We start from the raw sequence: 117,904 nt of genomic DNA, 5'->3' as shown, positions 1-117,904 counted from the left end.
CTGTAAAAGAGTGAAACTGGACCACCTTTTAATACCATATACAAAAATAAACTCAGAGTGGATTAAAGACCTAAATGTGAGATCTGAAACCATAAAAATCCTAGAAGAGAGCACAGGCAGTAATTTCTCAGACAGTGGCCATAGCAACATCTTTCTAGATAGGTCTCCCAAGGCAAGGGAAACAAAAGCAAAAATAAACTATTGGGACATCAAAGTAAAAAGCTTTTGCACAGTGAAAGAAACCATCAACATAACAAAAAGACAACCTACTGAATGGGAGAATACGTTTGCAAATAATATATCTGATAAGGGGTTAATATCCAAAATACATAGACCTTGTACAACTCAACACCAAAAAACCCCCAAAAAATCCAATTAAAAAATGGGCAGAAGACCTGAATAGACATTTTTTTTTTTAAAGAATACATACAGCTGGCCAACAGAAACATGACAAGATGTTCCACATCCCTAATCATCAGGGAAATATATATCAACACCTCAATGAAAGATCACCTTACACCTGTTCAGAATGGCTAGAATCAAAAACACAAGAAGTAACAAGTGCTGGTGAGGAGGTGGAGAAAAAGGAACCCTCGAGCACTATTAGAGGGAATGCAAATTGGTGCAGCCACTGTGGAAAACAGTATAGAGGTTCCTTGAAAAATTAAAAATACCATATGATCCAAGAATTCCACTATTGGGTATTTATCCAAAGAAAACAAAACATTACTTCAAAAAGATAGACACACCTGTGTTGATCGCAGCTTTGTTTATAATAGCCAAGATATGGAAGCAACCTAAGTGTCCCTTGACAGATAAATGGATAAGGAAGATGTGTGTGTGTGTGTGGGTGGGTGGGGGGGGGGTTGTATACATACATATAATGGCACATTACACAGCCATAAAGGGGGATGAGATCATGCCATCTGAGACAACATGGCTGGACCTAGAGGGTATTATGCTAAGAGAAACAAGTCAGACTGAGGAAGACAAATATCATAGGATTTCACTCGTAAGTGGAATCTAAAAAGAAGACAAATGAATACACAAACAAAAAGCAGAATCAAACCTATAAATACAGAGAATAAGCTGATGGCTCCGAGAGGGGCGAGGGGAGAGTGTTGAGCAAAATGGCGAAGGGGAGTAGTAGATACGGGCCTCCAGGTACGGAATGAGTAAATCATGGGAATAAAAGGCACAGAAGAGGGAATGCGGTCAATGGTACAGCCACAGGCGTGTATCAGCATAGATGAGGGCTACACACTTTGGTGAATCTCACTGTACAACTGAAACTGATGTAACATCGCGTGTCAACTATACTCCTATGAAGATAAAAAATGCATATTATGAAAGTAAAAAAAGCACATATGGTATATTTGCTATTTAAAGCATAAGAACTTTTGTATGGCAAAGATAATATGACAAAGTCAACAGACAGAAAGATGTGGACAAACATTTCTAACACAAATGACAAAGGGTTAACTTCTATCGTGTACAAAAATATTTTACAAACTGCTAAGATTAAAAGCTCAAAAAGTAAGCAAAAAAATGAACATGCAATCCACAGAACAGCGTGTCCAAACCCATGAAAAGATGCTCAAATTCTCTAGTAGAGAATAAAAATTAAAGTACTTATGAGATGTCATTTCATACCCATCAGATTCACAAACCAGAACTATAACATCTCATGCTGGTAGAGTTGAGGGAGAAGGGAATTTTCAAACACGTCTGATGGAAATGGCATTGCCACCGAATTTGGGGAAGACAATAGAACAACAGCTCTCAGTTTTGAAAGACGATTACTATACTAACCAGCAATTCAACTTCTGGCCGTCTGTCCCATCGGGAGGGATGGACTGGTACCCCTATGTAGGCACATGCAATACGTGTTGCAGCTTTGGGGCACCTGGGTGGCTCAGTCGGTTGGGCGTCTGACTTCGGCTCAGGTCATGATCTCGCAGTTTGTGAGTTCGAGCCCCGCATCGGGCTCTGTGCTGACAGCTGAGAGCCTGGAGCCTGCTTCGGATCTGTGTCTCCTTCTCTCTCTACGCCTCCCCTACTTGTGCTCTCTCTGTCTCTCAAAAATAAATAAACGTAATAAAAAGTATGTATTGCAGCTTTGCCTTAGTGGTCAAGAGCTGGAAACGAAGTAAATACCTACTAAAAGCAGGCCGGCCAAATCAAGGGTGGTCCTCTGTAGCACGGAATTATTATATAGCCACTAAAAAGAACCAATTAATGAACAAAATGTTCATGGTAGCACCGTCCATCATTACCCCAAAGCCTCTCAGTAGAATAAATAACTGCTGGTATATTCACACAATAGGATATTATAGACTAACCAGAAGGCACAAACTACGACTACATACAACAACCTTATGAATGTCATGGTACCATGTTGTACAAAAGAGGATGTACTGAATGATTCCATGTACACCAGGCACAAAGGAGGCCAAAGCCAAATCTATGCTGTTACAAGTCACGATGATAGTTGCCCTTATATGGGGGTGTGGAGGGGGGGGAAGAGATACATGGAAGAAGGCATGAGGGGGATTGGGGGATCCCGGGACACTGGTTGTGTTCCGTTTCTTGATCTGGGTGCTGGTTACATAGGTGTATTCATTGATGTGTGTATTCAAAAAAGAAAAAGAATTAGAGCCATTACAACTTGCAGGGATTTCAAGTAGGTATTATTGGTTGAGAAAAGAATGCAGAAAAATATGCATAATATAACCCCATTTTTATATAGCATATAGTAATCAAACCACCTTATGTATTACTGTGTGTGTAAATCGATGCTTGTATGAGGACAGATACAGGTCTGTACAGGTTCCTATGAGACAGATGGAAATATGGAAGGCCATAGAGTAGGTTAACATGGCTTCCCCAGGTGAGTGAGACAGGATGATGAGGGCCATGCTTATGTTGGGGGAGAAGAGGGAAAAGAGGAATAAAATGTGCCCCTGTTTTTTTTTTAATGTATAATATTCCATTTATGTAAAAAACAAACATTAAAGAGGAAAATTATTTAGAAATATGTTCTACCAAAGTGTAAAAATTGAGACTCACTAGGGGCGCCTGGGTGGCTCAGTTCGTTGAGTGCCTGACTCCTGATTTTGGCTCAGGTCATGATCCCAGGGTCATGGGATCGAGCCTGCTAAGTGTGGAACCGGCTTGAGATTCTCTCTCTGCCTCTGCCCCTCTCCCTCACTTGCCCTGTCTCTAAAATAAACAAAATTCTACAAATTGAGATTCACTAAATGACAGTATTGTGTAATTCAAGCACCATGGCCTATTATAAACTTCATTGTCCAAGTAAAAACATGAAGCCTCAAGATTATTAACAAATAGCAGTAGATACCAAAAGACTATTTATTGGCTTCTAGCAATATGGTGGACTCAGACAACTTGAAAATCCTTTTACTATAATCACCTACAAGTACAGGGTAAAATGTAACATAATTATGACAAATGTGCGGCTAAGCTCACAAATAATAAAAGCAAATCCCCAGGTGCCAAAAACAAAGAGGGAAACGAAAGGGCACAGAGTGGGTGCTTAAGCTAACGGGGGAGGGTATTTGTCTCCAGAACCCAGGGGTTTGGTGTTCATTCCCACACAGGGGTAGTAAATGAAGCTTTGGAAGGTAGGGGATTGGAACTGAGTACTTTGCATAAAGCCAAGACCCTTAGAGGACTCTTTTATTTATGAAAAGATCTGAAAACAAGAGAGACTACGGGACACAGGGCTTTGTGTGGGGGAAAATAAAGAAAAGCTCTCTGAGAACTCAAAGCCACAGGACCACAATTCACATTGCTTTTACTCTACCCACATAGTTCAGCAACTCCAGACTAAAAAGTAACAGAATTATTCCTCAAGCAGTGATACTACCACGGCCCAAGGCAGAAGCAAACAAAAAACTTCTCTGAAGAATTGTGCCCACATCCCAAACAAATATCATGGAATTTTACACACACACACACACACACACACACACACACACACACACACCAAAAACAAATCGCAAACCCTGCTAACGAGATGTCTACAATAAAAAATGGCCGAGCCCAGGAGAGAACAATCCAACCGGATCAAGAGTCTGCACACACAATTATACCCCCATAAACTCGAAATACAGGGAAATAGCCAGAAAGCAATTATAAAAGAAATGCACATAAAATGACTGAGGACTAGAAAGGAAGATAACAAATCCGAATAGAACTAAACCCTATGTGGGGCGCCTGGGTGGCGCAGTCGGTTGAGCGTCCGACTTCAGCCAGGTCACGATCTCGCGGTCCGTGAGTTCGAGCCCCGCGTCGGGCTCTGGGCTGATGGCTCAGAGCCTGGAGCCTGTTTCCGATTCTGTGTCTCCCTCTCTCTCTGCCCCTCCCCCGTTCATGCTCTGTCTCTCTCTGTCCCAAAAATAAATAAACGTTGAAAAAAAAATTAAAAAAAAAAAAAAAAAGAACTAAACCCTATGAAAAAAAAAAAAAAAACAAGAGCCAGCAGAATTGAAAGAAATAGGTGAGACCCCTTAATGTATCTTGGAATAAATCTTTTAAAAAAGATTGTAAGAGGGGCGCCTGGGTGGCTCCTTCACAGAAGTCCTACAATGTATACAGAGGACTAAAGGACCCGAGACATTTTGACGAAGAATAAAGATGGGGGACGGTCGGGGCTCCTAATGGCAGCTACAAAGACTACTCTAAGCTGGAGCGTTAAAATACGTGAGGTATTTGTGAGCAGACAGACCAGAGACCAACGGATCCTCAGCTTAGAAACGGAGCTTGCTATATGACACAGGTGCATTTCAAACGAGTGGGAAACAATGAACTATTCAAGGGGCGCCCGAGTGACTCAGTTGGTTAAGTGCCAACTCTTGATTTTGGCTCAGCTCATGATCTCAGTTAGGTTGACCAGGTGGAGCCCCGTGTAGGGCTCTGTGCTGACAGCACAGACCCTGTTTGGGATTCTCTGTCTCTCTCTCTCTCTCTCTCTCTCTCTGCTTTCCCCACCCCGTTCACACACACACTCTCCCTCTAAATAAATTTTAAAAATTATTTAAAAAAAAAAAAAGAACGAACTATTCGATAAACGGTGCCTCCACCTCACACCCCAAAATCATTTCCGGCGGATGAAAGAGCTTAACGGTCTGGAAAACCACTTTTTTTTTTTTTGAGAATACAGTCCATTCTGGTTATTTGTAGTATTTGTGTTCTATACAATCACGGCAACCACTGGTTTCGTGAACACTGAAGCAGCGCTCCTGGGGAAATACAGGGCTCAGTCCCTGCGAGACTTCGGTCACAAGATTTTCGTCAAATGATCAGTAACATAACCTCATTGTAGGTGTGTTTCTGTTCACAGACGCCCCATTTCATACACATAGATGATTCATCAACACGGATGAAGGAAGCTTATCTAACGCACCTGTTTTCTCTGAAACACCTGTCTCTCCACCCCCCCCCCACCCCCCCGCCCCGCCCCGCCAAGGCCTCCTTGCACTTTAGGAACAACACAAGCAAGAACTTCAGCACTATGTTTGAGGGCCGCTTTCAACGATGAAATCACCAACACAAAGCACAAAACTACAAAATCGTGGCACTAAATAGACATTAGTTACCAATCTCGAGGAAAATCAAAGTATATTCTTTCGGTGAAAATTCCAACAAAGGCAAATAATTAATTCGCGACTGGAAGCCCAGGAGAAAAAAATGAGAGTTCCAGAAAGAACGCCAAGAAGAGATAACCAAATGCTACTCAGGAAGCAACAAAAAGACTCATGCCGGACTGCCTTAAAACCGCTATCCTGGGATCATCCGCGGATTTTCATAGGAGACATCGGGGCAGGGGCTCCAGATACATCAGGTTGTACACATTCGGAGCACTCATTAAGATTCTGTTCTTTTGGAACCACTCTCGGCGCGAAATTTTGTATCAGTCGGGGTTCAACCCGAGGCCGAGCCGGGACGATCCATGTGTGTATGTGTATACATACGAAACCACTGGAAGGGGCTTATGCAAATGCGGGAGCTGGTTAAGCGGGCTCCGGAAGCCGCCGTACCTGGTGTCGGAGCTCCGAGTCCACGGGGCGGGCAGGCAGAAGGGGAAGCAGGCTGGAACACACGAGCACAGGCTGGCACTCCACGAGAGCGGACTGAAGACTGAGCCCACTCTTAGTCTCCGCTGTTGGTGATTGGTGATTGGTGACGAGGTCATCCTGCAGAAGCCAGGGCCCTTCGGCCCGGAGCTAAGACACGCCTGGGCCAGAATTCAAAGAAGCTGACAGAGGATCCAGGGCAACTCAGAGCAAGTGCCGGCCTAGCAGCCCCTGCACACCAACAAAGTGACTCGCGGGTCAGCAACAGCGTGTGGGAGCCACGCCACAACTGCCACTTTCCTTTGCCTTCCCGACCACTCAAGAATCTCCCTGGCCGCCCATCTTAAGCAGAAACACGTGAGCCAGGGGAATTCTGAGAAATGTAGTTCAGCTGGCCAAAAGGACACGTGGCAACACCAGCCCACTCTTTAACGGTTAGGTCTCCTCAGACCCTCTTTTTGTTCTCCGGTTAGCTTTAGTAAATTATAGTTTTGCCTAGAAAACGGCCCATTCACCTATTTTTGAAAAGAGTTATTTGCCGTAGTCCTGTGAAGCATTTGTAGCAATTTCTGGTCGAGGTCCAGTTATATCACTTGGCACTCATTAATCTGGTTACCTTCTTATGTCGTCTTCTAATTTAATTGCATTATCATCGGAGAATGTAGTATCTTGGGTTTTGCTTGCTTGGTATTTGAGAGATGTTTTGTGGTCTAATACATGATCAATTTTTATACATGTCCCATGTGTGCTTGAAAACAATGTGTATTCTCTAAAACTGATTCCAGAGTACACATGCCCACAGGTGAATTAGGTTGCCCAAAACTCTACACACTACTTTTTTATTTAGATGGTCAATTCCTGGCACAGGCATATTAAAACTCTCTATCAATTTCTCCTACTGGTTATGTCAATTTTCGCGTTATAAATGTTAGAGTTCTGTTATTGGATGCATATATGTTTATAATTCTTCTGTCTTCCTGGCGAAGCATTCCTCTCAGCATTCAGTAATGACCTTTTTTTACCCCTGATGATATTTTTTGCCTCAAAGTCTACCCTGTCCGACGTTAGTATAGCTCTGGTTTTAATTATGCCTTTTTTTTCCCTTGCCCAGTAGGGGTTTCTTTTACTTTCTTGTCAGCTTAGCTATGCATTAAAAAAAAAAAAAAATATATATATATATATATATATATATATTTGTTGTATTTTATCCATTATTTCTGGTGCGTCTATCAAGCAAGGTTGCGGGAGATCTAACTAGGCATGTTGACAGATCTTGAAGTTCTCAAGATTAGAAAACAATGAAACACGTACTCGCCTTTAAAGGGAAACCTATTATGTTTGATATGCAATCAGAATACCAGAATAAATTGCAAAACGTATGCATAACCAAGGCCCCATCTCACCAATGACCGTGTCAAACCATATTAATTGTAGGGCTCAACGTGAATTGTATTCACTTTGTATCTCCAACAGACAGGAGAAAAAAAAAAAAAAAAAAAAAAGCTTTTCCAAACAATCCACTCCCACAGCTTCCACGAAGAATCTGATATGACCCCCATCCCTCAAGGGTGGTTCCCCCACGATTGAGAATCACCAGTTTATGGTCTCCAAAGAAGACTCAGCTCAAAGGGGTGCCTGGGTGGCTCAGTCAGTTAAGCATCCGACTTAGCTCAGGTCATGATCTCAGGGTTCATGAGTTCAAGCCCCGCATCAGGCTCTGTGCTGACAGCTCAGAACCTGGAGCCTGCTTTAGATTCTGTGTCTCCCTCTCTCTCTCCGCCCTGACCTCACTCACACTCTGTCTCTCTCTCTCAAAAATAAATAAATTAAAAAAATTTTTTTAAATAAAAAAAAGAAGATTCAGTTTAAAGATGGAAATATTTTATTCCATTACTAGTTGGTATTCCTCCTCCCATCCCTCAGTCATTCACAGATGTTGCACTTTTCTCTGCGGTTCTGTGGGTTCCTTTCAACATGTTTCCAAACTCCTCTGGTATCTTGGTCAAGGAGGCCAACACTAGGCTCAAACCCAGTTTCTACCTGGCAATGCATGAGTCCTAACACTGGAGCCAAATCCTATCAGCTGACATTTACCCTAGTCTTACCAATTACAGCTTACTGGAGACTCAAATACCCACACTATACATCTGCTCCTGGCACAAATGGGGGTCTACTTTTCTCTACAACTGATTATGAATTACAAGCGTTCGGGAAAAGATGGTGTCGGTGATTTGGGCCCCAGGGTTTACAAGCAGAGAAAGCCCTAGCTCTTGTTAAGCAAGGTCGCTACCTGATTTGTTCAACTTATCCAATTTATGCACTACATGGAAAGCCTTTAGGAACTCATTAAAGTCAATGCTTCCATCTTTGTTTAAGTCCATTCTTTCAGCGAGCTCATCAATTTGAAAATCATCAATATGAATGTTGTAGTGACTATTGAAGAGTTTCCACATGGAACGAAATTCTTCCACAGAAATCAGGCCTAGAAGAATATAGAAGAAGGTGTGAGTGTTCGTTTTAAGACCCACTTAATGGTGGAGTGGGGAAGCTATACTGATTGAATGGTCCCAGTGAGAAGAAGCTCACTGCCATGCCCGACCATCAGACACTGAAGGAGATGGAAAAGTCAGATTGTAAATATAAGAAACAATGTGTCACTTTCAACTACCAAGTGGTCTTGACATAGTCCAAACCTGGAATGAGTATACACTCAAGGGATGGGGGTAGATTATGGACCGTGGGACCCTATGTGGTATAGAAATTACAAGATCTAAAATCTAAGGGAAAAGGACATCAGGGCAGAGGGAGAAGTTACCCTGGCACTCAACAAGAGGACTGCAAACAATGGCTCTGCCATGTTTTCTAGGCAATCATTTGCTTTCATGTTTTGATTATTGACCTTTTGGTATTCTGTGATCTCTGTGGTTGAGGATTATCTGGTGATTGTTTTAAAGTTTGAAAATAAGTATGGGGTGCCTGGGTGGCTCAGTTAAGCACCTGACTTTGGCTCAGGTCATGATCTCGCTGTTCATGAGTTTGAGCCCTGCATCCGGCTCTGTGCTGACAGCTCAGAGCCTGAAGCCTGCTTTGGATTCTGTGTCTCCCTCTCTCTGCCCCTCCCCGCTCACATTCTCATTCTCTCTCTCTCTCAAAAATAAATAAAAACATTAAAAAGTAATAATAATAAAGCTTGAAAATAAGTAATCATGCATCAAAGCCAAGCAGAAATGAATTTTCATACCCCTGAGTCCCAAACATAGGATCAGAACTCCAGGAATGATTTTTATTGCCAGGAGTAACTACTATGTTTAAATGGACAGTGAATTATCTTTTCATCTGTGCTGATGATTTATAAAAGGAGCTATTCTTGTCTAACAGATACAGAGGCCTATATAGGGGCCATATGGTCTTGAATACAGTTGGTGGACAAATTAAAATAGTAATAATCCTGGGGCGCCTGGGTGGCTCAGTCGGTTAAGCGTCTGACTTCAGCTCAGGTCATGATCTCACGGTCCGTGAGTTCAAGCCCCGCATCGGGCTCTGTGCTGACAGCTCAGAGCCTGGAGCCTGTTTCAGATTCTGTGTCTCCCTCTCTCTCTGACCCTCCCCCGTTCATACTCTGTCTCTCTCTGTCTCAAAAATAAATAAATGTTAAAAAAATTTTTTAAAAAAATAGTAATAATCCTAATCATGATTTTATCATAGCCTCCCCCCCCAGCCCTGAGTTAAACCAACTTTGGATGAAGAATGCAATAGATGAAAATAGAGTCTGGTTTCTGAAAAACAGATTAGCCCTTGCTTTCTACTACTACCGAACTAATCAAAGTTCATTTACCTGAGTGATCAGAATCAATGACATTAAAGATGATTTGCAGGTCAGATCGGTATCTGTACAGAGTTTCAATTAGAGTAGATTGAGCCTAAAATAAAGACGTTCTAAGTGTTAAAACACATAGAATTAATAACGGTCAATTTTAGTACATGTTACAAATACAAAACGTTCCCACCAATTCAAAGCATGTGATTCAGATAGAAATTCGAGAAGGCAGGCCTTCCTTGGAGTCCCAACCTTCTTTAATCAGAGAAAAGACCATGCTGTTGCGTGCGGAAGCCTGTGCAGTCTGCAGGGCCCTGGCTGACCAAGAAGCAGCGAACAACAGCCAACACGTACTGAGAACACGTGCGCGCGGGCTCCGCCCTGAGACTTTTCTGTGGGCTGTTTCATTCAGTCCTCAACAACGGCCCCAAAGAAAAGAACTATTATTATGTCCATTTTACAGATTAGAAAACAGAGAGGTAAGGTAAATTTTGCAAGGTTCACGTAGCTAGGGAATGGGATCTGATCTCAGCTGCCCGAAGCCAAGGCCCATGAGTCTGGTCACCGTGGTAAACTGCCTCTTGCGTGAAGCCGAAGCCTCTCTTGTGGGGGTATCTTAGTTTCCCACCTGCCTTACTTCTCTTCTCTCTGCTCTGACCTTCTCATCTCCCCTGCAAACAATCGCCCCAGTCTTCCTTCCCATCGGCTCACGTTCAGCCCAGTGTGGTAACTAACCGGCAAAGAGTTGTTAGTAAGTACGGGGCGGGGGCGGGGGCGGGCCTTACAACTCTCCCCGGGGTATTCCCATTTTAATAAGAGATTTTTAATTTTACAAACACTTAAGGCATAAGATGTCATGTCAGCAGGTCTATACTCTCGCAGTGTAATAGGGACTCTGTTGAGGAGCTGAAGGGGTGAGTTGTATGAAAGAGTGGGTGTCGTATCTGCCCTTCTGATTTGACATGGATTTTCTCGCAGAAGCTTTTCCTCCTTTTTCCATTTTGCCTATCCTTAGAAAGCACAAATTTCCCGAACAGATCACTGTGTACTTGGGGGAGCCCCCGTAGGCCTTCCCCAAGCCTGCCATGCCCATCCATTAGATGATTCCACAGCCAACTTTTCAAGACTGAGTCCCTCTCACAGGTCATCTGAAGGGTGTTTCGCTCCAGCCAGGTTTCAGCTGGGGCTATGTTTCACTTGCCTCTTTCACAGGTTTCTGGATGTGGATATCCTGGAAGCTGGACATGTAGTTAATATCTCCATTGGTGTCTGTGGTGACCAGATGTGAACTCAGGGATCTCCATGGTAAGTTCAGCCCCAAAGTGTTCTCCATGGAAAAAGCCCACTGGCTCATAGAAAGTTTTCCTAACAACAACAACAACAACAAAGCCCATATAATTGGTTGATGATTTGATAAAGAAACGCAACCTACGTGGCAGAGTCAGTGAGCAGCCTGGGGTTTTGAGGCCTGGGTGCCTCCTTCTCCCCTTTGTGATTTGTCCCACCAGGCCCCACAGCTCTAAGGGACAAATAAACTAAAGAAAGTCTTGGGTGTTCCACAGATCTTGCCCGTAATGTTATGTGTAAGCAATCAGACATTGGGTGTTCGATCTTTTGTTCCTTTTTCTGATTAGCAAAGGAAGGTGTATTTACAATAGAAGATTTTAAAACACGAAAGGATATAAAGGATAAAAGATTCCTTTCATTTTTCATGTTTTGGCATGTAATTCACTTCTCATTTTCCAAGGTCCTATCCCTTCATCCCCTGATATTATATGTAGTCTTTCAAAATATAAATATCTTTATTTTTTCTGATTATTAAAGATACGCTCGTTCGAAATGATTTTGAACGAATAGAAAAAATGTTATTACTTCTAGTGCACACAAACAGGGATATATACAAATATATCTACATTTTACCTTTCTTAGAGCCAAATATGCCTTGTAGTCTAGCAAATGTTTTATATACATGTGTCTATGGCAACACACATAGGATATTTATTCTTTTTTTTTTTTAATGTTTATTTTTGAGACAGAGAGAGACAGAGCATGAACGGGGGAGGGCCGCCAGAGAGAGAGGGAGACACAGAATCTGAAGCAGGCTCCGGGCTCTGAGCTGACAGCACAGAGCCCGATGCGGGGCTCAAACTCACAGACCGTGAGATCATGACCTGAGCCGAAGTCGGACGCTTAACCGACTGAGCCACCCAGGTGCCCCATAGCATATTTATTCTAATCTGAGTTTTTACTTACAATAAATCATGGACATCCATCTATGTTAAGAAACATAGATCTACATCATTATTTTAATGACTATTCAACTATTTCATTATCTCCTTAGGATCACTCCTATAAGTGGAATTTACTGGATCAAAGAGGATGCACATTTTTAAGCCTTTTGACATACAATACCAAACTGTTTTCGAGAAAAAAAATATCCATTTACACTCCCATAAAACCATTCCCCACATACTTACCTGCCAAAGACATAATTCCTTTTACCTTTTTGGGGGGTGAAGTCCTTTGTTTCATCATTTTGAAAGGAGAAAAGGAATTAATGAGGTCGAAAAAATTAAAATTAAAATTAAAAAAATTAAAATTAAAAAATTAAACACACACACAAAAATTGAAGAAATGATGCTAGATCCTAGGTGTGTTTCGATAGTAGAGAAAAATTAAAGAAAAATATTTTTAACAAAAATTGAAAATAAAAATGAGTTTTTTCTCTTTCTGCTGAGTTCCTTGGTTCAGGTTGTGTAGTTGTTGTGTTATCCTCAGATCAGTTTTCTAGGCGTGCAGGATGCTTTAATGTTGGTCTGGCTGTATTTCATGGACGCGAGACACACAAAAAACCTCCACCCTGTTCCCTTTTTGAAGCTTTTTTAAAAGTTATTTTAATTCCAGTTGCCGTGCAGTGTAATATTAGCTTCAGGTGTACCTATAGTGACTCAACACTTCTGTACATCCCCCTGTGCTCACCCCAAGTGCACGCCTTATTCCCCATCACCTACTTCACCCATCCCCCAGCCACCTCCCCTCTGGTCACCATCAGCTTGTTCTTTGTAATTAAGAGTCTGTTCTCAATTTGTCTCTTATTTTTTCCCTTCGCCTGTTTTGTTTCTTAAATTTCACATATGAGTGAAATCATATGGCATTTCTCTTTCTCTGACCAACTTATTTCGTTTAGCCTAATACTCTAGCTCCATCCATGTCATTGCAAATGGCATGATTTCCTTCTTTTTTCTGGCTGAATAATATTCCATTGTATATATATACACACCACATCTTATGTATCCATTCATTAACTGATGGACACTTGCATTGCTTCCATAGCTTGGCTATTATAAATAATACTCTCATAGACATAGGGGTGCGTGTATCCCTTTGAATTAGTATTCTTGTATTCTTTGAGTAAATACCCAGCAGTGTGATCGCTGGAACTTAAGGTATTTCTATTTTTGACTTTTTGAAGAACCTCCATACTGTCTTCCACATCGGCTGCACCAATTGGCATTCCCACCAACAGTGCAAGAGGGTTCCCCTTTCTCCACATCCTCACCAATACCTGTTGTTACTTGTGTTGTCGATTTTAGCCATACTGACAGGTGTGAGGTGATATCTCACTGTGGTTTTGATTTGCATTTCCCTCATGATAAGTGATGATGAACATCTTTTCATGTGTCTGTTGGTCATAATTCTTTTTTCTAAATTAAAGTTCAACACATACAGAAAAACTCACAAACCAAATACAGGGCTCGGTGAATTATCACAAAGAGAATTCCTATGTAACCACCACCAAGGACAAGAAAGAAAACATTGCCAAATCCACGTGATTTCACTCGTATTTGGAATTTAAAAAACAAAAGAAACAAAAGGGGAAAAAAAGAGAGAAGCAAACCAAGAAACAGACTCTTAACGATAGAGAACGAACTGATAGTTACCAGAGGGGAGGGGGGCAGGTGGACGGGTGAGACAGGTGATGGGGATTAAGGAGTGAACTTGTCAGTGAGGAGCACCAGATGATGTATGGAACTGTTGCATCACCATATTATACACCTGAAGCTAATATTACACTTTTAACTAACTGGAATTTAAATAAAACCCCAAAGTTAAAAAAAAAAAAAAGATTGCCAATATTCAAAAGGCCCCCTTGGGGCCCCTCACAATTACTACCACTTCCCACTTTCCTAAAGAGAGCCACTATCTTGATCTCTAATACTATAATTTGCTTTTTGCCTTTTTTGATCTATATGTAAATGGAATCGTGAAGTATATATGTGGGGGGACGTCTGGCTTCTTTTGCTCAACGCTAACTTCATGAGATTCAGCCATGTTGTTCCATTTAGTTGTAGGTCTTCATTTTCATCAGTGTATAGTATTCCATGGTGTGATTATACACAATTTATATATCTGTTCTACTGTTGGTGGATGTTAGGTTATCTCCAGTTTGGGGCTATTACAAACAGTGCTGCTAAGAACATTTCTGTAGGGGCGCCTGGGTGGCTCAGTCGGTTAAGCGGCCGACTTCGGCTCAGGTCACGATCTCGCGGTCCGTGGGTTCGAGCCCCGCGTCGGGCTCTGTGCTGTCAGCACAGAGCCTGGTGCCTGTTTCAGATTCTGTGTCTCCCTCTCTCTGACCTTCCCCTGTTCATGCTCTGTCTCTCCCTGTCTCAAAAATAAATAAAACGTTTAAAAAAATTAAAAAAAAAAAAAAAAGAACATTTCTGTAGATGCCCTTTCGGTGCATTGAACCTATAGCTCAACTTGAAGAGAATTCATATCCTGACAACTTCGGCCCTTGCACACAGCAATACCTACCCATTTATTTTCGTCCTTTTTAAATTCTCTTAATCATTTAGAAATCTCATACATCAATCGTTCGGTTCCTTTCTCGTCCTTGATTATCTACCCTGAATGGGATCTTTGAAGATTTTCATTACCTAAAAGTTCATTGTTAGCTCTACCAGCCATCAGTTTACTCCTACTCAGCTCAAAGCTACTCTTCTTTGCCCTGTTTTATGACACTGGATCTGAACCCCGTAAATAATTCTCTTTGGGCGCCTGGTATAATGTCAGTAGAGAGTACAGGAAGGATACTCTAAGACACAGCAGAAGAATCACTTCTGGCATGCTTTCCTTCTTGCTTTTCCAGTAGAGCATGGTTACCAGAGTGTGGGAAATGCATTGGCACCCACTCTCCAGTCAATTTCACTGACACCACAGTGAATGGCTTCCTTGCCAGGAGTGTGTGGGAGGCACAGCGGTACACAGCCCAAAAAGGGTTTTGTTGGCACTCCCGTGGGTGGCCCCATCCACTTCAGTCCGGGCTCAACAGCTACCAACCAGCTCTGACATGAGACACTTCAGTGAACTTCCACCGAATCTAGCGGGCCACAGTCATTCCCTCTCCAATTAGGTCTGAATATTAGCCTTGCTTGAGAGCAGGGGACTCTTCCAAGTCTGTTCCTTCCTTGGGTTCACTTTCTTAGCCTTAGAGATAGTAGCTGCACCCTACAATTTCTATTCCTGTATGCTTTAGCATTCTCTTTCAGCCATTTTAGTAGTTAAATAGCCTTTTACTAGTTAATAATTCTTTACATTAAATTTCCCAGTTCAAGTTATTGCCGTGGTTTCTCTCTCCTGAATAGACTCTGACTGATAACCTGATATATGAAAACACAATAAATTTCTCTGCATTGACCTTGTGTTCTACAACTTGTTCAATTCAATTATTAATTATAATAGTTTTTCTGTGTATTTGGGTTTTTGATATACTCAATCATGTTGTCTATACGTAGTAACATTGTATTTCTTCCTTTGTAATTCTTATCATCTTATTTAACTTGCCTTATTGTAGTAGCTAGCATCCCTAGCACAATGTTGAACAATTTTGAGAATAGACATCTCTATTAGTCTCCTATTGCTGCTGTAACACATTACCACAGACTTAGTGGCTTTAAAGAACACAAATTTATTCTCTTATAGTTCTGGGGGCTAGGAGTCCAAAATCACTTTTGCTGGTACAAGCAAAAGTGTCAGTGGGGCTGGTTCCTTTGAGAAACTCTCATGGGAGGATCTGTTTTTTACCCCTTTTCAGCTTCTAAAGGCTGCCTATATTCCTTGGCTTGTGGCACCTTCCTGAGTTTTCAAGGAGTCTCATTTCAATATCTTCTTCCATTATCACATCACCTTCTCCTCAGACACTGACTCCTACATCCCTCTTATAAGGACCATTGTGATTATATCAATTCCACTTAGATAATGCATGATAGTCTCCCTAGGTCAAGATCATTATTTTTTTTAAGATTTTATTTGTAAGAATTTCTACACCCAACATGGGGCTCGAACCCACAACTCTGAGATCAACAGTTGTGTGTTCCACTGACTGAGCCACCCACATGCCCCTCAAGATCAGTATTTTAATCACATCTGCAAAATTCCTTTTGGGATCTAAGGTATTAGGGGATTAGGATGCAGACACATTGGGGATGGGGAATTATTCAGTATCTTTCTCTTATTCCCAATCTTAGAAGAAAAGGTTTCAACATTGCCCCATCAATTATGCTGTTTTCTATAGGCTATGATAGATAGCCTTTATAAGATTAAGGAAATTTGCTTCATTTTTAGTTTTCTAAAACCATGAAACCAAGGTAAAATACATCCAATAAATTTTTCTTATTTTGAGAGAATTAAGACTTCTTTAATTTGGTTACATTGGTGAATTACACTGATTGATTTTTCATTATCAAATCAACCCAGAATTCCTAGTGTTTCTAGAATAAACCAACTTGTTCGTTTTACATTAACCTTTTTCCAATATTTCATTTAGGACTTTTTTCATCTAAATTTATGTCTGAGATTAGCCTTTAATTTTCCTTTTCCATAATGTTTTTACTAGGTTTTGGTATCAAGGTTATGCTGACCTCTTAAAATAATCTTGGAAGTGTTCCTTATGTTTTTATTCTCTGGAAGAGTTTGTGTAAGACTGATTTTATTCTTTTTTTTTTTTTTTTTTTTAAGTAGGCTTCATTCCCAGCACGGAGCCCAATGCAGGGCTTGAACTCTACAACCCTGAGATCAAGAGTCAGATGCTTAACTAACTGAGTCACTCAGGTGCCTCTAGACTGGTTTTATTCTTTAAAAAAATGTTTTTGTAATGTTTATTTGTTTTTGAGAGAGACAGAGTTTGAGCGGGGGAGGGACAGAGAGAGGGAGACAGAGAATCTGAAACAGGCTCCAGGCTCTGAGCTGTCAGCACAAAGTCTGACGTTGGGTTCAAACCCACAGACCACGAGATCATGACCTGAGCCAAAGTCGGATGCTTAACCAACTGAGCCACCCAGATGACCCTAGACTGGTTTCATTCTTAAATGTATATTTTAATGGCTAATGAAGCTATCTGAACCCAGGGCCTTCCTTGTGGAAAGTTTCAAAATTTCAGATCCAGTTTCTTCAACAGTTATAGAATTGTTCAGGCTTTCTATTTCTTTTTGTGTCAGTTTTGGTAAGTGTGTGTGTGTGTGTGTGTGTGTGTGTGTGTGTGTGTGTGTGTGTATGTGTGTGTGTGTACATATATATTTTAGGAATTTGTCCATTTAATCTAAAGTATCAATTCACTAGCATAAGAGTTTTTATAATACACCTTATGAGCTTTTTAATATCTGTAAAGTCTGTATATACTAAAATTTCCCCTTTCAGTTCTGGCATTGGTTATTTATGCTTTCTCTATCTGGTTTTATCAAATTTTCCAGTTTCTTCAAATAACCTTTTTTTTTTTACTTTGTTGATCATAGTTTCATCTTTCAAAATATATGCATTTTCAATTCTTCTCTAACTTGCATCTTATATGTTGCATTTTCCTTATCATTGAGTTGCAGATTTCTAATTTCCACTGTGATTTCTCCTTTGACCCAAGGGTTATTTTAGAAGTGTATTTCTCATTTCCAAGCCCAAGGGGGATTTTCTGGCTACCTTCCGTCATTGAGTTATAGCTCAATTCACTATGACAGAAAATTTATTCTGTATGTTTCCAATACAAAATTTGTTGATATTTGCTTTACATTCCAGGATATAGTCAGGATATGTTCCATGTGTGCTTGACAAGAGTGTGTATTCTGCATTGTTGAGCAGGGTTCTATGTATGTCTTTTAGGGAAACTCTGCTAATCTTTTTGTCAGTTAATTCTTTCAGTTAAAGGAGTATTATAATCATCCACTATGATGGTAGATTTTTCTACTTCTACTTGTTCTGCCCATTTTTGTTTTACATATTTTTGAGGCTATATTAGTAGGTACATATGCATTTATAATGGATTCAATTGGCAAACAGAATACTTTATCATTATAAAGTGTCCCTTGTTATTTCTAGTAACGTAGATTTCCTTGAAGTCTACTTTGTCTGATATTAATAGAGCTGTTTCAACCTCGGTTTTGTTAGTGTTTTCATGTTATGTCTTTTTCTAAATTTTATTTTCAATGTTTTGTATATATTATTCCACTGTCTACTGGCTTCTATTGTGACTGTTGAGAAGTCTGATATCAGTCAAATTGTTTTCCCTTTGTAGCAATGTGTATTTCTCTCTGCTTGCTTTTAGGATATTTTTCTTTGCTGTTGGTACTCTGTGGTTTCTCCACAAGGGTATATAGGTGTGGATTTAATTTTTTTTATCCTATTTGAGAAACACTGTATCTCTCTACCTGTGAATTTGAGTTGCTCATCAATTCTGGAAAAGTCTAGGCCATTATCATGTCAAATACATCCTCTCTTACATTGTTTCCTCCTGGGACCCTGAGTAGATGTATGTTAAACTTTATTTTACTGTCCATTAGTCTTAACCTTTCTGATTCTGTCTTAAGTAGTGTCTAATCTTCTGTTTAACCCATCCAATATGGTTTTTTTAAACAAGTATATTTTTACATCTATTTGGTTCTTCTTCAAATCATTCTTTAAATGCATGTCAGTGATCCACCTTTTATTTCTTTAAACATTTCTTAGTTCTTTTTATTTGTATTTGATAATTCCAATATCTGGTATCTTTAGAGAATGAAATCGGTCATTGTTTCTGTTGACACTCACGGTAGCTTGTCTCCTTGGTTTCATGATCTTTGGTTATGAACTCATGGTTGATCTTAATCTCTGCATATGTTAGTGGCCAAAATTAGGGATGCATCCCTTGAACATGGATTTGCATTTGCTTGCCAAGAGTCAAGGGGCACTACAAAAACAGCCTACTTTAGCCACTTTGAGGGTCCAGGCTTAATGTGGAAGTCTCAGATTCAGCTTATCCATCTTTCTATTATCCTTTGGTCTAGTCTCAGGATTGAGCACAACACCAAAATTAGCATTTGCCCTCAGGACAATCTAGCACTTTGTGCTTGTTTGCTGCTCCAAGCTGGTTTCAAAAAACGTTTCATGAGAGAAAGATGTTTGCTAGATATTTATCTTACTGTGAGGCTGGTAGATGCATTAAAATTCTGTATCCTCTAGAATCTCGCTGTTTGTTAACAGGAGGGCCTTCCAGAGCGTCTAGTCTGAGCCACTACCAGAATAGAAGGGTTGCTGTTGTTTTAAGTTGAAAGAAACGTACTGCAAAGGAGGGATATGGCTTTTTTCAAGCACATAATGGATTATGTTTTATTTTTATCTCTATCTTTCCTTGCTAGTAAAAATAGAGAACTGAAATCTTAAGGAAGCGAAAAAAATGAAAACTGATTTGTACGTAAGCTGGTATGTTAAGAAACGGTAAGCATTACATAATTTTATTACCTGATTTACTGCAGTCTTGAAGTTGGAAAGCATGAATGAGGTCAGTTTTTCGTGCAATTATTCTCTCTCTTAATATCCTGATGGCACTACTTTCAATAGCATTCACCCTATGTTAACAAAACAATTATTAGGCAAAAGATACAGAAATCATCCTGTTCTGTCTTGTTTTAATGTGCTATGTTACCACTTACCAGTTTCTACTTCAAATGAATTGCCTAATTTCACACATGCCATGTTCCTAGGTGGTCAGTGTTGGTATATGTATGCCTGTGTGTGCATGTATGGTGAAATTTTAAAAGGACTACCACTGGTGTTTTCTTTTTGAATTCAAAGATTTACATGAGCAATTAATGTCTGAGCAGATCCAAGATACTTTTGAAAAACAAGAAAATTAAGAGGGACTTGTTAGAGCAGACTTTACTATTTCCTGTGAAGTTGCTGAAACCTAACAGCAGGTATTGACACAGGAGAAGACAGATACATGAGCAGAACATAATAGAAATTGCATAAACATAGTCAACTATATATGGGAACAACATATATGACAAAGAAGGTATTACAATTCAGTAGAGAAGAGCAATTTTTTTTTTTTAACATGGTGCTAGCTAGCATAGTTATCCGTCTGGATGCTAAACCACCTCAGACCATTTACAAAAATAAATTCTAAATAAAGGAGGAACAGAGGAACAAAGTAGCTATGAGTCATATACCCCTCTCCCCAAAAAAGCAAAATGGCAGAGGTAAATCAAACCATATCAGTAATAGCATCATATGTGAATAGATTTTTAGACATCAAAAAGCAGAGGCTATGAGACCGGATTTTTTTTTTAAAGACCCAACTATGTTTTCTACAGGAGATACGCTTCAGTTTCAAAGATACAAAAGAGCTTGAGAGAACAACAACAAAAAAGATGTATTATGCAAACATCAACCATAAGACAGTTAGAATGGCTATACTAACAGAAGACAGAATAGACTTGAAGACAAAATCTGTTACTAGAGACACAGAGGAATATTTTATAATGATAAAAGAGTCAATCAGTCAGGAAGATAAAACAATTACAAACATCTATAAAGCTAACAACGGAGCCCAAACCTGTATGAAGCAAAACCAGACAGAACTGAAGGGAGAAACAGACAATTTAATAATAACAGTTGGAGACTTCAATATTCTACTTTCAATAATAGATAGAACAATGAGGCAGAAAATAAAAAAGGATATAAAAGACTTGAACAGAGGGGCACATGGGTGGCTCAGTTGGCTAAGTATCCGACTCTTGATTTCAGCTCAGGTCATGAGCTCACAGTTTGTGGGGTCCAGCCCCATGTGAGGCTCTGTGCTAACAGCATGGAGTCTGCTTGGGATTCTCTCTCTCTCTCTCTCTCTCTCTCTCTCTGCCCCTCCCCTGCTTACACTCTCTCTCTCTCTCTCTCTCTCTCAAAATAAATAAATAAACTTCAAAAAATTAAAAAAAAATTAAAGACTTGAACAGCACTATAAACCAACTAAATTTAACAGATATGTATAAAACACTGCACCCAACAACAGCAGAATATACATTTTTCTAAAGCATATATGGAACATTCTCCATGATAGATCCTCTGCTAGGCCATAATATGTCTCAATACATTTAACATGATCGAAATCAGACAAAAGTAGCTTTTCTGACTATAAAAGGAATAAATTAGAGATCAATAACAGAAAAAAATTTGGAGGAATCACAAATAGGAGGAAATTAAACAACACCACCCTAAACAACCAATATGTCAAAGAAGAAATCACAAGAGAAATTAGGAAATACTTTAAGATAACAGAAGATTAAAACACAACATGACAGTGTTGTGACAATGTGAGACACAACTAAACCAGTGCTTAGAGGAAAATTTGTAGCTATAAATGCTGATATTAAAAAAAAAAGATCTCAAATCAATAACCTAACCTCTACCTTCAAAAACTAGAAAAAAGAAGAGTAAAAGGAAACCCAAAGCAAGCAGAAGGACGGAAAGAATGAAGAGGAGAGGAAAACTACAGGCATCCGTGTTTTCCTGTGCTTCACTTTATTGCATTTCACAGGTATTTTTTACATGTGGAAGGTTTGTGGCAGCCCTGTATCGCCCAAGTCCATTAGTGACATTTTTCAAATAACATTCACTCACTTCGTGTCTCTGTGTCACAGTTTTCAAACTGTCAATATTTCAATTTTTTCAAATATTTCAAACTTCCTCATTATTATTGTATTTGTTATGGTGATCTGTGATCAGTGACCTTTGATGTTAGTATTGTAATTTTGCCTTGGGAGGGGGGCACAAACCATGCCCATATAAGACTTAATTGATAAATATAGTGTGCGTTCTGACTTCTCCACTGACCAGCCATTCTCACATCTCTCTCCCTCTCCTTGACCTTCCCTATTCCCTGAGACACACTGAAATTAGGCCAGTTGAGAACCCTCCAATGCCAAGTGTGCAAGTGAAAGGAAGAGTCACGTCTCTCACTTTATTTCTAGAAGTTTATTTATCTATTGTTTTTTTAGTAATCTCCACACCCATGTGGGGCTCAAACTCACAATCCTGAGATCAAGAGTCGCATGCTCTTACAGCTGAGTCAGCCAGGCACCCCTCTCACATGAAACCAAAATCTAGAAATGATTAAGCTTAGTGAGGAAGTCATGGTGAAAGCCAAGACAGGTTGAAAACTGAGCCTTTTGTGCCAAACAGTAAGCCAAGAGGTGAATGCAAAGAAAAATTTTTTGAAAAGAAATTAAAAGTGCTACTCCAATAAACACAAAAGATAAGAAAGTGAAGCATTCTTATTGCTGATATGGAGAAAGTCTGAGTGGTCTGGATAGAAGATCAAACCAGCCAAGGTGCACCTGGGTGCCTCAGTCGGTTAAGTGTCTGACTCTTTTAAATTAAAAAAAAATTTTTTTTTAACGTCTATTCATCTTTGAGAGACAGAGAGAGACAGAGCATGAGCGGGGAAGGGGCAGAGAGAGGGAGACACAGAATCAGAAGCAGGCTCCAGTCTCTGAGCTGTCAGCACAGAGCCCAACGTGGGGCTCGAACTCACGAACGGCAAGATCATGACCCGAGCCGAAGTCGGACACTCAACCGACTGAGCCACCCAGGCGCCCCTAAAAAAATTTTTTTTAAGTTTACATATTTATTTAGAGAGAGACAGACATAGCGTGAATGGGCGAGGAGCAGAGAGAGGAGTAGAGAGAGAGGGAGAAGAGAGAGAATCCCAAGCAGGCTCTGCATGGTCAGCACAGAGCCTGAAACAGGGCTTGAAGTCATGAAACCATGAGATCATGACCTGAGCTGAAACCGAGAGTCAGATGCTTAACTGACTGAGCCACCCAGGCACCCCAAGTGTCCAACTCTTGATCTCAGCTCAGGTCTCGATCTCAGGGTTGTGAGTTCAAACCCTGCACGGGGCTCCACACTGGACGTGAAGCCTACTTAAAACAAAAAAACAAAACAAAACAAAACAAAACAAAAAGATGAAACCAGCCACAATATTGTTTTAGTCCAAAGCCTAATCCAGAGCAAAGCCCTAAACCTCTTCAATTCTACGAAGGCTGAGAAAGCTAAAGGAAGCTGTGGAAGAAAAGTTTGAAGCTAGCAGAGGTTGGCTCATGAGGTTTAAGGAAAGAATCTATCTCTATAACATCAAAGTACAAGGTGAAGCAGCAAGTGCTGATGTAGAAGCTATGGCAAGTTATCCAGAAAATCTAGCTAAAATAATCAACGAAGGTGGCTACACTAAACAACAGATTCTCAATGCAGATGAAACAGCCTTCTACTGGAATATGATGCCATCTAGGACTTCCATAGCTGGAGAGGAGAAGTCAATACCTGGCTTCAAAGCTTCTAAAGCCAGGCTGACTCTCTTGGAAGGGGCTGATGCAGCTAGAGACTAAGTTGAAGGCAATGTTTATTTACCATTCTGAAAATGATGCTTAATCCACTGTGCTCTATAAATGGAACAACAAAGCCTGGATGACAGCACACACCTGAAATACGACCGCTCAGTGACAATGTACCTGGTCACCCAAGAGCTCTGATGGAGATGTACAATGAGATTAATGTTGTTTTTGTGGCTGCTAACACAACATTCATTCTGCAGTCCATGGATCAAGGAGAAATTTAGACTTTCAAGTCTTATTATTTAAGAAACACATTTTATAAGGATATAGCTGCCATAGATAGTGATTCCTCTGACTGATCTGGGACAAGTAAATTGAAAACCTGAAAAGGATTTGCCATTTTGGATGCCAGTAAGAACACCCATGATTCATGGGAAGAGGTCAAATAGCAACATTAACAGGAATCTGGAAGAAGTTGATTCCAAACCTTATGGATGACTTTGAGGGGTTCAAGACTTCAGTGAAGGAAGTAATTGCAGATGTGGTAGAAATAGCTGGAGAACTAGAATTACAAATGGAGACTGAAGATGTGACTGAGCTGGTACAATCTCGTGATGGCGAGAAACTCCAATTTTCAAAGAAGTTACTATGGATAAAATGCTGTCAAACAGCATCACATGCTACAGAGAAACCTTTCATAAAAGGAAGAGCCAATCAATTCAGCAAATTGCATTGTTGTCTTATTTTAAGAAATTCCCACAGCCACCCCAGTCTTCAGCAACCACTACTCTGATCAGTCAGCAGCCATCAACACTGAGCCAAGACCCTCCACCAGCAAAAACATCACAACTTGCTGAAAGCTCAAAAGATGGCTAGCAATTTTTTTTAGCGGTAGCGTATTTTTAAGGTACATACATTGTTTTTTTAGACATGCTATTGCATGCATACCAGACTACAGTGTAATGTAGACATAACCTTTATATGTACTGGGAAACCAAAAAAATTCTCCTGACTTGCTTTATTGTTAACATTTGCTTTCTTACGGTGGTCTGAAACTGAACCTGTAATCATTTCTGAGATATGCCTGCAAATGAAAGAGAAAATAGAAAAACAATAGAGAAAATTCACGAAGCCAAAAATTGGTTCTTTGAAAAGATCAACAAAACTGACAAAACTTTGTCTAGACTGGCCAAGAAAAAAAAAAGAAGACTCAAATTTCTAAAATCAGGAATGAAAGACGGCTCATCACAACTGACCTCACAGAAGTAACAGATTATAAAGGGATATTATAAACAATTGTACACCAACAAATTAGATAACCCAGATGAAATGGACAAATTCCTACAAGGATACAAACTACCAAAACTAAGAAGAAATAGAAAAATTGAACATACCTGGAACAAATAAAAAACATTGAATAAGTAATCAAACATCTGCCCACAAAGAAAAGCTCAGGGCCAGATGGCTTCACTGGTGAATTCTACCAAACATCTAAAGAAGAATTAATACCAATCATTCGCAAACCCTTCCAAAAAAATAGAAGCGGTGGGAATACTACCCATCTTTTTATATGAGGCAAGTGTTAGCCTGATACCAAAACCAGGCAAAGATCACAAGAAAACTACATATCACTACAACATCTCTTAAGAATATACATCGAGGGGCATCTGGCTGGCTCAATCGGTAGAGCATGTGACTCTTGATCTCTGGGTTGTGAGTTTGAGCTCCATGTTGGGCATAGAGATTACTTTTAGACTTTTTTAATTAAAAAAATGAATATAGATGGAAAATCCTTAACAAAATAATAGCAAACTGCATTCAGCAATATAGAAAAAGGACTATATACCATGAACAAGTGGGATTTATCCCAGGAATGCAAGGTTTGTTTGACATCTGAAATGAATAAATGTAACACACTATATTAATAAAATAAAAAACAAAAACCACATGACCATCTCAATAGATACAAAGTATTTGACAAACTCCAACACTCTTTCATGATAAAAACACTCAACAAATTAGGCATAGAAGAGAACTTCCTCAACCAGATGAGGGACATCTACATAAAACACAGAGCTGATATACTTAGGGTGAAAGACTGAATGTGTCCCTCTTAAGATCAGGAACAAAGCAAGGATATCTGCCCTCACCACTTTTAGTCAACATTAGTCGTCAGCTAAAGCAACCTTGAAAAAGCAAAGCCAAGCTGGAGGCATCACAATTCGAGACTTCAAGTTATAGTACAAAGCTGTAGTAATCAAAACAGTATGGCACTGGCACACAGATCAATAGAACAGAACAGAAAACCCAGAAATAAACCCCCAATTATATGGTCAATTAATCTTTGACAAAGCAGGAAAGAATACGCAATGGGAAAAAAGACAGTCTCTTCAACATATGGTGTTGAGAAAACTGGACAAACTACACGCAGAAGAATGACACTGGACCATTTTCTTACACCATACACAAAATAAATTCAAAACGGATTAAAGACCTAAATGTGAGACCTGAAACCATAAAAATCCTAGAAGAGGGCACAGGCAATAACCTCTCTAGCGTCGGCCACAGTAACTATTTTCCAGACAGGTCCCCTGAGGCAAGGGACACAAAAGCAAAAATAAACTATTGGAACTACATCAAAATAAAAAGCTTCTGCACAGCAGAGGAAACAATCAACAAAACTAAAATGCAACTTACAGAATGGGAGAAGGTATTTGCAAGTGACATATCCAATAAAGGGTCAGTATCCAAATTATATAAAGAACTTACAAAATGCAATACCCAGGAAACAAATAATCCAATTTAAAAATAGGCTGAAGACATGAACAGAAATTTTTCCAAAGAAGACATACAGATAACCAATAGATACAGGAAAAGATGATCATCATCACTTACCATCAGGGAAATGCAAATCAAAACCACAATGAGATACCACCTCACAACTGTCAGAATGGCTAAAATTAATAACACAAGAGACAACAGGTGTTGGTGAGGATGTGGAGAAAGGGGAACCCTCTTGCCCTATTGGTGGGAATGCAAGCTGGTGCAGCCACTCTGGAGAACAGTATGCAGTTTCTTCAAAATGTGAAAAATAGAACTACCCTACGACCCAGCAATTGCACTACGAGGTATTTACCCAAAGAATAAAAAAATACTAATTCAAAGGGATACATCCTAGGTTTATAGCAGCATTATTTACAATAGCCAAGATATGGAAGCAACCCAAATGTCCATTGACTGATAAATGGATAAAGAAGATGTGGGGTGTGTGTGTGTGTGTGTGTGTGTGCGTGTATTATGTATATATACATATATATACATACATATATATATGTATGTATATATACATACATATATGTATGTGTATATATATATGAATATTATTCAACCATAAAAAATGAAATCTTGCCATTTTCAATGACATGGATGGAGCTAGAGAGTATAATGCTAAGCAAAATAAGGAAGTCAGAGAAAGACAGATACATGATTTCACTCACATGTGAAATTTAAGAAACAAAACAAACCAGCAAAGAAAAAAAAGAGAGACAGACCAAGAAGCAGACTGTTTACTATAGAGAACAAACTGATAGTTATCAGAGGGGAGGAGGGTTGGGGGGTCATGGGGGAAACAGGTGATAGGGATTAAGGAGTGCACTTGTCGTGATGAGCACAGGGTGATGTATGGAATTGTTGAATCACTATATTGTACACCTGAAGCTAATATAACACTATATGTTCACTATAATAGAATTAAAAACATAAAAAAAATTTTTTAATAAAGAAAATGTGGTCTATCCATCTAATGGAATATTATTCAGCCATAAAAAGGAACGAAATACTCATGCATGTTACAGCATGAATGAACCTCAAAAACATTGTGTTGAGCGAAAGAAGCCAGTCACAAAAGACCACATACTGTGTGATTCCATTTACATGCAATGTCCAGAATAGGTCAATGTATAGAGACAGAAAGCAGATTACTGGTTGCCTAGAGTTGTTGATGGGGGAGGTGACTGGTGAGTGACTGCTAATGGGTACAAGTGGTCTTTTTAGGCTGGCAAAAATGTTTAAAAACTAGATTATGGTGATGGTTGCACAACTCTAAAAATACTATCGGTGAGTTGTGTATTTTAAATTGGTCAACTTCATCATATGTGAATTATGTCTCAACAAAGCTGTTAAAATAAATTAGCTTGAGATTAACTTACTAATATAACAATATAATGAAAACTTGGTGTAGAGACATTTTTCTAACAGAGATGAAAATCCAAAAGATATGATGAAATTATATATATAAATGTGATTTCATAGAACTAAAGCAAAATGAAGACACCAACAAAATATATGCAACGTAACCGTAAAAATCCTCTATCCGTCACATGCAAAGAACTCCTAAAAATTGGTCAGAAAAGTGACAAGCAACGCAAGATCAAATGCAGGAACTATATAAATAGGAAATTCAAAGAAGGGAAAAATGCAATGTCCAAAAACCTAAGATGGGTGAACTCAGCTGTCTAAAAAGTTGCCAATTAAAACAATGAGATTCACCATTTTGATCCATCGGCTTGGCAAAAATTAAGAAGTGTAACCGTATCTAAGCCTAATGAGCATGTGGAAACATTGGTTTGTTGTTTTCATATTGTTAATTGTTACAACTCTTTTGGAGTACCTAGTAAAACTGTAAACATATAAACCCATAAATACCCCCTTTTGAAATGTTATGTAAAAAAAGCCCACTAAAACTTATGGCCGTACGTATGCATGTATACGTACACACAGAGGAGTGTTACAGCATTGTCTGGAATTGCAAAACCCTGGAAGCAATCTGGATGGCCATCAGTTAAATAAGATTCGGTCACTCCGTAATTATTATGGCACATCTACTAAAAAGAATGAGTTAGGTCTATGTGTACCAACTTGGAGTGATGTTCATGATATCACGATATCATCTTTAGAGAAAAACTCAGTTGTAGAATGTGCGGCGTGATTCTATCTTTGTCAAAAAAAAAAAAAAAAAAAGTATGTATGTTGCCAACTGCCTTTCTCCTTCCCCTGGGATCCGTATTTGATGAGGAAAAAGGGTTTTTGCTTCTTCTGTTCACTGCTGTATCACTTGTGCCTACAACGGGGTGTGACGTATAGTAGGTGCTCCAAAAACATTTTTTTATTCGCTGAATATAAAGGTCTGTTTTTGTGGGAGCAAGAAGAGGCTGTCCATTTCAGTTGCATCTGCAGAAAAGGATTATCGAGAACGAGGGGGAGAGATGATTGGCATTCTCTGTATACATCTTTGTTTGGCCTCACTTGTTAACAATAAACATACTCGTTTTGTGATGACAGCTCCTTAAAAAGGTAATGTTAAGTGGAGAAAAGGAAGATAAACTATGGATGCCATCACATGGAGAGACACTCAACTCCTGTCATGCACACTCTGAGTAGAGAAGAGACCAAGAGGCAAGAGCACACGGGGCTGTTTGGGGACAGAGAAGACTGCAGGGTGCGCGACTGGGTGGATGTGGGGACCGTCTTTTCTTTACATTCGGTTAGAGGCTGTTCGTGCACACTGACTGCTTTACCCATTTACAGAGACATATGGGCTGGAAAGGTCTTCTCTTGGTTTCAAACACGAATGCGTTCACCACCGGGTGTCTGGAACGAATTCTATTTTGTTTATGCCCACGAGTAACCAGTAAGTAGTTGCCTTCACTCCCACAGCTGCTCTTAGTCACTCTGGACTGGTCCCACTTGGTCACCAGCACCAGCGCTCAGAGTTCTCCTTAGGGCATACACACCTTTGGTAAAGAGGCCTCAAGCACGTTGTCCTAGTTACTTGGTACTGGAAGAATCGAGGGGCCATACCAGAAGACAGTTTGATGTAAGCGCCTCGATTGCTGCCTTCTTCATAATAATTAGAAGCAGAAAATATAGTAATGACCTGATAAAAGAAACAGAAGACCAGGATCACATGGAGGTGGTTCTCAAAGGGTCTCTCAATAAAGTCAGAAATAGCTCAATTCCTAAAAAGGCAAACATCAAAGTTCCGGACGCATACAAATGATCCAAGTCTGACAGGATTTTCTGTGCTTCCACTGGAGAGGCAACAAGGCTCTGAAACGGGTGTCCCCAGGAATACGGACTTCTAGCCACTCGTCCCCGCAGTGCCTGGCCTTGCAATCCTGTGTACGCGTTCAGTTCCGTATCTGGTATCTGACGATCCCCCTTATCGCTAGGTTTTGGAAATTCTAATGTTCCCAGCGGGGGAAGACTTTGTTTTCCTTCCCTGTGGTATTTGAGCGTTCAAAATAAAGCTTGTCTAGTATGAGTCTTTTTCCTTTGCCTAAAGCTGCCTGATTTAGAGCGTTTAGGGCCCCCACAAAACTAGGCATGTAAGGGCAGGGAAAATAGTGGCCAGAATAAGGGCCCAGGACCACCGTGTTGGGAGGGAACGGCGTCGGGGCCCCGGTGGAGGATGGCAGGGTAGTACTTGTTGTAGCCGGTTCTGCCCTAATGGGCCTGCTCCTTCAGACAGGCCGTTTTCCGTTTTCTTAGCACAAGAAGCCTCACGTAATACTTGCTTCAACTATCCCACGGCATTAGTAGGAGCCCGAAAGGAACTAACAGAGGTGAGCAGAGCAAAAGTTTTGAAATAGAAAGGAATGCCACACAAGCTGGTATTCCATTTGATTCACGGCTGTTCTCTACTAGGAAAGGTTCGTCCCGGGACAACTTGGGACAAGAAACCAGTTCATCAGCCCTCGCCTCTCCCAGCCTCACCACACCCGCACTGAAGGAGCACGACACGCTCGGCTCCAGCGGCTGCAGCTGAACTGGGACCAGGCGAGTGCCTTGCTGGGGCTGGCCCGCTCGGTGAGGACAAGGGAGGCGACTCTGTGGCCCTGCCCCGCACAGGGAAGGTGCAAAAGGCGAAAGGGAGCAAACTGGATTCACTGTGGCCTTTGAGGCGCTCGGGGAGGACAAGCAGACTCTTGACCCCACTGTACTGGAAAGCTGCCTCTCGGTTAGTCAAGAACGAAGCCTTTCTGTGAGGGTCCTTGGAGCTACGGGTCAGGATTTCGATCTCTGGGATTAGGGAAGATGAGGGAAACGAGCCACTATCTCTTAGGGTGAGGCACGGCGAGGCCCCTTCACGCAACCTGTGTGAACCCTAGAGTCTCCTGCTTCCGTCTACCAAAGCGTGGCCTTCTGTTTTCGTCCCAGGGAAGACACCTTCCCGGAGGCTTCGAGGTCAGACGCATTCTGGGAAGAAAGACTGCTCGGGGCAAGGATGTCTGTGATGACATCACCAACAGTGTTAGCTCACCTTCCCATCGTGGCAGATTTCATACCCTTCGGGCTTACATTCATGAGACCTGATGAGCATCTTCAGCTGGTATCTATTAAGAACCTTGGAGGTGATATCTGGTCCAAAATAGCAGCCCCCTCCTCGACTCGTGTTCGGGTAACAGCCTCTTTTGCCTCTGGGATCACTCCACAGAATATCGATGACCTTTGAACAACAAAGCAGGTTAGGCTGCTATTTACAAGTGAGACTCTGTCGTTCTAGACTTCGACTTCTTTGCCAGAAACATTAACCCGAGTTATCCCAAAGTCTAACTGTTCCTCATTCCTCCTTCAAACTTGTTTCGTACTCCTCTCCTCCATGGATCTTTTCCACGACAACTGCAAGGCCCACAGCCACCGCAATCCCTTTCTGCTTGCTCGTCCCCAACAACCAATGTACCAAGAACAAGAACCAACGCAGCAATACTTAGTAGCCATGGAGAATCGGCCCTTGCCCTTGTCTGTCTGTCTTTAAAAATCTCATCACGATTGTTTCACAAGTGCCGAATCTACCAATTCACGATTCTTACATGAGATGCAATTTCTCTTAAAAGAACTTCGTCATCCTACTCCAAAGAGAAAGCAGCTCTCCACAGCGAACACACGCTAGACGGTCTTTTTTTTTTTTTTTTTTTTTTAATGTTTATTTATTTTTGAGAGAGGAGGGGAGAGAGAGAATCCCAAGCAGGCTCCGCGCTGTCAGTGCAGGGCCTGACTCCGGGCTCAGATCCACAAACCACGAGAAGGCGACCTGAGCCGAAATCAAGAGTCGGACACTTAACCGACTGAGCTACCCAGGTGCCCCCACGTTAGATATTCTTAATACGTTCAAAGAGATAATTGGGTCTCCCAGCTGTGGCTCTGGCCCTGGCTTTTGTCCTGTTGAGCAGACAGCATGAGGAAGCCTTCTTCCCCACCACAGATACAGATAAGAGTTCATCCAAGAATACTTCCCTAAATCATCTCCTTCACTTTTTGGCCCATTCATAAGAACACTCTCAGTTTTAGCAATAAATTCAGCCACCGACTGGTTTCCCCAACGTGTCCTAAATCCACAGGTATTTTATTAGCATCACATTTCCTTCTGGGGCTGAAAGAGGTAAATGCAGGCTACGTGATGCCCAAGACTGAAGTTCCAAGTTTCTAAGAATATTTTTCATGGCTCTGATCTACATATAATGTTTCTTTATTTAAACTCCTATAGGAGCTTAAGCAGCAGTGAGGAAAAAAAATAGCTGTGTCACTAAAGCTGTGCAGCCTTGGGAAGACTCTCTGGGTCTCAGTTTCTAGATCTCTAAAATCAGCAGTTTGGGCCAGATGACTTGTAAAGTATCTCCAAGTTCTAACACACTATGATTCTACGAGTCCATGTTTTGTGGGCATGAAGAAACCATGCATCTTACGTTCTGCAGTTATTCAAGCAGGTCCAAGTGAGGTCTTGACGAGAGGACCAGAAATGGTTGTCCCGGTAAACTTGACTGTACACCCACTCGTAGGTTTGGTATTGAAGGGGGGCTATAAATCAGTGAGGAGAAAGACAGCGAGCTGGAGCGAAGAACGGAACCGGTAGGAGAACTCTGGAATGACCAGCACCTGGTCGGAACTTGTCGAAACCCTCCATCAGGCCAAACCAGACATTTGTGCCAAGTTTTTGACAACTGATTGAAGTGAGACTTAAAACCACCCGAAGAAGAGTCAGACCAAGATTCTCCTCTCTCCCCCTGAATGCCAACACTGAATGCCAACATTGGCACAATCCTGCCCTTCCAAATTAATGCACTGGAGCCCCTTTCCCTGGCTGGTGTTGGTGTCAAAACCAATACTTGCGTTGTCACATCTGGCTCTTACACCATGAATTCCTGTTTGGGGGTCCCGATTTGGCCTTTAGTGTAATGAAGGTGGAAAAATGCAACACAAGGAACTGTGCTTGGATGAGGAAGGGATTAAGTTGTAAAGTCCTACATGAGATGCAAGCCATTTATAGCTAAAATTACCCCCGGGAAACCTCTGAAATTACCCTTAAAGCACACCATACGTGATTTTATATATACAATCCTACACAATAATATGGATGTGTGAACATTTTATAGATGTAATAACATATAATGTGATAAATAACATTTGTGAAAATAAAATTATATATACTTTTCTCCTTTCTGCCATATACATATAGTTAAAAGGCACAGAAGTTAAACGTATGCGTAATGAACTCTGTTGAACTCAGAGAAACACTGGCCAAGGACTTAGGTCTTCGGCTGGCACCTGTGTCACCTGAGGCAAATCATTTAACCTAGCTGAACTTTAGTTGGTTCACCAATGAAACGAGAAAGACATATCAAGAATTCATTTTTTGGGGCGCCTGGGTGGCTCAGTCGGTTAAGCGGCCGACTTCGGCTCAGGTCATGATCTCACGGTCCGTGAGTTCGAGCCCCGCGTTGGGCTCTGTGCTGACCGCTCAGAGCCTGGAGCCTGTTTCAGATTCTGTGTCTCCCTCTCTCTCTGACCCTCCCCCGTTCATGCTCTGTCTCTCTCTGTCTCAAAAATAAATAAACATTAAAAAAAAAAAAAAAAAAAAAAAAGAATCCATTTTTCTTTGACTCAAAGTCAAAGGGGGTATGAGCTTTATAGAACTAAAGTTCTTCAGAATCATCCCTTACCAGGCGTGGGCATTTCTTTTTTCGGTCTAGAATCCATTCACTTGACTAGGTTTACCCAGACTGTGGCTGTAACATAGACTTGATTCTAAAACTCACAAACAGAAAAAGGACCCTTTGTGGGTGAAGCAGATTCCTCAGAAGAGACCCTCTCTTTCCTTCCAGCAACATCCTCTCCTCTGAAATGCAAGGGCCTTGTGAGTGGTAAGCGCATGAAACGATAGTTATTCGCAATATCCCTTCCTGAAAATGTTCAAACCGAAAATTGGAAAAGCTTTACTGAATGACAGCTCGTATATGATCCGGCCAACAAAAATCTCTTCGCGCCTCGGCCTTCAAACCTCCTAAATCCAAAATGAATCCAGCAAGAAATGTCCTGTGCTTGTCTGCAGCTCTCAGTTATCCAGTTCCCAAAAGCACGCTTTGGGGGAGAGTTAATAGCTGTGGAAGGTATATCTAAATGCCTCTCTTCTAACACACTAATGCTATAGATTCACTATTCTTTTGCATTTTCCCCTCAGTGACGTAGCTTCCTTCCAGCTTGTGAACATCTTTTAAAGGCTGCGCTCAGCCCAAACCCTCCGGCAGCACCTAAATCACTTAAGATGCCTACTCCCTGTGTACCCATTAGCCACACTGGATGAGAAACCGGAGAAGTTCGACTCCTTCTTGAGACCCGCCCCCATCATTCCGAGGCCACCTTTCCCTTCGGAAAAAGAGCTTGGGCCTTAAAGGCAGACCTGAGATCACATCCTGCTCTATCACCCAGTGACTAGCCAAGTGACAAGCCATTTCACTCTTGCGAGCCTGCACAATGAAGCTGACTACTCACTCCCACTACAACTCTGTCCCCAGCCTCCGGTTCTCCGGATACCCCTAACCTTGTTCTGGTTTTCTATTTTTTCCATAGAACTTTTCACTTAACATCTTATATAATTTACTTGCTTTACCTACTTAACTCCTCTCCCTAGAATGTAAGCTTCACAAGGTAATACATCTTTGGTCACTGACATTCCCAAAAGCCTACGACAGTGCCTGATACATAGCGGGTGTTCAGTAAATTCTTGTTGAATGAATGAATGAAGACTCACTCAGGAAATAAATAATTGCAACTATTTTTTAAACCTCTCTGATCTTCTTGTTGCAAGTCTGTCTTAAAGGAAGAGTGCCACATTTGTCTATAGAAGGACTTAGCTACGAGTACGTATCTCTCCCACATCTCAGTGAACATAAAACCCAAACCATAGCACTCTGCCAAGAATTATGCACTTCTGTGAGTATGGCACAAATAAAGAGCCTATGACCTTTATCATAACACAGCTCATAGATATTAAGAAATAAAGTGCGAAATCTGGTTTTATCTGGAAATTTCAACTCTAGCTAACTGAAGTATGCACACCCACTTTGTACCAGCAACTGAAGGAAGAAAATTAAGGGTACAACCGAAATTGTTAAAATATCGGGAATGAGATTCTGGTCCATTTTCCCCTGTGTCAACTCCAGTCATGTACATGGAGTCCGTAAGATGCCTCATTCATAGAGATGGGGTGGTGGGAGGTTCAATTACAGAATAATGACCCCCCCCACACACACTTCTTAAAGCTCCATCCCTCTATAATTCTAACTCATCTAGGCTTCCAGAAGCCACACTTTTCCTTTTGTGCAACTCCAATCTCTTTGGCATCATCCTTTTTATTTACCACAATCCTAGAAGTGCTTGTAATAATCTTTGGTCTCTGGAATTTGCATTTCAGAATCTAAGGAGGCATCCTTTCCTACCTGCCATAGGTTGCCTCTTGTACTTAACTTGATTTTTTTTTAATACTTTGGATGCACAAGCCATTAACGAATTCTATTTCTCTCGTACTACCCCTTCTTCCACCCCCTCTCTATCCTCCCACCTCTCTCTTCTCCTCATTATTAGAGGATATTTTGCATCAGAAATCACATTTTAGTCTACATTTTAGGAATCAAAGTATAAGAGTACAGAGTCAAGAAATAGGGGCTTCTTGGGGGTAAGCAAGTAGAAGAGAAGAAGGCTGATGGGTCCATGATACTAGGACAGAATCAGGGAAAGGGGTAGATGAGAAGAGCCCTCTTAGGGCCTCAAAGATTGTCGTACCCTGCCTCTGCAAAAGAGACCAAGTTTCATGGGATCAGATTGTGGATCTGTTTGTGAGCCCTGGGACATTGTTAAAAACAATAGCACAATCAGCTCAGAGCCTGGAGCCTGCTTCGGATTCTGTGTCTCCCTCCCTCTCTGCTCCTCCCCTGCTCACACTCTGTCTCTCTCTGTCCCTCAAAAATAAGTTAACATTTAAAAAAATTAATTTTTTAAAAATGTTTATTTATTTTTAATAAACGTGGGGCTTGAACCCATGAACCGCGAGGTCATGACCTGAACTGAAGTCGGACGCTCAACTGACTGAGCCACCCAGGCACCCCTAAACAACTCAATTTTTTAAATGAGCAAAGGATCTGAATAGATATTTCTCTAAAGAAGACATAAAGGTGGCCAATTAGCACATGAAAAGATGCTCAACATCATTAATCATTAGGAAACTGCCAAAAAACCACAACAAATCAAAGCCACAATGAGATTCCACCTCATACCCACTAGGATGGCCACAATCAAAAAGGGTAGACAATTTGTTAAGTGAGGATATGAAGAAACTGGAACCTTCATACATTGGTGATGGAGATGTAAAATGGTGTAGCCACTTGGGAAAAGTTTGAAGTTTCTTAAAATGTTCGACTTAGAATTATCTTATGACCATACAATTCCACTCCTGGGTATATACCAAAGAGAAAGGAAAATGTATGTCCACACAAAAACATGTCTGTAATGTTTTTGGCAGCATTATTCATAATAGCCAGTAAGTGGAAACAACTCAAATGTCTACCCACTGAGGAATGAATAAACAAAATGTTTATTATAGAGTATTATTTAGCAATAGAATATTATTTAGGATATTACTTAGCAATAAAAAGCAACAAAGTACCGATACATCTTACAACATGGATGAACTTCAAAACACTGGGCTGAGTAAAAAAAAAAAAAAAAAAAAAAAAAAAAAAAAGCCAGACACAAAAGATCACCCATTGTATCGATCTATTTCTAAAACATGTCCAGAACAGATAAATCTATAAAGACCAAAAGTAGATTAGTATGGGATTTCTTTTTCAGGGGATGAAAATGTTCTCAAATTAAATTGTGGTGACAGGTGCACAACACTGTGACTGCATCAAAACCACTGAATTAATATACTTTAAATGAGTGAATTATATCTCAGTGAAACTATTAAAAGTATAGTGGCGAATTCCGAAAGAAGAGTATGACCTGCTTAGGAAGGTCAGCCACTTTCCTGTGTACATATTATAAGAAACAACATCATCTATGCCGCATCTTCGTTGCTACTTTGGTGAATACTCTGATTACCTACCTGTTCCCATTCATGCTTTGTTAACTGTTCAGGGAGGGATGCACTCGTTTTGACTTCCCGAGGTAAAACAGTGGCGTTGAATTTCTTTTTCTTCAAGTTGGTGTCAGGGTCTCCATCTAAGGGGGTTGGTGGCATCAGCACAGATTTCATCTGCAAAGCAAATTCCCTCTTTAGTCGAACCCCAGGTTTCGTGTGCTGCACGCAGAAACTTCAATGCGAGCCGCCACTCTGTCTGTATCGTTGTGCCTCGACCCAATGAGACACATGATCACCTTTTCCATCTCACCTACCACTTTCATCTCGTGGAGCCACTGATCTCTGTAAAGTGGGCCTGTTACATTCTGTTGGTACATGTTTTAACTAGAGACATGGCCCTTCAGGGAAGGTTTCCCATTCGAGTTTCTAAAGGCCCCCAGAAGCACAGATGTCAGTGCTAGACGTGTCCTGAGGTCTGATCACAGGAAATGCAAGTTGCGAAGGGAAAACTCATCTCCCTCTGAGCCTTCACCTACACATGGGGCTAAGAGAGAATCGATAGGCTTTAAATTCAGAAATGCCTCTCGAGAGGGTGGCTGCCTTTCACGTTTTTTTCCAGGAGATATGGGAGAAAATACATCTGTGTTCACAAAAGTTCTCCAAAGGGACAGAGGTTGAAAACTTTGAAAGCCGTTCAACTTCAATGCCATGTAATTCACAGTCTGACCCTGCCAGCAACTGGTTACGTTCTCTAATCCTAGCAACAAAGGGGATGCATCCTTTGGAACATAAAATGTCTTTCTGATAGTAAAATGACTATGACAATCCCTTCTGTGTTCCCTTACTTAAACTAAGACTATAATTTTGTACTTGTTTCTTCGTAACACCATACCTTTATGTAAAACAATTGGAAACAACACTTCTGTTAATGGCAGGCACTTTGTCTCTTCTATAAACTAGGGTGTATACGAAATCTTACCTTTAGTTTTTAAAAATAAAATTGAATCTTATTCTAAGATCTTGTCATATTGCGATGGTTGGAAATTCAATCTCAGCTATTATCAGTGAGTTCACAGCCTACCCTCCCATCTCTCCCCAGAACATATCCCCAGGTCCTGAGCAGGGCAGAATATTCTGGGAGGCCGCTCTCGACTTGGGTCCATACAACTTCTGATAAGCTCACTGGGCGAGGCCACATGGTCTCTTGTACATGTGGCTTTGATGTTTTCAAGGCTACTTGGGATCAAGATACTTTGCCCCAGCTCCCCCCTAAGGTAGCACACCATCATTTTCTCCTGGGAACCCTACTAGCCATCCCTTCCTACACCCCCTGCCAGGGAGTGTAAAGAATACTAAACCAGAGTTTTATAAAATCTTCCTTCTCTGTCCCTCTGATTGACACCCCCCAACCCACCCACCTTACAAAATGCCTTTAATGAACCTAGAAGGAGGCAGTCATCAGGTTCCCCCATCCTACCCCACTCTGTTAAAATTATGCCACCGCAACAGGTATAAACAAGGAAACAGTGTCATCCCTACAGTTATTTTTTTTTTTATTTTTTTTTCAACGTTTATTTATTTTTGGGACAGAGAGAGATAGAGCATGAACGGGGGAGGGTCAGAGAGAGAGGGAGACATAGAATCGGAAACAGGCTCCAGGCTCTGAGCCATCAGCCCAGAGCCTGACGCGGGGCTCGAACTCACGGACCGCGAGATCGTGACCTGGCTGAAGTCAGACGCTTAACCGACTGCGCCACCCAGGCGCCCCTGTCATCCCTACACTTAAAGGGTACTAAGGGATGGGAAAGTGGAGGCTGTAAACTAGCCTTGAAAATCTACTTTTACAGTTCATCTAGTAGAGTTCCAAAGGCACTTTCATCACGGTTCAATTATATTGAATACAAGTATGTGCTTCCAGTTCAACCTCACTCTAGCAGGGGTAGAAGATACACGAAGCACACACGTCAAATGTCTACGTTTAAAACCAGGCTTATGAGTAGATGGAACGATGATTCTCAAAAGAGGTGAAGTTTGAGGTTTCCTGAGAAAATTCCTGGCCCCAAAACTTGTCCCCAGCGTATGTTTTGGTGACTAAAATTCAAACCTCAGGGGCGCCTGGGTGGCTCAGTCAAACATCCAATTTTTGATTTCAGTTCAAGGCATGATCTCATGGCTGTGGGATCGAGGCCTGCATTGGGCTCTGTGCTAAGAGCCTGCTTGGGATTCTCTTTCTCCCTCTTTCTTTCTCTGCATCGCCCCCCAACACCCCACTAGCATGTGCGCTCTCTCTCTCTCTCTCTCTCTCTCTCTCATTCTCTCTCAAGTGAATAAACTAAAAAAAAAAGAAAGGAAAAAGAAAATTCAAACCTCAGTTCCAAGTATCAGGAAAGAGAGGAGAGCGTTGAAGGAGAGAGCTTTGTGTTCAGAGCTTACTCTATGCTGTTTTCTTCATCTAGGTAATTGTATTTAATCCTCCTAACAATTCAATATAGTAGGTATTTTTAGCTTCCACACACGGGTGAGGAAACTGAGGCTTAGAAAACTTTGGTGCCTTGCCCGGTCACCCAGCCAGGAAGTGATGGAAGCAGGAAATAGAGCTGGCTATGTCCGTGTGATGTCAGAGCCTCACGGAGCTTACTAGGTCAAGGTGGCTCACATCTTAGGGTCTCCACAGACATAGGAATAGGCATTTCCAGGCCATGCTCTTAATATCTCAAAAAACTCTAGAGAGGGCTGACGGCTCAGACTAACTTCAGGAAAGGCAAAGTTTTCAATCTGATCAATTGGTGGCGGCTACTTAGCTGCTTAGCGCTGTCGTCCCAGGGCGGGTGACGGTAGAGTGTTGCCTTCCTGCCATGTGCTTGCCAATATTTGACTGACAGAAACATCATGTACCCTTGCTCTTGGCTAAAATCACATCCAGTCGTTATGTTAACACTGACTGTCTCGTGTGGATCAAAATATTTTATTGGGTCGATTATGTGCTGATATCATGAAAAAGATGCCTTAAACGTAGGGTGAAAAACTTATCGCAATTGAAGTACTTCTGAGAGTAAAGGGAGGCACTATTAATAATCACACGAGGACAACAGGGTCAAGGCTGGGTCAGATTCGGGAGGAGGTATGTAAAATCACAACAGAATCAGGAAAGAGGTTATAAAGAAGTTTCTATACGGTTTCGTATGAGGTCTGCCCTGCCTTCGTCTTAAATCTCTTAGGAGATATCTAACAAACAGTGATTGAGTATTTACTACAGCTTAGGGGCTGGAGCTATGTCAGTGAATTAGAGAAGCAGGGGAGGACGGTAAACAAACAGTACCCCAGCTCTTTATTCAATTCTGGTAACTGTTATGAAGGATATGTACAAGGGGCTTGAGAGCATAGACAAGGGGACCCGACCTAGTCTGGACGTCGTGGAAGGCTTTCCAGAGGAGGGGTGCGTTTAAGCTGAAATTGAAAGGATGAGAATTAGCAATAATATTATCTTTCATATGTACGTAAAGGTGTGAGGGCTCCAGGAACCCGAGGTGAATTTCTGTCTGTATCAAATTCAACTCCAGCTCTAGACTCCACTTGCCAAGATGGGTGAGAAGTTGACTATCCGTCTTGAGGGGTAAGGGTTCAGGTTTCTCACTAAGACCATAGGATCATCTGGTTCCAGAGCTGCTTCCGGTCCTCATGCTCACGTGGCACCTCCCGTGCCCCTGGTCTGGGGGCTTCGGCCGGGCTCCGGTACAAGAGGAAGATAATTCCAGGCCCTCTGCGAGGCCCAGCCAACGGGGCCCTTCACTCAGTGTGGGAGCTTGACAGGCCACACATAGCCTCTTGAAGGTTCTAGACATGTTCTTGCTCTGCTTCTGTTGTACTTAATATGACTACTCAGGTTTAAAATATTCCCCTTGCCAAATACCCTGAGCCATTTGAAAGTACAAGAGAAATCATATCAATTCAGAAATAAGTTGCTGTACGATTCCATTTATATGAGGCACCCAGAAGAGTCAAAATCAGAGACAGAAAGTAGAACGGTGGTCACCAGGGGCTGGGGAGAGGGGACAATGGGGAGCTGTTGTTTAATGGGTATAGAGTTTCGGTTTGGGAAGTTGAAAAGTTCTGGAGATAGATGGTGGGGGTGTCTGCACGACAATGTGAATGTACATTATTAATGTGACTGACTTGTACACTGAAAAATGGTTATGTATACTTTACCACAACATTAGTTAGAAATCTTAATTTCTAAAAATCAGGATTTGTCACTTTTAGAAACTATATGAAATGTCAACATTTCTTCATTTTCCACTTTCATCGTGAAGTTAAAATACATATTTTTTCCATATTTAGAAGTTACCCGTTTGGTTATTTCTCTTGCAATCACAGATTTTCTCAAAATTTGTACTGATCTCTGCAGAGCTACAACTACCAAAACACAGATGAATACAAAATAATAAGTGGAAAGAGGTATAAAACTCTGGGACAAGATTTATGTAAACACTGCTTCTTACTTTGTGTCTCTCTACGCGGTGGAGTAAATCCAAGTCTGTGGACTCTGATATCCCACCATGTATGACCAGGATTTCATTGTCAATGATGGTACCAATTGGGAGCCAGGTATAGACGTCCTCTAAGATTTGTAAGATTTGTTTCCCATGTATCTGTAAATAAGAGCTTGAGTAAGTTTTGTTTTTCTGATAAGTTCAAGTTTATCACAAAATCAACAGTTATCACGCCATGCAAAGGGAGTCAACATGGAATTGCTAACCCATCAGCATGCATTAATCCTGATACTTTTAGGTACTTTGACGGCTTGCTGACTCTGGAGAAGAGACCACCCCTCCCAGGGCTAGCTAATTCCTAGAAATCGGAGATGAACTGCCTTTCATATGCAGGTAGAGTGCCTTTCAACCAAACCAACCAATCCAGACCCCATGCCCCCAACCACCTCCGTTAGAGGGCTTTGGCACTCTAGGCCACTATTCCCGTGCCTTAATCACCCCACAGCCAGGCACCAGACAACTAAACACGGCCCCTATGCCCCAGAGCCTGCTGAAACTGTTCAAAGCAGCCAATCCTAAACCCTGATCCCTTCCCACAGAAACCAAAATGAAGGCTCTTGCCCACATTTTCCCCTCATTCCTTCTGCCTCCGGACCAACCCTGGTGCTTCCCCACACGGCCCCCCTGGTGCTGGGCCTGTGTTCTAGGGAACTGTGAGTAAAAATCTTCCTTTATGACAGTCGTTTCTGTATCTGCATGTTTTCCCATATGGAGGAAAACAAATCCTGGATACCTTTAATACAACAGAATATGTTCGTATCTATGCTAAAACTTACACAAAAGTCACAATGAAAAAGCTCGGTTTAGTCCAGGAAGCACTGTATTGGCATGGAGCCTGACTAGTTCACTCACCACTCTTCCTAAAGGCTCTTTTTTTTTTTTTTTTTTTTTAGTTCTATGTATAAAACGCAGAGAGGATGCAAAAAAAAAAAAAAAAAAAAAAGCATAGGAGTCTTACCTTATATTTACACAAAATTTCTTTTGTGAAGCCATACCTGAAAAAACAATGGTATTTAAACGAATTAAATGTTGACAACTCCTAACTTACAGGAGTCACGCCAAAAAGGGAGCCACTGACATCTCACCATCAGAGGTATCAAGAACTCCAGAAACTAGAGTGTAGTTGAAACTATTACTTACCCAAGTCTTTGCTAGGCACGATGGGAAAGAACAAAGGCAGCCGTCCCTACTCCAAAGGAGCTTATAGTATAGTTGGAGAAAGAAGATAAATTCTCATGAAACAATTACAAGGCAACTTAAGAGATATGTTGTAGGTATAGGATGTGTAGACACAAGTTCTCAGAGACGTGTGCTGTGGCAGCTGGGGAAACTGTGTAGGAGAATGCTTTTCATTGAGATAGAATTTCTCAGACAGCCTGAATCTTATAGTAAATGAATGAAGGCACAGGAAGGGGGGATGGGGGAAGGGACTGAACAGAGACAAAGAAAAGCCTAGAAGATAGTAAGTTGGCTCTTTGTACTCTCTCTGATAGAGTTCAGGTAATGGTATTCAAGATTTTCAAGAAACTGTCAGGAATTTTCACGCCTGAACAGCAGTCACTATGGGAGCTTTAATGATGGAAATCTTTTTTTGATTGCTTTCGTTGCCTCAGGATTATAACATATATTCTTAAGGCCCAACACAGGGAAGTCAGCACACAGCATACTCATTCCAGGTCTCCATGCAAATCCTGTCACGTCAGGCTTCTACAGTGTCATGCTATGTTTTCCGAGGGGAAGTCAGTCCTCACCAAAGACGGCTGTGTTGTGAAATGCAATGGATACCTTGCAGTCTTCATTTTTCTTGCCCTCTCTGGAATACCAAATACGGTTGACTACACCATCCTTCTGGGAAGCTTTTCTTCTCTTGGATTCTGTGACAATAAACCCTCTTGGTTTTCCTCGTGCCTTTCCGGGTATTCTAAATCCTTGGCAAGTTTTTCTCTGCCTAGCCTCGAATGCTGGAGTCCCCTCCGATTCTGTCCTAGGCCCTCTTCTCCCCTCACTTTCTCTTGTGGCAATTTCATCCTTGCCTAGAGCTTCGGGTACTATCTATGAGCCACTATTGCAGGACAATGCTGTAGGCCACACGTCATTTCTGAGCCCTGGACACATACACTCAACTGCCTACTCAAAAGCACTTCTAATAACCTTAACCCAGACTGAATTGACCATTCTCTCTCATGCCAACCTTTTCCTCTCATCATGTTCCCAACATCTGTGAACAATGCCACTGTACTTCCCAATTCAAGCCTGGAACCTGGAGGTTACCCTTTATTCTCTCCTCTTTCAAGTCCTCCATACGACATGACCAAACCTTAAATCATCCTTGCCTAAACTCCTCTTGAATCTGTCTACTTCTTTGCATCTCTATCCCTACAGCCCTAGCCTATGTGAGAGAATCCATCATCTATCTCTTCAACTACTTCCTAAGTGGCCTCCCACGTGCAAATATTTCTTCCTGCTGCATTTTAAAACACAAATTTTATGATACTCTTCTATGGTTTTTTTTGCTGTCCTTAGAAAAAAGTCCAAATTCCTTTGCACGATCCAACCATCTCTTATGTCTCCAGTCCTATTAGAGACCGTCCTGTCTCTCAGTCGGTGCTCCTGCCCTCTGAAGTGCTTTCATGGCTAAAAAGTCTTGTCTCAAGCTCTGCATAAATTGTCCCCTCGCTGTGGAATACCATTTCTCGTCCACCACCATGGCCCTTTCTGCGTTGCTTAATTTATCCTTCAGGTCTCAAGCTAATGCCATACTTCTATGAGAGAACCCTCTGTCACCCCTCAGACAAGTTAGGTCCCCCACTTTACAAACTCATCACATTGGAAAAACCTGTTTAACATAAGCCTTCCCCACTAGGTGGAAACTCTGTGAGGGCAGAGGCCCTGTCTCTTTCATTAACCGTTATAGACACTAGATAAATATGATTGGCTAACTGAATAAATGAAGGGCTATGTGGCACGCCCAAATAAAAGTATTGAGCTACATTATATCTAATGGGCCTCTGATGACAGTCTTGGATTATTTTTCATCATAGTCTCAGCATCTGCTTCCATACACTGAGAGTCAGAATTGAAACTCTATACTCAAGCCAGGTGCCGAAACTGCCCCAGAGACAAAACTAATCAGTTGCTGAGCTTTCATCAAGGCATCCAAAAGCCTAGGAGCAAAAGCATAAGGCATATCACATGTCATGCCTTCTACTGCCCTACAGCCAACTGGTAAAGGAGGGGTGAAGGAGGAAGAAAGAAGGGAAAGGGGAACATCTATCACCTACCGTGCCTTTCAGCAAAATTTGGGAAACCATTTAACCGATCTTTATTCCTCAAACCTCCAGTGATTCAGAGAGTTGAAATGCTATGTTACAGCTGTTCTCAAATATGTTTGTGAGCAACTATGCCAGAAGCAATCACCGTGTCATAAAAAATATACACATCAGTGAAAAACACAGTAACGGTTTCTGAGACAACATCCGAGGCAAGCCAAAAGAGCAGCAACAGAACGATTTCATCTAAGCCTGCTCGTGGAAACTACCACACCGCCAAAGCTGGCCTAGCACATCCACCCAGGAAACCATTTGGCCTGTGATGGTAGTCATAGGAGGAAGAGAAAGAACATTAACAGAAGGGAGAAGCGGGGACAGAACTGGAAGCAAAGATGGGAAGAGGACTTCAGAGTAACTTATAGTCACTCAGTAGAAGACTGAGGTGGTAAATAGAGGTAAGAATTGAGGTCTCCCTGGAGATTCCCCTCATCCCTACTTCTCTACACTCACCTCTAACTCTCTGCAAGGAACTAAACATGGCATGATTTTTCTGAATGGGAAACAACAGAGGAAATCTAAAGGCCTAAGTTACCTCAGATTCATCATAAAATCTTCATGGTTCCCTCTGTTCAAGTGCAGGTCATTGGGGTAGACAAGAAAACTCACAAACAGGATCATTAGGATCTCTATGGAATTTCTTCCTCGATCTACAAAATCCCCATTAAAAATATATGAGTTGCTCCCTGAGGGGAGACCATTCTGTGGAAGGAGGAGAGGGGGAAAAACAAGCAGTTAAAAGAATGTACTTTTAAAGTAAGGCTTTGTACCTAACGTCCCCGTGAATATGGAGAAAAGAGGCTGAGTTAGTTCCTCCACTGGGGAAAATCTGCTACCTTGAGCTAGTTTCACTCTTCCAGGGCAGGCATCTCCTACAAGGGACCTTGGAAGTGACGCATTAGCTTGAGACAGGAAGATTCCAGGCGTGGGGCTGGGGGATGGTGATTGCTCTTTCTACGCACTACCTACTATGAGTTTTCTCTGAAAGGAGCTGATTTTTGTCCTATCGAAAATGGCTACTCCCATCTCTTCCTTCTCCGTTGAAAAGAGAGAAACTTCCACCCAAGGAAGAGCACCGAACCAAGAGCCCAGTCTTTCACTGTAAGAGGCCCTATGTTTCACTTCTTGTGGCCGTGAATCCCTCAATTTGCAAAAAAGGGATGACACTATACCCACCCCCCTCCCCAGATCGAATGAGACAATGGATATGAAAATACTCGGTATGGATATGAAATGGATATGAAAATACTCTTGCTCATGAGCAAGGCTGATAGATCACCAGAACACTCTGATACAATCACGCCAGGTGTTGAGAGCTGGCAGATATTGTGACCGCTCACCGATCAGGCTTGAACTATTTCGATTATCACTCCTGGACATGAGATAATACTTGTAAACACAGTGTTGGTACGAAAAAGAACTGGGATCAGGACAAAGGTCTGGTCTTTATAATAGTCCAAATGTTTAAAAAGTACATGACAAAGAGAAAAATGTAAGTACTTATCTACCCAAATGTACGTCCCCCTTCAGAAAAGTCACCTTCAGGAAATAATGCACATATTCTAGTTACATTAATCTTTTTCCAACTGTTTTCAGAGTCCTCTTTTTTAGATTTCAAACTACAAAAGAAATCTTATTACTTTATAGTCACCGCCCGAGGATTTATATACATTTCAAGTTGTTCATATCAATATAATAGAAGTAGTTGAAAAAAATATAATACAGGTTACAATATATGACTTACAATATAGGATTCCAAAAACCATCATGCAATGTCACATGTTCCGAAGAGAAATGGAAACAAACAAACAAGCAAGCAAGCAATAGTACAGTACCCGGGGCCAGAAATAAGAAGACTTATTTGCTAGTCCAACTTCATTATTTAATCTTTGAGCTACAATTTCCTCATCTGTAAAATGGGGACGATAACTTCCATGCCTAACCATACAGGGCTACTTTGGAACTCAAATGAGGCTGCGTGTGTACAACTGCAGGAAAACCACAGAGTACCGTACAAATGAAAAGATTCATTTTATTCCCACCTCCGCGTTATTTCTAATTTTAAGGTCCCGTTATTTGACATTTTCTAATATGCTAATTCACATAACTTTATCACGTTAGGCTTAAACAGTATGAGCCAGTTGCAAAAATATAGGTTCCTGCTTCTCAAAACTCAAAGAAAAATGGAAGGATTCTGCAGCTCTGATACTCTTCCTTCCCCAGCCTTCACCTGGTGGGGATGAGTAAGCCAGAGGAATCTTGGGGCTGTTAGAGGCTCTCTTGCGATTCCAGGCCTGGACGGGGCTAGAGGAGCAGCAGAGAGCCCTGGCATGGAGGAACTGGGCCTGAGGGGACCTGTGCACCCCTTGATTAAGGGGAGGCCCTGACTCAGAGCATGGGGGAGGGGGAGCTGGATCTTACTAGAAGAAAGTATAGGGAAGTTCTTCCCTATTTCTGAAGCTAAAAGAAAACTAACACTTGCATTTAGGGATACCTAGGAACATAAAGACTTCCTCTCACACTCTTGATGCAGGAGTAGCAACTATTGTGCCTACAACTACAGAGAGGCCTTCTATTCTAAGCAGAGAATAGAAAATGAAAATAACCTAGAGGTGCCTGGGTGGTTCAGTCTGTTAAGCCTCCGGCTTCCGCTCAGGTCATGATCTCACGGTTTGTGAGTTCGAGCCCCGCGTCGGGCTTTGTGCTGACAGCTCAGAGCCTGGAGCCTGTTTCGGATTCTGTGTCTCCCTCTCTCTCTGCTCCTCCCCCGCTCATGCTCGCTCTCTCTCTCTCTCTCTCTCTCTCAAAAATAAATAAACATTAAAAAAAAGTTTTTTAAAGAAAATGAAAATAACCTAGTACTTAAGGGGATCTAGTAACCGGAGAAAAGCAGACCAATCAGATCTGCTAAAGTTCTATCCCCTAATAAGCTAGAATTGTTGAAGGAGACAGAGGACAATTTTATTTAAAAAATAATAATAATAAGAGGACCACAAAATAAAGAACAAAAAGGTAATAATTCTTAGCATTTAAAATGTGCTATTCAGATTTAAAATATCAATATATTAGAGCTAATTAAAAGAAATAATGATTGGAAAATACATTATTGACCTGAAAGATGAAAAATCTCTTACACAGATTAAAAAGCAAAATGATGGAAACTGTAAGGAATGAGTAAGAAATTAGAGTTCAGAGCCAAGAGAACTAATATGCCAGTAATAATTCCAGAATCAAGAAAGAGGAACAGATGGAGAAGAGGCAAAAATTCCATAAATAAGAGAGGGAGACTTCTATGGCTAAAAAGAGACTTCATCCTGAAGTTTGAAAGAGCTCACGAATCCTATGCACAATTGATGAGGGGAAAATATCCCTATTACCTGGTAAAAATCTTAGAAGCTGCTAGACAAAAAGAGCAAGTTACAAAGGGAAAAGAATCATCCTGGCATTAGACTTCTCACATGCAGCAGTGGGAGGTAGAAGATGATGGAACAAATCTACAAACTAAAGAGAGAAAAGGACTATGAAGCAAGAATTCTATATTGGCCAAGACATCATTAACTTCCTAGGGTGATAGAAAATATTTGCAGATGTGTAAAGGGTCAAAAATCAGCAGCAACATCATCGGGGTGGAAGAAAGACATATGTGAGTATGTAGTGATCTAATACCACAAAAACAATGAACATGTATTGATTGTGTGTTATGTGCCATACACAATTTTAGATGCTAGAAACACAGAGGTAAATACTACAAAGTCCTTGCATTCCATGAGCTTGCATTCAGAGAATATAGCACCCACATGCCCCACAGAGGAAAACACTCAAGAAAATATCCTAACCAAATAACAGCACAATACAAAAAAAAAAAAAAAAAAAAAAGTTCTCAAGCCAGGGAAAGACCCAAGAAGAAAGAATATAGATGTGAACAACAAACCTTTCAATGTAAATCAACAGTGATAATGTGGAACTTGCATTTAAGTACTAAGCAAGGATTCTGGAAATAAAAGAGACATACTATGAAGAAAAGCCTAATAATGGTCAAGAACTAAAAATATGGCCTGAGCAGTAACCAGAATTTGCAGGGGAGCTCCACAAATCTCATCCCAATGGGGGACATACATGGAAAGTGTGACAATAAATACATTTATCTTGCTGGAGGAGAGGGAGTATAATGGTGAAAGAAGAAAGTTATAGCTATTTGAGAAATATATACACATACATTATTTATCAGAAATGTCAAGAATGGGAAAACAACTACTAATGAATGAAAAGCACAGTAAAAACGTCAAAGAAAACAATAATAAAGAAAACTTTACCAGAACAGCAAAAAGAAAAGGGAGAGGATGAAAGCAAAGTGAAGTAAATAGTAAACAAAGAAGAAAATTTTTCAAAAACATCTGCTGTTATACTAAATGTGAATGGGTTAAATTCTTCCATTAAAATATCAAGATTACCAGACTATATTAAAATACAAAACTCCGATAGATACATTTTGAGAGAAAAACACATCAAAAATAGATAAAGGAAGGTTGAAAACAAGGTAAATACAACAAACAGAAAACAAAAATGTAAATATTGATACTAGACAAAGTGAAATTTAAGATTAACAGTGCTAATAAACACGGTCACAAAGCAACAATATATAATAGAAGGCACTTATAAAGAAGGTACAATTCATGAACTTGTATTCAATAAACAAAAGAACACATTTTTCCTTCATATATTTAACTATTATAGATGCAAGAAGAAACTGTTTAAAAATACAAACACAGTAAATTATTCAGATTGAATTATTGGTTTAAAATAACATCTACAAATTCTTGACACACCCTTTAAAAGATGAAGCCTAACTTCCCTCTTCTTGAATGTGGGTTGGATTTAGTGATTTGCTTCTATGAATTGAAAAAAAGAAAAAAAGCAGGACTGATGGTGTGCAGCTTTGGAGACTAGGCCATAAAAGACACTACAGCTTCCTTCCTGCTGTCTCTTTTGCATCACTCACCCTAGGAAAAGTCAGATGCTATGCCATGAGAACACTCAGATACCCTGTGGAAAGGCACATGTGGCCCTTTTGCCCATAGCCAGCGAGGAGCTGAAATGCTGTGCCTGCAGCCATGTGAATTAGCAATCTTGGAAATGGGTCCTTGAGCCCCAGTCAACCTTTCAGATGACTTCAGCTCTAACCAATAGCTTGCCACCGCATGAGAGACCCTAAGCCAGAACCATTCAGCTAAGCTGCACTCAAATTTCTGACCCACAGAAACTGTGCAATACTAAATGTTTATAGTTTTAATGAACTAAGTATTGGGGTAGCTTGCTACACAGCAATATGTAACATACACATTTAGACAGATACAGTAGAAACTGAATATGTGGGGAAATTGAATATTTAGGGGCACCTGGGTGGCTCAGTTGGTTAAGCATCAGACTTCGGCTCACGTCATGATCTCATGGTTCGTGAGTTCAAGCCCCACATGGGCTCTCTGCTGTCAGCTCAGAGCCTGCTTTGGATCCTCTGTCCCCCTTCTCCTTGCCCCTCCCCCCCACTCACAGGCGCACTTTCTCTCTCTCAATAAACATTTTTAAATATTGAATATTTGATCAATGAACTTAATTTAATAAATGGATATATGAAGAACTTTACATCCTACAAATAGAGAGTATAATTAATTCTTCATATGTCTAAGGACACTTTATGACAATTAATCATGTACATGATTTCAAAGAAATCCTGAATAAGTTCAAAATAATAAACATGTCATAGGATATAGTCTCATGTCATAATCCAATAAAATTTGAAATAAATAATAAAAATATGATTCCAAGAATTCTAGCTCCTTTAATTAAGACGCTTGGAAATTAAAAACGGTAGTGTTAATAAGCATTAGATTAAAGAGAAAATTAAAAGCAAACTTACAAGTTCAATCGAAGACTCAATTAAAACTAACATTAGAAAAGATGGGTAACCTTAAATGCCTTCATTATTAAAGAGGATGCACATGAAAGACTATTCATCTCAGGAAATTAGAAAAGGAACAATAAAATCAATCAAATAAAGATAAAAGCTAAAATTAATGAAATAGAAAACAAACAAAAAAGAAAAAAATACATAAAGCCAAAGGACGATTCTTTGCAAGACCAATAATATTGATACTCATCATGAGCCTGACAGAGGATGAGTGAAAAAAGAGAGCATTACAAAATATGAAAGATGAAAGAGTAGAAAAAAGACATAAAGACAGAGAAGTAGATAAAAGAAGTACATATATGTAAACAATATGATGCCGACATCTATGACGTACTTTTACAGTCTAGAGAAACGGAAGATTTCTCTGAAAATAAGAAACTATCAGAAATGATTCAAAAGAAGTAAAAAACTTGAACAGTGCATCTCCTTGTGGCTTTCTAGCAGAGCTGTATCTCCATTTTCTGTTCTTTTTTCTTTTTAGTGTTTATTTTTGAAGGACAGAGCAGGAGTGTGGGGGGGGGGGGTGGGGAGAGAGAGAGGGAGACACAGAATCTGAAGCAGGCTCCAGGCTCTGAGCTGTCAGCACAGAGCCCGACACGGGGCTCGAACCCATGGACTGGGAGATCATGACCTGAGCCGAAGTGGGACACCCAACTGACTGAGCGCCCCAGGCGCCCCAGCTCTATCTCCATTTTCAAGAGCAAATGGTTTTAATGGTATTTAAACCAATGATTCATTCCCATCCTTGAGTGCACACTGAATTCACTTGAGGGATTTTTAAAAGTCCCCGGGTGGGGGCGCCCAGCTGGCTCAGTCAGAGGAGTGTGGGACTCTTGATCTTGGGTTATGGGTTGGAGCGCCATGTTGGGTACAGAGATTAGAGATTACTTAAATAAATAAGACTTTTTTAAAAAGTTTTTTTTAAGTCCCCAAGTGTCTATCAGAGTCTGAGAGTAGGACTCACATTCAGTACTTTTTTTTTTTCCAATTCCCTTCGGTGACCACAATGTCAAGTTTGAGAACCAGGGCCTTTAATTATTCCAAACCACAGAAAAAGATGAAAATCTTTTCAGTTCACTTCACGAAACCAGCATAACCTTAATACCAAAATATGAGAAAAGCATTTAGTGGTCTAAAATTATATTTATTTATATTTTTAATTTTTTAGTTTTGTTTAGAGAGACCACAAGCACATGTGCACATGCACATGCACGAGTGGGGGAGGGGCAGAGAGAGAGGGAGAGAGAGAATCTTAAGTTCCACGCTCAGTGCAGAGCCCGATGCAGGGCTCGATCCCACGACCCTGGGATCATGACCTGAGCTGAAATCAAGAGTCAGATGCTCAACCGACTGAGCCACCCAGGTGCCCCTAAAATCACATTGATTGTATCTGGATAATAAACCTGTTTTCCAGTAGGATGACAAACTTTCTTGCATTAGAAACTTCTCATCTCCAGTTAGGCCAAACTTTGTAGGTATTTCACCTCTACTATGAGCAAAGAATAATGAATTCCTTTAGCCAAACCTAATTTTAAGCCCCAAATAGTAATGGTCACCTAGGTCATCCACCTTATACAGCACCGTTGACACCCAGTGAGTTTTAACCTTTTCAAAAAATTACACATGTTGTCAAAAGGCTAAGATTTGCAATAATGAAGTTCATTCAATAGAATATGTCAGAGTCTCTGAAAGTGACTCTAAAAGGCATCTTCAACGTATACTGAACTCCTGTACATGTTAAGCCTCTCAGAACAGACACTTCAAAAACGGCAAGGTTTATTTGAATGTATAAGATCTGTCCTACTGGTTCAGTATTAGTCATACTACTTTATACATATGAGTTCAAATACATTTTTGTCTTAGAACAGCAAGGAAATTAGAAAACCGATGCGAAGATGAGGAGCTAAGTGTCCCTGTATGTAAACTCTCTAGGACGTCTGGGCTTCCGACTACTGAGATTTGTCTGGTTTTCCTTCAAAGAAGCAAAAACTGCTGCTGTAACCCATCCTTCACTCAGTTCCAGTAAACCAAACTCTCTGGCTTATTCTGTAGCTAATATACAACAAATCGTCTATGGCATGGAAACGAAGTTGACAAATACAGAAAACCCAGGGCAACTACAAACCCTGAACAGCATTCAGATGACCCGGAGGGGAAACACTAGCAGACCACAGTTAATTAACTGGAATGGAGACAAAGACAAGATGTTTCCCTATATTCTCACCTATTTCCTGCTGAAGTATTTTACAATCAACATCTAGAAGTTATGCCTTTTTTTTTTTTTTTTTTTTTTTGCTCAAACAATAACCTCTGGACCTCAACTCCGCATTATTTTAATTGTTATTTCTTTTGCCAACCCTGTTTTAGAGATCTGTTCTTCTGATTGCAGCACACTGCCTTCATCTCAAAAGAAAAGGAATTGACCACTGTGTAGTATGGAGCGTATCAGTGAGAGAGAAAAAAGAAAATATTTAATGACCTTCTCGAGTGGAAAATCATGGGCACGGGGAGTGGAGAATGGTAGGGAAGAGAGAACGAAAAGGAAAACAAGGTGGCATGGACAGCATCAGTGTGACATCCACAGGGTTAAGAGTTAATTCACTTCTCTCTGTCCATAAACATCTCTTTTTCAGCTTCAGGAGGTCTCCACTCACAGCATCAATTTAGCAAACTAATTTGCCAATACTTGATCTAAAATTCCAAGCTTTCCATTCAGTGAGGAAAAGTCTCGTAATTTTAGCAAGGCTAATTAAGGCTCTGAATGAAGTATTTCAAATCGGTCACTCTAATTAAGCAAAAGTGGCTGATTAAAATTAACCTTTTCAGAAAATAAAATCTAAAAATAAACCTAACTAATGCTATGTAAATTGCTTCACTTGATGATATTTGAAGCCATATAATGTTGAGATGCCCTTTTAGCAAAGGTCTGTTACAATGTGGTATCCAGAGGAAAGAATTCTTTTCAAACCCGGATAGGATTGCAGCTGAAAATGTCTAGCCTAGTCTTAAGGTGCTCCATGGCAAAATTTTTAAGGACGACCGAATATGAAAGAAACCCAAATCTCAAAACCAATAATCGAAAGCAATCACTGGTATGAATCCCATCGGAGGAGGTGACATTCAAGACAGTCCGTTCAAGGAACTTCAGTAATTTAGTAAGTGCCTAAATCCCAGTCACTAATACATCCCACCCTGAACTGTCCTGTCTTTTCATTAGTTGACCTTCACCACTAAACTGTAAGGTCTCTGGGGCTAAAAACTGCACCGTAATCAGACCACACTGCCAACCCTTAGCAGAGTACTTCATTCATACCCGGTGTTAAATAAATACACGTGAAAGGAATAGAGTGCATATTTGTCTTTGTGTCTTCTCAGTTTTTATATAGTGCCTTGAACACTGCAAGGATCAGACAAAAGTTTATTAAATGAATAAATTAGCGGATAGGCTCGCTTTCGTGTAGATTGGTTATAACGATACAAGTCTTGAACCAAACCAACCACTTGGATGAAAAGAGTGACATAGCAAGGCACCTCAGGGATCCTACACTGTATGGTATGCCTTTGGTTGGCCTTGGGCCAGCCCTGGCCTGCAGCCTACTCACCCTAAACCACACGAAAGAGCCGACAAGGAAGAAATTGCCTAGCAAGACGTCAACTGAAAGATGAGTAACAATTTTGCCTTCATTCAAAGCCTGGGGGTTTCCCGGTTTCTCTTTGGGGCTGACTGAGAGGAATCGGAGCATAATATAAACCGTAGTGATTTATAGCTCCAAAAATCTCCAACGGGAGTATTTTGCCAAACTATCCTCTGCGATTCAAGTTCAATCAAAATCTGAACAAAATACATTTGGATAAATCAAATAATCCATAAGTTGCTAATTTTAATAAATTAATTAAACCATAAATTAAACAGGGATCAGTTAAAGCACGGTCACTAGCTGCTTCTAAATAGAAGACAGAGAGAGCCCGTGGCTTACACTGAGGTGACTCAGTCCTGCGCGCTCCTATGAATGAACCGGAGGAAAGCACCACGCGCAGGGCATTACGTGTAACCAGGAATCAAAACCACATTGTTGATGCTGTGAATATTGCAGTGAGCATCGGCCACCATCACCGAAACTCTACCATTGCCTGAAGCAATCGAGAGATTGCTCAGGTCAGAGTTAACACCAGCTGTAATCCCTGCGCAGCCACCCTTGTATCTGAGGCCACCAGGGAAACCCACCCCCCACCTCCCCTTCTCTCGCCTTATTTGTAAGATGTTCTTTCTTGCCTCCTCATCTCTTTCCTGGCGCATCATGCTTCTCTCAACTAATCTTTCTTTATTTTGTTTTCACGTTCTTTCATGCTCCGATACCTAAGACCCCATAGTGATACTCACTCATACCGTAAGCATTGCTAGAGATGAATTTTCCGGATCACTGAAGCTTACTCCTTTAAAAACTAAAATGCGTTTTTAAATTACTTTAACCATTTTAACTAAGGGTTTGGAAAGTGTGCCGTCTGTTCTCTTTACTTCTTAACAGAGCGCACGCCGGAGCCCCTCGACACTTTCTTGACCATGCAGGCTTGTCGATCTAAGCATCCCCTCAGGTCCTGCTGAAAAGGACGGAACTCTCTTCCCTGCATATATTTCCGACCTTGTGCTAACAGTTCTAGATCTCCTGTGCCATTTAAGAGCTCTGCTTTTCATTGTTGTCCTTGTTTCTCACTTCTGCCTTTCCCCTCCCCCTCCCTAAATGGCCGTGGGGTGGGAAGCCACACAGGCCAACTTGGACCAAGAAGGTGTCAGGATGTGATATATGTTCATAGGTCTTTGAGTGATGCCCCGGGGCCCGTCCGCTCAGGAAAGTTCACTGGCTTTGTGACAGCGACTTCAACAGCTCAGAGACCCTTTTTCCTTCATTGTGGGGCCGGGACCATAGGAGTGTTACGTAAAGGTAAGTCAAGGACACGGGAGCTCGTCCTCCGGATAGGCCGGGTGGCACCATCATCTGCATTCGGGTAGAAACACCGTTTCCCCGTAGTCTGTGTGCCTGGTTGCAGACCGTACTCCACCCCTGCGGGCCTACCCTCAATCCTCATTTAAACTTCGGACAAAAAACGAGACAGAAACAGGGCAAATGCTGACTTTCGCGAGTGACAGCATCCTGTGAAGGAGCTTCCTCAGACATCTCTGTGCGGCTGCCCTTTTATCTCCAGGCCTGCAACTCGGGACGCCCACCAGGCCCTTCTCGACACCATTAACCACGGCCCCTTTTCAAGCTTCTTAGAGTGGAACCTTGCTGTCCTCAGTGGCCCTTCCCTCGGTTTTCCCTCTCAAACCAGGCAATTTCCAGATCCTCGTGTGCATGGTTTATCCCACATCCAAGATGCATCGTAGCTGCTTCTCGCTCACGCTTAATGAGATTCAAATTCATGGCTCCCGCAGGCTTCTGTTTTCCAAACACCCCTCTCACCTCCCTCTACCCAAATCCCTCTCAAGTGAGACCGCCCTACTCTTTGCACTGCTGGGCTCTCAGTCTGCACTTCTGGAACGCTCTCATTGGTTAACTCTCAAAATACTTCTTGCCTTCATGCGAACGCTGTATTTTCACCTTCGGTTCTTTTTATGGTACTTCTTGCCTCCCACCTCCTCCTGTTCAGTCTTTCCGTTAGCACTTTCCAGTTTCCTATGTTCCATACCGCTCTGCTGAGAGAATTAAAGAAACCCGCGGCAATTTTCTCCTTTCTCCTCTGTCTACACCGGAGTCCGTGCCCTGATCACACCTTAACATCTTCAACTACCTCTCAAGAAATTTGCTTTTCTAACTGTCTCAGAAGTCCTTTTTCTCTTTTACTTTACTCAACTGTTTTCCCTTTTATATATCTCCCCAAACCTCTAAAAACAGAATCACTAGATTCTCTCTTGTGGTTGTGTCCCATATCCTCCCGCCCCCTCTTCCGTCCTTCGACCGTCACTGTCAGCAGTAGCAGGACTGAACCTCCGAACATTTTATATGGTGCCGCGTATGGAGTTAAACGGACCTCATTCCCCAAACTGTGCAACTGTGTCCCCTCACGAGTCCACTCTCCCTCCGCTGCCACAGCGTTCCAATATGGCCCATAGAATCCCCGTTTCATGGTAGATAAACTCTCCTCTGCCTTCAACTCATTCGGGAAGACCGCCCTCTGGAAATCTGGGCCTCCCTTAAGGACGCTGCTGGACTCCTGACTCATGCAGCCCTCTGGAAGGAAAGGACTCATTCCTCCACAGGATGGATACCTCAGGGTCAGGAGCTGGGGAGGGTTCACGTGCTCCTCAGAGGCGCTACGAGACCAACACTTTGCCAGCCTCAGGTAAAAGCCTCTCCTCCTTTCTAGTCCATGACCTCTGACTGGCCTTCCTTGCCCACTCCTCACCTCACTGTCCTGTGGTCAGCTCATTTAACCCACCTGCTTTCCATTTCCACATCCTCGACCTCCTCATCTCCAATATTCTCTTTCTCGCACTTCGGCCGGCCGCATTCGAGACTCCACCTTGAACGTGCTCATCCCCTAGGACTATTCCTCATATAACTTCCTACCCTTCCTGCTTCCCAAGGCCCTTGCCCCCGTCAGTCTGCTCCCTCAGAAAGCATGCCAATCCTGTAGTCTACCCATCTGTCCCGGTTGGCTGGCCCATCCTGACTCCTCTTCCTTCCCTGCCCAGCTTGGGTTCTGTCACTGATCTCGGGAATTGCTCTTTAACCGGCACCCTCACCTCCCTACCAGAAAAACTTCGGGTGGACTTCCTGACGCCAACCTAAGTTCCTGGGCAGCTTCCTACTTCCTCTGCTCCCACCCTCCAGCTATCAGGCTCTAGATCCTTGCTTAGGCCTCCTGCAGTCTCAACTGAATCTTCTCCTAAGAGCAGCTCCATTCATCCACTCCTGGTTTGGCCCTCTCCATTCCCGTCTAAGCCTCCACTCCAAATGAATGAAATAAAAAATAAAAAAAAAAAAAAAAACCCTTGCATCTCTATCATAATTCATTACTTTAAAACATGCTTTTGAGTATCTGTTATTCTATCCACAAGACAGCTTTTGTGGGGTGGCAGTTCAAGGATATTACAGCCCCCCAAAAAAAAAAAATTGAGTTTCACAGAGGCTACGTGGCTTACTTAAGCTCTCACAGTATCCAAAGAGTAGAAATGATTGGCCATCATAATAATCAAAATATATTTTCTTTCAACCATCTGAGACACCTATGCTGTGCCCAGTTATTCCACTCACTAGTTGTAGGGACTGACACATTGATCAAAAAGAGAGATAAAGGGGAGCACCTGGGTGGCTCCGTGAGTTGGGCATCCGACTTTTGATTTCGGCTCAGGTCATGATCTCACAGTTTATGAGTTCGAGCCCCATGTCAGGCTCTGTGCTGGTGGTGCCGACTCTGCTTGGGATTCTCTCTCTCCGCCCCCCCCCCCAAAAAAATAAATGAACAAACAAAAAGATAAAGAGATGACGGCGGAGGTCACCTCAAGATCACTTTTCTTCACGCAGTTGTCCCAGAAGCAAATATTCAGGTTTGTTATTGCTGGCTCAGAGAGAGAAATGAATCTGATCGAAGAGATGCAGAGAAATTCCGTGCCAGCCAAGCTGCTCTCTGCCCTCTGTGTGGGCCCCACAACCAAACCCCAACAAATGAACAGGAGTCACAGCGCTGGAAAAGCAACTGAGCTCAGCAATGGTGAATCAGTGCGCAAAACGGATTGCTCCTCTCTGCATCCTCTGCCATCTAGACATTTCTGATGTCATAAAGACCACAAACACAATCAGGTGCAAATCGTAATGGATACACAGATAACAGTACTATTGAACAAAGACCCAGGTTAATTTTTTTAAAGACATTTGTATGAAATACGCGTTAAAAAGCCAAAAGATATCCCTCTACAAATATTTCAGCTTCTTCGATGAAAAAAACAAACAAACAAACCGTTACATACATCTGAATCTATCCATATCCCTAATAAAACTAACACTGTTATCTGCCCTGGGACTCTCCTCCCCCAGCAAAAATGCAACTATTTAGCCAAATAATTATTTACCTTATAGAAGATCAAAAGAAGGTCATCCAGTTTCCCATGCAAATCACCTGCAGTGCAAATGAAAAATCACTCTTCAGTAGGAAATAAGAAAACGCCCATTTTGTTACAGAATTTTTAAACAGAAATACTGCTGATAAACTCCAAGCATTCTCAGGGCACTGGGGTTTTCCCCATGATGGTATGAATTCAACAATTTGTTTTTATAGCTCTCTTTTTGTCCCCTTTCCTCTGGGAGACGGCATCTGATATTACAATTACCTGTTCACTCCTACCATTTACGCAGCGCTTAGCTCACTCTGCGCCAAGCACTGCATTAAGGGTTTACGTGAATTATCCTGTTCAATCCTCACAACCACTCTATGAGATGGGTATTGTTTTCACCATTCCTAGGTTACAAAGGAGGCTCAGAGTAGTTACCCGGTGCAAAATTACCCAGCTACCAAAGATCAGAGCTGGAATTCACACCCAACTTTACTCAAAACTCAAGCTCTTCGCGATTCTTCTGTATTGTTCATACTGTAATCTCTAGGAGAGCAGCGATAGTATATATCAGTCGGCATTAAATCCCCAATGCCTCTCACAGTATCTGGTGCATAATAGGCACTCAATAAATACATTTCATTGGTAAATGTACAGTTTTTTAAAGCCATGTATTAAAGAATATGCTCGAGCAATAGCATCTAAAATTTAAAACTTGTGACTTGTGGGGCGCCTGGGGGGCTCAGTTGGTTGAGTGTCCGAGTCTTGATCTTGGCTCAGGTCGTGATCCCAGGGTCATTGGATCGAGCCCCACATCAGGCTCTGTCCTGAGCATGGAGCCTAAGATTCTCTCTCTCCCTGTGCCACTCTCTCCCACTTGCACTCTCTCTCTCTCTCTCAAATTTAAAAAAAAATTGTGAGTTGACATTCTTTTGATGAGACAGTTACAGGAAATAGAAATGAAAGCATGGCTTTATAAAACTCAGCTAACTAAAGGACACCACATGAATATATGCAGATATTAATTAAAAATTAAGAGTGAATACGTGAATATTCAAAAGCCCTATTTGGATAATTATTTCTAGGTAAAAGACCTGTCTTTCATAAGCTCTGATCATAAATTTTTATTCTTTGCATCCAACTTGATTACCAAATAGAATCTAATATAGAAATACCTTTCCTCAGGTTGCTTAAAATCCTACAACCAAAATTAGCCAAATATACGCAATGGAAGACTCCAACTATGAGAATAATTAAAATCCTGTGTCACCAGCACTTATTTATAAAATGACTATAATATTGAGAGCATATTAATGCTACTGCATACTTAAATCTCGTTGCTTTCATATGATCTTATTCCAATTCTAAGGAAATAAAAGTGGAAGGACTTTTTACTTATCAATTAAATATATTTTAAAAATCATTTAGGGGCGCCTGGGTGGCGCAGTCGGTTAAGCGTCCGACTTCAGCCAGGTCACGATCTCGCGGTCCGTGAGTTCGAGCCCCGCGTCGGGCTCTGGGCTGATGGCTCAGAGCCTGGAGCCTGCTTCTGATTCTGTGTCTCCCTCTCTCTCTGCCCCTCCCCCGTTCATGCTCTGTCTCTCTCTGTCCCCAAAAAAATAAATAAACGTTGAAAAAAAAATTTAAAAAAAAAAATCATTTTATTTTCCTAATTTTCTTTAGGGGGACTTGCCCTTCAAAGATTTGGGCAGACAAAATTGTCACAGCTGGCATGATAAAAAATGAACTGGTTTCAGCATATTAGGAATTGAGGCTATAAAAATATTTTTAACTTCTAGTTAGACAGCAATAGATAAAATATGAGGTATCATGGAAAGACAGCCAGAGAGAGCAACTTCCACCGCAAAGAAAAACATGAGTGCAGGATTGGTTATCTTTATAGCATGACTATAGACTAAAACATCTTCTATATTGCACGCGTATTGAGAACAATGTAGCGTGTTGAGATGTTCGTGTAAATAAATGCATCTGGACACTAAAATAATGGTAAAATTTCATCACACTTTCTCTCCCTTTCCTAGTACCGTCTTCAACAGAAGTTTTTGAAAAGACAGCCCCAGTTTTGAGTTTTGAATGATGACCAAATTTATCTAAGTTCAATAGGGCTCTAAGGACCGAAAATAATAAATCCTATGCTAAGGTGCTCCCTCCAGCAGTGGTGCTACACGGAAAAACGTCTGGAAACAAATGCCCAAGACGTGGAGATCTTTAAGTGAATAAACTGTCCAATCAATCCATTCCCTAGTCTTTGTCTCCTGATGGAAAATGAACCATCAGAGAGATGTGTGATAGGAGATATGGGGCTGCCTCTAACCTGGGATGCAGAGGACCTGATTTTTTATTCTGACTCTGCCACTAACTAGCTGAGTGAGCTTGCGGGTGGTGGGGGAGAGTCCCCACAGAGAAATTCAGGGAAGGAGGGGCGCCTGGCTGGCTTGGTCCGTGTAGCATGGGACTCTTGATCTCGGGGTTGTAAGTTTGAGCCCCATGCTGGATGTAAAGATTCCTTAAAAAAAAAATCTTTACAAGAGAAGAAGAAAGAAAGAAAGAAAGAAAGAAAGAAAGAAAGAAAGAAAGAAAGAAAGAAAGAAGAAAGAAAGAAGAAGAAAGAAAGAGAAAGAAAGAAAGAAAGAAAGAAAGAAAGAAAGAAAGAAAGAAAGAAAAGAAAAGAAAGAAAGGAAAGAAAGAAAGAAAGAAAGAAAGAAAGAAAGAAAGAAAGAAAGAAAGAAAGAAAGAAAGAAATGCAAGGAAGGCGATACACTTTCCTCTCTGCACCTCAATTTCATCCACAAGAACAAGTGATAGACTAGTCTCAGTAAGAACCATTCAGTTCTTACACTGTGGGATTCCAGGACTCCCTTGCCCTGTAATTAATTCACGTCTTCTAGATCCTTTTACCCAAAGATAAATTTGCAGTGGCAACTGGGGGTATACTGGAAACACGTGGGAGCAGATCTCGTGTTCTGTTAAGCTTATTCCATACACTCTGGGAGCATATACAGCCCTGGCCCCACAAGCTTCATGGGTCGGCACGGCTTCCTGAGCTGCGTGGCCTCAGATTCTTAATCTCTGTGAAAAATCAGAGCCGGTGAGGCTTTGAATAAAAGGCGACCACTGCTGAGACGCATCGTCTGTTAGGCAGAGATGCGTTGGCCTCATCAGGTTCGAACTGCGTCATTAAAGATGCTTCAGAAGCCTGAGTCAGGTCGCTCTCACCACTGTCAGATGCTAGAAATGGAAATGGTTTCCCTCGATTGTCCAATCCGCTTCTACCTGACACGGTAAAAGAAACACAGGCTACACTTTGATTTGGAAAATAACAATCACTGCTTTGTAACCTAAAGGCCTAATTAGAAGTAAAGGGAACTGCTGTTCCTTCCACGCACCCCATTCTCAAACAGTTGCAAGCCTGCTGAGCACCAACTGTGTTGAATTTCAATGTGTACTGTTTCTTGAAGCAATATCCTGCCAGGCTGGCCTATATGATAACAAAATCTCCAGCCTTGTTATTTAGAAGAACAAGGAACAGATTTCTAGGACATTCCCACTCTTCTGAAAGCTGCAGAGACCAGTTGGAAAAATCTAAAACAGCAGCCAAGGGCAGAGAAGAGTTGCATCTCCACCCTGCCTGGGGCTTTTCGCCTCCCAGCCTAAGCGGCACAGAGTGGCCCACCTAGGAAAAGTAATATGGAACAAAGATAATGAGAGCTAGACGGAGGGCAAGGAAGGCTTATTCCACCCATGGGTGGTTTTCCGTATTAAAATGCTGCCTGCCTTTATAAAAAGCCCTGAGTTCTTTAATTTCTCACATAATTAATTCCCGCCAGCTGGTATGCAAAACAAAGACAAGACGGGGAACAGTATTATCATGATAGATCACTCTATATTAACACTTTTCCCTTAATACAGTCCAATTTACACGGTTTTCGAGTTAAGCAAATGATGTAGAACCAAGGCGCTCCTAAATATTAATTTGGCAGCTCTGCCCTGAAACTTACCACAGATTGTTATCTCTTTGGAAGGAGAGGTTTTTACGTGAGTGAAGTTCGGCATTTGCTTCAGGACTTTCTTGGTTTCAAATAGCACCTCTAAGACGTAACGAGCATGAAGTATCTGTGAGGGTGAGGCAGAGGAAAAATATACAATGAACTAGCAAGAAAAGCATGACTACGTAGAAAGCTATAAAGGTGGAGCATATGAGCACATTTCTGGGATATATTGCAGGATAATCTCTAAATTATTCTCAAAAAGGGGCGCCTGGGTGGCTCAGTCGGTTAAGCGTCCGACTTCGGCTCAGGTCACGACCTCGCGGTTCGTGAGTTCGAGCCCCGAATCGGGCTCGGCGCTGACAGCTCAGAGCCTGGAGCCTGCTTCGGATTCTGTCTCCCTCCCTCTCTGCCCCTCCCCTGCTCATGCTCTGTCTCTCTCTGTCTCAAAAATAAACATTAAAAAAATTTTAAAAAAATTATTCTCAAAAAGATTATTCTAGCACTGTGTCTGGCATATAATAAGCCCTCACTAGATATCTGCAAATTGAATGAATGAACGGCCCCTAGGACATTTATACTTTCATGGGTTTTCTAAAATGTTTTTATTTATCTTAGAGAGAGAACAAGCGAGAACACGTGCAAGCAGGAGAGGGACAGAGAGAGAGGGGAACAGAGGATCCAAAGAGGGCTCTGAGCTGACACCAGTGAGCCTGATGCAGGGTTTCAAGCCACGAGCCACGAGATCATGACCTGAGTCTGATGCTCAACTGACAGAGCCACCTGGACGCCCCTACTTTCATGTTCATAACTGACATCACCCATTCACAGAACATCTGTGATTATTCTTGGTCCTTAGGGCCCAAGAGAAGTGAAAGGGAAGAAAAAAGAGTCCCTTGCCCCAGGGAAACATGCAGACAAAAATGAATAAATAACAGAGAAGGAGGGAAAGGAGAGAGAAAGAGAGAGAGAGTGTGCAAGATGGGCCGCTTTGCATTTGTTTGGGACATCCTGCCACCTGGGATGGCAACCTGGGGGTGGCGCTGGGTTCCCAGATCTCACAAGGCAGCCAGAGCAGCCCCAAGAAACCCCTGAGCCAAGAATCCCAGGTGTGGCCCAATGTTGGGTACACAGACGTGAGAGTTTACAGAACAGCAAATGCATTTATATACTAGTCTAAATACAAAACCTATTCCAAACCCAAATAAACCATTTGGATTATCTCCTATTATGACTGTTCATCCAGTTGCTCTCCTCCAATTACAGTGCTGATGACATCATTGTTTTGGACAGATTTACTCCGCTTTCTCCAATGGGCTTTTTTTTTTTTTTTTTTTTTCACATGAAATTTATTGTCAAAGTGGTTTCCATACAACATCCACTGGGCTTTTTTTGTTTGTTTTAAATCGAGTATGTTATACTCTCTTTTTTTTTAATTATAAAATATTCCAAATACATAATCCCCAAAGTAATATAGCCGATACAAACTGAACAGATGCTAACACCACTTCATGGGAAAGGACTGTTTGTACGGCTTGAAATGGGGCTAGCTGAAATTGGCATGTGCTGTGAGTACAAAATACACACTGGATTTCAAAGACTTATAAGAAAAAAAAAAGTAAAATGTCTCCTTAACCACTTTTAACATGAGTACATATTAAAATGGTAATAATTCCATATGTTGTTTCTTAAATAAATTAAAAAAATTTTTTTCACTTATTTTACAGTTTTAAGTTTATTTTGTAATTTTTTTATTAAAATTTTTTAAAAGCTTTTTTATTTTTGAGAGAGAGAGAGAGAGAGAGAGAGAGAGCGCGCAAGCGTGAGTGAGGCAGGGGCAGACAGAGAGGGGGACACAGAATCCGAAGCAGGCTCCAGGCTCTGAGCTGTCAGCACAGAGCCCAATGTGGAGCTCGAACCCACAAGCTGTGAGATCATGACCTGAGCCGAACTCAGACGCTTAACCGACCGAACCACCCGGGTACCCCTATGAAGTTCATTTTTAAAAATAATCTCTACACCCAGTATGTTTTTACTTTTTTAATGAGACTACTGGAACATTTTAAATTATGTATGTGGCTCACATTATATTTCTCCTGGACAGCGCTGGTTTAGATTATTAAAGGCTGAGAGAGGGGTCATATCTACATACTGTTCGGATACTGCTTTGGATATGGGATTCAGAACAGATGGAATCCTTTATTCCCTTGGAACAATCTGGCTCAGTGTCTTAAAATTTCTATTTGCAGAGCTATTAAAATACTAAAACTATTTTCTAACCCAGACCCCCAAAACATGACTTCAGTTTGGACAATTTTGATGATCAAATATATTTTTTAAGGACAGGGATCAGGATTTTAGGCAATGTGAGAATCAGGAGGAAAGAGAAATTCGCCCTGGATGGAGATTAGTGGAGAGACCTATATTTCCTGGCTCTCCAAGACCTAATGAACTGCTAAAGATCTTCTCCACAAAAGCATTCAAAATCCATTCAATCCACAGCTTGAGTCAAATCTTGAATGCCAACTTTCCTTTAGCCACATTTTAAGGAAATTTTGAGGAACAGGCAAAACACCTTAAACCAATGACTTATTTCAGTTTGCACATTTATGATTCCCAACATTGCACTTAACTTGCCACTGCAGATTTTCTGGTCTATTTGCAGCATTAATCAGAGTAAGCGCTGTCTGAAAAGGCAGTTTTGTTTTGTTTTGTTTTGTTTTTTTAGTGAAAAAACATTGAGGATATGCTACGACAGAAAGATCCTAATATTAAAATAGTTTTTCTGGGGCCTTTAAAAAAAAAAAAAACTTTTTTTTTTTTTACCTTTTTTATTAGTAGTTTTTTTTGTTGTCGTTTGTTGGTTTTAAGTAATCTCAACACCCAACCTGGAACTCAAATTCACAACCCCGAGATCAAGAGTCACACACTCTATGGACTGAGCCAGCCAGGGGCCCCTGGGTCCATTTTCAAGTGGCTAACATCACTTGTCTAATATCAGTACTTGATTACAATGCTGTCTTTCAGTAACATTATAATTGTGTTTACAGTTACAATATTAAATACTCAAAAGAGTTAACTTACATGTTGGTTTCCACATTTACAAAGATAGAGTAAACAGCAACTTAAAATATTCATATTCTTTTAGAGATATTGAAGTAGGGAAATATTACTTTTAAAGGATATTTATTTTTATGAAATAGTAAGTTTTCAAATGAGAAAAGTTCAATTTTTTAGTTGAAATAAAAAGTTAAATAGTAAAAAGGAGTATAACTGAAAAGTAATTTTCCTTCTTCCATGGACCAGGCCCTAAAAACAGCCTATGTTAAGAGTGTCTTGAATATCTTTCCAGAACATATTCTATGCGTTTGCAGGCATATAAAAATTAATATAACCAGATGTGAGTAGGCAATATTAATATATGTTATGATATATTCTTTTCTATAAATATATAATCCCTCAAATAAAACGTGGGGTATATTCACACAAAGGAATGTTATTCAACTGAAAATAGGAATAAGAAACTGACACATGCTAAAACATGGATGTACCTTGAAAACATTTTGCCAAGCGGAAGCCATACACAAAAGGCCACATGTTATATGATTCCATTTGTATGAGATGTCCAGATTAGGCAAATTTGTAGAGACAGAAGGTAAATTAGTGGTTACCAGGGGCTAGGGAGAAGAGGGAATGGGAAGTGACTGCTTGATGGGTACAGGGTTTTGTTTTGGGGTGATGAAATGTTCTGGAACTAGGTAGTGGTAATGGCTGCACAACATGTTGAATAAACTAAAAACTGCTAAATTGCACGCTTAAAAATAGTTAAAATGATCTATCTTATGTTCTGTGAATTTTATCTTAATTTTTAAAAGTATATATATATTTACAAATGGGAGCACATTGTACTTTACCTTGAAACTTTGATTCTTCCCTTAACAACATAATTTTTTCATTTTTATAAAGTCAGAATTATTGATCTTTTCTGTTATAGATCCTTGGATTTCTGTCACATCTTTTATCTCCTTGAACATATTAGGCATATTTATTTTCAACTCTGAGTCCAATAATGCCATTATCAAAATATTGGTCCTTTTCCATCGTTTGTTGTTTGCCTCCGCTTTCTGTCATGAATCTTGTATCCCCCTATGCCTTGTGGGCATATTTGTATAAAGTTAATATTTGTATAAAGCTCTGAACATTGTACATGAAAACTTGAAGAAATAATTTGAGGCCAACTTTCTTCTAGAGAGGATTTACTTTTTCTTTTGGCAGGTGGCTAGGAACACCAGCTATCTAGGATAATCTCAATTCAATTTCAGGAATTAGATGATTCAAAGTTTTGCTTCAATCCCTATACAATCAGTCTACTTCTAGTTCACCCTTACTCCTGGGGTATGACCGCAGGGTCCTAACCTAAGAAATGAGGGTTTGGGGGTAATGTCAGAGAAACTAATGGAATACGTAGCTCCCAGGTCCTATCCCTCCATAGAAACACTGAAAACTCAAGCCAAAAAACTGTCAGAATCATCCTTCACAGAACTTTGGTTAACAACATTTACAGCAGCCCGACAAATCAAAATGAATCAAAAAGAAGGCAACTTAAAAAAGGCAGTGCAAGCAGGAAGTAAAGGCTAAAACAGGTTTGTAAACAGTCTAGCTAAGTAGTGAAGGAGTGTACCAACACAGAGGCCATCTTGCCTCTCTCTCTCTCTCTCTCTCTCTCTCTCTCTCTCTTTCTATCTCTGGTGCCTGGTGTTCAAGGAAATCTCTGTCAACACAAGCTGAAGACAAAATAAAAGAACACCCCACTCAACAAGAGCAGGCTACACATTTTTTAACAAGAGCACATGGAACATTCTCTAGGATAGACCAGATGTTAGGCCGCAAAACAAGTCTCGATAAATTTCAAAAGATTGGGATCATGTAAAATATCTTCTCTGAACACAATGGAATAAAACTTGAAATTGGTAACAGAAGGAAAACTGAAAAATTCACAAATACGTAGAAATTAAACAACATACTCCTTTTTTAATGTTTATTTATTTCTTTTCGAGAGAGAGAGAGCAGGGGAGGGGCAGAGAGAGAGAATCCCAAGTAGGGCCCATGCTGTCAGCTCAGAGCCTGATGCAGGGCGCGGTCTCACAAACCATGAAACTATGACCTGAGCTGAAATCAAGAGTTGGACACTTAACCAACTGAGCCAGCCAGGTGCCCCTAAACAACATACTCAAACAGTCGATGGGTCAAAGAAGAAATCATAAAGGATATGAGAGACCACTTTGAGATGAACAGAAATGAAAACGCAACACACCAAAATGTATGGGATGGCAGCAAAAGCAATGCTCGGAGAGAAATTTACATTAAAAAAAAAGAAAGTTCTCAAATGAAAAGCCTAACTTGACACTAAGGAACTAGAAAAAGAAGAATAAACTAAACCAAAAGCTAGCAGACGAAGAAAATAAGGATTAGAGTTCAGATAAATGAAATAAATAACAGGAAAACAATAGAGAGAATCAACAAAACCCAAAGTTGGTTCTTTGAAAATATCAACAAAATTGACAAACCTTCAGCTGGAACGACAAAGAAAAACAAAGAGAGGAAATGCAAATAACTATAATCAGACATGAAAGTGAGGATGTTACCACCAACCTTAAAGAAACAAAAAGAATGATAAGAGAATATTATGAATAGTTATACACTACCAAATTAGATAAATTAGATGAAATGGACAAATTCCTGGAAAGACACAAATTCCCAAAACTGATTCAAGAAGAAATAGAAAATCTGAACAGATCTAGGACAAGTAGAGATTGAATCAGTGATCAAACATCCTAGCAAAGAAAAGTCCAAGGGCAGCTTCACTGGTAAACTCTACTGAACATTTAAAGCTTTAACACCAATCCTTCTAAAACTCTTCCAAAACACTGAGGGAGAAGACACAATTCCTAACTCATTCTAGAAGGCCAATACTATCCTGATATCAAAGCCAGATAAAGACACCACAAGAAACTACATACCAATATCCCTTATGAACAAAATGCAAAAAACCTCAACAAAATAGCAGCAAACAAACCCCAACAAAATTTTAAAAAGAATCATTGACCTTGACCCAGTGGGATTTATTTCAGGAATACAAGGCGGTTCAACACAGACACAAAATTAATCAGTGTAATAACACACATTAATAGAGTGAAGGAAAAAAACACATGATCCTTTCAATTGATGCAGACAAGGTATGTGACAACATCTAACAGCTTTTTATGATAAAGCCACTCAGAAAACCAGGAATAGAAGAAAACTTCAATGTGATGAAAGGCATCTATGAAAAACCCACAACTAGCATCAAACTCAATGGTAAAAGACCGAAAGCTTTCCCACTAAGATCAAGAATAAGACAAGCATGCCTGCCCTCACCACTGCTATTCAACATTGTACTGAAAGTTCTAGCCAGAGCAATTAGGAAAAAAAGAGAGAGAGAGAGAGAGAGAGAAATGGCATCTAAATCAAAAAGGAACAACTAAAGCTATCTCTACTCTCAAATGACATGATCCCGTAGATGGATTATTTCAAAATACACACACACACACAAACTACTAGAGCTAATAAATGAATTCAGCAAAGCAAAGTGGCAGAGTAAAAGCTCAACCCACAAAACCAGTTCTCTTTCTATATACCAACAATGAGCAATCCAAAAGGGAATTAAGAAAGCAATCCCTTTTCACAACAGTAATCAAAAGAATAAAATACCAAGGAATACATTTAAGGTAGTGAAACACTTGTGCGCCGAAAACTAGAAAACATGGCTGAAAGCAATCAAAGATAACCTAAATAAATGGAAACACATCCTGTGTTTATGAGGTGGAAGACTTAATATTGTCATGATGGTAATACTAACCAACGTGATTCACGGATTCAATGCAGCCCCTACCAAAATCCCAATGAGCTTTCTTTGCAGAAATGGAAACGCCAATCCTCAAGTTCACTGCAAGGGAACCCAAATGCCAAAATCATATTGAAAAAGAACTAAATTGAAAGAGTCATAGTTCCTGATTTCAAAACTTACTACAAAGTTACAGAAATCAAGACAATGTGGTAGTGGCATAAGGATAGACACATACACAAATGGAATCGAATTGGGAGTCCAGACATAAAACAACACGTCTAAGGTCTACTAGTTCTCAACAAGGGTATCAAGACCACTCAGTGCGGGGAAGGAACAGACTCTTCAAAAAAAGGTGCTGGGACAACTGCATGTGCACATGCAGAGAATGAGGTTGGCCCCCTATCTCGTGCCATATACAGAAAGTACCTGAAAATGTTTCATGAACTAAATGTAGAGCTAAAACTATAAAATTCTTAAAAGGAAACAGAAGAGGTAAATCTTCATGACCTTGGATCTGGCCATGGCTTCTTAGATATAACACCAAAAGCACAAACAACCAAAGAAAAAAATAGATAAATTGGACTTCATCAAATTAGAAACTTTCGTGAATCAAAGGACATTATCAAGAAAGAGAAAAGACAACCTACAGAATGAAACAAAATTTTCAAACCATATATCGGATAAGGGATTTGTATCCAGAATATATAAAGAACTCTAATAACTCAATAATAAAAAGACAAATAACATGATTTTAAAATGGGCAAAAAGACATTCCTCCAAAGAATGTGTGCAAATGTCCAGTAAACAAGAAAAAATGCTAAACATCTTCAGTCATTGGGGAAACGCAAATCAAAACCACAATGAGATACCACTTAACACACAACTAGGATGGCCATAAAATTAAAAAGAATAAACAAAAGCAAATAACAAGTGTTGGCAAAAAATGTGAAAAAATTGGAACCCTCCCGCGTCACTGGTGGGAAGGTAAAATGGCACAGCCACTGTGGAAAAGAGCGTAGCGATTCCTCAGAAAGTTAAACAGAGTTACCATATAACCAAGCGGTTCTACTCCTAGGCACATATACTCAACAGAACTGAAAACATGTTTATACAAAAACTTGTAAGTGAATATTTGTTTATTTTTAATTTTTTCACGTTTATTTTTGAGAGAGAGAGAGAGACAGACAGAGTGTAAGTGGAGGAGAGGCAGAGAGAGAGGGAGACACAGAATCTGAAGCAGGCTCCAGGCTCCAAGCTGTCAACACAGAGCCCGACGCGGGGCTCGAACTCACAAACAGTGAGATCGTCACCTGAGCCGAAGTCGGCGCTTAACCAACTGAGCCACCCAGGCGCCCTGTAAGTGAATGTTACTTCATGAGAGCCAAAAGGTAGAAAAAAATCCCAATGTCCATCAGTGACAAATGAATAAATGAAATGTGGTATATCCATATAACCGAATATATATATCCACATAACATGCAGAGCAATAAAGGAGAAGTTAAACACGCTATGACATGAATGGACATGAATGTACCTTAAAAACATGCTAAGTGAAAAAGCCAGACCCAAGCGGCTACATATTACGCAATTCCATTTGTATGAAATGTCCGAGAGAGACAAATCCCCAGAGACAGAAACTAGACTAGCGATTGCCAGGGGTGAAGGAGAAGGGAATGGGAATGGGTATGGCATTTCTTTGTGAGGTGACAAAAATGTTCTGGAATCAGATATTGGTGAGGGTTGTGCAGTTTTGTGAATATACTAACAATCTCTGAATTGTACACTTTATTTTTAATTGAAGAATTGTTGACACACAATGTTACATTAGTTTGAGGTGTAGGACAGTGATTCGACAAGTCTACACGTTACCCTGTGCTCCCAAGTGTAGTTACCATCTGTCACCATACAACACCATTACAACACCATTGACTACGTTCCCTAGGCTGTAGCTTTTATCCTCACGACTTACTCCATAACTGAAAGCCTGGATCTCCCAGTCCCTTTCGCCCATTTTGCCCATCCCCTCACCCTTAAACCACTCACCTTAAAATGATGCATTTTATGACATATGAATTATAGCTCAGAAAAAGAAAAAAAGGGAACGCAGTGAGCCTATAGATAGGAGATTTCTGTACATCCGAGGAGACTTCGGTTTAATAGGTGAAGCAAAGCAGAGGATAACTCTCAGTATGAAGCTTTTCCCCCAAGAGAACGCATTTCTGCTGCAGTATTTTCATCCGTTCATTCAACGGATGGTCACTGAGCACATGTTATGTACAAGAATCAGGGCGGTATCTGCTTCCACTTGCCTGTTGTTGCTTGAAGGCGTCAACGAGTAAGTCAATATCAGTAAAGGTGAGAGGAAACTGCAGTCGAGGACCGTTATAGGAGTTTGGGACTTCCACAAATGCGACATAGTCCTGTCTATCCTTGTAGTCCTGGAGGGTGCTACTGAAAAGTCGAGCAACTATTTCTGGAAAAGGAAAGACATTACCATACTTAAATTCAATCAATACCTTCTTGAATATCGAGCCTGTGTAAGGCACTGTGCTACATGTTATGAATACCAAGATATCTCACATATAACCATGAGGAAGGATCTGTTCTCAGATCATTAGGTATATTCACATGAATCACCCTCCTCCCTTCCTGAGTGGATACTGTATCAAAGCAGTGAGTTGATTGATGGAGAGGAAAAGGAGAAACACAGGAAAAACTGGTCAGTCGAGGTACTCTGATGCTCTGAAACTACCTCTACCTTTTTTGCCCACTCTTACACCTTGGATTTTTACAAACAGGGCTGAAAACATAACAGTGCGTTGTATTTGATTCAAACATCTGTGCTATTCATGATCTACAGAAAATTAAACTGCAATATTCAGTTTTTCCCGTGAAACACTTCAAACTTTACCTGGCTGTAATCGATTTGTTTCTCTCTTCAGATAGAAACAGATTTTTTTGGTGTGATTTTTTTTCTTCTTGTTAACAAAGCAAATAGAGTTAGATGACGAACCACAGGCAGAAATACCCAAAGGGCCTCTCATTCAGAGACACATTTCTACGTTAACAGATTGTCTGCACTGCCCCTATCAGTAGGGGCTGAGACTCAGAGTCCCTTTCTTGCTAGACTGCCTATGAAATAGCCAGCCCAAGTACAGAAATCTGGCCAATTCAGGTGGAGAAAGATGAAAGGGGATACGGTAGAGACTGGTTGCAAAAGTGACTCCAATTGTCCATCCCAACTCCTAGACTTGCTCTTTTGCACGTGATTTGCAGTTACTCTCACCAGAGTCTATAAGCCTTGCGTGCTTCCATGTTCTCTCTTTTGAACCCATGCGACTACCAAAAAGCCCAAGCTAGTCTAATGAAAGCTTCAAGACTATGGGGGAGCAAAACTGAGTCACCCCAGTCAAGGCCATCCTAGATCAGTCATTAGCCAGCTGACCTCCGCATACATGAGTGAATTCTAGCCAAGACCTGAGAAAAACCACCAAATCAAGCCTGCCAAGATCAGGAGAAGCACTCAGATAACCTGTAGATTTGTGGGCCAAAAGAAATGTCTCTTAACCTGCCACCGAGCTATTGTGGTTGTTTAACACACAGTATTATTTCCTTAATAGATAAGCGCTATAGAAGATGACGATGTACACTTCAATTCATTAGCATTGAATTGCTACCAAGCCCATCAATCGGAAGTTCTGTGCAAGAAGTTTCTATATTTTTGAATAGAGTGGACATGTTTGGAAGGTGTGACGTTAGCTGATGTAAACAGAATACGTTGTTTTTTTTTTTTTTTTCCATGATCCGTTTATGCTGAGAGATTACAGTTAAGAACTAAAGTTGAAAACATTTTTCTAAAATAAGTCATATTTGGTAACTTAAACACGCTTACTAAGTTATTGTATACTCCAATACTTCTTTGGTGGTGGTTGATGATGTTTTATAAGAAGTTAAATTTAGGAATAATAATGTCTGTCTTCAGTGTGGCCCAGCAGAGGGTATTTTTCTCATTTGGATTTGATTTGAGATTTGAGAATAACTTAATTATTCCATTTTATGTTTGAAAATTAGAAACGCAGAGGAGCTTGGTAAATTTTATCTCAGATTCTACTCCGCAAGCAGTAAAGCCTAAATACTCCAGTTAACCGTCTTAACAATCGTACCGCTCCATTCTCAGAGAGAAATCTTCCTAACTCTATACACGGAAATATCGGGCTCCTCTTGGGCAAACAACAACAACAAGGAAAAATAAAAAGAGCCCCACCAGCCTCACTAGATTATCTTATAACTGACTTATTGAGTAAACCCAACTGTGTGAAGCACAAGCATGAAACGATTTTCTTTTCCCAATCACTGCCTTCACCTATGCTCTGTCCGCTCCCCCTTTCTCATCAGCTGGCACATCAAGCCAATTGCATCAGTTCCAGTCATTAAAAGGCAGTCTTGTTTTTTAGGAACAAAATTAAAATATCGCTTTTCTTCTTTAAAATGCACAAAAAAAGCTTGGTCTGGCCCTTCTTTCCATACATTCGTTGACCTCCAATCCTTACAAGTTCCATTTCTTAGAAAAAGCTACCCAAAATGAAATATCAGTAAACATCAAATCGTGGCCCTTTTTTTAAAAATCATAATCCTTTTGCTGATTTTCAGCCACATTAAAAAAATAACATAGATTCTCTTCCTAATATGGTAGCTAAGGAGGATCATAATACGAACACAATCAAAAGCTTCAACAGTTCAAAGGCAAGTACTGTGGGCTGTAACTATTATAACTAATAAGAGTAATTTAATGAATGCCAACAATACATGAAAATTTGTGCAACATGTAATTTGAATGAATCCTTACCTATTTGATTCACAATTCTGTCAACATGAATCTAAACTAATTAAATATAATGAAATCTTGAATTATAACCAAATGATACCTTTACAAGTTGTTCTAAAGAAAATGCCTCAAAAATACCCCACCACGTATAATCGTTTCTTTTTCCCAGTAAAACTCAAAATCTGGACAGGGAAAATTTTAAAGCCCACAATTAAACACACACACACACACACACACACACACACACAATTTCTGCCTCTGCCACCCACGTGTCACTTTGAAAACAAGCTCCAAATATGGCTGGGGGGGAAAAAGCACCAATTGAACTGCATTTATAGTTATTTCATTCCTCAAATATGAATCCGGATTAAGAGCAGTGACTACTGGATAGAAAGATGCAAAAATAACGTTACTTGTGACCAGTGTGATTAAATATCCATACTCACGAAAATCAATTGAGAAACTCCCAGAAGTGACAGGATCGATACTACAGAGGTTTAAGCACAGTGGTCTGAACCACAGCTTTACCACTGCTGAGACGCATAACCTCGGGAGGTTACTTCCTAAGCCTCAACATTCCCATCTGACAAAAGGGAATGATAACACTAGCAGTCTCAGTGGTTTGTCATGCAGACTAAATGAAATATTTAAAGCACTTGAAAGACATGGCACACGGCAAACATTTAACAAATGCCAGCAATAATAATTTCATTAACATTCTTATTCGATAGGAGCACAATGCAAACAGGTATGAATCAAAGGCTTGTTAAAGACTACCAAGAATCACCGGGGAGACAGAATGGGGAAAATAACCTATTGACCATAACAACAAAAAGTATAAAATAGCTGGGTATGATAGGACGTTCTGGCCGAGCGGGGAAGCAGAAAGAATAGTCAAAACAACACTTGTGCACACTTCCTCACACTCCCCACTTCCATCAAGCTCCGTTTAAACCTACTGTTACGTACAGCAGCTGCCACTCTCTACCTGTGCGGTGGATGTGTGAAGTCTCCCCATCAAGTCCTAGGAACTGGTTTGAGCAACTAAGTAGTAGGACGCAGGAATGAATTGCTTCCAGGTCACCTCCCACCCGCGGAACACCCAGAATGTCTCCGCTAACCCTGTGCCTCAGAGTTCAAACCATTATTCCGGAAATGTGAAGTGATCTTCTGGTCCCTAAATATACCCCACTTAGGGTCACAGCCCTTCTGCCAAACAGACCTTGGGGGACGTTGATGGAGCCATCCCACCAAAGAGGGCCATCAGAAAGCAACCTACAGTAATGCACAGCACGGTGACCCTAGTCAACAATCCTCTTTTGGGTGCTTGAAAATTGCTAAGAGTACATTTTTAAAGTTCTTGCCATACACAAAAGAATTGTAACTGTGAGATGAGGGGAGTGTTAACTAACCTTATTGTGGTAATCATTTCATAATATACACATATGTGAAATCACCGCATTGTATACCTTAAATTTATACGTTGTTATGTGCCAATTATATTTCAATAAAGCTGGAACGTTTTTTAAAGGAAATCAACCTACAGAACTAATCTGTACATCAATTTTTCTGTTATGTCAATAATCAGATCAGTAAGATTCAAGGACTCTATAAGAGAGAGATGTATAAGAGAAACGACAGCCTAGAAATATGCCCTATTACACATTTTTTAATGAATACATGATGAAGGAGGTACTATAAACCATGGTGAAAAGGTACATTACCAGAAATATTGTGGGAAAAATTGGTTAACTGCTTGGACATTGTCTTTTTAGCTGTGTTTTTAAATTGTTTTCAACCACGAGGCATCCAAATTCCCTTTTTTAGTTTAATATAAAAAATCCAAAATGTATGAAGTGTTAAAAATTTTAAAAGCCAAACCATAAAAAAATCTAGAAATACAGGCATAGCGATCCACATTTTAAATATTTCAAGGCCTTCTAAGTTTAAAAGTAGGGATGCACACAGAAAAAGATATTTAGACTTGAAAGGTATTTTAAATAATTAATGGGTAAAAATTTCCTAAACCTGATGGAAAATACCAACCTAGATATCACAGAAGCTCGGCAAACCCCACACAGCGAAAATATAAATGAACCCTCATCAAGACACATTATAGTTAAAGCCCTATTCTCCAATGTTACTTAGATTAGTTTGTTTCTTCACCACCTCCATGAGGTGATTTTGTTACTCGTTTGTAATACGGTGAAATTCATTTGTCACTGTGTGTGTTCTACTTTGGTACGTTCAGAGGAATGTTACTCCTCCCTCAGTCCTCTACCCACCTCTCCCATTCTTTTTCCCCTATTCCCACCCATCCGCTCATCCCCTGTAGGTAAACAATGTCATTAGTTTCTGATTCATCCTATAGGTTTCTCCTGTATTTATTTTCGCACAAATACACACACACACACACACACACACACACACACACATTGATATCAGGCGAAGACTTCTCAAATACGATGCAGAGAGCACTAACCATAAAGAGAAAAAAAAATTGTACTACATTAAAATCAAGAATGTCTGTTATCATCGAAAGACAGCATTTAAAGATCGGGGAGACAAAAGGCAAAGACTAGGAGAAGATATTTGCAATATGTTTCTCTAACAAAGGTTCATATTCTCGTATTTAGAATACTTGGATACTCTTCAAAACTGGTAAGAAAAAAAAGTGGCTAACCCAATAGAAAGATGGAAGGAGACCTGAACAGGCACTTCACCAAACAGGATGTTCATATGGCCAATAAATACACAAAAAGGCACACAATTTCGACGCTCACCAAAGAAACACAAATTAAAGCAGAAATGTGATACTACTACATACCTGGCAGAATGGCCAAAATGAAAAGGACAGACAACTCCAAGCGTTGAAGAGAACGGAGAGCAACTGGAACTCTCATCTACTGGTGGCAACATAACTTGGTACAATAATTTTATAAGACGGTTTGTCAGTATCTAATAAAGCTGGACATACGCATGCCCTGTAACCCAAAACTTCCACTCCTGGGTGGCAGTCCATCTTTATCCTGGCCCCCAGTGCATCACCCCTCTTTGTGTGTGCGTCCCTTTACTGTAGAATGCCACTGCTTCCCCTGGCAAGAGCCGAAGCTCTCCTAACCCTGTGAATCTGTGGCTGCCCTTGTGACCTGCTGTGACCGATAGAATACGGCAGAACTGATTTTGTGTGAGTTCCAAAGAATAGGCCTTAAAGGCGTCGTAGCTTCTGCCTTTGTCCTCTTGGGATCCAGCTACTGGGTAAAGAATTCCGGGATATCCCGCTAGACAGAAAGAATTGAGGTACCTAAGTTCAGAGCCAACACCAAAGTCCCGGCCATGCGAGTAGGCCCACCTAGACCTCCCTACACAGCCCAGCTAGGTTGAGTGAGGCTGAGTGACACCACATGGAACAAAGACATGCCATCCCCACTGAGCCCTGTTCAACCTGCGTGATCCACAGAATCACAAGGAGTTAAATGGTTGCTGTTTTTAAGCCACTAAATTTGGGGGTGGTTTGTTATGCAGCAATAGATAACTGAAAATGAGTATACAGCAAGAGAAAATGGTCTGTATGTTCACCAAAAAGGACATGCACAAGAATGTGCATAGCAGTACCATTTAAATTACCCAAACTGCAAATAACCCAAATGTCCATAAACAACAGAACGGATCAGTGTTGGCATATTCATAAAGTGAAGTGTTATTCAGCAATGAGAATGACCAAATCGCAACAGCGTGGATGACATTCGCAAATACAATGGTGAGTGAAAGACAGACTCAACACCGTATGCTTCCACTTATGGAGTGAAGTTCAAAACCAGCCAAACCAATCTAGGATACAGAAGACAGGAAAGTCATGATGGAGGAATTGGGAAGTGACTGGGCAGGAGAGAGGCTTCTGTGGCTCTGAAAATGTTTTCTTTCTTCTGGGCGCAGGTTACAAGGGCCTGTTTACTTTGAAAAAATGTACTGAGTCATATACTTGTGATTTGGGTACTTATTTTAACATAGGTTAGACTTCAAGAAAAGTCTACATCAGAAGATTAAAACACTGTCCCCTTCTTTGGTAAAAATTTTTAAATATTTTTGAATCACCTGCAGATTTTTTTTTTTTTACATGCATATTTTTTAAAAATACAGAGCCTGAGTAAATATCTCCGGGCTGGAACCCAGCCATCTGTGTCTGTGAATCTCGGTAAGTGATTCCAGTACACAGACCAGATCCAAAGAGTAGGTCATTAGCAAAAAGAGTGCCGTTTCATTTCACCATCATTATATTTCCTCTCAGAAATATTTTGCCAAAGAACATGAAGCACAAACAACTGTCTCCAAATTGCAATTATCTGAAAGAAAGAAAATGGCAAAATACCCACTTCCGCCCACTCCCCACTCCTCAGGTTTGGCTATTCTACCATTTAGAAAGCTCCTACGGATCATTAAATGCTTTAATTAGTTTCATACATATGCGCTCAGCTCAAGGCATGCCATTAAAACACTATTCTTTTGCCGCTTTGAAGGGTGCTCGCTAGATGATTTAAAAGAAGCTCTTAGATGACATAGACTTTTAATTAGAACCAAAAAATGACCCAAATTAAAGAACAGTGAGTCTGTGAGTCGAGCATCTACCTTGAAGAGAACAACAGGCATCTTGATTTGCAGAACAAATGCATGCCCCGGGAATAACCATCATTTTGAAACCATTTTGAACCATCTCTACATTGTCTGTCCCTGAAATGATTTCCTTAGTCATTTCAGAAGGACTAAATAAATGATAAACAGACAGAGAGACAGACAGCTGGCTATGCGGCAAAACAGACAACCGTGTTCAAGCCACCATTTCCCCCCAGATTCGTTTCACGAGATCCTCAAGACAGTTTGATCTCTCGGCACACAAGTTTTTGTGGATAAAAAATAAGATCCTTTTCACTAAGCTACTTTCTGTATATCAAGAGATTGTGGTTCAGAGAAGGTGTTCAGCAAATTAACATTGAGTGAAATCGAATTCAGCTTTTTCTAAGTGAAAAAAAGTAAATGACCAATTTAGTCAAGTCAACAACAATCAGCGAAAAAAGCCACTTGACCTGATTTCACCAGTTGTTTGGGGTCGCAAAGGTAAGACAGGTGAGCATCGTTTTAATTTCTTAGCGTTCTCCCATCTTCGGAGTTTACATCCCTTGAAGAGGGCAATTCGGTATGTAATGACTGCTTTTCAAAAGACTAAACATTGTACTTACCGGGATCTTTCTCATGTATATGTGCGTAGTTTTCCAACATGAAGGAAAAGAAGTTGGATAGCTGGACAAAATAAAAATACGTTAGTCAATTGATGGCCCCCAAACAGCTACTGTGGCAAATGCTGTTGGTGTTCCAAGCAAGTGCTCTTCACTCTTCTGGAACAGTCATCTCCCAGCTGCCTTAGGTGCTAACAGGTCCCACCTCCACCTGCCTCCCACCTCCCTCCTGGCCCTTCGCTGGTGAGCCGCACCTCCCCCAGAGACACACAGGATATCACAGATCCTCCCTCCTTTTTATTGTTAAAAATGTACTTTTTTTCTGCTAATAAGCATTAACGCTGGATTCATACATCACTTTTGCAAGCTTGAAAAAGGCCTTCCTCACTCATCTATATTTTCTTCTAGAACTCTCACAGGTTTGTTCTTGGGAAATGTTTCCATTTTTTAACTCCTTCAAGTATTTTTTCCTTCATAAAGTGACAACTTTACTATTGGGGCACGTACCCAAGAACAGAATAAGGCCATTTTTCATCAGCTGACTAGACATCTGGCAGCCCTCTTCAAAATGTGGACTTCAGAACTGAAAAACACCATCTTCCTGCCAAATCGCACCCTCTCCAAACGGCTAGTTCCAAGGCAGTGTCACTACATCCTCCGTTACAGTTTTCGCCAAGGTTCCTCAGCTTAAAACGGACCCCGACTTTCTTTGTTTTTTCAATTATGAGGGGTAAAGAGAAGCACTTCACCAAAAGAAGAGACGAGCTTGCAAAACAGACCTGCAATTGGCCTTGTTCATCGGCGTATTCGATGGACTGGAAGATGGTGAGGGCATAGCGCTGTCTGGCCTTCAATCGAGTGCTGTAGCCCCGGTACCAGTTCTGGATGACCAATGCAGCTTTGAGCACTGCAGCGCCACAGGATATGAAAATTAGAGAAAACCAGTTACCATGCAGCTGTGGGATTGGGGAAGGAGGTATTCCGGAAAAAAAACAAAAAACAAAACAAAACCCAGTCTGCCTGGATTTCCAGGTTCTAAGAACATAACAACGACGGTGAAATTGACCTTTAGATTTTTGTAAAATGTCCTCAAGTCTCAAATACTCAGAGAACACTGATGGCCTAGCCACTGTCAGTAGAGTTTGGGCGGCAAGAAGGCATGAATTTGAATCCCGGCTCTGCTAATTACTGCCTGTGTGACTTTGAGAAGTCACTAAAACTCTCAAAGCCTCCGCTTCCTCATCTGTAAACTGGGGAAAATAACAGCACCTAGCCCCGGCACTACTTAGGCATAGGAAGTCTACGTATGCCCTATGAAGTAGCAATTCCATTCTTCACCACGTACCCCCAAGCAATCCTCACACGGCCCAAGAGGGAGACATACGGGGTGGCGGTGTTTCTTTGTTTGTGACACTAGGGAGTTTGCCACCAATGGGGCCTGGCTGTCCACCACTAGGAAGGAGAATGTGTAACTCTGGTAGGTGCACACCACGGGCCATCAGGCCACAGCTCGAAGCAATGGATTAAGTAAACCCACAGCAACGTGGCTGGGTCTTAAAAACACAGCGCTTCAGTTAGAACGGTTGTTGACAAGTTAAAGACAATGAAATATAACACATCACTTTACATAAATTTAAAATACGTATACACAAACCCAAAATATACATGTCCTAAGAATATATACGAAGGAAAAGACATTAAACCAATAGAGTGGGTATTTACGGGGAAGGGGGGGGTGAATGGGTATGGGGTGCACGGGTAAAAAGGAGCAAGCAAATTAATTAACTAAGATAAGAAAGGGTCTTGCACAGACCAGGGATGGCAAAGTACAATGAACTGAAAAGTACAATTCGCTCCAGCCTCCGTACCTGAGATTCAATTGATAGAAGATGGATAAATGAACACACCTCCCTCCTTCCCAGAGTTACAAGAAGGATGAAAGGAGATCCTACAGGTGAAGAGTTTAGCCCCACGCCTGGTTAATAAATGGCTAAACAAACGGCTACTGCAGGGATAAGCATGGTCTTGTTTGTGGATTATTCAGGCACACTGACTCCGTTCTGGGGCTCTGAGCCTTGGAACCATCCTGTAGCTTCATAGCTTTGAAGAAGGCAATCAGGTGAGAGATAATGAGATTTAAAATATAGTCTCTTATGCCTTCCTCAAATTTTAGAGTGAAGAGCAGTCAACACCAGCTGGCTTCTTTTATTCATGTTATAATTTTTCCCAGTTAGCACATAAAAATTAAGAGTTGACTATAACAAGAACAATTTGAATTCTAAAAGCAGGATTCTAGCCTCCCGTCCCAGGATCCCCGGCTCAATACTGCTGTGGTATTACTAGTCATCTGAGCGTACTTATTTATGAGTTTCTCCAAGGCTCTCCGGTTCCAGAGACACTCATTTCATTATTCAGCTTCCAGAAGACCCCAGGAAGTAGACATGAGGTCAAGTATCATGATCTTTACAGGGAAAAACCACAGGGAGAAGAAACAGAGTGACTTGTTCAATATGATAAAGCAAATGATTGGGAGGCTGAAAATCTCGAGTGTTCTCACCATATGGAGAGCCCAGGCTCACCTGAAAGGTCTGTTCTACGGGACAGTCACTGTCATGACCAACCAACCCTGACCTCAGGGGCTCTCTCTGTTCATCAAGCCCAGCGGAACTGTCCAGGGCTATTTACTGAGCACTTACTGAGGGTCGGGCAATGGACTCTTTTCCATGATCCTCACCGCACTGTGAGGCTGAGAGAGACTAGCCAGTAAGTGGAAATGAACAGCAAGGGCTTGAACCCAGGTCTCACTGATCTGTAGCCCACGCTCTTAACCTCCATAGAGCTACTGACCTTTTTCTGTGCCTCAGTTTCTTCATCTGCACAGTGCTGTAGTAGAATAAATGATCACTAAAGTCTCTTCTACTTAGGATTTGCACCACCAATAATAAATAACCATGCTTATCATTTCGATAATTAATAATGGAACAAAGCAGCGACCACATGTTAAGGGTGGACTGTAAGACACTTGGTCCCCACAAGTATCATCTACGTGACACATAAGGAAACCTCGCGTTCAGAGAAGCAAGTATCTTGTTTCTAGTCACTTATCTAGTACAGACTCAGCTCTTCCGAGTCCAAACTCTGGGCTCTCTCCACTATCGCCAGTTACTTCATTCCCTAAACCATTTGCACCTTTCCTTCGTTTGAGTAAGAACTGCCACCATTCCTTGAATGCCTACTATGTGCCTGCCACTAAGCTAGACGTACGTTAACTACCACCTCTACTCCTCCTCCACGAGGGGAAATAGGTGATCCAAGCCCCCTGCCCTATCTCTGCCTTGCTTCTGCCCCATCCCTTGCTGGGATCCCACCCCACCCCCAGGCGGGAGCTGCCATTTTATTTGATAAGGCACACAGTACTTTCACGGGCTATATTTTACTAGTAGGAGTGGAAGGGAGACAACAATGCTCAGTTCCCCGGCTCCTGCATTTCTTCTTCTGCTCCAAAGGCATTCCCCACCCCCTTCCCGGCTGGAAAATGCACCATCCGGTACCTGAGCCCCTACACCTGGGCATGAATGCCACTTACTAAGCTATCACGTGTCAGCTGTCACCCCACACTCCTCTAGTCCGCTCCCTGATGCTCTGCCAATAGGGGGAGTGGGGGGCGACAGTGAGGCTGGAGGAAGGAACCAGGGACACACTCCTTCCCATCTGCTTCCCGTTCCTGTTAGTGGAACCTAGCAACGGCTCTCCACCCTGCACCCCCATTCTGCAACCCCCCCCCCCCAGCAGTTTCTCCTGGTAGCTGCACTGGATCCAGTCTGCAGTTAGCCAGCACTTGCAAAACCAGCCTCCCAGCAGCCCCTCAGACACACCAGCGCCAGCCGGGCAGCCCCCATTCTCCAAGGTCTGCGTTCCAATGCTGCGGGAACCCTCCTCCAAGCTTCTACATTTTAAGAATTCCAACCTCTCCCCTTTGTCTCTCAGCCCTACAGATGGTAACTTCCCCGTAATTGCTACCTCTGTATACCTTAGGGTTCCTTCAGGGACCTTTCGGTGACCTAGGAACAACTCGACGCCCGATTGACAGTTCTTTAAATTCACCTCTGTCGTCAGATCACTCTATGGTTTCTGCCTCCCGACTAGGCCCGGCCCGATGAGCCGGTGTCACTGGGTGGGAAAAGCAGGCTCAGGTTAGGCCTCAAGCGTCCAACTTCCCGGACGCTCCAGCTCAGGCCCTTCCCAGAATCCCACATCGGGGTTTGAGTACCTCGGCAGCGGCTGATAAAAGGGGCTCTGATTCACATCCCGCTACTGCTCCTTTGGCTTACGGCCCCCCCCACCCCCACCCCCAGGGCCCTCTCTGGCGCAGGGAAGGAGACGGGCAGGGCAGGGTTGAATGGACCAACATCCGACCTCGAAAACCTCACCTGATTCCTAAGAACCCACCCGCTCGCCGCACGGCCGCTCTAGCCAGCTGAGGACGCTCTCCTGGAGCAGGAACCCCCAAAACGGCAAAGGTTAGAGCCCAGGTACGAGAAACCCTACCCGACGGGTTGCCGGCCCCATACCTCCCCCAACCCTGTGTGCAGAGTTGAAGACCTGTGTCATCCAGTCCTGAACCTGCTGGACAGCCTAGGTCCCCTTCTGGTCCTGCTGCTTCATCACGTGACTGGTGACAGGGCTTGTCTTCCCCGGCACATTAATTCCATGCAGAAAAAAAACCAGAGTTAAAGCTATTGCCATATGTGTCCCAAGGGCCTCCTATTTTCGTTTCTAGAAGGAAGCAACAGTATGGGTTTAACAAGTTACCTGGCCAATTTTCTGTCTCCAGCACAGGTGGATTCTCTATTACCAAGCCAGGGTGTTTTGGGTTTGGTTTTCCCGTGGCTTCTTTCCCATAGTGGCCATCATTATCGTGGGAGTTTGTGAGAAATTAAATATCCACGTAGGTCAATGAATAAGACAAAAATTCAGAGCATTGGTTTTGTGCCGGACACTGTGCTTGGTGCTTTATGCAGATCATTTCATTTCATTTGATTTAATCCTCCCACCAATCCTACGAAGTGACATTATCCTCATTTTACAGATAAGGAAACTGAGGCTCAGGAATAACTTGTTTGGGGTCACATCACTTGTCTTTGGGAGAACACAGAGTCAAATCCGGATCTCTGTTATTCCAGAAACTGGGCTTTTAACCATAATGTCGTACAACCCAGGGTGGCACTTGGAATCAGCCACAAAAAAAATGAGACAGTATCTCCTCCCTCCCATACCTTCCCTACCTCACGTTCTCTATGCTCTTCACCTGCTCTGTTGTTCTCCGTTCCACGTTTTACCATCTGGCATTCTATATGCTTGTATGGTTATGTGTTTATTGTCTATCTTCCCCTATTAGCTAAGCTACACGAGAATAGGGACTTCATTTTGTTCACTGCTATAACCCCAGCACCTGGGGTAAGGCCTGGCAACGGATATGCGTTGAACAAATGAATGAATACCTTCTAGGGCTGTTAGAACAATAATCTATTAGTAATGTATAATAATGTACTAGTAACGTGTTGCTATAGGTATTAGTAATATACCAATTAATTGAGTGACTAATATAAAACGCTTAGCATATTGCCTGGCACAGAGGAAGCACTCAATAAATAGCAGATGCTTTTTTTTTTAAAAGTAAGGTGGGAGGGGCGCCTGGGTGGCTCAGCCGGTTAAGCGTCCGACTTACGCTCAGGTCATGATGTCGCTGTCCGTGAGTTCGCCCCCCACATCGGGCTCTGTGCTGATGCTCAAGGCCTAGAACCCGCCCTCTCTCTCTCTGCCCCTGCCCTGCTCATGCTTGCTCTCTCTCTCAAAATAAACATTAAAAAAAAATTTTTTTTAAGTAAGGTGGGCATAACACAATAATCGCCTCTCTCCAGTCTAACAACTTCTAGTGCCCCCCCCCCCACATTTCCTAATGATACATAAATTCATTAAAAATTTCACAAACTACTGTGGACAAACAGGCTACCATCCCAGAACCCAAGAGTCAGGAGCAAGAAGAACTGTGCCAACCAGAATCCATAGGGCTCACTCCTTTAGAGAGCACAGTCGTGGCTCAAAGACCGCCTTCTCAGTGAGGCCTTTCCCGACCCCTCTTTTCAAAATGGCACCCCGCTGCCCATTGTCCATCTCATTCCTTATTTTCTCACCCTGGCACTTATCACTACCTGCTACAGCACATATGTTACTCATTTGTTAATTGGCTCTCTCCTTCCACTAGAATGTAATCTCCATACGGGCTGGGATGTTAGTCCGCTGGGTTAGCGGCTACAACCCCTGACTCTGGAACAGCCCCTGGAACATGGTAGATGCTCGGTATATATATGCTGAGTGGATGAAATTACTCTTCAGTTAAGACTTTCTGTCTTGTGTTTCTCTTCGTGCTGACTGGTAGAGTCTTATCTTTGGTTTGTTTTTCAAATGAGAGTTTATTTGACAGACAGTTCTTTAAACCAGAACCTTACATTCAGGACAATAAGGCATTTAAAGACTCTCTGCTTTTGAAAGTCTGCTGACAGAGGCCTCCTGAGGAGGCCCCAGGATGAGCAAATATTTAATGTAACTTTAAGGGGCCTAACATCCAGTCAGGAAGAAAGAGAGGCTCAAGTGTGATAGAAGTCATTAAAATGAATTCAAATGAACTGGAAAGAGAACGAAGCAACTAGTGGCCAAAGGCTTTAAACAAGGGGGAAACCATCTCTTCCTTCAGCACTTTGAAGCATGATGACACTATAGTCTGGCTTAACTCTGGGACCGCAGACTTCTTGGTTATTCTTGTTTACAACTATTCCACACCTGCCATCTGCTAGAGTGTGTGACTGTCATAGAGAGACTTCTCACTTCACTGGAGAAACGGCTCAAAGCACATGCGCAGTGGACATGAGATGGTCACAAAGTCTGCTTCTTGGGCAGCAAGCGAGACAAGAACCGTGTGAGGCTCACTCATCCGCGAACTCGGGCAACCCTGCACAGCATTCTTGTCCCTAGAGAGCATTCTTTTTTTTTTTTTTTTCCAGATGTTTATTTTTGAGACAGAGAGAGACAGAGTGTGAGCAGGGCAGGGGCAGAAAGAGAGGGAGACACAGAATCCGAAGCAGGCTCCAGGCTCGAGCTGCCACCAGAGCCCGACGCAGGGTTTGAACTCACAGACTGTGAGATCATGACCTGAGCCAAAGTCGGACGCTTAACCGACTGAGCCACCCAGGCACCCCTGGAAGGCATTATTCTTCAGAGGGAAATGAGAGTAAAGCATGAGGCCCAGTCTCCAAATACTGACGGGCACTTCAAACAAAACCATCACTCTCCCTAAATGACAAGAGAGATCATAAATTTATCATTCTTGGAAACCTCTGGTGTTCCGGTCAGAGAAGGGCAAGAATTAGAGGTCTTTTCTTTGACTTTTTATTTACTCATGTGCTCACCCACCCAGCAACCCGTCCACATGAGATAATAAAAAATAAATTTTGAATTGGTCATCTGGAGACTTCCATTTTGGTTCTGACTCAAGCAGGTGCCAACTGTGTAACTTTGAACAAATTGTTTAACCTCTCTGGTCCTCAGTCTCTCGCGTGAACCGTGAGAACTTGGAATTATGTGATCTCTAAGATCCTCTCCAGTTCTGAAATATTCTAATTCATCCTTCTATTTTTTTTTTTTTTTTTTTTTTTTAGGGCCACAGCTTCAGCCTACCTACTACTGCACATTGCAAAGCTGAAAATAACAATTCAAGGACAAAATAGGGCAGGTACATGTGAACACTCAGCTTAGAAGCTTCTGGACAAAGAAGACAAATTCTAAAGGCTACTAAAACAACAACGACAGCAACAAAACAACTGAATTATCCCTATAGAAAAATCCAAGTCAAGTCACTAACATCCTTGGCGTCTGCATCAAGAATTGTAGCAAAGTTTGCTAGCAAGTAGTCTGGGAACATTAAACACTTCACCCATCATTTCTCTTTTAAATTGCCTAGAGTCTGATTACTGTGTATGATCGGTTAAGTGGCTCAAGTGACAGCCAAGAGAAGATGGATAGAGATGGACGGGGAAGAAAGTGAAGACAAGCGTGGGCTGGGAGACAGAGACACATGGGAAGGGGCTAAGGTCCGGAGGTTTCAATGAAGATCAAGAGATCAGAACATGGGATAGTCATAAAGACTACAGAGGCAGAACTGATGCGGGTGGCCACAGGGGCCAGGAAAGGGGAGTGAGCCTCTCAAGTAGAGTGAGGAAGGGGTGCTGGAGTTTAGGAGATAAAGGAACTGAGACACCAGTGCATTTGGGCTTGTCCACGTTTACAGTGAAGCTACTCGAGATGATGCCAGGACGTGGTTCACGGAGTCTGCAATGGACGGAGGAGGGAGAAGAAGGGAAAACAAGCAAGAGCTAATAAACGGCATTCCCAAAGGGCAGAACCCTAGGCTGCGGCCACCACAGACTTAACAAACACATCTCAGGTTGCACAGGACTGGGATATTATTTGTTTACGTTTATTTGTTCATTTTGAGAGAGAGAGAAGAGAGGGAAAGAGAGAGAATCCCAAGCAGGCTCTGTGCTGACAGCACCCTGATGCAGGGCTCGATCCCACGAACCATGAGATCATGACCTGAGCCAAAATCAAGAGTCAGATTAACTGACTGAGCCACGCGGGTGCCCCAGGACTGGAACATTCTTAACTTTTTCTCTGAAAGATTTTCAGACATATGGGGAAAGGTGAGAATAGTACAATTGTTAATATTTTGTCACATACGCATTCTCCTACTCTCTCTCTCTTGCTCTCTCTCTCCACACATGCCTACCATTTCTTCAGTCTCCTTTATTCTAACACAATTCCTTAGCCTTTCTTTCTTTTTAATGACACTGAAATTTTTGAAGAGTACAGGCTAGTTATTTAAAATATCCCTCAGTTTGGATCTGTCTGTTATTTCCTCATGATTAGATTCAGGTTATATATTTTGGCAGGAATAAGTGATGAGTCTTTCTCAAGTATGTTACATCAGAAGGCAGATGACATTCATTTGTCTCATTACTGGTGATATGAACCTAGATTACTTGGTTAAACTGGAGTAAGGTAAAAGGGCCCACAGCGTCCACCACCTGGCTAAGTGCAAACAGGCTCCTTAGGCGACGCGCCCCCAGGCGCCTGGGTGGCTCAGTGGGTTAAGCATCCGACTCTTGGTTTTGGCTCAGGTCATGATCCCACGGTTGGTGAGTTTGAGCCCCAGCTGGCAACGTGGAGCCTGCTCGGGATTCTCTGTCTCCCTTTCTCTCTGCCTCTCTCTCATGCTCTCTCTCTCTCTCTCTCTCTCAAAAATAAAATAAATAAACAAAAATCTTTTTTTTTAATTTTTTTTTATTATTTATTTTTGAGAAACAGAGTGAGACAAAGCATGAGCGGGGCAGGGGCAGAGAGAGAAGGAGGCACAGAATCCGAAGCAGGCTCCAGGCTCCGAGCTGTCAGCACAGAGCCTGACGCGGGGCTTGAACCCACGAACTGTGAGATCATGACCTGAGCCGAAGTCGGACGCTCAACCGACTGAGCCACCCAGGCGCCCCTAAACAAAAATCTTAAAAAAAAAAAAAAAAAAGAACTTAAAAAAATATCCATAGGCCCTAGCTGACCAATGGACTACTTACTACTGAGCACAGGTACCAAAACAAAGGAAAATTCCATGTGTTCCCATACCTCCTCACCCTTCCCTCCTTAGCTATAGCCCCCCCCCCACCGCCTCCTGGCAGACAGTCTCTCCTTTGATGCTCCTTGGCAGAATATTCAATAAACTTCATTTGCCTTTGCTCTGCCTCAAGTGACTTCCTTCACCACCAGACCCCACCCGATCGGATGGATCGCCCCACAGCGGCCACGTCAAATTCTCTACTGTAGATGTATTTATTTGCTCCCTCTTTACAATTAATAAACAATTTTCAGGAACATGCTTTAGGACTGTGTATATATTCTGTTCTCCAAAATATCCATGGATAGTTTTTGCCCAAATGAATTCTTTCTATGGTAGTTGCAAAAATAGTGATTTTCGAACTCATTCTCTCTACATTTATTAGGATTCAGATTGTTAAATGCCCCATTTTAAAGCCTTCTTTTATTTAACGGGGCAATGGAACAACACAAAGATTACACGAAGCCCATCTTATGGAAGTTTTCATAAGAATTGCAATCCTTGGCTACAGCATAGTTCAGGAAAATATGAAGCTTTAGCCGTACGATACCGAAATAATAAGCTAAATCAGTAAAACCACGAAAACGACAGTTTACAAGTAACCGTGAGCTCTCTATCATTTGAATTTCTGCCAATTTTGTAAAGAATAATTATCAGGAAGATCTCAATTTTTAAAAACTATTATATTTTTAATTATGTAAGAAATTTAGCTCTGTAAAAGTACTACTAGCATTTTAAATTATTGAAAAATTTTCTCATAGGAAATATGTTCTATTCAACAATTCAATCATGACCTCTAATCCTCACTCGGAAAAAAAAAAATTAAATGTCTTGACTGCAATTCTGTTTTATGTCTCCCCTGTTATTAATTACTAATCTGAGTTATACTGCCACATTCATTCACCCAAGGTCAAATACGATCAGCATTAAATTTTTGCCTTTTGCAGCTGCTGAAAAGATAAGGCAATATAAAGCCATAATTGTGTAAGAAAAGTGTTCTGATTACAGGAAATAACTGGCAAGTGGGCCTCAGGTAATGCCCTTTCTTATACTCCGTTGAAATATGTCTCTTTGTAACAGGATTTTCTAACAATTAACAGGATCCAACTAAAAGCTGGCTCCTTTGTGAACTGTCTAGTCAAGGCTAGAAGCTGGTGAAAAGCATTTAAATGGGGGAGGTGGGACTTCATACTCTTCCAGTAATACTTTCTACCCCCCAAGAGCTCATGATTCTAGAGTGGGTCTCTAAACAGTCCGTGGCAGAGTCTCATAATACTTAACATTTCTAAAAGTAGATGTGGATTAGTCACACAGCGAATAAACAAAAAATATGAAGATGCATTTAATTGGTGTGAAAAATGAAAAGGATGTTTGGTTTTTGTGTGCCTGTTTCATACAGGCAATAAATGTGTTTGTAGTACCATTCCTATATAAACCTCAAGAGCCACACATTATCATATCAAAAAGTGAACAACTAACTAAAAATTATTATTGAAAGGGATCATAATTTCAGATGCAGAAAGTGGTCTCCTTCCACAAAGAAAAGTACTTGTTTAAAATGATTCCCTAAATTCTGTGCTGACAGCATGAAGCCTACTTGGGATTCCCTCTCTCCCTCCGCCCCTCCCCTGTGTGCTCGCTCGCTCTCTCTCTCTCTCTCTCTCTCAAAATAAATAAATAAACATTAAAAAAAAAAAAGATTCTCTAAGGGGCGCCTGCCTGGCTTAGTCAGTAGAGCATGTAACTCTTGATCTCAGGGTCATGAGTTCAAGCCCCATGTTGGGCGTGAAGTTTACCTTACAATAAATAAATAAAATAAAATAAAATAAAATAAAATAAAATAAAATAAAATAATTCCCTAAGAGAACTCTTATCGTGATGAGCACTGAGTATATAGAATTGTTGAATCGCTATATTGTGCACCTGAAACTAACATAACACTATATGTTAATTATCCTGGGAGTTTAAATTGATTGAATTGGTTAATTAAATAAAATGTAATGATTCCCAACTGATGCCAACAAACCAGGGATATAGTATATGATATAGGCCGAAAATGAAGATTTGGCAGTTTTGACATACTGATGATAATGAAAGCCATGAGAGTAAAGTTACCGAAGGAGAGCATTCGAGTGACAAAGTAAGAGGCCCGAGAGGAACCCAGAGGAATCCTAATATTTAAAAGTTGGGAGAAAGTGGAGCCCTTATAAACAGTTCAGAGACACGGGGACAACCAGGAGAATGGGCCGAAGCCAAGGGCCATGAGTGCAAGAGTGCCAAGTACTGCCAGGAAACCCAGCAAAATAAGAACGGAAAATGGTCCGGTGGGCTTCAAGGGCATTCAAGAACTTGTCAAAATCATTGTCCGTGGGACGGAATGAACCACGAGAAGGTGGGAGACAGCACTGTGAACGTCCCCTTCAGGAATAAGCTCTGAGAGGGAGGAGAGTCAGTGGAGGGAACCAGAGGGAAAGGGAAGGCCTTTCTTCCAAAGGGAAAGGAAAAAAACAGTTACAAAAGGCCGTTTTGGACAATGAGGAAATTCTGAATATGAACCCTATGTTCAACAATATTAATCCACCAGTGCTATAATTTTTTTCAGTGTGATACAGTATTACAGTTATATAAAAGAAAAACCCTCTTTTTAGGACACTCATGCTAAGTATATAGAGGTTAATATCATAATGTCTACAGCTTTGCTGTCAAATGGAGAAGGCGCAGGAGACGGAGAAAGGGAAGGAAGGGAGAGCGGGAGAGAGAAAATGCTAAAGGGTTAACAAGCTGGTGAACCCAGCTGACGGGGATGTGGGGGTTCGCTGTATTAATCTTCCATCTTCTCTCTGTAGGTTTGCAATTTCTAAAGATAAGAAGTTGGGGGTAAAGTAAAACAGAACGACATGAAGGGGAAAAAACGTACCCAAACCCAAAGAAAAGGAAAAAAAGAGGAAAGGCACGTGAGCACGTTAAGAGTGTTAATGCGGTAGCAGCTAAGGGAGTAAGCAGCAGAAGGGGGAAATGAATGCCCCCACCCCTCCACAGGTGCCCGCAGCTATAGAGCATATTGATAGTCTTTGGGTGGCACGAACTTTAAAGAGCATCTCATCTGATGTCCCATTTCACTGAGGAGGAAAATGAGGGACATCCCAGCTCACAGAGATTTCTGCTATACCTCACGATGCCAATAAAGACCGCTTGGTGGCAGTTATAAAAGAAAATCCAACAATAACAAGAACGGCAAAGGCCCCTCTAAACTTTCAGAAAACTCCTCAGAGATCAACAAAGATAAAGGAAACAATGCCATTGATTGTTTTTCCATGAAGGTCCCAAATTTAAATATACAGCATTGCAAAGGACTTAACTTTGGGAATGTGGAGGTGGGAGATACGGGGCTGGGGGTGGAAGGAGGGGATCTCTCAGGCAGCTGTGAATGGCTTGCTCCTTAGATTTTTAAACAATAAATAAACTAGACGTTATTCCAAGAACTAAAGAAATATTTGGTTTACTAGTTAGTATTTTTAAACTTTTAAGTAAAAATAAAGAACAAATATTTTTTAAAAGAACAATCTCCATTAGAGAAAATTTCCATTTCTCATAGCTTAAAGCATCCAAGTGCACAGCCAAAAACGCTGCATAGCCTTTGTAGGCTCCTCAGCACTTAGGGAAAATGAATAAATGCATTTCTAAGTGGTTTCCAGGGAAGAAATAAAAGAAAATAAATCATCGCGTCCTCAGAGTATTCCATGGGGAAGAAAAGGCAACAGATTATTAATTCAAAATACATCAATATAAAATTTTAAGTATAAAGCGAAGCTCAGGAGAATGAAATTGCAATGTTTCATTTCCATTTTTTTGATAAATTCCTATTTTACAAGTCAGGGCAGCATATCCAGAGGGGCATGGACTTTGGAATCTGTCAGAGCTGGTTCCAATTCAGGTGAACTAGGACATGACTTTGGACAGTTCTTTCATCTAGGTTCAGTCTCCTCATCTAGAAAAGGAAACTAATCGAAGCTTCCTCCAAGAGTTTTGCAGAGAAATAGAAATAACGAAAGTAGTAGGCAATCAATATAAATGACAGCTATGATTGTTCCCTTCCCCGTTGCATATCACAAAAGAAGCGAAATAATAATAATACAGCATTGATGCTACTTCTCTACGTGGAAGGTAGATAGCCCACAAGAAGGGGTAGCCTCGATTTTATATGTGGGTTACTTTTCCTCCAAAATGCCCTGATACACTAGGAGGCAGAGTTCTGTATTGAGGCCGAATGACCAAAGTGGGAGGGAAAAGCCCTTCACTCTAGTCAGACCATGAGAAACAGGAAGCAAGCCCTTACGCGGGCTCTGCCACTTACTAGCTATGTGTCTGTCCTTAAGCAAATCACTTTGCCTCGCAAAGCCTTGGTTTCCTTTTTTTACAAATTGAGAACAACCTTTCACAGCCTGTAGAGATCAAATGTATATGAAGGGGCCCATCCAACTATAAGAGCACTATGCAAATAAAAGGTACTTTGTAGGAGTAAATTTAATTAAAGTTAGTTTCCAAGAGCAGCGACATTGGGAGGAACCATAGAAGGGTGTGACGGTTGACGGCAAAAAACCCACTGTACTCAGAACTCCTTGGGTTCAAACCCCAACTCTGGCAGTGGTTAGTAATCTGACCCCGAAAAGTACTCACTCGCGGAGCGTGAGAGCTTCTTCAACTACACAAAAAAGGAATAGTAACGCTTGACTCAGGTTTACTGCAAGGATTAAATAAAAAGGATGCAGAATATTGTGAACACTCTCTAGAATATAGTTAGTAATCAGGAAATAATAGCTACCATTTTCTATCAAGAGCTTTCAAAACATTCATAACCCTTAACACAATAAGTTCATATCTAATCACCTGAATATGGGAATAATCCAAAGTAAGGAAAAACACTACATAAAGAAATTCTTCTAAGTACTGTTTATATTAGTGAAAAAAAAGGTCCCATGTTAGAGGAATAATTAAGAATATGATGATTGGGGCGCCTGGGTGGCTCAGTTGGTTAAGCGTCTGACTTCGGCTCAGGTCATGATCTCACGGCTCATGAGTTCAAGCCCTGAATGGGGCTCTGTGCTGACAGCTCAGAGCCTGGAGCCTGCTTTGGATTCTCTGTCTCCCTCTCTCTCTCTGCCCCTCCCCTGCTCACACTCTGTCTCTCTCTCTCTCTCTCTCAAAAATAAATAAACATTAAAAAAAAAAAGAATATGATGATCTATCCATTAAATGAAATGTTCAGTAATGGTTAAAATGTTTACAAAGCATTTATAACAACTTGAGAGATGTTTATGTAACAATGTCTTAGTGCCAAAAGCAAGGCTACAAAAAATTAATGTTTAGGATGATCAAAAACCTACACTATACCAAAAAAAAATAAAACTGGAAAGAAATTATCAAAATGTTAACAGTTGTTGTCTCTGGGTAGTGGAGTGAGGAATATTAATTATTTCCAAATGCTTTTCTATATTTTACAGTATTTCTAAATGAGAAAAACTTTTTATGGATAAATATAAGTAAATACCGTTGCTTCAGTTTTCAGCAGATTTATTATTACGAAGTCAGAATAAACATTGACTAATATATTCAACAAGAGATAATGGAAGAATAAAAAAACTATAAGGGAATACTTTGACAAGTATATGCTAATAAAGTAAATAGCTTAGATGAAATAGGCAAATTCTTAGGACACAAAATGCTGAAAATGACTCAAGAAGAAATAGAAAATCTGAATAGATCTATAACAAAAGTAAAAGTAATCAAAAAACTACCCACAAAGAAAGGCCCATGTTCAGCTTTATTTATTGATTTATTGATTTATTTATAGAGAGGGGGAGAGAGAGAGAGAGAGAGAGTGCACAAGTGAGGGAGAGAGGCAGAGGGAGGGAGACAGAGAGAGAGAAAATCCATGCTGAGCATGGAGCCCAATGTGGAGCTTGATCCCATGACCCTGGGATCATGACCTGAGCTGAAATCAAGAGTTGGATGTTCAACCGACTGAGCCACCCAGGAGCCCCTCTACCAAACAGTTAAAGAATTAATATCAATTCTTCACAAGCTCTTCTAAAAGATAGAAGAGAAGAAGGAATTGCAACTCATTCTACGAGGCTAGTATTACCCTGATATCAAAACCACACAAAGACACCCCAGGGGAAAAAAAACTATAGACCAATATCTTTTATGAATATAGATGCAAAAATCATTAACAAGACACTAGCAAACTGAATCCAGCAACATATAAAAAGTATTATACTCCGTGACCAAGTGGGATTTATCTCAGGAATGCAAAATTGGTTCAACATCTGAAATTCCATTAATGTATACTGTATCATAGAACAAAGGGCAAAAACTGCATGATCGTTTCAATACATGCAGATAAAGCATTTGACAAAATTACACACCACTTCTTAATAAAATAATAAAAGCAATCAATAAACTAGGAATAGGAGTGAACTTCCTCAACCTGATAAAGAGCATCCTGGAGAAAGGCACAGCTACTATCAGACTTAAAGGTGAAAGACCGAATGCTTTCCTCTATGATCAGGAACAAGACAAGGATGTGTAGTCATGAATTTCTATTCAACAGTAAGAGAGGGTCTAGTCAGGAAAATTATGCAAGAAAATGAAATCAAAGGCATAGAATAGAAAGGAAGAAGTAAAACTATCTCTATTAGCAGATGACACAGTTTGTAAATAGAAAATCCTAAGGAATCAACCCAAGTCTTGGGATACAAGATCAATATACAAAAAGCAATTGTTTTTCTATACACCTGCAATGAACAATCCAAAAATGAAATTAATAAAACAATTCCATTTTGTAATAGCATTCAAAAGAATAAAGTACCTGGGGTAAATTTAACAAAGGAAGTGTAAAATGTAAATTCTGAATGCAAAAAATAGCGTTGAAAGAAATTAAAGACCTAAATAAATGGGAAGACATTCCATGTTCATGGATCAGTAGATGTAACTGTTAAGCTGGCAATACTCCCCCAAATTGATCTACAGATTCAATGCAAGCCCCATCATCATTTCAGATGGCTTCTTTTGAGAAACTGACAAACTGATCCTAAGAGTCATATGGAAGTACAAGGGACCTGGAAAGCCAAAACAATCTTGAAAAAGAAACAAAGGTAAAGGACTCAGAATCCCAATTTCAAAACTGTCTGCAAAAGCTACAATAATCAAGACAGTGTGGTATTGGCATAAGGAGACACATAGATCAATGGAATAGAATTCAGAGTGCAGAAATAAACCCTCATATTTACAGTCCATTGATTTTTGGTAAGAGTGCCAAGACTACTCAACGGAGAAAGAACAGTCTTTTCAACAAATGGTCGTGGGGTGACTGGATATCCACATGCAAAGAATAAATTTGTACCTCTACCTCATACCATATATTAAAATCAACTCAAAATGTATCAAAAACCTAAATGTAAGAGCTAAAAATATAAAACTCTTAGAAGAAAACATAACCATAAATAATCTTGGCTTTGGTGATGGATTCTTTGTTAAGATACCAAAATCACAAGCAACCAAAGAAAAAATAAATTGGACTTTATCAAAATTATAAAACCTTTCTGCTTCAAAGGATATCATCAAGAAAGTGAGAAGACAGCCCACTAAATGAAAGAAAACATTTGCAAATCATATACTTGATAAAGAACTTATAACTGGAACATATAAAGAATTCTTACAACAAAACAATATAAAAACAAATGACACAACTAAAAATGGACAAATGATCTGAATAGACATTTTTCCAGAGATCTACAAATGGTGAATGGGGTGCCTGTGTGGCTCAGTCAGTTAAGTGTCCAACTCTTGACTTCAGCTCAGGTCATGATCTCACCGTTGGGCTCTCTCTGTGCTGACCGTGTGGAACCTGCTTGGGATTCTCTTTCTCTCCCTCTCTCTCTGCCCTGCCCCTACTCATGCGCGTGCTCTCTCTCTCTCTCTCTCTCTCTATCAAAATAAATAAACTTAAAAAAAAAGACATTTTACAAATGGCTAATAAACACATGACAAGATGCTCAATATCATTAGTCATTAGGGAAATGCAAATGAAGACCATAATGAACTACCATTTCATACCCATTAGGATGGGTATAATCAGAAGGACAGACAAGTGTTGCAAAGGATGTGAAAAAATTGGAACCATCATAGGCTGCTGGTGGAAATGCAGAATGATGCAGGCACTTGGGAAAACAGTTTGGAAGTTTCTCAAAATGTTAAATATTGAGCCACCATATGACCCAGCAATTCTGCTCCTAGGTATATACCCAAAAGCACTGAAAACATCTGTTGACACTATAACTTGTACACGAATGCTCATAGTAGCAATGTTCATAATATAAAAAAAAAAAATAGAAACAACCCAAATGCCCACCAACTGATGAATGGGTGAGTGTGCATATTCCTACAATGGAATACTATTCAACAATTAAAAGGAATGACATTCTGATTCATGCTACAACATGAACTTTGAAAACATTATGATGAATGAAAGAAGTCAGACAGAAAAGACTCATATGATCTGATTACATTTATATGAAATGTGCGGGAAGAGTCCGAATCTATAGAGACGGAAAGGAGATTAGTGATTGCCTAGGGCTGGGGAGGTAGGGGGTAGGGGAGTCACTGCTAATGGTTTGGGGGGAGGATATAAGAATGTTCTAAAATTGATAGTGGCGATGGTGGTACAGCTCTGTGAACATACTAAAAACCGGTGAATTAGACGCTTTAACCTGGTGAGTTGTGTGGCATGTGAATGATATCTCAATAAAACTGCTCTTTTTAAAAAGCAATGCAGGAAAACAGTTTGACATTTCCTCAAAAAGTTATACACAGAATTACCGTAAGACCTGGCAATTTCACTCCTAGGTATATACCCCCAAAGAACTGAGAACAGGGACTCAAACAAGTACACGTACATTCATGTTCAAAGCAGCACTATTCACAGTAGCCAAAGAGGTGGAAATAACCCAAATGTCCATCCACAAAGGAATGGACGCACAAAATGTGGTCTCAACGTACAATGGAATACTATCCAGCCTTAAAAAGGAATGAAGTATGATAGATGCTACAATCTGGATGCTAAGTGAAAGGGGGCAGAAGGTACATTGTATATGTGACATATCCAGGATAGGTACGTTCACAGAGGCAGAATATAGACGGGTGGTTGTCAGGGGCTGAAAGGAGAGAGAAATTGGGAGAAACTGCTTAATATAAAAGGGTTTTTGCTTTGGAGTAATGGAAATGTTTGCAACTAGAGAAAAGGGCAGTTACACAACTTTGTGACTGTACCCAATGCCACTGAAATGTTCCCTTTAGAATGATTAATTTTATGTTATGTGCATTTCACCTCGGTAATTTATTTAAAAGAAAAACCAATCCAAAAATCTAAAGTAATATTTCCATTTACCTGCAACATTTTAAAAGTTGAGAAGTATTTCAAAAAGAGAGAATTCACTGTTAGGAGTTTGGCTTGGCCTTTTTGTTTGTTTAACCTAAGAAATTTGGCGAAATTTAAAGAACTCTATGTAATCCTACATATAAAAAGATAATTACTCGCTTTACTCTCTTATGGTAAATTATGACCATGGAATTAGCTCAGTTGGAGCTTTTGAAAGATTTACAGATTTGAAAGAGTTAGTACATCTCCCTACTGTGGGAGATCGGTTTTGCTAACTCATGGAGCAGAACAGCATTTGATTCCCAAGAGAAAACATCACACGCTAATTAGTAGAGAATACTCTGCATCCTAAACTGTCCATCTTAAGCCTGAGTGAACTTCCAAAAGCAACATGTGGAAGAGGAATTAGGAAAATTATCTATAACCTAGACACCAGAGGAATGGAGCGTGAGAGTGAATAATTCACATAATCTTCCCAGTTTGTTTGTTCTTTAAGTTGCTTGTGGAAACTATATCTCTTAAACACTCAAGTGAGTTGCAACTTGGTAGGTATGAGAACCTCAGTATGAAATAAACAAAGGGAATACTTAAGCCTCTAATTATATAGGGGTCTTGGGGGGGCATGTCATGTATTTAGAAACAACACCCTTTTGGGGAAGCAGATGATCTTGCATTTCCCAAACTCTACCTGGAATATTCTAAAAACATGGGGGCAAATCTCATGAAGTTCTGTGCTGAATAGCTATAAAAAATAATCCGATCACCGAGTTACAAACTCTAATAAAAAGTCAACGATGCCACTAAACACCACATAGGTATGGATACAGCTATTTATAAGCATATCGAATAAACAGAGGTAAATGCACAGAGACTTTCTTGTTCCCTGCCACAGAGTTTTAAATTGAGATTTTATGTTGGTCCATTTTCAGCTGAAATCAAATCAAACATAAACTCTCTCTTAGATAATACTTCACGGCACATCATAAATTCAGAGCTACATCTTCCTAAGTTATGCCAATGTTTAACCTTCGGCTCCAGTGATGGTGCCTTGTGCACCACCACACCGGGCTGGCGGCTGGAGGGGCAAGTGACTCAACGGGGGAAGGGGAGAGGGCGGGGAAGGGGAGAGGGCGAATCCGGTGCACTCGGGCTCCCCCGTTCATTCACGAAGACAGGCACCCCCACCCCACCCCCGCTGGCACTCACCTTGCTCAGATCTCGTGTCTTTCACAGACGAAGTGCCACAGCCCATGTCTTCTAAATTATGTGTGCTCATGAATTTAACTTCTCATTCCAAAACAGTGTGAAAAGTGTGTCTCTTTATGCTGCGAGGAGCCACTCCTAGCTGACCCGCCTCAGTCAGAGATCCTAATGAGGAAGGCACAAGAGGGAGGGAGGGGGAGAGGGAAGCGCCCGTTAACAGCAAGGTATCTAAGGGCTTCTCGGCAGGATTCATTTTATGCTTCTTCTCAACTGCTGTTCATCATGTGATGTGGAAAGTGATCAGACATAATCTAATCCTGGTGCATTTTCCAAAACACAGCAGCCGCACCGGAGCAACCATAGATTGCTTTTCTGCTACACATAAATTATATTCCGCAACCCCCCCCCCCCCCCCCCCGTCTAGGTCAGATCAAGGTCTATATAAAATAAAGCATCAAAAATGGAAAGAGAAATGGAAATGTAAGAGTGTACAATTTTCTAATTGAAATATGGGGAATGGGATATGAAGGAGCTGATAGAATTTAACTGTTTTAGTTTTAAGTTCATAATTAAATCTATTTGGGTTTTTAAAAACACAGATTGGAGATGATGAGACAAAACAACATATTTAAAAACCTGTGCCAAAATTCAAATCAAAGTGAGTTCCTCAACACTGTTTCTCAGAACCGGTTGGAAAGCTTGTTTTAAAAAAAGAGGCCGAAGGCCTCCCCCCCCCCCCACCCTCACCCCCTGACTAGAGTTCCAGAATCAGGGAGAGTGCCCTTTATGTTTGTTTGTGGGTTTTGTTTTCTTTCTTTCTTTCTTTCTTTCTTTCTTTCTTTCTTTCTTTCTTTCTTTCTTTCTTTCTTTCTTTCCTTCCTTCCTTCCTTCCTTCCTTCCTTCCTTCCTTCCTTCCTTCCTTCTCTTTTTAAGGTAGCTCTATGCCCAAGGTGGGGCTTGAACTCAGGACCCCAGAAATCAAGAGTCAAGTGGCAAGCTCGACCTACTGAGCTGGCCAGGTGCCCCTGGGGGGAGTGCCCTTTTGAAACAAGCCAAAACGGATTTTAGTGTCCCTCCTCGTGACTGTTTTGGGTGATGCTGCCTTTATTTTGTATTGCTCCAAACCAGCCTGATCAAATCTATCTGCATTTCTTGATAGGAACAAGGTCAAAAAACAACTGACTTGGGACCCTACCAGGCACATCTATTTTTCCATTAGCAGTATGCTAAAAGCTTGAAAATTTTGACTCAACTAAAGAAAGAGAAAAATGAACAAAATACCTGAATTATGGAAATATCATTAAAACAATAATAACCTTAATAAACAGATATTCTGATCAGAGCTAGGCCTAATTCTTTTATGTATTGAAATAGTTAACCCTAGTCAACGTTGGGGTATCTCCAAATTTGACAGGCACTTCTATCCGGTCTTTCTTACCTACATCATGGATAAAAAATGTTAACAAGGTCAGCTCCAAGGGCATTCCACTCCAGCCCGTTCTCCAGGGTTCCGGAAGATCCATTACATTCACACTCTCTGAACATATCTGTTCAGTCAGGTGGTAAATCCACCCATTGCAACTATTATCTTCTTTATCTATGAGGCATCCTGGGAAATTTTGCTAAAAATGTTCATGAAATTAAGATATATACTTTGACACCTTGACATTCGGGACCATCCCAGCCCCGGAAGAAGAAAACAGGAGGAGGAAGAGAAGGAGGAGGAGGAAATCAGTTTGGCATGATTTTAAATAACAGAATCATAGAAGTTTAAAACTGGGAGAGGCCTCTAAAATTACCTAGAAATTGGGAATGCAAACTGGTTCAGCCACTCCGGAAAACAGTATGGAGGTTCCTCAAAAAATTAAAACTAGAACTACCCTACGACCCAGCAATTGCACTACTAGGTATTTATCCAAGGGATACAGGGATGCTGTTTCGAAGGGGCACATGCACCCCCATGTTTATAGCAGCACTATCCACAATAGGCAAAGTATGGAAAGGGCCCAAATGTCCATTGCTGGATGAATGGATAAAGATGTGGTATATATATACACAATGGAGTATTACTCGGCAATCAAAAAGAATGAAATCTTGCCATTTGCAGCTACGTGGATGGAACTAGAGGGTATTATGCTAAGCGAAATTAGTCCGAGAAAGGCAAAAATCATATGACTTCACTCATATGAGTACTTTAAGAGACAAAACAGACGAACATAAGGGAAGAGAAGCAAAACTCATATAAAAACAGAGAGGGGGACAAAACAGAAGAGACTCTTAAATATGCAGAACAAACAGAGGGTTACCAAGGGGTTGTGGGAGGGGGGAATGGGCTAATCTATTCCTGAAATCGTTGTTGCACTATATGCTAACTAACTTGGATGTAAGTTAAAAAAAAAATAAACATGGTAAAAAAAAAAAAAAAAAACAAGAAAGAAAAGAAAGCACTCTAAACATTTACTCCTCACAAAAACATTGAGCTAAGTACATTATTATCCATTTACTGATATTCCATGTACCTGAAAAAAAAAGCCTGACCTACAGTAATAAACAATAAACAAAATTTTAAAGAGAAAAAAACAAAATAAAATTACCTAAAATTTACACAAAGTGCAAGGAAGTCAAGCGACTTGCCTGATGTCATACAGACACCTTGGTCGTCAAACTCTTGCATATTACCATCGCCTGGGGGGCGTTTAAAACTCCCACTGTGCGGACAGCACCACATTAAATGAGCATCTCTGGGGGGTTAAGAAATACTGATGCCTGGGTCCCAGCCCCAGAGGTTCTGATGTAATTGGTACCGGGTGGGATTGGGCATCAAGAGCCTTTTAAACTCCCCAGATGATTCTAATGTGCAGCCACGTTTGACAGTCTTTAATAGAGACGATGTTTTAGCGAACCCATGACGACACCCGAGGATCATCACATTTTCCTCTAAATGCTTTGACTCCATCTGTTTGGAATAAAATTTTTCCAAAGGTCATGTCAGTCTTATAAAGCCGTGGTTTCGGGCATCTTATTCTTTTCTCCTTTTTGAAACTGGAGTGCTATTTACCCATCACCTGCCTTCTCTCCGTACTTAGAAATTTCTTACAGGTTCTCTGCAGCACCTATGAGAACACATCTACGGGGGCCCTTCATCACCGTTTGAAGTAGTTCATCTCGGCCTGGTGACCTTCTCCATGTGCCTAGGTCAGTGCTCTCCAACGTAAGTATCATAAGACTCGCCAGGGGGAGGTTATTAAAAAATGAAGACTCAAGCTTTACCACCAATACTCAGATTTAAGCAGTCTGGCGGGCCTGGGAATCTGCAATTAAAGTGCAGCCTCCAGAGGCACCTGGGTGGCTCAGCCAGTTAAGCGTCTGACTTCGGCTCAGGGCATCATCTCACAGTTCGTGTGTTCGAGCCCCACGTCGGGCTCTGTGCTGACAGCTCAGAGCCTGGGCCTGCTTCGGATTCCGAGTCTCCCTTTCTCTCTGCCCCAACCCTGCTCTCTCTCTCTCTCTCTCTCTCAAAAATGAAATAAACATCAAAAAAAAAAAAATTAAAGTGCAACTTTCAGGGGACTGTGACACAGGCACTCCCAGGTCTCAGTTTGAGAAACACTGCTCTCCATATCTCCCTGGGGCTTCGCGTCCATCTTTACGGTATTGATTCTACTCCTTTGTGTGAATACATAAGAGTAGGGCATTGAGTAGGCAACACTGATGCAACGATAAGAAGTGAGATATTTCAATCTTGATTTTCTTTTTGCAGAAAAACACATCAAACAGTATCTCTCCAAAGGTATTTGGTTCTCAGCCACCCCTCAGTTCATTACGCCACAAACAAAATTCCATATAAAGTTCACTAGGAGCTAAAGAGCACCAGACTCGAGTATGTTTCTGTCAGACTGTAAGATCCCACGGGTATCTTTCTTTCTACGTACTCCTCCTTGAACCTCTGGCACCTACACAGTGCCTTTCACACAGCAGGTGTTTGAGAAACGCTAAATGAATTCATGGAGATTTCTAAGTCAGACTCCTTTAAAAAAATGAATTGCCGAAAGTCATTATTGGTCTGTGATTTGCTGCAGATACATGCTTTTCGAATATATAAAAGCCTTTTATTAAACCAGAAAATGGGTAGTACTTAGACATTCCTTTTTAAAGAAGATTTTAAAATCATGATGGAGAAAAAACTGAGGATTGTTCTAGAATTCTTTGGTTATTAGGAAACAACCTGCTGTTCGAATTTTTACATTATTAAGTAACAGTCACTAAGCGAATTATTCTCAAACTGTTTTTCTCCTTCAGGTAACAGGTAAAACAAACAAAAAAGCTCCTTTCAATGCTCACCAAAACAAGAGGTGGCTAAGGCCAGGTGCCACTTTTTACTCCCACACTCTGTCCAAGCTAGACTGCCATCATCCACTTAAAGGCAGAGAGGAAAACGAGTTTTTAAGCAGCGTAGGTACCTTTGAGGACATCTCTAGCTGGCTGTTAAGCTGATAAAAATGATTTGGGGATGTTTCATTATTTCAGAAAAATCTAAGCTTCTTCCATTTCTGGCCCTCTGTCAGCACTAGAAAAGCATTTAGTGTGCTAAAGAAGTCTCTGGAGAAATGATTCCCTCGGGCCTGAAAGGGGTCCTCTGGCTCAGGAGGTGGGGAGTTTCTGCAGGGTTCACAAAGACCCCGGAATGCCACAGTCAGTGACATGTACCACTGAAAAGGTAGATCTCGGCCAAAAAAAAAAACAAACCAGCTTGAAACCTTCCCAGAGCGGCTGCCCCTACCGATATCTAGACGCCAAAGATGGTTTTAAAGCACAAACATGAAACAGTGACTCATCACTGGCGCTCACTTATAATCTGCGAAAGAAAAGGCTTCTAAGGCTTCTGCTAAAAGGCTTTTACTGTAAGTGGGGGCAGCCAGGGTAACTGAAGGGCAGAACTGTTTGAGGTCCGGCTCTCTTCATCCCACTTTTCACTTCCCCAGGTGAAAACACAAGAAAACAACAAGAGATGGCCCTTGGAGCCAACCTAACCTCGGCCATTAAGCACCCTCCAAGCGCTAGCCCAGCCTCCCCAAGTTGTTCTTATCCGTTCTGAACTTTATTATATCACTAAGCGCATTCTTATTGGACTCCCACATCTCAGCTCAGCCACCTGGGCCTTGATTCTGCCTCTGGCCTTCTAGATTTGAATGGCGTGGTTACCCATGCTCAAAACTCAGCCTTTCTCAGCGATGCAGCCTTTTATGAGAAATTCCTACTCTAGTTCCGGCCCTGCGGAACCCAAACCCGGAAGCCATAGTCATTCAACCGGCACCACACCCCCAAGCCCAAAGTGGGAGTTCAGTTGGCAGGTCTAATTCTTCCCCCGGGTTCATCCTCTCCAGTATTCATCAAAAACAAGCGTTCTGTAGCCTGATGTCTGTGGCCTAAACATAACCAAGGGGCACAGAGTGGGGCAGAGGAGTCCCTGGCAGATGGCCCTAGAGAGGCCCCTTCCAGCCCAACCTGTGCAGCGGAACACTCTAGCGTTTCCTCGTGTCCAGGCTCTCGAATGAATAAGGGGCGGTCTGTGAGCCCAACCTGGTGAGTCTTCCTTGCTCTCATCAGACGAAAGGATAAGAAGAGGGAGCAAACTACACTGACCACCAGAAAGTGTCCGAAGGCATGTGGTACCGTATCGACAGGATGGGAAGCAAGAGGCAGCTTGGCCTGGTGCCAGGTTTTCCAAACTATGTCTGTGGGAGAGTAGTTCTCTGCGCTTTAGGATTCCGGGAATAAGACCAAAAAGGCCCCACAGTCAAGTAAGACAGATCTCCTGACTGCAGGATTCCTCACGTCCCAAACAGCCTCGCAGGGGACAGCTTTTGAAGAAAAGCATCTCAAGAGTATATACTGTTCCGAACTGCTTGTTCCTAACTACCTACTGATGGCTCAGTAGAGCCCGGGGCTTAGAAGTCACACAAACTGGCTGGCTCAGTCATAGGAGATGTGACTCTTTTTTTTTTTTTTAATGTTTATTTATTTATTTTGAAAGAGAGAGAGAGAGAGAGAGAGAGCCTGCGAGCAGGGGAGGGGCAGAGAGAGGGGGAGAGAGAATCTTAAGCAGGCTCCGTACTGTCAGTACACAGCCCGACACGGGGCTGGATCTCACCAACCATGAGATGATGACCTGAGCGGAAATCCAGAGTCGGATTCTTTAAAAAAATTTTTTTTTTTTAACGTTTATTTATTTTTGGGACAGAGAGAGACAGAGCATGAACGGGGGAGGGGCAGAGAGAGAGGGAGACACAGAATCGGAAACAGGCTCCAGGCTCTGAGCCATCAGCCCAGAGCCTGACGCGGGGCTCGAACTCACGGACCGCGAGATCGTGACCTGGCTGAAGTCGGACGCTTAACCGACTGCGCCACCCAGGCGCCCCCAGAGTCGGATTCTTAACCGACTGAGCCACCCAGGTGCCCTGTGCAGGTGACTCTTAATCTCAGGGTCATGAGTTCAAGCCCCACACCGGATGTGGAGCCTACTTTAAATAAATGAATGAATGAATGAATATTAACTTTTGTAAAAAAAAGGAAGAGGTCAAACAAACCGGAGTTTAAATTCTTCTCAGCTAGTCATTAATTCCTCTACACCTCGCTTTTCTCATCACAGGACTAATAATGCCTACCTTACAGGCTTGTACTGAGGAGCTCAGTGGTGGGGAAAAAAAAAAAAAAAAACAGTTTGAACAAAAAGCTGATGAGTCAGGAGGGGTCACGCACCGGTGGGGGCCCGCCCAGCTAGGAGTGCTGAAACGGAACTGTGTTTGCTCAAATCTCTTCCTTCAGAATGCTTGGTCTGGGACCTCCCAGAGACTAAAACCCTGGGGCGTCTGCTCCTTCTGGGGGTAACTGTAGAGTCATAAGAAATGGCCTTTTTTTCCGCTGAGAGCACAAAAACCCGAAAGCATGCTATGCCGGTAATAATAACAATGTAGCGAAAATCACCACTATTTGCTAAGGACCGCTATTTACCCAGCACAGTGGGTGCTTTCTATTTCTATTATTCCAGTCAATCTTAACAGCAACTTTTAAGGTAGTATCATCACCCCCATATTACAGATCAAGAGCTGAGACGCAGAAATTAAATATTGTACTCCATGGCACAGCTGTGTAGGAGCAGCGCCGAAGACCCATTCTGTGTAATAATTAAAGAACAAAAGTGTCCACGATAAGGTCGGCTACCCCTTGGTCGCAGATCAAATCCGATCAGTCTATGCAAGCACTAAATCACTCAGGAGAACTCTCGACCATCGCAAGGAATTCTGTTTCCCTTTCTTGCAGAGAGATACAAGAGGCCAAGGGGGCTCGGAAGATTTCTGAACACAAAGTTGTGGAGCGGGGTTCGGGGACTGCCCCCGCGAAGGGGCTGGAAGGGTTTCCCAAAGTATCTCTTCCCTCATTTCTAGTCCTCACCCGAGTGACCACAGAGTTTTTCCAAATATCGCGCTCATTTGAAATAGGCTGCGACCATTCACATTGCAAAGTCAGCTGTACATCTTTAAGATGATGACAGCCGACTGGGAATCCGAATCTTTGAGAAAAATCATCCCGAGAAATTGCAAAGCAACAAAACAAACTGTAAGGAGCGCATGTTTCCTGTCCCGTTGCTACCCAATATATGTTTATAATGTAGACTTCCGCTTGCTCAAAATACCCGAGAACAAACAAACGTATTACCTCTTTCTTCCGCTTGGCCAATGCAGAGGTTTTTCCTCACCCTGGGTGTTTCAAGAGAAACAAACACAAGAAAAAACCTTCTCTACGAGGGGTGCACTGGTCTGAAAGAGAAGAGGTACAATCCCAGCTCTCTCTGGAGCACCCTCCCCCCCTCCAACACACGCCCACACACACGTGCAAGCACGCATGCATTCACACAATCTGCAACTCACATCTCTGCAGCTCTCTGCAGGGAGAACTCTTGCTGAAATAAATCAAGAAATAAACACACATGCGCACACACGAAGAAATAACTCAAACAGGCCACGGCTGCTTTGCCTTTCAGCCTGGAAGGCGAGCTCGAGTCAGAGATCCCGGAGAGAGGCTGGGTTGGCCCGTGAGCCACAGCCATCTGCCCCAACCCTGCCCCGGAGGAGATAAAGGGAGAACACTCGAGTAATGGGCTGCGGTCACATGACTGCTTCCGAGGGGACCAGGCTCTGTACAGGCAGGACCAGGCCGCTGTTTGCATACATAATCTGCATCGATACAAAACACACAATGAATTTTGAAGAAGGGCAGAAAAGCATTCAGTGGCTCGTTAGGTCAACTGAGGATGACTTTTAGGCAACATTACCGTAACCCGGGTATGACCGAGAGAAGTGGAAACACTAAACATTCCTCCTTAGGACTCGAAAAGGCACGGGCTTAAGGGAGTGGCCTTGGCTGCTGTGCTGCAAATGCATTTACATGACAGTTTTATTCCTCTAGCTATTCTATTAGCTGCTTGACGGAGAACCTATCTGTGAAAGAGAGATTCGCCTCCCTTCATCAGCAGAAAGGAAATTGAAAGTTGACCTGTCATTTTGCTGAGCTTGCTGAGGAGGGGGAGGAGGAAGACCCATTTAAAGAAGCAGGTGCCCATATCAGTACCGGCTGCCACCAGCCACAGTTCTGTCGGCTTTCGAGGCAATGCAGCGGATTCTGGCTCCCGGAGTCTCATACTGACGGCAGCTGCACCCACAGCAATTTTCCTCCCAAATTCTGCCTGGCTGGTTACACGGCATATGCTCTTGAGCTTCCCGGCCTTGGGCACTGCAAGCTAGGATTTAAAGGACTCCGGCCAAGATCATATCATAACCCCACCCAAGCTGCTCTTTAGCCAATTCCTCTCTGCGGTCGAGAGCCATAGGAGATCCAGTAAAGTGGTTACCTAAGCTTGCTATTTAATCTAATGGAGTCACTTTAAAAATCATTGGAAAGGCAGCTCTGGGCTTCTGCACTCCTATTAGCATATTAAATATTATCAGAGGGCCTCATTATGAGGCAATACAACCATACAGGTTTCCATGGTAGGGACTCCAAGACTAAGACCTAATGAGGCTGCCATACACAGTATAAATGACAGCATCATTACCCAGGCTCTCAAAAGATAGTGGACAAAGTCACTCTACGGCCACTGTGTTTCCGGCCAAATGCCTATTCAATCCACGGTGATCAAACGATGGCTGTGTCTAGATACGGTTGTTTAAATGTCACCCTTTCTATGTGAAGCCTTTCCTAAATCACCAAAGGGGAGTTAGGCAGTCTTTTCTTCTGGTTCCACAAGCTCTGTGCACGCCCACTTACAGAGCTTCCCAAAGGGCGCTACAGTTTGTCCTTTTACATGCGAAATCCTCAAAGGGAGGGATCCATGTCATTCCTCTTGGCATTCCCAGCACCAAATGCCTAAGAGGTACTCACCAGATATTTGTCTAACCGCAGAAAGAGAGGAAAGGAGGGAAAGAACTCGTGGTGTAGGTGGCTATTTTAATGGCCAGCCCCTGGACCATGAATTGCATTGACTGTAGCCTTTGTGTGATCTGTCTGAAACTCAGAATTTGCCTAAAATGAAGAATTTCACCCTATTTTCCCACTGTACAAAGAATGCCAAAATGGGACTCGGAGCACCACAAAGAATCTTATAGCCAGCCAGCCTCCATTGTTGAACGAATCAGCACTGACATATGTGAACAGTAATGATAATAACATGTATTGAGCGTGTGTACTAGGTTCTAGGCACTTGTTAATTTGACATGTGTTAATCTTATTTAATCCACACACCATCCTATTATCCCTGTTACGCATTAGGAACTCTAGCCCGAAGTCAAACAGCAAATGAGTGGCAGAGCTGGGATTTGAACCCGGGCACTTTGATTCTGGAACTCCTGCTTATGATATCCTTACTCTATACTGCCTCGGTCAGCACCTTATGTGTTGGCAAAGTGAAGGTTCCAGCCTCTTCTCAGATGCTCTGTGACTTTCCTCCAGCTGAGCAGGGATGTGTTCTCCCGGCCTGAAAACAGAAAAAATAATCGGCAAAGTAATGCCGACAGTTTTAAACTCACTCGTTAACAGATTTGTACCCCTCACAGTCAAGGGCGATTTCTCTCTCAGTGGGCACATCATCCTATGAAAACAGCCAACAGGAGAGGTGAGGGCTCACTTCCCCCCTGGGAAAAGGCCACGGCAATACCAGATCATCCTCAACTAAGATGGCCTGTGCTCTTCAAGTCAACACATCGGCATCGAGCCACCCCTACGTGGCAGACACTGTGCTGAAGGATGGAGACGTAAATGGCGAACAAAATGGACATGATCAGGTGAGGCAAACCCACAGGTGAATAAGTCATCAAAATAAAATCACAAATTACAATCTTTCTCTCATATCGAAATATAAACACCAGGCATCTAAAACAGTGCTAGGCACAAAACAGATCTTTATTACACGAATAAATGAAAGCAAATCAGTATGATAGGGTCTCTAGTAGGACAGCTGAGGGGCACAGAGAAAGAGCCCCATCCCCAAGAGGGGGATAGAGGAAGGCTTTCTAAAAGAAGTGATGCTGGAGTGCCTGGCTGGCTCAGTCAGTAGAGTGTGTAACTCTTGATCTCAGGGTTGGGAGTTCAAGCCCCACGTGAGGCATAAAGTTCAGTTAAAAAATAAATACATAAAAGTAAAGAAAAATAAAAGAATGATGCCCGGCCCTCAGGCCCTAATGGCCCAGCAGTCAACCAAGGAGAAAGGAGGTGAGGGAGAGAAGAGGCAGACAAGAGGGACGCGTATTCTTGCGCATGGGCGTATCTTACAGTACTTAACAAGGATGTGAAATGGGAGAGGGAAAACAAAAATCAGCACGAACGGAGTTCCGAACACGGCAATTAGACTTACAAGTGGGTAGAGAAAAGTGCCCGTCTGCTATGACTGAACAATGGCAGCTTCTCCAGCTCTACAGGCTGGACTCCCTCTTCCGTGTCTGTCTGTCCTTCCTTCCTCACTTCCCCATTTCCCTACTGGGTTTGCCTTCACCTCCCAAGTAGACGTAGTCTCACATGCTTGGCTCGGGGTCTGCCTCTGAGGGAACCCAAGCCAGGACATTCGTCTAGTCTATGGCGGCAGCAAGCTACAGAAAGAGAGGAACAGAGAGGGCTGATTACCTCGCAAGGGAGAGACTGAGCGTTGCAGGCAAGGCTCCCCTACCTCGCAAGCCTCCTGACGTTGGCCACACTGCCATCTTCTACCAAGGAGAAGTAATGCTAATGGGCAGCTCCTCTTACTGGTCATGACACACACTGAGAATATGCTGGACTCGAGACAGAACAGCTGGGTTTGGGAAGAGACTGAGAAAAAGAAAAAAAAAAACACCCGATGTGTGCAGATCTATCGGGTGGTGAGTACTTAAGGTGTCTGTCCACTCATGGCCCCTGATACAGCAACGCCCGATAGCACTCCTTTGGACGGTAGAAAGCAAAATACTGGAACTCACATTTTTACCTATTTTTAAACTCCTTTTGAATTTCCTGTTTTCACGTGTGTGTGGCAATGTAGACAATATACGAGTTCAGTAGTATCAGTTACAAATAAGTTAGTATGCCTGTATGAGGCGTCCAGTCTCAAAAAGCTTTTACTGTGACCGGTTCGTGATCAAAAACATTCAAAGAATCTTGATTTCGAGAGCCTACTTCCTTTTAAAGAGCAGGAAGGAACACCAAGCGATTTCACTTTTCAATAAAGAGAAAGGACTGAGCATATTTCCAGGGATGAATTTTGGGTATTGAAAAGCCACGTTAAGTAGGAGAAAAGAGAGGCCAGATTTGGCACGTCATCAGAAAGTCATTAAAAGAAATTAAAGGTGGGTTACAATTCACTATCAAGGGAGAGAAATTCCTAAAGGTCAGTGCTGGCCAGATGTATCTGTTGGGGTCACCTGGTCAGCAGCCACAATGACAGGCTGGAACAGCTGTCATTATGTGTTGAAGTTTACAAGTTCGGCTTTGAAAAGGCCCCATCTTGGGCACAAAAGTTGACCTTTCCACGGCTGTAATTTAACAAACAGAAGATTAATAAGTATGAAAATTTAAATTTTGACCACTGCTTAACCTAACCCTAGCTTGGTCTGAGATAGCTTAAGTTGAAAACAAAAAACAGGGGTGCCTGGCTGGCTCAGTTGATGGAACATGCGACTGTTGATCTCGGGGTTGTGAGTTCAAGCCCCATTTTGGGTGTAGAGGTTACTTAAAAAAATAAAATCTTTAAACAAAACCAAACAAAACAAAAATAAACCTCTTTGAATTGACCCTGAATGTTCAGAAATCAAATCAAAAAGCTTCACGGAGAGTCGTGGTCTGGGCAGAATAAGGACACTCTCCCCACTCGAGCTGTCTCTCCTGCAGAAGGAAGCTATAAAAAACCTGGGCAGAATCCACGGAGCAGCTATTTGAGGACTGTGGCAGGCAGACCCAAGATGGCCCCCAATAATCCCCGCCTCCTGGTATTCATGCTCTCGTGTAATCCCTCTCCTTCAGTATAAAGCTGGATCTAGTGACCGACTCCCAGTCAATAAAATACAGCAAAGGTGTTGGGCTATTGCTTCTGTGACTAGGTCATAAAAGATTGTGACTTTCTGTCTTGCTGGCAGACTCTCTCTATTGCCTTCACAACTTGTGCGCTTTTGAGGAGGTAAGCCGCCATGCTGGAGAGGCCTATGTGGCAGGACTGAAAGAAGTCTCTGACCAAAAGCCAGCAAGGAATGGAGGCCCTCAGTCGGACAGGCCTCAAGGAACTGAATTCTCCCAACAACCACTTGAGTTTGAAGGTGGACCCTTCTCCAGTTGAGCCTTACAACGACTGTAGCCTAGCCAACACCTTGATTACAACAGCTTGTGAGGACCCATGGAAGCCACGCCTGGATTCATAACCCACGGAAGCTGTGAGATCATAAGTGTGCACTTTAAGCTTCTAAAGTTTTTGGTAACTTGTTGCATAGCAATGAACAAGTAACACAAGGACCCTGAGAAGTCAGCAGCAGAAGGAAGACTGAAGAGGACGGTCAGAGTTTGAAGTACCACAAATTGGTACCATTTTTTCCCCCCGTGGTTCCCCTAGACTGGATTTGAGGAGGCAGAAATTCAAAGGACAGCCACTGCACACCCATTAGGAGAGTTAAAGACAATTTAATAATACCCGGCACTGGTTAGGGTGTGGAGCAACGGAGACTCTCACGCTTTGCTGGTGAGAATGCAAAAGGGTACATTTACTCTGAAAAAGAGTCCGGTAGTTTCTTATGAAGTTGAACACACACACTCACCTTATGACATCACAAGCCAACCCCCGGGCATTTACTTGAGAGAAATGAAAGCTTATGTTGACACAAAAGGCCTGTACCAACAGGCTCATATGGTCGAATACTGAAAACAGCCCAAAGGTCCTTCAGGGGGTGAACGCATACACAAACCGTGGGGCAACTTAACAACTAAAAGGAGATTATCGACACACACAACTGGATGAACCTCAAAGGCGTTATGCTGAGTAAAAGAAGCCGGCTTAAAAGACCACGTACATTGCTACGACATTCTCAGAAAGTCAAAACCGCAGTGATGGAGAACTGCTCCGCGGTTGCCAGGGTTTCTGGGTGCGGGAGGGTGTGAGTACAAAGGGGTGGCGAGAGCCAGTTTGGGGAGGCAGTGTTCCGTATCCTGATTGGGGTGGTGGTTACACTAACCTATCCATGTGTCTGGATTCACAGAACTGTACAGGTCGATTTTACTGTACACGAATTAAAAATTTTTTTTAAAGCCTCAGAGTTGGCTCTGGTCTCGTGCCTTAGGGTCTGCAAGATATTAAAGTCCCCACGGACTGATTTTGCCAAGGGCCTCCCTAAATCACAGCCAGAAGCAGCGTCTTCCTACAATGAACCACGAGCACTAAGGAAAACGCTTGCTCTTCCCTCTGACTTCACTTGTAGCTCTCCACCCAGGGGCAAAACTCGAAAAACAGAGATCCCCGTGAGAAAACATAGCCCGCCCATTCTCTATTCGACAGGTACTTCCCGAGCGTGTTCCAGCTACGAGGCAGGGATAAAAAAACGAATACATTCTGACCCATTTCCCTTCCAGGTTCACAATTGAATGAGGGACACGGGTCTGTCCACAAATAATTTCAAGACAGGAGACACAGGTACAGAGATATGCCCACGTACCGCCGGAGTCTAGAAGGATATTAGTTCTGCCAGGGCAAGTGAGGAAATACTTCACAGAACGTGCAAGATGGGAACAGGCAGTCCAGAGAACATGGGAGCGCGTTATATTTGAGTAGTGCTTCCTGAGACTAGGGGAGAGGGGGTGTGCAAAGCTGAGGATGGGGAGGTAGGTTGGTGCCAATCATAACAAGGAACTCAGGGTTTTACTCATCGGTCAGGGATTACAATTTCGAATGCTTGCATGGGCTGGGGCAGATAATATAAATGAACAATACAACCTAGGTGGAAGTGATGGGACATTCTAGAGAGTTTTTTGCCTAAATGAAGCAGCTGCTACTTACTGGTAGCTCCCTCTTAGGCTGCCATCCAGAAATCCTGGCCCAGCGCTGCCTGATGTAATTTTTCGAGAGAAGCTGAACATATTTTTATGTAAAAATCTCCCTATTTTTAAATGTCACAATGGGTCTATTGCTGCAAATTTAAGATGCCATCGATTATCAGGTACATCATTGTTTTATGTACCAATAAGAAAGAAAAAAGCCACCCATCGAACCATGACACCCCATCGATTTTAACACACATTCCAATCTCAGAGGTGCTAAAGTGTGAAAAACATGTACATCTCAGAATCAATGAAATGCAGTGATTCTCATCTTCTCAAAACACTGTACAGACTCCATGGATTCGGTGGGAGGCGGACAGACTGTAAACTCGGTTTAAGTGAAGGGAAGCCTGAGGGTAATCTGATCAGATTCCAGCTTCAGGAAGATCACCCTGAGGGGCGGATGATGATGAACTGGGGAAAAGCCAGCCACAGGAAGACCAAGGAGGAAGCTCCCGCAACACCCCAGGAGATGCCAAGGGCTGGATTAAAGCGGTGGCAGCGGGGATGGAGAGGAGGGGCCAAATGTGAAAGCTTTTCCGGTAATAAATCCCACAGGTCCCAGCCTGGGTACAGGAAGTGAGGGAGGCAGAGGCATCAAGAATGATCCCGAGGTTTCTAGTCTGAAATCAGAGATGCATGAATCACTCCTTCAATATTTATTGGGTGTCTACCATACGCCAGGCATGACACTGAGTGCCGGGTGTAAAATGGTGGACAAGACAGACACGGTCCCTGCCCTCGTCACCTAGTCTGGTGGACAATGCCATCAACTGTGGCAGAGTATTAACGGGGACAAGGGCAGGACACGAAGGGGAGGTGGAGAAAAATAACCAGTTCAATTGTCCCGTCGGCAGCAGAAGCCTGGGTTTAGGGCCCAGGAAATAAACCAGGTCTGCAGATTTTCATTAAGAGGTCGTCAGGTTACAGATAACAACTGAAGCAATTAGAGGGGATAAAACAGCCAGGGAGAGCTTGTAGAGAAAGAAGGCAAGACAGGTAAAAGCAGAAGCCCATTTAAAGGAAATGAGGAGGAGGGGGAGGGAACAAAGGAGACTAAAAAAGGAACGATCTGGAAAGGAAGAGGCCCAGGAGGGAGGGGTATCTGCAAACCAAGGGAGCCAGGTATTATCATATAAGCCAATATACTTTTATCTATAGTTACTGAATAGAAGTAATTTACCTTGGCAATGTTCAATTCAGATCCTTCAGAGTTAGGGGTGTCTTGCACGAATGCCAAGTAGGCTTATCAGAACCGCTTCTTATTTAGAGTTGTGATATTTTTAAATATTGCCACAATCTGTTCCTTTAGCTTGTATGTGCTTGCGTTTTGCGTGTATCTCAGTTTGACATCTAGCATGAGTCAATGGCAGAGTAATGGTAATTTCTTCTCCTTCTTTTCCTTCTTCAGGAGCTATTCGAAGACAAAAATAAAACAAGAATATACATTTATGCAACTCCCTTTCATACCAAAGCGCTGGGAATTGGGCAAAACTGATCTAGGCACACAGCGGAGTCCCCTCGCAAGATCATCGTGAGGCTCGCGGCCCAGAGCTCTGTCACAGGTGAGCCTGTGATGTGGGAAGGTCCTCTGGTCCTCTGGAGTTGTTCAGAAAGGTCCTTCGTTCCATCGGACAGGAAACAAGGCCCAAAGAGGTTGGGTGGCCTCCCCAACATTACAGTCTTACGATTTGGTGACTACTACTCCTCCTACATCAAGGTGACCCAATTCTACCCTATAAAGATAGCCCCAATATAAATTAAAGTATGTAAATTATATGAAAGTATGTAAAATATATATTAAAGTATGAAAACCTCCATACACAAAACATAAAGCCTACAAGAGTTGGCGAAATAAACAGAGGAAGGAGGTTAACTTTCAACCACATGTTCCATACCAACCCAGATTTCATTCGACTCATCTGCTCCATTAAGAGTTCTTACCCTTCTCTCCAAGTCCTGTCAGTTCTACACGGGTTCAAGGAAAACAGACTCCTAGATCTTCACTTTGTTGGCCACTGAATCTTTCAGCCTGACCTGCAGGCTCAGGACACAAGCCATTGTCACACTTAAAGGTCTTACTTAGAGAGAATTCCTCAGCCTCATCTGGAATTTTCCAGAGGTAGATTCTAGAATGATTCTTTAAAAGGTTGTCCTGGCAACCCCACAATGTCAGATGCAAACATGACAGTACCTGCCAACAGAACATGAAGAACACAACCTGGATGAGAGGACCACTTCCTGTTTATTGGGAAGACAGCTTCCAGGTTCTTCAAGCTTTCGTTTTGCCACCATTTGCCTCGCTGTCAACCATTTTTGTGCTTATGAACACAGGAAACAAAGAACAGTTGGTTTCCTGGGGGCACGCTGAAACTATTAGCTAAAACAAAGCCTGGGAAAGATCCATGGCTTTCTTTTCAAAACCCTTGCTACTGGGGCGTCTGGGCGGCTTAGCTGGTTGAGCGTCCGACTTCGGCTCAGGTCATGATCTCACAGCCCGTGAGTTCGAGCCCCACGTGGGGCTCTGTGCTGACAGCTCGGAGCCTGGAGCCTGCTTCCGATTCTGTGTCCCCTTCGCTCTCTGCCCCTAACCCACTCGCATTCTGTCTCTGTCTCTCTCAAAAATAAATAAACATTTAAAAAAATGTAAAAAAAACCCTTGCTACTATTGCCTGAGATGACCAAGTGCTCATTGTGAAGCCTTTAGAAAAGTTTTTAGGGAATTGTCTTTAAGAGCACTTCTTGTTTTTTTTTTTTTTTTTTTTAATATTGAAAATCTTTTTTATTTTATTTACTTATTTTTTAAAATATGAAATTTCTTGTCAAATTGGTTTCCATACAACACCCAGTGCTCATCCCGACGGGTGCCCTCCTCCATGCCCATCACCCACTTTTCCCTCCCTCCCACCCCCTCAACCCTCAGTTTATTCTGTTTTTAAGAGTCTCTTATGGCTTGCCTCCCTCCCTCTCTAACTTTTTGTTTCCTTCCCCTCCCGCATGGTCTTCTGTCAAGTTTCTCAGGATCCACATAAGAGTGAAAACACACGGTCTCTGTCTTTCTCTGTAGGACTTATTTCACTTAGCGTAACACTCTCCAGTTCCATCCACGTTGCTACAAAGGGCCAGATTTCGTTCTTTCTCATTGCCACGTA

General features: G+C 41.7%; 1 protein-coding gene across 4 annotated transcripts; it reads right to left on the bottom strand.

Annotated features, from left to right (window-relative positions):
* Positions 1-7,962: 7,962 nt before the first annotated feature.
* On the bottom strand, positions 7,963-116,816 carry PPEF1 (protein phosphatase with EF-hand domain 1). 4 transcript variants are annotated; one of them, XM_045471523.1, is made up of 18 exons: positions 108,086-108,188; positions 107,874-107,974; positions 100,161-100,322; positions 80,580-80,707; positions 79,804-79,864; positions 72,054-72,217; positions 62,871-62,985; positions 58,873-58,919; positions 45,375-45,541; positions 42,472-42,508; positions 41,463-41,612; positions 36,988-37,137; positions 30,871-31,056; positions 29,342-29,484; positions 19,681-19,787; positions 11,117-11,280; positions 9,934-10,018; positions 7,963-8,580 (listed from the first exon to the last, which is right to left on the bottom strand). In XM_045471523.1, the coding sequence occupies exons 3-18, from the start codon at positions 100,228-100,230 to the stop codon at positions 8,372-8,374; spliced, it is 1,983 nt and encodes a 660-aa protein (XP_045327479.1). In that variant the 5' UTR covers positions 100,231-100,322; positions 107,874-107,974; positions 108,086-108,188; the 3' UTR covers positions 7,963-8,371. The 4 variants fall into 4 exon arrangements, with proteins under 4 accessions (XP_045327479.1, XP_045327480.1, XP_045327478.1 ...); XM_045471524.1 differs by lacking the exons at positions 107,874-107,974; positions 108,086-108,188 and adding an exon at positions 116,697-116,816; XM_045471522.1 differs by lacking the exons at positions 107,874-107,974; positions 108,086-108,188 and adding an exon at positions 115,936-116,166.
* Positions 116,817-117,904: the final 1,088 nt, after the last annotated feature.

This window comes from Leopardus geoffroyi, chromosome X (genome assembly GCF_018350155.1).
Source record: "Leopardus geoffroyi isolate Oge1 chromosome X, O.geoffroyi_Oge1_pat1.0, whole genome shotgun sequence".
NCBI lineage: Eukaryota > Metazoa > Chordata > Mammalia > Carnivora > Felidae > Leopardus > Leopardus geoffroyi.
This window is presented reverse-complemented; position numbering and strand designations above follow the sequence as displayed.

Excerpts from the sequence above, each read along its gene's own strand:
- PPEF1 (XM_045471524.1), bottom strand. The coding sequence starts at position 100,230 with ATGAGCACACATAATTTAGAAGACATGGGCTGTGGCACTTCGTCTGTG. Across the intron at positions 45,542-58,872 it reads TTCTTTTGATCTTCTATAAG|AATGGTCTCCCCTCAGGGAG; the intron begins GTAAATAATTAT and ends CTCCTTCCACAG. Across the intron at positions 10,019-11,116 it reads TCCAGAAACCTGTGAAAGAG|GCTCAATCTACTCTAATTGA; the intron begins GCAAGTGAAACA and ends TCTTTATTTTAG.